The 144,179-nt window shown below is 35.1% G+C and overlaps 1 long non-coding RNA gene across 1 annotated transcript; it reads right to left on the reverse strand.

Moving 5' to 3' along the window:
* Positions 1–11,837: 11,837 nt before the first annotated feature.
* LOC134419778 (uncharacterized) lies at positions 11,838–72,952 on the reverse strand. Its single transcript, XR_010028156.1, has 3 exons — positions 72,693–72,952; positions 12,375–12,433; positions 11,838–12,155 (listed from the first exon to the last, which is right to left on the reverse strand). It is a non-coding gene; the product is annotated as an uncharacterized LOC134419778 (long non-coding RNA).
* Between the last annotated feature and the right edge of the window lie 71,227 nt (positions 72,953–144,179).

The raw sequence follows: 144,179 nt of genomic DNA on the forward strand, positions 1-144,179 counted from the left end.
GGCACAACTGAGTTCAAGCTGGGGAGTTCATTACCTGGGTCAAGTTGAGGGTCCAGATCAACAAGCTGCATGACTGTGACATAGTTTGAACTCTATTTCAGGCACATTTCAGAGGGAGACCTCTGGCTTTTCCACATCTATTATGTGGAAGGAGTCAGAATAAAAGTAACGTAATTTCCACTGTAAGAGAAGTTATATATGATCATTTTTGTTGAAATGGGTCTGATATGATTTCTTTGGCATTTCTCATTTTGCAATATAAAATGGCTACACTTGAAATTTTAAGAATCTGCAATTATGACTAAACTGTAGCTCTTCTTTTAAAAATGTTATATAGTGAAAATAGCAGTATAACATATTTTAAATATTTATTTGTTATCCTATCACATCTTGTGCTTTTGTTTCATATATTTTCCTTGAAAATACTGAAATTCTAATGTGTAAAGAAAATGGAGGTGTATGTTTTGTGAAAACAAGGTTTGCTACTGAAAAAAAGGAGATTGACTAGTATGGAATGCACTGAACCTTAAGGTTTGTTGAAGCTGTTTTTCTTGACAGACCAGTATTTACTGATATGATATAGCTACCTGATGCAAAAGGATCATGAACCTATATTCCATTCTGAATGAACACAGAAGGGTTTAAACATGCACACAAATCATAATGACTAAATATCGTTGATTAAACTATGCCAGTGAAATATATGCACATATGTAAAAAGGCAATTGTGCTGAAGCCATGCATATGCATGAACAAGATGAATAATTGCATGTGCAGGCTACCACCAGTGCGTGAAATTACCTGTTTTGCAAGTGTAAATTAGTGTTTTGCATGCCCATTTACCTGCTTGCTGTCCTTATATTTGTTGTGTTCAAGTTAACTGACTGTTTGATAATTTGTGTTTTAGGATACAAACAAAAGAGTGAAAGGAAAAATACCAATATTAATCCTGAGAAAAAATAAAAATGAAAATATTTTTCATTCCCATACTAGAGATGCAATATTCATGTCATTGAATATCTGCAAAACATATTTGTAAGATATATTAAAATCATATAGTGTTAATGCTATCCTCCAGAACAGGCAATGCTTCGAACGCATGCATGAAGATTGATACAGTTCATTGCACAGTTAACTAAAAACTACAATAAGAACATGACTGTCATTTTAATGCTAAATTTTTTTAATGTATTTCATTTAGAACAAAGAGAACTCAAAATAGTTAATATGCTTGAGATTAAAAACTAAAAAAGAAAATCAGATATAAAACCCATTTTTCTTCAAAATACTGTATAATTGCAATGTATTTTATAATCCCCAAATCTGCTTTGTATTGACCTCACAATTTACCTGTGACACACAAGTCACTTGTGGCAATCATGCAGTTAAATTCCATTTCCTGCAATGTTACAGGAGCTGGCATTTCCAGACCAGAACAAAATACTGATTTTTAGTTTCATTCTTGGTGAGATAGCAATGCACTAATGCTGCCACCTGATCTGAAAGTAACTATACATTACTACTCTTAGGATCACAGCACTATCATTTCAAGTTTTCCTAGTGTCCTTTAAAACTACTACCGTGTAACTAATTTCCTTTATGTGCAACTGTTATAGTCCTCAAATTAATGCAAGCTAAAAAGACAAATAATAAGTTGGAAATCAATAGCGCTCATATTTTGTTCTTCCTGTTGAAGTACATGGCAGTTTTATTACCTGTGAATCTTAATTCTATACATTTAGGGCACAATTAATTGAAGTAGAGACAGTCTCATTTTTTACTTCTCTTAAAGTCTCCTGAAGTACTCCCACTGAAAATAGCAACTGATTTATGTTTAGGGGTCTTTTATATCCTCTCTAAAGGTTCAGACGAAATATCAGACACAGTTCTTCCCCTTCCCCACAAAATTGAATTTAGTGGCATCATAAAAAATACTCAGTGACCAGTATCAAACAATAAAAGAAAGTTTTAATTTGCTTAATTTCTACAAGAACAAAATGAGCAAAATATTATGGACTTATTTCTTAAAGAATGGAATACACTGGAAAACAGCATCCAAAATTTTCCATGAGCCTAAAAGTCTTGTCAGTGTTTTTCAAACTTCCCGATTGCTTTTTGCGGCATTCTGTATTTTTCCTGAACATATGTAGAAGCCAGTTTTGGAGACAATATAGCAAAGGCTCCCTGTGAGAACGACAGTGCTGAATACAAAAGTACCTTGGGGGCAGCTTAACCCTTTTGCATGAAACTCATTTGAGGTAGAAGTGTTCAGTCCTGAAAGCTTCGGTAGGCCAAGGGTTATGAACCCTTGTGCTTGAAAAGTTCAAATCGATGAGGAAGATGAATTTTAGGTGGATGAAAGTAAGTGGTTTCTTTTTGGGGTAAAGAGAAGATGGACCAAGGTTGACTTCCTTTAAATCTAATAGTGGTGTCTAAAATACTGGTTGGGGTTTGTAAACTATTGCCTTGGCTCACAGCGTCTCCAGTAGTTAATGTGTGTCTGACAACTGCAAGAGTGCCAAAGATAAACCAGGCAAACTACATGAAACAACAGACGTGGAAAGCTACATGAAAAGGTCTGGGGATGGCACGTCCATGTTTTTCCTCATTGAGAAGACCTTTTAACCTAGCCTGGAACCGACTGAGTCTTCCTTCTATTTTTGCTTAAATAACCCAAGTATTCCTGCTTGCTTCCTAAACCCAGAAGTGGTTCTTATGAAACCCTTAGCTCTTCACTTTATAAGCTTGGAGAAATACACTGCAGAAGACATTTGACTTTACAAGTCTCAGCTGGGTATTGCCAAATTTATCCACAGGAAATCCAGAGCATGGGTGGCCCAGCTGGCAAAATTCAGACATTCAGTCTGAATATTGATATTCCATTGATACAATGGAAAGTATTTCCATATGAGAAAATGAACAAGTCTATCTTCCCTCTCTTTCCTTCAAATTTCCAGTTGCTGATTTTCTGGAACCATAGAATACTCTGTTAAACCTTCTTATTGCATTACTCTCTGCTTAATAATAAAGTAAAATTGACCATAGTCAACCTATAAAATAAATGATACAATAAAACTCTGCTTCAATAGTGTGACATTAAAGATTTTGTTTTCTTATGGTTTATTTTTGTCATGCTTATGATTTGTTGGCCTAGAAAATAATTAATTGATAACAGTATCTTGTTTACTGAAAAGTATTGAGTAAAGAAGCCCACACAAATGATGATAGCCTCTAATTACCATTCTATTTAGTTTAATGAAAGGCCTGCATCAAAAGGTCTAACCCCAGAGGATTTTCTAAAGTAGGATTTATGCTTTTCTACTTTAGTCTCCTTTTTTTATTTTTCCCTGAAGCTTTAAAGGTTTTCAATGTTTTGGGCTCTGCTGTTGTTTCACTTGTATAATGTATATTATACCTTTGAATTATCCCCAGCATTGTCAGGGTTTCACAAACCTTGATTCGAGCTAACTCAGCCACAAAAGTATCTGAAACAATAAGTTTTTAAGGTTGTAACAAACATTACATTTAATGAGTACAGTGCACAAGTAATGATGCACTGAATCAGTATGAAGCCTCAAAAAATGATTTCTGTTGGCACTATAAAAGGAATGCAATTTTTCTTGTTGAAATACCATTTTTCAGTTACTGCATGACTGATGTGGTAATTATCCCCTACACCTGGGATTTAAATCCAATCCTACAAGCCCATTTTCTGTTTGCAAGCTGTCAGACTGATGCATAGTCTTTGTTCTTATCTGGCAATAGTCAAGGAATCAGTAATTCAGAAACAACAAAGCCACTGATGGGTCATCATGTAATCTGCACTGAAAATTGCAATCTGTAATGAGATTGAAAACACAGATGAGGAGACTAAAAGTGATTACCTACCATACCTAAAATTTTCAATTTTATTGCACAAATATGATCAAAGTAGGTCATAAATTTAGGTATTAGTTGAGAAAAAGTAAAGATTACTTTTAAATTAGGTGAAAAGAAGATAAGTTATTTAAATGTAAATTATTTGTTTTACAGCAATTTAATTCATCTCCAGAGTGATTCACATCTTTACACTATTTTATTTTCAATTTCAGAATATGGTGTATCTTGGTCAACTAGTCAGGACTGGTGTAAGATATTTTGTTTCCTTAAAACAAATACACATTCAATGATGAAAAAAAAATAAATAGAGATCAGTCAAATTTCATATTATAGGCTAAGAAGATGTGAGCTGCTTCTCAAAAATTAACCAAAAATAGACTTCACATAGGTTAAAAATATAAGTTCTATTGATGTTCCTGACTTCTTTAATGCCCTGACAGCAACTTACATATAGATGCTGCACTGTTGTTCTCAACTCAAAACCATAAATCACTTTTTTCTGCAATAATGAGATTATGACTAGTATGATGAACAGAAATAAATTATCATAGATATTTCCAATAGGTTTCTAACTGAGCACTATGCTGCAAAAGTAAAAAAAAAAAAAATCCAATTATTCAGGAGATTGACTGATGCATTCTTTTCTTCAAACTTTCTTGAGCAAATTTGGTTCTTTTCTACTATATTTTCCTTTTTTCTAAATATACTCTTTGGCTCCAGAAAGTACTCTAAATTCTCCATTAATGTTCAACATGTAAAACTCTAGAAAGTGTAGAAAAGATAGGTCTGTCCAAGAAAAGAAAAACAAATCTATAATTTTTGTAACAGTGCTGGATAATCCATCCAGAAAAAGAGTTTAAAGGCACTCAAGCCATTGAAATACCTATTTACTCAATATATGACATGCATAGGTCCATAAAAACTATTTGATTTACCTTGTTCATGTACCCATCTTCAATCGTGGTCTGAAATTAATTTCAGTTTTATTTTATTGCTTTGTGTCTTTATTACCCTTTTTTTTTTCTTGTACTAAGTTTGCAGTGAGAAAATGCCTGTGGAACACATTTGTGAGCAGCCAGAGTTCTTTAATGGATTTCTGTATGTCTCTGCATGAAAACGATTGTGGATGTTAGTCTAGTTCCTGCCCATAATAACATGCTCCAAACATATCTCGTGATAAGAGTCTTCAAAGTGTTTATATACAAAGGCATTTGTATAAGTCTGTTTTGGAAACCTCATAAGTCTATTTTGGAAATTTGCAAGATGACCAGTTCAGCTGTGGTGGCTATAGATCCTAGCAGGGGATAAGGATTCCATGGACCAGGTTTCAGCCTTCTTCAGGTTTCCTTGCAAGTGAGCCCTTGGCTTACCTATCTTCTCCAGCTGTAAAATAAGTCCAAGTAGATGTGTTGTATAGAAATCATGTGAGAAATAAATTATTATGACAAATCGATGAACAGTTGGAAAAATACATCCAGAATATTTGCTTGTATGCTTCCTGCCAAATAAGAACTTTTGGAGTCAGTTATTTTTGTCTGCTTTTATGTCAAGGACTAAAAAGACATACTGCCCTAAATAATTCCTGTTCTTCAAATTAATCCAGAAAATCTTACTCTATTAGAAATCATGGTAGCAGGTTTTAGAACCAAATGTTACAATATATAGCTACTTTTTCCCCTTTAAGTCTGCACACCTGATGCTCACTGGCAGAAGATATATAACACTATGTTATGTATGGCTTGAAGTGCAGAATTAATAAGCTTTAACTTGCAAAGTGTTTATTCCTATTGTTGCCACCCTATCCAGAGGCTGGTTTCAGGAGTGTAGCCCTTGGCTGATGTGTGTACAGTGTTCCCAGTAATGTGTTTACAGAAATATTCTAACAATTGCCAATGAACACTAAAAGTGATAGAATAAATTAATCAGATTAGGTAGATTGTATGGGGTAGAGTACAGATTTGAGTAAAATTTCAGATACTTTCCATGATGAAATGTATTGACCTTATATTAATCCTTCCAAAATGTCAAAGGGACAGGTAGAGATTAGAATGTATTCTGCAGATTTTTAGTCTGTGTCTGATGAAGTACCCAGTAGAAAGAACTGCCAAATTCCAAAATAAGACAAAGAATTTAGGTTTTATTTACAAACTAAATCAATCAACCAAATCAAAGATTCAAAGAAAACACAAATAGAATTAAAATCAATGTGCAACTCATGCATGTTAAACAAAGAATTGAAAAATTCCATTTACATATCAGCTGTTATTTAATAATCTTAATGTTTGTAATTAATTCATTACTGTTCTTGCTGAGAGTGATAAAAGGATCTCCTAAGTGACTGTGTCCTAATCAACATTTTTTTATCCTTATGCTACAATCCTAAATATTAAGTATTATTCTTCTCAGTAACCATATGTATTTTTAGCTGAAAACTACAGAAATAAAGAAGAAAATTTTATTTAAAAAGTGAAAAATTTTGAGATAAACTAACATTGATGTAAAAAATTATATACTTGCTATGTAAAGACAAAATATTTTCCAGACATGGGAGACCAACTGACAGCACAATGAAAAATCAGTGACAGTAAAAAGGATAAAATATATTAAATTAAAAATATTTCTATTTACTAAAAGTTGCAAGCATATAAATGAAATATAGAAATAAATACAGCATTAGCTTGTACAGTCTTGGATGTTTCAGAAAATCAAGGTGTTTTACTTTGTGGCCTTCATGTATAACATAGAAACACGATACTTTTCTTTCAAAGACAATTTCTAAACTTGAGCTATCAAGTTTTGAAACTGATTTTGGTTATCCACAGACTTCTATTACATATTGATGTGCATCATTACTTATGAACAGTTGCATGGGACAGGATATGTGTTAATCATTCTCTATGTAGGTAATAGAGGTATACATGGCAGTGTTAGATTTATTGTTGGTCTTAACCTTTTCATTTTCAACCTAAATGGTTCTGTAAATATGATATGTTTATCATGATAACTTTTATCATGACATCTATGATTTTCTTTACTGTCTGGAAATTCCACCACAAATATTGTCCTGAAATATGAACTGAGTCCTTTCAGGACCCTGTATTCTATGCAATTTCTCTTGGTACTTTTTTGTTTTCCTTCACCACAGACACACATAGTGAGTAGACTGAGTAGCTTGTTTTATCTCACAGTATTTTGTTTCATATGTCCCATGGCCAGTGTTTTCATTACCCATTCAAAAAGCTCTTATGCTTGCCAAAATTCTCAGCACATCTCTGGTATGGCAAAACTTTTCTACCCATCTGCTGTTTGCAGATCTTATAAATGCCCCTTAAGCCTAAAGACCAGACAGAGTCAGTATGCAATCAGATTTGATGTTTAAGATTGTCTGTCATTAATGTAAAGAATGCCAATATTAAAGACACAACAAACATGAAGGGGAAATTGTACTTATCTGCACTTATGACTCGGGAAGATAAGACATGAGATGAAAAGAAATGCAAATGTTTCCATCCAAATAAAATTAATTGCAGATCAAGAGAGAAAAATATCTGATTTTAACCAAAGGGAGAAATCTTAGGTGAAAATGTCAAGAACAGAGAATAAGATCTCAAAGTATTATTTCTTTTCAGACATTATTTCAATTTTCAAAAATTTCTTCAAATTGTACTTCTACAGGTTTTAAAGGCTTCTGAAGGATGAATCCCACCAAATTCTTCTATTTTGAAAAGATGTGGTTAATGGTGTTTGATGCCAAACAAGAAGGTATTTTACTTTTTATACTTCTTCCACTAAATATCCATTAAAGTCTTTCTCTCACAGTCTTTCACAGTCACTAAAATGGCTAGTTTAGTAATGGTGTTGAAATTTAATGGATAGGTTAATATATAAACTCATGCAAAATTATTTTTCATTTTGGAAGGAAAAAAAATTAAACTAAGTTTCAGTGATCACTGACTATAATTCAGCATCCAAATGATAATAATACGTATTTTCTTGTCCAATCAGATTTTATAAATGGTTCAAGATTTATCCGTAGTATTTCAAATCTACCACATATCAGAATTAATCAAAGATCATATTCTGCACTGTTTCTGTAGTCATGAACAGCCATTAACATCTAATGTTTTTCTTCTCCTTAAGAAATATGAAGAATCCCAAACAAAATTTAACAATTTAATGGCTTATTGCAGGCAAAAAATAAAGCAAACAGCAGTCTAGATGTTGTCTAATCATTTCAAATGTGTAAGCACTTTATTCCAGAACATCTGTTATTGAAAATATGGCCCAGACCAAAACAGCAATAATATTTTTGATTTTTCTAGAATATTTGACATGCCTTTGGAAGTTTATGCTTTTTTATATGGTCTTGTTAGAAAGTAACAACTCTTAATTCCTTAGAGGCAGATCTGTTTTGATAAAATTTGTCAGAGAATATTTTGGCTTGAAGGACAAGAAACTGCAACTTGTCAGTGTTGCATTGAAAAACTTTGGAGAAAGGGAAAACTCAGATTTCAAAAAGGACCTTTTAGTTATTTGTTTTACAGACACAAAGAAGCATTTTGCAATCCAAAAACACATTGTAGAAATAGGGAAGGCAGCTGATTATTTTGTCATTCAGTAATGTCATGGTATAATTTTATTTTTCATTATTACAACAGAAAGTCATGTTTTTGGAGTTCATTAGTGAATCTAGCTTTCATTTGGCAGAAAGAAAGAAAAAAAATCATATACATAACAATAGAAATGAGAAGAACCCAACAGTTTCCTTAAACCAAGAATACCTTTAAATAACTTATTGAAAATTTTATTAAGAAATACATACTTGCAATTTGTCACAGAAATGTTACCTACAATGACAACAAGACATACCCCTCTCCACAGCAAGCTTCATTTCACTATCAAAGAATAACAATGCCTGCAAGGTATGAACAGAACATCCCTTCCATTTTTCAGCTCTGTCACACTCTTTTATGTTTTGTTCATAATGGCAACTGTCTTGCTTGATGTATCATATAGATGTTCTCACCTGCTTGTTGTCATTCAGCTGCTAAATGAGAAGAATGAATATGTATAATTCTTCTAAAATGGCATTATAATGACACAATCTGGCATATTTTATTATACATCCCGCTAGATCCTGATTGTTTTGTGCAGTTGTCTTTCAAGTTACTCTACTTGGGTTTTGATAGCTCTTGCCAACTTCCTCAATGCAAATGTTAAAAAGTGAAAGCAATGGGAAAAGTTTTTAAGTATAGACTTGATAGAGGGGTAAAGGAATGGTAACATTTCATTCTTCATCATCCATTCAAACACAGTATAAGCTTGCTTTAACATATGAGGGTTTTTATAAATAGATATTTTTGGTGCCTGAGTAAATGACAGGAATAGTCTGCCTTACGTGTGTGGGAAAACAAACATTTCAGGCGTTATTTCCTCATAGGGATTTCTTCTGCTTTCCAGTAATTAATTGCCTACTTTAGTGCCATGAAAATATGTTGTGTTAGGAACTCTGGGTTTTGATGTGGTTTAACCCCAGCCAGCAACCAAGCACTGTGCAGCTGTTCACTCACTCCCTCACCAGTGGGATTAGAGAGAAAGGAAATGTGAAACCTAGAAAATGTATGGGTTGAGATAATGACAGTTTAATAGATAAATAAAACCTGCCAGGGGTAAGCAAAGTAAAGCAAGGAATGAATTCAGTGCTTCCTATTGGCAGGCAGGTGTTCAGCCACCTCCAGGAGAGCAGAACCCTGTTACACATGATGGTGATTTGGGAGGACAGATGTTATCACTCCAACCTTCCCCCCTCTTGTTCCCCCCACTTTACATACTGAGGATGATGTCATAAGGTCTGGAATATCCCTTTGGTCAGTTGGGGTCAGCTGTCCTGGCTGTGTCTCGTCCCAATCTGGCATGTATCCCCAACTTCCATGCCAGCATTGCAGTATGAAAAACAGAAAAAACCTTGGTTTTGTGTAAGTCCTACCCAGCAATAATTAAAACATCTTTATCTTATTATCACTGTGTTCAGCACAAATTCAAAACATGGACCTCACTGGTCACTGTGAAGGAAATTAACTCTACCCCAGACAAGACCAGTACAGTGATATTTAGCTTTTCAAATGTCTCTGCTGAAGCCATTTTCTCTTTTACCCACCTGTTTTTTTAACTCCAGTTCTAGTTATTGTAAGAGGAAGCCGAATTACTCCATGAGACATATGCAGCACCAGTTTAAAAATAGTCTTTACGAAAACCAATCACTAGGGTTTTAAAATTATTATTATTTTTTAAATAATAGTAGCTACTTTAAATGTTTGTTTGCTTGTTTGTTTTATTTCATTTTTTTAAAGCCTACAGAGTTTCTCAAAATGCTAGCTTGATATACCTTTTTGGGCTGGCATAGAGATAAATTTCTTCACTGTTGTTGGTAGGATGCTGTGGTTTGGATTTCTGATGAAAAGGGTGTTGACAAGACAGTGGTGGGTTATTGGCTGCTGAACACTGCTTGCACAAGGTCAGGGTTTGTCTGCTCCTCGTGTGGTCCCACCAGTGAGCGGGCTGGGAGTGCAGGAGCAGATGAAAGGGGACACAGACAGGAAAGCAGACCCCAACTGTCCAGAGGGACTCCCAGACCATATGAGATTCTGGAGATTCTGCTCAGCAATAGCAGATGCAGGAAAATATAAGAAAGAGGCCATGCTCAGAGTTGTGGTGTTTATATTCCTAAGTAATCATGATGCACGATGGAGCCTGAATTAGGGAATTAATTCCCTGGGTTTTTTTTTGCTTGGACACACAGCTTTTTCTTCATGTTTTAGACTGTCTCTGACTCCCATCTTGCTATCTTTCTCTCTCCTCAATTTATCATCAAGTTACGAAGTAATTAATTCATGTATTTTTCTCTTCCACAACCTTAGTCCAATAAAAAAAGTCCTAATTTAACTATCTTCTGTGTCCCACTAAATACTTCCTTGAAATTTAATACTGGCTTTCTTTGACATTTTAGCCTTTATAGAATTCTCTGTAATATTTTCACATTAAACAATCAGAGAAAATTGGCATCTGAAATCCAGATGAATGTCTAGATCTTCACTTATCTGAAACTGTTTTCTGTCATATAATAGTTCTTTTATTTAATTTAAAATGCTGGGAGACTGACAAGGTCTTTTCATGCTTTACTTGCTATTCTTGGAATCTCCTTACCAGTACTAGTACTATTATTGACAGGCTACCTGTAAGCTCAACAAATATCCGGGGAAAAAATTCCAGGTTTTTTATTTGCTCTTCATGGTTTAATATTTTTCTATTATTTCAGCAGTAAAAGACAGCTTTACTATAAAGACTATCATGCAATATTTCTTGTGAAAAAGAGTTGAGCACTTACTTCCCCTGGCCCTTTAATACCTTCTTGATTATTCTGAAGTCCTCAGGACTAAATATCATTTATATAGTTCAGCAAATTTGTTACCTAATACTTGTAATTCTTTGAAACATGTCATGTTGAATGGCTGTTGTCATCTGTAAAGAGAAATTTTCCAATGGAAATTTTGCTAGTTAAGAAAACATTGCATAAAAGGTTTTAGATTTAAACCCAGAGAAATATTTTAGGCAAAGCTGAAATAGCCCGAAATACAGATTCTGGAAGGCTGTTAATCTTGAGTGGAAAATGAAAATGAAAAAAGGGTGTTTAAGCTTAAATTTGAAGTACTAATGTGCTTAACATATAGAAATCTTAAATTATGCCATTAGGTGATATCATTCAGTGATACAAGTGTGATAAAGGAAATAAACCACTTTTTTATAAATTACTATTTTACAAAGGCTGAAAAATATAACCCCCTTAAAAAAAAAAAACAAAAAACCAAAAAAAACCAAAAAAAACCCAAAAAAATAAAAAACCCCAACCCAAGTAAACCTGTTTTATTGGTACTTCATTGAAAATTGAGATTAATGGAAATATAAATTACTTTTTTTTGTTTATCAAGAGCATACATATCAACAAGCAATTTCATTTCATCCCCCAACATTCTTCTGAACATTGTTGACATAATCACCTGCAAATGGAAACAGAGCTGCACCTTTTCATCTTATTGTCAAATCAGCATCGTCCTGAAGTGCCACAGGTACGCTCATATTCAATCTTTCACTCCCTAGGTTACTCCCCTCCTTTCTTCTGAGGCAAGCTTCAATTTCATCACATCTCTTCAGCTTCATCACATCACCGCCCTGCATCATCCATTACTTGGCAAGAAAGTTACCTATTAACTGACTTCTATCTGAAACAAATTGATGTATAAAATATTAGATATGAATGGAGCAAAGCAGCAGTTACTTCTGTCAGTTGAAGCCAGGTAGTTCCTATCATAATAATGTAAGCCTATCATATCAAATAATGTTTTTCTGTAACATTTGGTTGGCATTTTTCCCCCACAGGCATGAACCCTAAGTAAGATGTGTAGATCAAGCAAGGAGTTTGCTGGCTTACTTTTGCTTACCTCTACTGTCAGGGTAGCAGATTCATTCTGGCAAAGTCAGGTTCAAACCACATCCTTGCCTGAAATTTAATTGCACAAAATTAGCCACAAAACTGCATCTCTTCAAAGTGCCCATCAGAAATGTACACATCTCTTCTCTCTAAAAGTACTCATTGTTTCTAACAAGCAAAAAATTGTTCTGTGGTTGAAATAGCATAACTTTTCCCAGCCCTATGACTACCTGGCAGATTATAGTAACATAATCATAATATGCTGATATTTTCTGAACTCCATTTCCATCAGAAATCCTGTCAAACAAGGAGTAATTGAGAGCAAATGTTACACTACCATTGAGGTTTTCCAGGGCTGAACTTATTTCAGTTTCTTTTGTACCCAGAAGAGGCCATTGGCTCACTGATAATTGAAATACCAGTGATCCTCATCTGTTTGCCAATCTGCAAACCAAACAGAAGCTTAACCTACTTCTGTTGTGCCAGTCTGCTGATGTTTTTCCAGCAATGCAAACCATGATATGAACTGGCTGTGATTCCCTCATTGGAAAGAGGTTGAGCCAAACGTCACTTTCTGCTTCTGGCAACAAAGAAGGATTTCAATACACTTAGCTTCAGAAGAGGCTAGAAAAAAATGAATGAAAAAAATTCTCAGGTCTCAGCAGCATGTTACCAAAATAAAGTGTTACCTTTAATAAAAATTAAAATGGGCTTGTCCATCAAGGCACATGACTCAACACATCCCTCTCCTGGGTGCAGATGGAACCAATATCCTAAAATTTTGGGATGAATATATGCTTTCTGTTATCCCTCCATGGTGTGTTATTACCCTTTAAAGGACATAGTTTTCTCTCCTAATGGTGCCAAACCATTATCATTATCAGAAAACTGAGCAACAGAATTCCTCTAGGCAATGATTCTGTAGATAACTTTCCAGAGCTGAAGGAAAATGCATTTGTTGTGAAAACTGATGGCAAGCCAATGTTGCATATTCTGACTCCTGAATAACTACAGTTTCTGAATGCAGAAATTGATTCAAGCAAGTTCAACTACTTCACACAGATGAAAATATTGCTTTGTTGTCCCTGTGGCCATGTTATCAATATGTATGTTGCACATAATGTGAACATTTCAACATATATGCTCACTTTCTTTTCTCATTTATGATCAGTGTGTTTATCTTCTTAGGCTGTAAAGAATAAATCTTCAGAGATTGTTTACTCTCCTAATGTGTTATATATTTTTTTAAAATGGAAGAAAAGGAAAGGGGGAAGTCCGATTTCAAGTGTGCTCCCTAGTGTCACACTGAGTAACAATATTGTTTGATTTTAGGCAAAGCAACATTTACTTCTGTGCTTCAGATGTCTATCTGTAAACTGGCAATTGCATCACACTTCAGCTGTGGGAGATGAGCTGCAGTACACAATTTAGGGAAAAATCCCTATAGAGAAAATACAGTATAAAGTCATTAATCCTAAAGGCTGGGTCAAAACACAGCTGAATCAAGCCCTTACCTTTACCTTAAAACAATTGTCTGCATGTCAACAAACTATGCTGAGACAGAAAAGCAAGCTTATCCACTCACAGATATCATTCCATGATGCTTTTGAGTATCATCTCTCCACTGCTCCAACCTTGCTAAATTAGTCCCACAACAACAACTTTCATTTCCATTAGATAATTAGATCTCATTTATTATAGCATTATTAATTATAATTTAATCTGTAGTGTAGACAACTCCCTAGTTCCACTAGCTGATTGTGCTGATCAGGTATTGACTGAAACAGCTCAGAGAAGATTGGCTCAGAACAAGGTTGAAGAATAATATTAAAAGTGGAAGTTTGACATGGGTCTATACACACTTGTGAAAAATATGTGGTTAACCTGGCCATAATGAGAAGGAATATTAGTTTGCAGAATCATCAGCTAATGAGGGATTTTTCCAAACCTATTTAATCACTACCCTTTCAAAACATTTTGTCAATGGATATATGGATTGAGTTAGTCTTCCTTGAGTGCAGGTATTGTATTAACATAGAAATGGGTTAAGGGGCTGTGATACATATACAGGGACAGAGAGACATGTTTCTCTTGAAGTGGGTTATAAAAAAATTTTAAGAATTTCGTACTTAAATCAAATACACCATTTTTATATTTGTATGTTACATGTTTACAAGTGCCACAGCAGATAAACTCCTTTCTATGAAAAACAGGAACAAATAGAAATATTTTGCAGTTAGCCCACTCCTCCAACACACTCTGAAACATAAACACTATACATTTTGAATTAATAAAATATCTGCTGTATCTAAATATTCAATCCTTTCATAAAGCAGGTGGTGTTTTTATTAGCCTTTATGTTCATAATTATAGTCATATACACTGTAGAATTTTATAATTAATAAACATTTGGGTTTTTTAGTATACATTTATATTTTATTGTAACCTTACCTGAAGTCAAATTAATATATATTGAGAATATATATTAAAAATATTTTAAAATATATTGTGGATTTGAATTTACTAGTTATCTGGGTTTGGTATTTATTTTTTTCAAAAATAGCTTATGTTTTCTAGGAGCTCAACTTACTCCTGAAATATCTTAAATTCCACTATTTATTCACTATTGAAAAAGTGAATGAAAATCCATTAAAAATCATGTTGCCTATCTTAAAAAATACAATCCTTTCAGCAAAATTTGGCATTTATATTATCCTAAACAGAAAGAAATTAATTTTTACTTACTGTCTACAAACATTAGGTTTACTGAACTTAAACTTTCTGAGCCATGCTTGTACTAGGTTAAACTACATTTTCAAATAGACCTAGTCAAAATTTCTTTTACAGAGAAGGAAATTAGACAGGTAAGGAACAACAAATGAGCTGAACTTTGTCCTCAAAGAAAATTGGTTTTTCCTTTTCAATTTCATTTCAAAGAGATCTGACAACTGCCGCTTTGAACAAACTTTAACAGCACAATATCCTTTGTGCAAGTTTCCCCCTGTCAGCTTTTCCATTCCAGCAGGAACTTAGAACAAAGTGTACACTGCCCTTTGAGTTGAGAACTTCATCACTTGAATGAACACTGGAATAGTGCAGTGAAATTGAGGGCATACTCTCTCTGTGAATCTGAACAGTGTACTCTCTCAATAAATATAACTTCTCTATCTTTTACAAGAATAAACTAACCATCCATCTCTTCTCATATTTTCTCTGTTCTCCTGTGTTTACTGAAAATGAAAAGCCATTTGAAAATCCACTTGTTTAAACCTAAGTGCTGTAGCAAACAGTCCTGATTGCAGCACGTCTCTTTCAGAGTAAATCTGAATTTATTGTCAACACTTCTGAAATCTATTTATGGCCCAAAAAGTTCTTTTGTTTTTATTTTCTTAAGAAAATACCTAAGGCGACAAAAAATAAAATTTAATCAACTTAATAAAATAAAAATTGGAGAAAATCCAGGATTCTCTTAGAAGTCATTAAAAATAATCAATTCAAGAGGTGAATCATACTCATGTCACAAAATTGTGTCATCCATACCTGACTAAGATCAGTGCTGTTGCATGTTGTTAGAAGCAGCACTCCTTCTCAGGAGTATTTATGAACCACCACGTTTCAGAATACTGTGTTTAACATTCATGTGCAGCCTACACACTGTGACATATTTCAGTGAGACATGGGAAGCAATTCTCCAATATGTCTTCCAGCTTTCCTTCTATACATTAATCTCACATATTAGGAGGAGGTTGCTGCTTGAAAAGCTTAATTAGAAAAACAGAGCCACAAAAAGAAACATTGTTTAAATGATCAGACCCTCAGTGGATCTGAATTCATGAGAGCCCTCCAAACAAGTAAAATACAATAGAATATGACATTAAAATAAGTATAGGAGAGGTTTTTTCATAAAGACTTCTATGTCTGGGTACATTCAGCCCTTTCAAACACAATTTACAAAGCTCATCAGCTCACAAATTTCAATCACTGAAACAGGTTGCTAAGAGTTGCTGAGGAATCTTCATCCTTGGATCTATTTAAGAAGCAGTTTTTGTGACTTAGAACTTAAGATTCTGTAAATTTTGTCATAAGTATCTGTACCTGAAACACTGGCCTGTAAAACAGTAGAATATGTATCTGAGAAAATTTCAGTGTTACAGAGAAGCGCAGCATCCAGCAGCATTGTCAAATCATCTCCTGGGCTGCATCCAAGGCAGCAGGGCCAGGGAGGGGATTCTGCCCCTCTGCTCTGCTCTGCTGAGAGCCACTGCAGGGCTGCACCAGCTCTGGGCGCCAGCACAGCAGGGACAGGGAGCTGCTGCAGTGACTCCAGAGGAGGGACACCAAGATGATCAGAGGGATGGAGAACCTGAGCTGTGAGAAAAGGCTGAGAGAAAATTTGGTGTTCAGCCTGGAAGGGAGGGGGCTTCAGGGTGACCGAATTGTGGCCATCCAGAACCTAAATGAAACTTGCAGGAAGGACAGAGAGATTGTTTTAAATGAGTACGTAAGGAGAGGGAGGGGAGAATAGGTTCAAAGTGAAAGAATGTGCTTTTAAATTGGAATAGGAGACAATTCTCTCCTATGAGGGTGGTGAAGCAGTCACACAGGTTTCCTAGTAAGGTCACCATCCATGGAGGTGTTCAAGGCCAGGCTGGATGGGAATTTGAGCAATCTGATCCCTGCACATGGCACGGGAGTTGGAAGTAGGTGATTTTCAAGACCCCTTTGAACCCAAACCATTTTATGATTCTATGACTCAAATAACAGTTTTATTTTTCAAATATATAGTAAATATGGATTTTTCAGGGTGTATTTCTGTGTGGATAACATTAAAAAAGTTTAGAAAGCTGACAAAATATTCAACTTTTGCAAAGTAGCTTTTAATGATATATTAAGCAGTTTAGCTGGTTTTTCTTTCCAAAATTTTTATATAGAGCGTGAAATTCTCATTTTTCTTCCTATCAAATCTGGCAGTTTTTGATTGATGCCATTCCTTTCTCAGCTGCAAATGTAGAGAAACTAAAAATAAGACAATAGAAGTAGTTGCAGCTTTCACATTGATCTAAACCAAAGCTAAGCTTTACTGATCGTAACACTAGAATAAATAGGATGGAAGGCTGAAATTTATCACAAAGTCATATCTACAAACAGCTGTTATATACATAAAAAGAATAAGTGCTTCATTCAAACCAGAGCAGTGAGTACTTCAGAAGGCTTACTCTCCTTTAAGGGCACATATTATATATGCCATAGGATATCTTCATGGTCTGCTGAACCAGTATGTATTTCAGCTATTAAAAGGAATATTTTACATATTTATTTGACAAAGCAAAACAGACACCAGGAGGCCATTCCAGACTGTATTCATTCATATGCCATTTTATATGGCCTCTAACCATTAGACTGAAATGGCTTTTTAGGAGCTGTTTTGGTTTAGCAGGACATTAGGCATTAGGGATAATGCCTCCTTGATAAAACTCTGTGTTGATATTCTAAAGGCAATGAATTGCCACTGTAGCCTATTTTAAATTGGCTTTTTATATACTATACACAGTGTTGTATGCAGCTAATTCAAGTTTAATTCTAGTTCTAGAGGCTATGTTTTTGACAAGTGAAATTTTTGGAATTTAAAATCACATGTTATACATAGCTTTATTGTCTTCAATTTGCCTAATATAACTAAAGAACAGTTCAGTTTGAAATCAGTATGATGTCTTTTGACAATAGATCCATTGCAGTTGCACCTTTTGTCACAGAAGGAAGGATTATTACATACAAGTTAATTTTATAAGAAAAATGGTACAGAATAGTGTGATCAAACAAATTTCACTACACTTAAAATGTTTATATGTTTTATGTAGCAGTAATACCTTCTCTCATGAATATTATATGTACTTGACAAATTAGCAAGGCAAGTAAGACTTAGGTGAAATCTGCATATTTCTATAGATGGAAAACATAGAATCCATTCCCACGAATGCCTGAAAGCAATCAAGTTTCCTCATTTGTTCTTGCTGGGGATGAATAGTCCAGGGACATTCTCTTACCTTTACTTTTATCTTCAGGAAATAAACAGCAAAATTCAATATGCTAGGAAACCCTTTAAACTGTATCTTCCTAGTCATACATTATCCACATATCCATATAACACCCATTACATCATTTCTCTTTCAATTCTTTTCCCAAAATAAATATACTTCTAGATATGCATAAATATCCTTTTCCATTTGGAAAATAGTCTCCCTCATGTGGCAAATCTTACCAAAATATTTTGAAACAAACAGCATTCCTCCTTAAAACAGGTTTTAAGCAAAACAAATCAAAACTAGAAAGAGTGACAGTGTCTTAATGACACATTTCTGAATAGCAATATTCTTTATGGAAAAAGATATGGAGTACCTATTAAGCTCGTGTTTATAATGAAATTTCATTTCAAGGTGAACAAAGTGATCATCTAAATAAATGCCACTGTGAACATTTTACTCTCCTGAAGCACTGCACAGTGAAATGGGCCAGCCTTTGATTACATAAATGTCCAAGGCAAAGCACCCATCAACTAAAAAAAATAAATCCACAACATCAAACTGAAGGAGAAATGCTTTGTGCTAGGCTTGTTTGGGATTGGTTGGTTTTTGGGTTATTTTGAGGGAGAGGGTGGTGATGTCAGTGTAGTTGCTTAATTTTCCATTTCACCCATTCTTCTTTTGTTCCAGACTATTCCAGATCCTACTCTGAGAGGGTGTTTTTTCTTCCACAAGTGCAAAACTAAAGCTTTGAGCACTCAGTTGCTATGGAAACAAAAAAGACAGAAATAGTTTATGTATTTCAAAAGCTGTCAGCCTATATGCTGTGGATTTTGATAACTAAACCTAAACATGAACCATCTTTTCTAAAAACCATTGTGACATTTATTATCATGCATGACTGTTGCTAGGGAAAATAAGGCACCATTTTGTTTAGCTTTTTGCCCATCAGTTCACATTTCTGATTTCAGAATTATTTTTTGTTCATAATCAGTATTTAGAAGACAAGAATGGAAACAAACATACAGTGAGCTGGCAAACATTGCATATTTCTCCATGGTTAAAATACAGCAAATTGCAGCACAGCAATGCAAGGAAAGGTGCATTGAGAAAGACATCTTTTAATATTTAAAAATATATGCTCAGCTTCCTTAAGAAAATTTAAGAAGAATGACAAAATATTGTCTTTTCTGAAAGATGCAGCAGCAAAATAATTTCTGTGGGCCTTTCTAAGCCTCTGAGTTACTTCTGCACAAAAACTGGATGTTTTCTGAACTGAAAAATCCTTCTCTGGGGATTCAACTTTACCAGACACTAAAAGTGTCCATTCTATTGCTGTTCTTCAGGAAATTCTGATATTCCCAAAACTAAGGTTTCCATAACAAAGTCTTTTTATCAGAATGCAATGATCCAGTCAAAGGAATCAAGGCCATTACACAATACCAACTTCTCAATAGCGCAGCATGATGAAGGCCTGAAAGCAGTACAAAATTCATTTTCCCAGAACATACAACAGATAAACTCAGTTTGGAAAATAGCTAAAGAAATATCACTCATAAAGCATTTTCTGTTTTTCTAGGAGGAGAGAAGAAAAAAATTACATTAGATGTTTTTTAGATTTGGTGGTTTTGCACACAACCTTTTTCTTTTATATCTACAGTTTCTGAGACCACAAAAAACCCTGTGATTCTAAAGATAATGATAGAAAGTATTTAATAGTGATAGTTGCTCTTCAAAATCAAATATTCTGGACTCATTGTTGGCATGTTCCCTTTCATTGCATCAAAACTACAATAAAATGCAAGCAGTGCTGTCAGGACTGTTTATAAAACAATTACATTCACTTTGCCATTTAGAAGGAAAACTGAGACATTGAGATAATTAAACAGAACAATTTTTAATTTTCCTAGGAATGAGATATCTAAATATTTATTTATGTAATTAATTGCTCAAATATAAGTGTATTTAGTCCTGAAAACTCATTCTGCATCTAAAATTGTTCCTCCTCAGCCATGCAGCATTTTAATTTAGGTTAATTATATATTAATTTAATAACAGTAATGCAAAAAAGGGAGAATTCTGCGATGTTCTAAAGAATTTATGTAGTGTAAACCATGTAGACATCATTTACAGGCTAATAATTTTTTAAGACATTTTATTTTGAGGTGTATAAGGGCACAAATTTCATACAAAATTCAGTGTAGAACATCTTGTTTCTGAAAGTGTTAGAACACCAACCTGGCAATCTGATTTACTATAATGAGCACCATGGTGGTTGCTATATCTTTTTTCAAATGTTATTAGGGCATGATATAGAAGTTTTCTGATTGAGAAAAATTATTGAAACACCATCACACACTAGTTCACTGAGTTCCTTTGTACTTAATCTATCATGCCATCAGTCAGGGCTGAAGCCTTGGTTGCACTGGAGTAGATTAGATAAATCAAATTTTATCACCTTAGATGAGAGCAGAACTGTACCCACAAGCTCAGCCATTTGCTCTGTCACATGATCTTAGGCAAATTAAAATTGCTATCCATTAAATAATAACTTCAGTCTCCCACCTCTTTGTCCATAGTCATAGGGACATTTTCAAGGTCATATTGTTAATAATTTTTTGATTACTGGGCATTTTATACGCAATCACAACTAAAGATTGTGAAGAACTAGGAGGCTCTAAAAGGAAACTGGCTTGTTTACATGCAGTAAATTCTCCAGGTTTCAGTAGAAACAGGATGCAGACTTCAGTATACCTAAAAATATACGTCACAAAAAAAAAAAAAAAAAAAGAAAAGAAAATTCAATAAATGGTTCTTAGATTTTGGGCTCTCAACTAAAATTAAGGAAAAAATCTTCAGAACGTATCCATATTCAGGTTTAAAAGGTACACAAGATGCACAGAAAGGGTAAAACAATCTATTTATACAGATTCATTGCTCCTTGAACAACACCGAGTTTTCTTCGTGTATTTCATACCTCTGGCAAGACAGTGTTACAAAAGATCTGTGAGAAATAAAGCATCCTCAAGACAATAAGGGGTGAGGCAGATGAGTTCTTATAAGGACTGATAGAGCTAATAGCTAGATTAATTTAGCACAACCAAGTGAACAAAGAACTTGAAAGTGAGCTGTCTTTCAAAATCAGATTTATCAGAAAGAATATCCTTATCATTCTGTTCCAGTCCTACCAATAATCATGAGGCAGTGAAAACAAAAACTAATCAGGGCACTGTGGTGTGTTACTCACAAGCTCATAACTGGCAGTAAAATTGAAAGGTCTCTGTCTGCTGTGGTGAATAATTTCTACACCGAGGCTCAGAACAGACACATCTCACCATTTGTAACATCTGCCTCAAAAAAAACCTGAGCCAAAATAAGCTAGTTAGAAAGTTACATTTCCTCCTTCTACTCCAAGAAATTTGGCTTTAAAGAGCCTGCAGAGATGCTATATTTTGCGAAATTTTTCTAAAACAGATAAAATGCGTGAACTAGAACATAAAATGAAATTTGTGCATCTGTTCTAATTCTAGAAAAATGTAATCTTGAGATATAGAATGTAACATATATATGCATGCATACACACGTACGTATACACTTAGAGGTACTAACTGGAAGTTAGGCCTTTCATTTTATAGAAGTTGATTATTTTTATTAAACAGTAGAAATATCATGTAGAAATTTATAATATTAAAAAAAACAAACCACAAATGATACTCCAAATGTAACCTAAAGGAAAAGGCTCAAGTAGGCTTGGAATTTGAATTATCAGATAAGATATATAGCAGGAACTCCTTCATCACCTCTCAGATAATTATTAGGCTGTTTTTGCAAAACTATATATAATTATATAGCTGTAAAAATTTTTTTTTTAAGTTATGATATCTACAATAATAAGAGGCAGTTGGACCAGCCTGCAGGGTGAAGTCATCTACAAATCTTTCCTCTTATTCTGCTACAAATGTAGAAAGGACATATTACTAACACCTGCAGATGGCACTGCTAATGTTGATAGTGTTTAGGTTGCAGCCTGGTTGGGCCTTTTGGCTGAAATTGGCAGTCTGGAGGGACAAATCACCTGGCTTGACTTTTGTGGAGGTGTGTCACAAGCTGTTTACAGGGCTGATGAACTGTCCCTGCATGGACACCTGATAAGAATAGTGAGAGGACACTCTCAGAGACATGACGCAGCGATGAGACCCTTGGTCTGAAACACCCTTACCTCTTCTTTCATCTTAAGTAGTGTTAGTCACTAAAATATTTCAATCCTAATAAAGAAATGAACAAACTTCCTCAGAGGCTAAGTTTCTACTGTGATTGCTAAAACTCAGCACCACCACCTGCTGTCTCGTACAGCAGCTGAACGCTCTCCTGCGGGTAAGCAAATCTTTACCTTGCTAAAGGCCAGGAGATCCAGCCAATGGAAGAGCAGTGAGCTAAATGGCCGATGACCTGAGCTCTATGAGATATGAAAATATACAAATATTAACACACAAGCCCTTATCTTGTTGTGCAGGACAATTTAGAGTCTTTATGTAATAGAGAATAATATTATAGAATAACAGAATCACTTATGTTGAAAAGACCTCTAAGATGAATGAGTCCAACCTTTGACCAATTACCACCCTGGCACTGAGTGCCACATCCAGTTGTTTGTTGAACACATCCAGGGGTGGTGGCACCACCACCCCCACAGAATGACAGCATAATTTAGGATTTAAAGCTGTTCTCTTATCAACACACAAGCCACTTGCTATTTTAGGTATTCTATCTGGCACAACAATGTAATTCTACATTTTGGGAATTATATAAGTAGCAAAGAATAATATGGGAAAATATAAAGGAATTTACTGACCTTAGTAACCGTCCTGAGTTTCCACTGTCTATGATATGACTGCAGGATCAGTGCTGTCTTACACTGAATTGGTGCTTAGGGGAATAAAACTTTGTATTTCTGGAAAAAAATACACTGATGTTTTACTCTTTGACAGCAGTACATTAAGTACCTTCCCTGTAAGATTGTCCTTGTGCATCTTCCTCTGGAGATATAAATGTTGTCTTTCCTGGGATCATATCTTCCATAATATCATTTATTTACAGAAGTGGTGACTCTCATAAGCTCCAGAGAAAACTCGGATGAGACCTCAGTCATGTATCTGCGTTCTCTGAAATGGGATTTATGAAAACTAAGCATAGGGAGAGTTTAGTTTAGCACAAGGGGTCATGAGCTTCCTACTCTGTCAAACCAATGACACAGAGGGGAAATACATGAAAGTCAATGAAATCAGTGAACTTAAATCCCACTTTACAGGAAACATAAGACATCTTGCACAAGAATGGATCATCACAATGAATTTTCTTCTTTATATATAATCTAAATGCTTTTAGTTTAGTCCCTGCTTTTTTCTTTTGCTTAAGCAATTCTTCCCTCTCCATGGTGATTGCACAATTGATATATTTTTTTATAAAAGCAGCCATAACTACTTTGGGGCAAACAGACAAAGTTATTTTAGTCTCCTTTGGTTTAAAACAGCTCTAAGAGACTTTGCTTGATGATTCAATTTTTATTGTTTACTAACTCCTTTCTTAAATGCAAGGAATGATCTTTCTACAGGACATTCAGGATGATGCTTCACTACAGTAAATATTATCTTGAACACCTTTCTGGAAAGCTAGTAGCCAATAAATAAGCATCATGTCATTCACATTTCACTTTCTTTTACTCAAAATAAATCCATTTGAATTTGACCCACTGCCTCAAGGTTATGATTGTCTAATATTCTTCAAATAAGTATTTTAGAGTATATTAAATTAATATAGATTTTTGGTTGCCTGAATTTCATTAATTTCAATAATAAGTACAATTAATTTTATTTATTAATTTCTGAATTTCAACTTATTCGTCCTGAATATATTCTTTCCTTGAATGGGTAACTACACTAGCACTCTAATAAATGCAAATGAACTGTGAACAAATATTTTCCTTCAAATCATCTAGTTGAATGAAAGAATATGCATATACTGTGGCAGTATATGTTTGGAAAAGTTACTGTTCCACAAATCTGTAATATGGTTTGGCTGACCTGATTTCTGCTGTTAATTCAAGTCAGTAGGTTCTTGGCTTGGGCCAGCATCTTACCAGGGTGATGATGTGAACTAAACTCAAGGATTCTGTACTGATTTGGTCAGCTAGGCTGAAAAGACTTCTCAAATAATCCCAAAGGAAGTTCTCAGTAAAAGGAAAAAAATTTTGCATTCTGCCTCTTCTTTTATTTACCTGCTACTTATATTTTAAATGTAACCCAGTATGTTGTTTTGTTTTTTTTTTTTTTTTCTGTGCAGTCTTTATTACAAAATCAAATACTAAAGCACTATTTCTCAGAAGGCTGTATGAAAACTTGAATAATCATGTAGGGCTAATGTCTTTACACAAAGTCCTACTGTAGTGCCTCCAGGTATAATTTCTGGTTTACTGGCACACAGTGCAAGGCATTTGATAAAATCAGGCTTTTAGTTGCATGTAACTGTTTGAGTTACTCAGAGGCAAGAAAAGGCAAACTTGCCTAAACTCAAGCTTCAGGCACATATGCCTATAATATTGTCAAAAATAACCTTGTTTAGGATCTCCTGCACTCCCAAGTAGCAGTAAACACTTCCTTTTTAATCTGGAAAATTTATCCATAAACCCAAAATTATCCCAGTGTGAGCAATGCTTCATTGATCAACTAGAATCAGAAAAGCTGCTGCAAACTATGTGAAAGGACATCCAGGTATTAGGAGATTTTACCTGCTTAGGGGAAGGTGTAGTTTTGTACCTTTTGAGCAGAAAATTGATTTAGACAATTTTAATACAGTTAACTAGATATATCAAAAGATCTTTCAACTGAACTCTTGACAATCTTTCATATCTAAATACGTTTGAGCAGCACAAATGAGTTCCCAGTGTGAGTAGATACATTTAGAGAGCATCCCTGAAGACCTGGGGGTATTGGTGGACAAAAAGCTGCACATGAGCTGGCAATCTGCACTTGCAGCCCTGAAAATCCACGTGGGCTGCATCCAAAGCAGCATGGCCAGCAGGGAGACAGGGGATTCTGCCCCTCTGCTCTGCTCCCATGACACTCCACTCCAGGGCTGCATCCAGCTCTGGAGTCCCCAACAAGAGGATGTGGACCTGATCAAGCGACTCCAGAGAGGGTCACAGGGGTGATCAGAGAGCTGGAGCACCTCTCCTGTGGAGCCAGGCTTGGGGAGTTGGGGCTGCTAAGCCTGGAGAAGAAGAAAGCTTCAAAGAGAGGTTACAGCCGCCTTTCAGTACCCAAGGGGGCGACAAGAGGGATGGAGAGGGACTGTTCACAAAGTTAATGTAGGGAAAGGGGGAAAGGCCTTAAGCTGAAGGAGGGTAAACTTAGATTAGATGTTAGGAAAAAAAATCTTCCCTGTGAGGGTGATGAGGTGCTGGAACAAGTTGTCCAGAAAAGTTGTGAATGCCCCAGCCCTGGAAGTGTTCAAGGACAGGTTGGATGGGGCTCTGAGCAACCTAGTCTGGCAGGAGGTGGCAGGCAGCAGGGAACCAAGGGGCTTGGACCTTTAGGTGATCTTTAGGGTCCCTTCCAACTCAAACAATTCAATGATTCAAACACCCTGTCATGATGGTCTGAGAGAATAGGCAGCACTAAGTTCAGGAAATAAAAAGGTTACCATATTTTCATTATGGTAACTGTTTCTAAATTCCATTTTATTATTTTTATAGGCTGCTACTTTTTATTTGGGTCATTCTAACAATTTTTTACAAAGTTTCTCTCTGGAGTGAGGGTATTCACTTCCCTTGAGTAAAATAACTGTAAGAACTAAATAAACATTTTCTATCACACCGATTATTTCCACAAAACCTGTACACATTATTGCAATGTAGATAAAAGGGCAGCATCTTGTACAGAATTCAGATAAAATGTTTTGAGGAAAAGACTGATTTTCATATTTTAAGGAACACTGTCTTACACTCTTCATGAAAAAAACATTTTGAATTTCAAAAACCTGCTGGAAAGTGACAGAAATGCTTTCGAAACAGTAAGATTTAATCTCATTAGCTCAAACCTCTGAAGATGTATGGATTCTGTTTTTAACATGTCAAAATGTAGTTTGACCACTATTTTTTCTTCAAACGCCTACACAGCTGCAGAATTCTGTGCCTCTGATGAAATTAATGGGATTCTAAAGCAACTAAATGGGATTAGAGAAGAATACTTGAGAGAAAAAAATAGTCTCATATTCATGAGGGTTTTTTCCTCAGTTTTGGTTCCAAGCAAAATGAGGATGGTAGATATTCACGAAATTCTCTTTATATTAGGGTTTAATTAATCCAGAATGACAGTTGAGTCTGCTTTCTTAATGTTCCATTGTAAATCATCTGCAAAGCTTCAGTTAACTTGAATTTAGACGCATTTATGCGCTGCAAAAATGAAAACATTAATCCAGAATTATCACTATGGAATAAATGTAATTCTATTACATTTCATGCCAAAAGACTCCATGTGCAAGGCTTTAAAAATTGAGGGATAATTTTGAAATCAATCTAAGTATGAAAAAAGCCATATTTTACCTTCACAGAAAAAAATATTATAAATTATGCAGAATTTTATTAATGATTAATATGCTGGTTTTGGTTTCTTCTGATGTATTAAGAGGTATATTAATCTTGCAGTCTTTGTCCATTTTTTACATGATTAATTATCTACAACAACAATAATAATCGCAATAATGTTTGTGGTTTTGGCCAGCCAATGGCATGCAACTGATCCTGATTTCCTTTGATTTTTTTTTTTTTTAATTCAACAGCTGAATTGACTGGAAGAAAAGTTTTTTGAATGTGAATCATTTGAAAATTACTCAGAATATATTATTCCTGTTGTGCAGTTCACAGACTGTATTATACCACAGTGTTTGTATACCTTGAGCATATGAATCATTTCAGAGTGGAGAAAATTAAACAACAAAAGGGCATGCCCTTTGTCAGGAAATATTTGACCAACCATTTGCACTATTTTTTATGAAGTTTGTGAATTTCTGATACTCTGAAAAAATTCTTCATACTATCAGTATTCTCTCAAACAATAAATACTCTGGTTCAGGATTAAAAACATAACAAATTCTGCTGTATTTAAGAATTAATTCTATTATTTACTGAATTTTTCTCTCTTGTATGAGACTACTGTAATATTATGTACTGAATTTTGCTGCCTTGTATAAAGGCCTAACGTTTTAATGACTCCCTAAAAACCTTGAGCATTCTGCTGCTTTTAGTACTTTAACAAGAGAGGTTGTAATGTGTTACTTTTGTTTTTGTTTTTCCTTTAAATATTATGCGTCTCTAGCACAAGGCCATAAAAAACATTGCATTAGCTTCAGCTTTCACTTCTTTGTTTCACCCCTTCCCTCAGAAACTGTTCTTGCAATATGTGCAATAGCAGCTCCTTGAACAGTAATTACACAGTAATTATTATAGAATTATTAAGTATTAAACCCCACCATATTTGTCAGAAAGTTTTTGAAAATTCCTGGCTGTTAAAGACCTATAGAAATCTTTGTGTTGCCTATAGAAAAGGGAAATTAAATGTTTATAAATAGATGCAGAGCCTTGGCCTGGTAGAATTGTGCATATGGAACGGTCTTCCACTACAAAAATCTTCTGCAGACAAATGCTTCCCAAGGAGAGGCGTGAAGTAATGAATTTATGAATTGAAGGAGGTTCTCTTCATGAACTAAAGGAGATTTTGTTTATGTATAAATACCTGCAGAAACAAGTGGACAACACACCATATTCAGACCAGAAATACTGCTTTTAAAATAATTTCATTTAACAATTTTTATGATAGTAATGCATGATTTTGATTTGCTCATATCTAAAGAAAAACACCACTTCATGGTCTCAAGGTATGCACAAAATTTACTTGTCTAAAAGCTGCATATCAAATCAGATCCACTATTTCAGTTATTATTGCTAATGGGGATCATCCTTATCAATCAGTAATATTACTGTGGTTGGAAAGAAATGAAAGAAACCCAGAATAGCTGCCTTAGGTATTCTGCCTCTATCAATGCGAATATGGAACAAGGTTAGTAATAGACAAGGGGTTTCATGCATGTATTGCACAAATTAATTTTTTGCCCTTTATTGGTCAAGGGAAGTAAAGTAGACAACAATGTATGAATTTAGAGCATGCTGTTTCCTTCTTGAGTATATTTCTGCAGAAAAGTATTTCAGCGTTATTTTTGTGGTAAAAATGCATGACCCACAGAGAAATTTTCTGTCAAAGAGCTCTTCTTTTGGACCTAAAATGTAACAGTAAACAGGCACCAGTTTGTATTAGAAGGACAGAACAAAGTTTCATTACAAAACAAACTGCTCCAGTTGCTGGAGACTAATGGGGTGTTTTTCCCCTGGCTTGCTGTGTCTTGTAAAATATATGTCTCTGCATGCTTATTAAGGAGGGATGAGGGACTACATGCACAGAGAGAGTGCATTGCACTGCTTAAAATTGCTCATCACTGCCTTGCTGAAGAGAGTTATGACATTATGGTATGTTAGGAGCAAAGCTGAAATCCATGGCCATTTAAGTCACTGTCAAGGTTTTAAAATGTGATTCAGCAAAAGCAGTTAAATAGCTTGCCAAAAATGTAAGATAGAACATCTTGTACTATTTTTTTCCATGCTCAGGAGAGTTCTGGTAAAGGAAGATGCTTTACATCATTATGTATAAAACTAATGACTTTAAGTGATTGAAAAATAAGTACTTTTTATTATAATGTGCTCAAAATGATCCCTAGTGAGATAAGGCATTATTTATCCTAATGAAATTTTTAGCAATATTGTATTTCTCTTTTAAAACTGTGTTAAGATATTCTTTATCACATGCATCCACATTTATTTTTTATCAGACTCTATTTTCTATAGATAGTAGGAATTAGGGATATTTCCATCTTATTAAGCTTTCTCAAGAAAGGCTGTGCAGAAGGTCAAATGCACATTTCTCTGGTTTTGCCTTTTCTTTCGTGTAGATCCACGCAACAGAGATAAGGCCATGTCTGTGAGAAGGCTTATGCTTGCCAGACCCCATGATCAGCTTCCTCTCAGCCATACTCTTGTCTAAAAGACAAGCCATAGCTCAAGCTCAAAGCATTTGTAGTAAATTTAGAATAGCAGACCCCAGCTGGTAGCACAGAGCAAAGCAGAATGCAAAGCAGCAGCAGAGCATATTGGTGCACTAGTTTGCTTGTTTTCAGCGCTGCTTGTCTCCTCTTTATCTAGACTCTATGAAAGCAAACTGGAAACCCCAAAATATATAAAAGCTCTCTCATAATGGTTGTTGTACAACCAGCTAGATCCCATGGCTGACTGTATTTGCAGATGGCCACTGTATAGCAAACATTATGAGGTAAAAAGAAGCTACTGCAGAAAAAAGCCCAAACAAACAAAAATCAAACAAATAATGCCACTACCACCCCCAAACCCCAAATGAAATAGCATTTCATTGTTGTCTCTAAATACTATCTTACTTTCAGCTGTTTCATAGAGTTATGAGATTTCACAAAGATTTTCAAAGAAATTTAAAGCAATATAAAAAGGCATTTCTAGAAGAATAATTGCTCAGAACTAAAAATGCATAATAAAATATACATTCAGCATAAATAACTTCCAGGTTATCAAATGTTCTTAATTTTTATTGAAATATTCTGTGTTGTAGTCTTAGTATCACCCAGTCATGATTTTATTTTACAGGTTAAAAGATACTTCTCAGTAGTCCTCATGGATAGACTGTTATGACAAACATTCCATGAAAATAGAAATATGAATTCACTCTTATCAAACACCATACACCATTCTGCTAGCATTTTCCAGCTAGAACCCCAGAGCATGTATAAATGAGAGTTAATTCTCAGCAAGTTCCTTTAAATGGTAATTAAAAGTATTGCAATATTTCATAAGTGAATATATCAGAGTAGGAAGAGAGTAGGTGACAGGACAAGTGTCACCAAGCACTGGAAGCAAGATGAGAATATAGGACACAAAAGTCACAGGTCCTCTGTGACTTATTACCTTCTGTTGAAACTGTGCTTCTTTGAAAAGCATCTCTGCTTCCAAAAATGCTTAGCAGCACTCTGCTTACAATCAAAATACTTTTTTAGCATCCCTGTTGGTGATATTCCCCAGAACCAGAATGTCACAGATCAAATATTTATCATAGATGTTTAAAGAGATTAAAAGACTCCTGCTCTTCTTGATAGAACCAAACAGGCTCAGTACACAATAGTTTGACTCAAAAGACAAAAAGGCTTTGGGAGGAGCAGCTAGATTTTTGTAGTATCTTCAGGAAATTTGGAATAATCCTAACATTTTGTCTCTCTTGATCCTGTTGAATATGACAGTTCAGAGGGGTTGATGTCCTCAGTGGACAGTGAAATTTAAACTGCCTTTGTCTGCTGCATGAATATGTCTATTTGTGGTGAAATGACACCATTCAACTTGGCCTGGCTTCCAAACATGTCCCAGCAGTTTCAGCTTTCAGCTGTGTTTAGTAAGGGATATTTGCACAGGATCAAACAGGAGAAAATGTCCAGGACACAGTGTCCAAAGACTCAAGTCTTATGTATATTTCCATGTTGCAGCTCAGATGCCCCACAGAATAAAAACACGTAGGAAACCCAAACAAAGCCAAAATTAAAGCTTTCCTTGCACACTTTGGCAGTTACTAATTTTTGAAGTAGAAATATCCCAAAGCTGAATTAGTAGTGTTGTATCAGTTTAAAGATAAAGTTATCATTTTAGGATTGACAGCTGGTTAAAAATTCCTGCTTGAGAATCCTGCTGTTGGCAAACACCCTAAATGTACATAGAGCACTGGCTTTTGGCTACTTCTGTCCATCTGCTGAGATCACACCGTGCCAAGTCATAAGTGAAGGTGTCTCCCCCAGGCGTAGAAATTAGGCTGTGATTGGGATAGACAAGCAATAATGTTAGCAATAAAAATTACCTCTTTTGCAATATTTTCCCTTTTGCCAAAGCTTAGTATACAAAAACTTTTAAAAATTGATTTTGCAATTACTGTACCACACCTATTGACAAATTCCCTATTTCCTTGAAAACATTTGGCTTGTGTTACTGAGGATAGAGTTAATTGTGAGAACTGAAACAACAGCTGGTTACTTATGAGACTTTTTTATGAATACCAGTAAAATAAAATCACAATTGAAACATATGTTGTTATTCATCCAAGAATTGTCTTTTTCTCCTGGCATTCCTTTTCTACAATAGATAGATGTTAAGCATTTACCTCACCCTGTAAAGGATTAGAAAAAGTCTCACACAACTTAAGCTCTTAACTAACCATGAATATTTATGTGCTAAAAGGAGAAAACTGAAGAGAACCATTGTTCTTCTTTGATTTAATCAAAAGCTTTTTGTAAATACTTGAAAATTATTTGCAGATAACAGAAAAATGGTAAAATATATGGTAATTTTCATGGAAAATTATGTAACCAAAGAAAAGGCATTACATTTGCAAAAAATTTTGTCTGTTAGACAGTGATGAATGCATGAATAAATGAGCATCTTTAAATATTTAAAGTTGGATATATGAAATTTCTTCTTTAAAAGTATGAAAAATTGTGTTATCTTTTTATGAAACAGCTTGTGAGTACTGTCATGGTTTCTGACTGGCATATTGTAATGTTTTATAAAAGTCTAATCAACAAATATGTAATAAGGAAGGTAATGGCTCCAAAGAACATGAAACCTAAGGTACAGTTTGAGGCAAAAGGAAAAAAAATCATTGTCAATAAGCAAGCAGCTGCTATGGCTGAAGTCAAATCTAACTTGAAAGCAATAGACAAATCATGAAGAATAATCAGGGGGGACCTTATAGGGATTATTTTAGACTTACTGCTTAGAAAATCTTTAAGCAGTCAGCATTTGTTTCAGTAGCACTTCTGATCATGGTTGAATGTAGCCTCAATAACCAAATGTTTGCAATTCCCTATTTTTTGGTATAATTTTGCTCTATTGTAAAGTTTTTGTACTGAAAAGTGAAGCAATGGAAACTATTTAAGTTTTGATCCATGTTTTGAGTCAAAGTAAATCCACAATTTAATGGAACAACTTCTCACACGTTTTCATTTTTCTGTTTGTTGGATTGCAGTATTTCTCAGAAACACCAAAATAAATTGAGAACAAGATGTACCTCTTACCTGAACAAGTGAAGATACACCAAAGCTGTGGTTTTTCCAGGGATAAAAAGCCAGCATTCTAGAAATGCATTTAAAATATTGATTATCTCATCATGTATCAGGCACTCTTAAAATTGAAATAGATCTAAGAGTAATTCAGGAGAAAAAAAAATGTTTTCTTTCAAAAGTGGGAAAAGTGGTGACAAAGATTTTTTTTTTCCCCTGGTATCTGGAGGAGACTCTGCCAGACTATTGCAACAAAGAAAGTGATAGATTGCTGGAATAGTGCTGAACCAGAAAAAACCTCCCTTGTAGAAGGAAGCCGCAGACAACCAAGACACTTATAGCATGCCAAATTTGTTCCATTGCAAAAGATTTTCTTTGCTGTTATTTTTTCAGCAAAATTGAACTCTACATTCAAACACTTTGGGGGTTATTTAGTTGCAGGTGTATCTACTCAAAGACTGGCTATCCTTCACCTCCCCAAAACCAAAATCCCAAAGCCAAAATCCAACTGCATTAATGCTTTCCAAAATCTCTTGCAGGAGCATGTTGTTATGATCCATTTATAAAGGGATGCCTCTGTCTGAATTAAGATACAAACAACCACAGGCAGAAGTCAATAATACAGATTTTATTTAACAGTAAATATAGAGAGATAGAAAGAAATGGGAGGGGGCAGGTTGGGGGTAGGGGGGGAGAGACAGACAGACAAGACAGACTAAGTGGAAGGATGTAGTGGTTTTGGTTTGCTAATCTCAGTCACGGCACCAATTTATGTAGTGTGTTGAGTGCTGGCCAAACGCCAGTGCACCCATTAAAATTATTTTCTAAATTTTTGCTGTGAGATATGGATTAGGAGAAGGGAAAAAGCAGGCTCAAAACTTTAAAGGGTATAAAAAACTTTTATTAATAGAACTAAAAGAAGAGTAATAAGAAGTAGAATAAACTTTCAAAACACTTTTCATTTCCTCAACTCCTTTTTCCTTTCCCACTGACAAAGTAAAGAGACAAAATATGGTGTTTTCACTCAGTACACCATCTTTAAAATAATCTTCCTTCAGTTCACTTAGGGAGAGAAACCTCTCCTGTCATTCCATGGAGACTTTTCCCCAATAACCAGTTCTCTCATGATTTTAATTTTCCGGAATAGCAGCCACACAGAAATCTACAATCATGAAGATCCTTCCACAGTTTGGTAGTCTTCCCACAACTACTACCATGGGTCATCTCAGCTTATTTGGGTACAGTTTTAAGGATAAGCTGCTCTAGTATAAAAGCAAAAGTTCTTTTCATTTATCTTTGGAATCATCTTCATCTCTGGGAACAGAGGTCTTCTATCTCTAGGGCAAGTTTTTTGGTCTCTTGTTTCTTTCTATTCAGGTTTCTCATCAGATCACAGCTATTTCAACATCTGCTTGCTTCAACACATGTGCCTCTGCTCGTGGCTGGGGTTAGAACGCTGCATCCCCACAGTGCATTCTATGAATTACAGGGGAAAGTGTCTGATGCATCAATTATAATTTTAGTATAGCCTTATAAGAGAATTTTAGCCCAAGATTAGGGCATTTCCTCATTCTCCTCTTATTTGAGATTTGAGTCTTTCTTCACTGGCCTCGGTGTCTCCATCTTGTTTTCTTTATGTGTCTTCACCCTTCCCTTTTCAGCCTTTTAGTAAAGCCTTTCACTAAAGAATGACTGACTATAATAACATCTAAGGACGTAAAATTTGAAACATATTCCATAAAATGCTGATTAATTCAGTCATTCTTTTATAGTGGTTATCTTACCAGCTGGATCAAGAATCTGTTTAGATTTACATGAAGGAGCTTATGCAGAAAAAGAGATATTGTCCAGTAAGTAATAAGTTAAACCCACATAAATTATGCAAACAAAAAGAAAAGAAAACTGTAACAGATAAATCCAAACAGATGTTTCCACAACTACTTGGAAAGCTATGCATTCACTTCCTGGCTTGGTATTTAAAATAAACTGTGTAAAAAACCTGAAACAGAAACAAAATAGCAAAATACAACAAGAGTTATAACTTTTTTGCATACAAATAACCTTTCCTCCTGTCATATATACCTCAGCTCTCTCATTTTCAGGAGCACTGGAAAATACGTGAGCACTTCGGAGCCAATTTTTATAATTGTTACAAACTGGATGTAGTCCAGTGCAGTGCAGCTTCACTTACTGCAATGGAGTTCCAGCCATTTAATAAGAGCAGCCAACTTGCTCATTTTCAGGAGTGTTTGGATTAATGGCCCTAGCCCAGGATAGCTTCCTACCATTGTGCTGAAAAGAGCTCTGACTTCTGCTGGCTTTGTGAGTTTTGGTGTGTGTTTGGGGTTTTGTTTCTTTGGTTGTTAGGGGGTTTTAATTTTTTTTTTTAATGGAGGAAAGCTCCAATAATTCAGAAGTTTTCTGTATTTAGTCCAACAGCATGTTTATGTACCAGTCTTTCCTCACAGCTACTCTATCCAGTGATAAAACTAAGGATAGGCAAGGGTACAAAAAGTAATTACTTCCATGCTTCAATTTGTTGATGAATGAATTTAGAAGAAGCCATATTGTTTTTGCTTTAAAATTTGCTACCACTAAGTAAAAGTGTAGCAAAGATCCAAATATTATTTTAAAAATACCTTATAAAATTAGTAAGGTTCTAAGTAAAATAGACAGAAAATAAATACTAATTAAATTAATAAGAGGCAAATAATGTAATAAATAAAAAATTAATCTGGAGTAAACAGTTTGCGTGTATTTAGAGACAAAATTATTTTTAAAATGTCTTTCTCTTGCTGTAATATTTCCTTTTTATCATAAGCAATAAATGTCTCAAGGCCAATGAGAACAAAGAAGTCTAAATAGCTATTTGGGTGTCCACTGTAAAAACAATAATCTTGACAATTTAATTTCTCAATAAGGAGCTTAAAATACATTCTTTCACAGGAATCTAAAATTAATTAATTGATATCAGTTATTATAAGCTTCTTCTAATATATTAAAATGGTTTTTCCTTGCATTTACACTTTTCATATTTTTAGAAAACAGAACATAAGACGTTTTTTCATTTAATCTTGTCAGAAATACCCCAATAACACCCTGGTTTGCATTTGAAATAATATATGCTCATTAAAATATAAATCAAGGGTCCAATCAGAAAATGATGGCAATCAAATTGTGATATTCAATGAAGAGGTTTCCAGGCTGGCTTCATTAGTAAACATAATGAATTTCAGGTTCTTACCGGTCTTCTATTTGTTTGTACAACTGTAAAGGCTCAATTATGAAGCCTTGAGACAGGCTAAAAATAGCATCAGCCTAATGAAAAGTCTCAATTAGATTTGTGAAAACCTTTTTTTTTGTTTTTTATAATCTCACTTTTCTCTCTAACTGTTACAGATAAGCTCTTGGGGGAAAGACTAGCAAATAGGATGCATTATGTTATATTTCTTATTAAGCATGCAAATTGAAAGTATATTCTAAAACTTTGCATTGTATTTTAAAACATATTGTGTGTATAATGTGCACTGGTTACTGCATTTTATATTTTTTGCTATCTTTTATATTTTTCTCAGTCAATTCCTATACTAAATCAGCTACAATTTTCTGCTTTCTTAAAAAATAATCAAGCATTTTTTATTCCATGTCAAAGAATAAAATATATTTTAAAAATTTAATCCTCAAAATATATTTTTTTAAAGCATGTTCCTATAATTAAAACTTTTTTAAAAGTCTGATATCATGTCTCATTTTATCACACACAATAAGGTAATATTTGTAGGTTTTATTACTTGAGATATGTCCTTTTGCAGCCAAATTGGACTTCAAGCAATCTGTGAATTCACTCAAAAACTCACGGTAGTAACATGGCAGGCAGGACACCATAGAAAGCAGGAGTCTTTGGGACTGGGCAGGCAGTGGAAACCTGTAAGAATTTCTTGGTCTTCAAAGGTTCATCGGGCACCATAATGTCCCTGAGCATTTACCAAACCCTTTTCAGAACTTCAGTGTGCCAGCTTCAGTGGCTCTTATTTATAAGCATATACCTTGGAGCACAGCACAACAGAATCCAACTTTGGAGCCAAGGACTGTAGGGATGTGGCTGCTGTCCAGCTCATGGGGCCAGGGGACACACAAACCATTGACAGCAGCTCCCTAAAGTCATCAAGATAGAAGGACAACTCATTTACTTTGAAGAATTTACACCATCTTAGTCCCAGAGTAACTTCTTGCAATTAGTTTGGATTTTGACAGGCTGTACGAATGAATAAAAAATTCTTTAGACAAAGTATGCTTTAATTAAAATCTGTAATATACCAAACTTATATTTAAAATCCAAAAGCTATAATAAAAATTAATTTAAAACTACCTTTGTAAATAAAACTAGGACACTTCCCCAGGGATTTATACATCTGGAAAGCAAATGGCACATTTCAATTCTAAAATTTTTCTCTTTTTTTGGCAACGCAAAAACAGACTTTTTTTCTCACGCATTATTATGATATTATTATTAAAATATTATCTCACTGAAAACTCTGATTTCTCCCAGATGAAGTAGGTGTTTTGGATAAAAAGACATTTTAACCGGTGTTACATTACATATGGTACTACAAGCATAGTGCCGCAGCTATGGAGATTAATAAGCATTTCAAAGTGAGAGGAACCACCCTTATTTCCCTCCTTTGACTGCAGAGTGAGCCTAGGTTGGCTGTCTTAGACTTAGCAAATATTCAGGTATAAAGATCTGTGCTGGTGAACACCATCTTCACGGTATGTAACACTTCACTTTCTGCAGTTTCATGAAAGAGCAATGGTTCTACATTTGGCGCCATGTAAGTCAGCCGTGTTTTTTACCAGAGTGAGACACCATGTCATTTTACTCCTTTGCAGCTTGAAAAGAACCTCCTATAAAGTAAGCTTCAGGATTGGGAAAATCTGTTTTAGCAGCTGGGCTGCTGTGGGAGTACAGACAAACACAACATAAGGCAAGGGCAGACTGGAAAGGTGAGTCTGCAGAATCCGCGTGTGTACCAGCCTCTCTTTCTTCTGGCAGTTTAAGCAGACACTGTGTAAATTAGATTATCATCTGTAAATTACAGTTATCATTCCTCTTAATTTGGCATTATCCTGTACTGTTATTCTGTCATGTCCAGATTAGAAACAAGGTTCCACTTTATCTCTTTAGAGGATGTTTCTCTGTTTCATTCCAACAAACTGATGATAGATATCCTGTTCTTTCAGGAGTCACTTGGACATGACACGGACTGCTCTCACAGTATATGCTGTCCCTTGTAAATTGAGCTACCTGCTAATATCTGATTAAAAGAAAAAAAAAAATCTTAGTAAGGATAGGCTTTTTAGCAAATGGAAAGCAGTCTTTTGATAGTTGCCCCAATGGTTCTTTATGTCTGTAGAAATGGATAGTGAGGTAGAAAATTTTAGAGGATTCCTGTATTAAGTTAACGTAAGGAAAGGATATTCTATGTATATGATGTGTGATATAGAACACTACTCACTGAAATAATAATACATTATTCATGAAGTGTTGATAAGTGCACTCTAAAATAAATTAATGTTGAACTCCTTTTCACTCTGATTTGTTTTAATTAAGCCTGTGATCTACTTGTTTCCCAGTTTTAAGTAATTTCATTCTTTCATTTCAAAATTATTACGGCAAACCATTAAATTTTAATCACATAAAGGCTTTTCTTGTGGGATTTAAAAGAAAAATCTTTGGTTTTTTAATTCTACATATTTTACAAAGTATAGGAAAGCCTGTGTAATGGACTTATCAAAGTTGTCATTATTCTTCACACTGAGATTTGGGGTTTATGTCTCTGTTGTTTGTCATTCATTAATGATACAAACAGGCTTGTCTTTTGACTGTAGAAATCCTTTTTATAGCTTATAATTTATGATGAACATGGCCTTGTATGATAAAGACCCATCAAAGTCATAATTATTTTATATTTATATTCCTTGAACTTTTCCATCTGTTAAAATGCTTAAACTCTTTTTCTATCCATCTACAGTCTTATTACACATAGTTTCTTCTTTTCTGGCAGGCTTAATTTCTACCTTAATCTTTATGGAATCTCCCAGAACGAATGAAAAACATCTGTTCAAATACTCTGAGAAGTTTTAAATCAAAACCCATACTATTTGTTCTTTACTTTTGCAATAGTGCTTAAATGAATGTCATTCAGCATATGATATATTCACCTTTGAACTTCTTGATCTTCTGCACTAGCAGCCTATACCACCTTGCCAGCTCTCTTTCTCTTGCCTGGTGGTACTGCCTCATCATCCTCATCATAAAAAATGGGCTGAAACAAACCATTGTGTTCTTCATATTATTTCTGCATGTACCATCCACCATGCAATGTTCCACACACTTTTTACTCTAACTCATTGGGTTGAAAGAAAAGCAAGTATTTTGTGAAGACTCATTTATCTGTCTTAATTCAACACTCTTTCTAGTCTGCTTTTGTTTTAAGGATGTATTCTCATACATTCACCAAGAAAAAAAAAGGGACCAACCAAACTGAAAAAAAAGGATTTAAAAAAACATATTAGGTTCATGAAATTCAAGCTTAATAATGTTTCTTCTTTATCCCTACCAGTTTATGCAAGCAGCTTTCCTGACATATCTCATGAGATTTCTATACTTCTGGTAGAATCTGCCAGCATATAGAAATCACACAATTTTGGTGAATTCCTTAAATTTAAAGCAGAGATAATAAGTATAGAGTCACTTTCATATGCTGAAGGGGAAGTTAATGAAATAATTTGCCTTATTTCTCTTGCGAGTATTCAAACTGCCTTTCAATTCTAGGAAGGAAGGAAGGAAGGAGGGAGGGAGGGAAGGAAGGAAGGAAGGAAGGAAGGAAGGAAGGAAGGAAGGAAGGAAGGAAGGAAGGAAGGAAGGAAGGAAGGAAGGAAGGAAGGAAGGAAGGAAGGAAGGAAGGAAGGAAGGAAGGAAGGAAGGAAGGAAGGAAGGAAGGAAGTGGCGGAAGTGGCGGAAGTGGCGGAAGGAAGGAAGGAAGGAAGGAAGGAAGGAAGGAAGGAAGGAAGGAAGGAAGGAAGGAAGGAAGGAAGGAAGGAAGGAAGGAAGGAAGGAAGGAAGGAAGGAAGGAAGGAAGGAAGGAAGGAAGGAAGGAAGGAAGGAAGGAAGGAAGGAAGGAAGGAAGGAAGGAAGTGGCGGAAGGAAGGAAGGAAGGAAGGAAGTGGCGGAAGGAAGGAAGTGGCGGAAGGAAGTGGCGGAAGGAAGTGGCGGAAGTGGCGGAAGTGGCGGAAGTGGCGGAAGTGGCGGAAGTGGCGGAAGTGGCGGAAGTAAGGAAGGAAGGAAGGAAGGAAGGAAGGAAGGAAGGAAGGAAGGAAGGAAGGAAGGAAGGAAGGAAGGAAGGAAGGAAGGAAGGAAGGAAGGAAGGAAGGAAGGAAGGAAGGAAGGAAGGAAGGAAGGAAGGAAGGAAGGAATACTTGTGGATGGAGATAATGGCACTTGAACAGGGAAAGCAAGATCTGTGCATACAAATGGTAGATGAAACTCAATGCTTTATAAAGAAAAGAAAACACAAACTAGAAAGAAAAATATGTCACATACATTTCTCATTCTAGAACTACATCAGGAACTCAAATCATAATTATGGATACTTCTGTGAAAGTATTTGTTCAGCCTATCACAACCATATTAATATATATATATATATTTATATATTTACAGATATTTATATTTGGATACTTACCAAATGGACAGACTCATGCTCAGAGATTAGTAGGATCATGAGTGCTCACTTTTAGTTTGCAGACTTCTGTTTTATACATTTTTAAAGTGAAGTCATGACACTGAAATATAGCAAACAATTCTTACTTGTGCTGCTGTCCAGAAAGGTCTCATGTTCCATGCAGTGATTGACAGTTGGGTAGACAGGCAGCAAAACATTTGGATTTTCAACACTCTGCTCACACAGATCACTCTTCAACAGATAGCATACACAGACTTTGGAAATTAAACAACCTTTGCAACCTGACCTCAAGGCAAGTAACATGTCCCTTTTGTCTTTTTACAAAATCTATTGATGAACTTGATCAAATGCCAGTTATGAGTCACCTGGCATGCAACCTCCTACAGTTCCTGGATTTTCTAGTAGATTTCCATAATGAACAATTTCTCTAATGAAATGTCATTTGGGGATTATCAGAAATACTTTCCTTAAACTGATGGGATTGAAATCTTCAAGTTCGTTGACTTTCTGCCCCAATACCTGCAAACTATAATTTCTCAACCTTATTTTTTCCAAATCACCACAGAGCCTCACAAATGATTTGCCATACACTTAATGTCCTTAAAAAACAATTTTCTTTGCTAGTTACTAATCATTATTTAGTAAGATTCTATATTTTGCTACCTTTAATCATCTTCCTGTATCTTAAAGGAGCACTTGTAGACAATCTGCATGTCTTTAAAAGGTCAGGGTTTTTGCAGTACCTGAAAAACAAACAAGACTGCTAAGATGCAATTGATTGTCTATCACAAATATTCAGCTTTATTTCTTATGATATGTGATTCATATTAAAATTTCCATCTTCCATGTTCTAAGCAATGAGAACGGTAATATTTTCAACTTTTAAGATCTAGCAAGTTTTCAAAGTTTTACTTTTAGAATACAAAAGGTCTTCTTTACATATTCCTCATGGTAATTCGGTTTAACGCTGAGAATACAAACCCTATCTCAATCATTTTGTGTCAAAAATTTTGATAGCTGGCAAGAAACTGTGGTCTTTAACAACTTCACGTATTTTCCTTTAGGATTTTAAATGAGTGGAGATAGTACAGCTTCTACACCTTAAGATATCTTATGTTCTCAGAGTTTAACAGATGATTCCAAACACGTCAATAAAAGTCAATAAAGTTTCTTGAGACAAATGTCTCTGTTTGCCCTTCAAAGTAGCTAGAAGATAATGAAACCAGTCCTTTATTCCTACCAATTTTTATTAAAATAATACAATATGAAATAATAAACATTTTTTTAGGATTTCATTTTCATTCATGTCTAGTTGGTTTTGACTCTCAACTGGCATATTATCACTTACTGAAATGAGCCAGATCTTCAGGAGATGCAGCTACTAATGTCATGAAAAATTGGGCTATTGCTTTTGTATTTCCACAAAAGTGATTTAAGTATATAGTTTTAGGTTTAAAGCAAATGTTTATATCTATGTTCAATTGGAGACACTGAAATTTCCCAGCTCCCTTCCTAAAGAATGATCTACTCCTAGAGATTAATTTGTTGACTAATTATTTATAAAAATCCAGAGCAATTTTAAGTAACTGAATTGCCAAACATTTTCTGCCAAGGCTGCCAGAAAATTATTTCAACCTTCATAGAGGAATCAAGTGCCTATTGATTAATTTTGAAGGTACTGTAACCTTGAAGATTGAATGAAAACATCATGCTGAATACAATTGCAGGTTTTCTATTGGAAAAGTAATTTCCAGGAAGCATTTTTCACAGAGTTTTTTAATGCAAATTAATTGTAGCCCTAAGGTCCAGAAACTCAGATTAACTGTAAATTTGGATATTAAAATTAAATACAGGATGAGAATTTAAAGTGTATGGAAAGTTAGTGAGTGTGAAAAAGCACAATGAGACCTGTGCATATGCTTTGAGTTTAGAAAGGTGTTCATGTGTATCACTATTGAGAAAATAAACATTAGTGGTACTTCACTGCCCAGTTCTAAAGACATCCTAAATAAAAGGAAAGTTTGTGAAAGTATGAAAGAAATTTTGTGGAATTTGATGAAAACCTATTTTAACAACATTTTTCTCTTCAGTGGATGTGTGTTAATGTGCTTGCTGGTCTTTACAACTAATTTGTATCTTCAAACAATTTCAATTCTATAATCTTGATGGAAGGTGTGACCTGGCTCTCTGAGCCCTCAGATTGCTGAAATCTTCCTAGAACTGAGCTCTAGAGGAGCTGAGAAGAGACGGAAACCTAAAAGTAGTTAATAAAAAATCACACTATGGCCTTTTTTTTGCAATTCAATTTAATTTGTATATCTATATGCATAGGCATCTTGGGCCCCTTGATCACTCAGGAGCTGGAATTTTATCAGTAATGAATTTCTCCATGAATGTATGGAAGAAGAGTTAAATATTACTACTTTATTTCTAAAAGTACAAGATACCAGTTGGAAGAACCATATTCAAATAAGAGCTCATTTTCAGGAGGCTGAGTAATTATGTATAGCAATTATAAATTACTAATTCATGAATAAACATTTCATCTGTCCAGTATTGCTGGAATCTGATGAACTGGTTTGGCTGATGTTCAAATTGCTGATTATTAGCTAATTAGGAGAGATTTTGGGGCCGAAAGAGATTGTGTGCAGAGGGAAAATCTCACTATTCAAAAGCAGTTTCCATGGCCAGTAGGCCTAAAGAGACTCAGAGACTAACTCAAGTATTTCCCCTGGGTGTCTACATCAGGTAACCTTAATTAGTCCTTTCTATGTCACTGACTTCAAGTGTCTCTGACATCAGATTCAAGGGAATCCAGTGTAAAGAGATGTAATATCGGCTTCCTGTGTCCATATTGTACCAGAAGACAGGGCATACTAGGCATTTCGTCACTTTAAAGGGTCGCATCAACTGGAAGAAAAATTAAATATCAATGACAAAGAGTAACCTTCTACTATTGCATCACAAACCATTGCGCTCTCACATCAGTGTACTCCCACACAAATAAAATACTGTTTTTGTTAGGAGTAGCTACTCAACCCTGAGTGAAGTTTATCAAGGAGATATTTCACACTATTTAAAGTAAATATTATGATTGCAATTAAAAGGTTGGGTTATCATACATATAAGCTTATTATAGTCAATCCTGTTAACTTGCATAAATTTACCAGGTTCAGCCACAGAACTAGTAGAGCATATTTTTTTTTCATTTGATGCCATTCAAAAACCCCACATCTTAATGATACGAAAGTCACTTCTGTCTTTCAGATCTTTTAGATCTTCAGGGATTTTATTCCTATTAGTTGTATGTTTATGGACAAAATGTGTTCACTTTACTAACGTAAGTAATTCAAAGCCATTTAGATATCTTATTTCACAGGTCCTTTAATATGCATTTCACCCTACAGATTTTCTTTGAAGCTCTAGTAATTTGTGTCCACTTTTCTTGACCACTGAAGTTTAAAATTATGAATGCTATTCTTACTGAAGTCTTGTAAGCATTTTTGTAGTAACAAAAATATTTTCCTATGTCGTCTGGAACTATCTTGATTGATAGATTTCATTTCTTTATTTCATGGCCACAATACCATTAACAGAGAAAGAGATTCCACATGGAAATTTAATCTCCTTTAGTATTTCAGACAATGAACTTTCTCTTTCTAAAAAGACCTCTATAATTTTAAATCTCTAACTACGTGACTCAACACTTCATCCTGTAAAGCCTAACTTTTCTAGACTCAGAAGGATAAGGTAGCTCTGACAATAAAAATTTTACATTTGTATCATGAGTATATATGTGTGTGTGCATGCGTTTGTGTTTCTATGTATGCTTTCTCTCAAACGTGAATTAACTTGTGGGATGTCTGTGACCAAGCTAGAGCAAAAGACAAGAACAAATGATAACGAATTTCCCAACAGACTTTATAATCTGTGATTTCATAAAAACTCTAAAACTACTATATTAGTTACTATAGCTTTATGAAAACTAATGATTATAATGGACAGAAGACTCTATTAAACATGAAAGACAAAGAATAAAAGGGGTAAAAGAAGAAGCAGAACACAATATTAAATAAAAAGAAGCTTTGGCTACTCTTGCCAGCTAATTGATGCATAAGGGATTATGTAGGTCCAAAGATTTCAAATCAAGAAATTCGCATCTTTTTACACTTGTACACTTTATGAAAGTGTATCATAACCTAGTGCTAAAGCCATGTTTTCCAACACTCCTTTTTATTTGCCATATTTACTATTTCAAACCAAGTTAAATTATTTCAACTTGCATATGTCAGATTGAATGAAGATATCTTTTTGGGTTTTTTTTTAAGAATTATAATCAGAAGAAGCTAAAAGTGATTTGTGAATCTTCTGTATGCATTACACCATGGAATAAATATAAATATTTAAATAGTCTGTTATTAACTGACTGGTAAACGTGTAAAAAACAAAAATTGAAAATGAGGCATAGAAAGGAAAGCCTACAGCTCTTCAGACTGCCATAAGTAATTATCACTGAGAAACTGATAAAACATAAACAAATACAACAGCATTCTTGTAGTCTGCTTCGTTCCCAGAGAGAGTGGAGAAAGACATTAAAGCAGGTTATTTATTTCTGTGCCTAACCTTTCTACTGCAGAGCAAAAAAAAAAAAAACCAGGAAATAGAATATCTTAATATCTTAATAGATGAAAGCATTCTAAGGAAAAAGCACAATTGAGATACTATATTAATTAAAATGTTTTGATTAGATGGAGAAGTCCCAGAACAAAGGAAACCCCAATAGGGTACATCTCCACTTTTCCAGCAAGTGCATACTGGTAAGAGTGACTCTTCATCCCACAACTCTCAGAAGTATTTTTAGAAGAAATTATATGTACAATCTATATATGTTACAAAGGAAGACATTTTACAGGCTAAAATTCACAGTGGGACTGATGTATAGCAATCAAGGACTGAATATTCCTTTGATACCTTTTTGCTAGAGCTACAGCAATAGATTTCAAGACCTTGCCCAGATAAACAGTTTGTCAGGAGAGCAATTAGCTGAAATAGAATAGCCAACCTATTTTTACCTCATTCATTCCCAGCACTTGCTGCTCGTTATGTTTAATGAGAACTCATTTACTGCTTTAGTCACTTACCAAAAGCCCCTCAGGTGTAGTCAACAGAACATGTAGTCCTTTGCTAATGGTTCTGCTTAAAATCCCTAACGATCAGTTCCATATCTCAGCCTTGTGCCTGCATCTTTTGATAAAATAATAATTTAATACTTTAAGCTCCAGCTTTTAATCATGCCTGGACATGAGACTCAGGGATCTCAGTCTCTAAGATACTTGAATTGTGCCATGACTGAGAAATGTAACAATCTATTGTTTAATAAAGCATCAACTGAAACATTTGGAAAATGCTATATTAGAAACAAAAATATGTATCTTAATTGTTCGTTCTGACAGTACCACAGACAGGAGATTCCAGAGTGTCAGCTTCAGGAAAGGGGTGAGGATGCACAATTTTGTTTTTTTTTCATTTGATTTGGAGGGGAGAAGGTTTTTCCATTTGTTAAATTTCTGGACTAATATCCAGTTTGAAATTTTAACAGGTTTCCTGCTGAATGATGAACTGCTCATGTTTTTGCCTTAGTTTCCAAGCCATGAAGGGTTCCTTATAAATGTAAGTTGAGCTAAACAGGGATTATAATAAATCAGTGGAAATAGATGGATACATGAAGCACTTTGCAAAGCTAAAAGGATTGGAGGGATTGTAAATTAAATGTTTATTACAACTGCTATCTGCCAAGATTCTGTATAACTCACTCACATACATGAACTGTAGTTGCATAAAGCCATTGAATTAACTCTCAAGGACTTTCTGAAAAATTCAAGGTTACATGAACTAGCCTGCAGAATAACTGCTTGTCCTGACTTGATAACAGACACTAACAGAGCAAGAATGACAGTTTGATTCAGAGACAAATACAAGTCATTCTTGAATGCCTGGCTTCCATTTTTCTGAGATGAGATAGCCGTCTTTATAAAGCTTCATTGGTGAACATCCTGTCAGTTTAAAAGGTCAGACATTGCAAGTTATCAGCAAAAATGATGATGTACAGACCATTGGAAGAAAGAAAGATTTTATTATTTTCATTCACCTGTTATATATTTACTCTGCTGTCCATCCTCAACAAGCAGGAAGCTTGTGGAAAAGAATGAAAGATGTGCTGAATGGTGAACTGATTTCAGGTGTGATGCAGCATATTAGACATGAAGAAGGAGATGTTGAAAACCCTGTTGAGTGGGGTGAATATCTGGATTATCATACCTTAAAATAGTTTTATCTTTAGCAGAGAAATATTATAGGTTTATATATTTTTAAGTTTAATAATTTTTAAGTTTAATAATTTATTAAGGCCACAGCAGTGCCTTGTGAAGTATGGTAAAATGCAGAAAATTAATCTGCTTTCTCTGTTTCTAAAAAGCACACTTAGATGGAGGTTCCATCCATACAGCATAAATATCAACCAAGGGCTGCCTTCTTTAGCCAATTAAAAAAAGGAAAGAAAAGATAAAAATAAAGAAAAAAATAGAAAATATTTTTATTTGGTTTTGCCTATGATTTTTCTCTGATTCTATATAATGTGGTGGTTGACCCCTTCTGGCAGCTGAGCACCTACACAGTTCCTTGCTTACTCCTTGCCACCCCTACGAGCAGGGGATGACAATAAAAGACTGTCCTTGAAGATATTATCAAACAATGTCTTGAAGACATTGAGGACTGTAGCATACAGTTATATATCACTTCTGATCAAAAATGAGATTTCTAAACCACAATATCAGTATCAATTATCAAGTCATTGCACAGAAAGCTATTATATGGTAGTTTTTAAATAGAATGTGAAGAATGTTTCTTGGGTTATGACACTGGTGTATGATACAAAGGTTCAGTTCTCTTTAAATAACTTGTGTGCCAGCCTTCCAGTGATTAAATGAGATATTTGGATTTCTTCTCTGACTTTTACATTGTGAAGATAAAAACATGCTTATGGTAGAAGAAGCTGTGTGACCATTCAAAGAAGCGGTTGTAAGTGCTAGTTCAGTGATTTTTAAAGTTTTAAAAGTAATCTTCCAGCAACAATGAAGTTGGAAAAATTTTTGAAATGTTATTTTGACAAAATGAACATATTAGAATAAAACCAATTTTTAAAAAAATGAAAGAATAATAAATTTTGTGAAAGTTTTTTAAAACTATATAAACAGCATAGTGATTTTTTGATGTGAAAATAGAACCATTTATTTTCTAAGATATTTTACTCAAAATTTTCAGATAAGCACATGGGTTTAGAGTTTGTTTGTTTCTTTTCAAAAGACACAACCATGTATTCATACTAAATTCTGTTATCTGTGAGAATGTAAACCATCTAGATTCTACCAAAAGTTGCTTTTAGTTTTGATTTTCTACTATAATGGTAGAAATATCACTGACATTCAGACTGCCAGGGTACCTTTACTTTGAAAGTATCAGTGGGCGAGATATTGTATTTTAAATTCCTAAGGCCTTTTTCCCATTAGAAAAACCTTCACCTATAAAATTCCCAGATAATCACTGATAGCTCCTGTACTTATATGATGAATTTCATCTCCCATTCAGCAAGAAACAAGCACTACTTCAAAGCAGTAGCATGTATGGAGGTGATTATTCTGGAGATAGTGAAAAGATGACAGGACTATGGGACTTAGAGACCATTCTTTTGTGGTTTTCTTTTTGTTTTACCTTTAGTACTTGATGAGAGACATGGAAAGTCTATTGAGACAGAAGAAGTTCTTAACACTCACAAAAGAAATAACGAACCAAATATTAAGAAACAAATAGAAACAAATATTTAGCTATTAAAAAAAATCTTCAAGCAGTCCCATAATATTATCAAAAGAAAGCTAGTAGGACCTGTTAGTTAACATTGATGTAGGCTGCACTTGAAAACTGCAAGAAAGTTGGGCTACCACCTAAGACATGAACATTTGGGTATCAAACACAGATTTCCTCTTTTAGCTTAGCTGTTTCTAAGCAAATTTTTTGGAAGGAGGTTGAATTTCTTCTCTTTGGAGAAGGAATACATATATGTTATTCTTTTCCAATATTTTCTTCTAAATTGTAATGCAGAGTTTATAGCAGCCCTGAAGGTAGCTAAAAACTTACCATCTTAATCAGAAAAAGGCACAGTAAAATATTCTTTATCCTTTGGAAGATGAATAGTGTGTGAGTTATAAAGAGTTAGAGAGGCGGTGGTTATAGTTTGGTCTGCCGTGATTTTTGGGAGAGTGATTTTATTAGACACGAGGGTAGCAAGTAGGTGATTGCAATGCCTTTGAACTTTTGCTTTACTTATGGGATGCCTCTGGGCTCAGTAAAAGAAGGCTGACATTTTATGTGCAGTTTATTTGTACATACTGAGGACATGTTCAACTTATAGGTTGTACCAAGTGTCTTTTTCAGGTATCCCAAGAGCCCACTTCTGTGATGAACATTGTGATCACCCTGATGCCTAAATCACTGAAGAAACGTGAAACCAATGAAACTAAACAAGAAACCATGTCATGAAACTAATCAGGTTTCTGGATCCTATAGTGATGGGAAAAATCTAAGAATGAAACAATCAGCAGGCAAAATTGTATTAATCCTACTTAATATTAAATAATTAATAAATTATAATTTATCTTTATATGAAATAAAATATTTCCATATATTTTTAATCAATCATCATTTTTAGAGTATTTCTTCAAGTGGATAAAACTATCTTCTAGATATACACCTGTTATGTTTTCTAACTTTGATTATTGTACGCTTTTATATTTTGAAGTATTCCAAAGTAAATTGAAACCCAGCATTCATATCTACTGTAGTGTTATATGTTATTGGAGTAGCTTTGTCAATCCTACTATAAAATTAGCTACTATAAGTACTCAAGATATACCCAGCTTCCTCTTACAGTTAAAAGCTACAAGCATGTCTGAAATGCCAAAAGACTTTAGAAAAATTCCATATTCCTTAGCTCCAGCTGCATTTTTCTGTCTTTCAGCATATGCAACACACCAACTGATTCCACACAACAAGAAAGTAAAAAAAAATTAACCAGCTTAATGTTATACATAGTTGACTTGACAATGTGCCACAGTATTTTTCAAACTAATGTCCTCTCTTTTAATATGTTACTCTTTATGCATTTTCCCACAGTCTATTAATTACTTTTTTCTGAACAACGCAACACCAAAATATACAGTAATTTTGAATACTGTATCAGCTGTATTAATCCATATTCAAGAAGAATGTGATAAGATCCCATAAAGAAAGACTGAGGACTTGGGTAAAACTTAGTACAATTGACTACAAAGAGTAACGATGAATTTTATTTTCTATTATACCATTTTTGTATTCGTGCTTTTTATGAAATAAAATGTTTCATCTTCACAGGATGAACTACATTTTGTATTCTTTTCAGTAGGTGTTACTGCAAGATGTCAGGAAGAAAAATGCAAGCCCTTGAACATTATGACTCTTCTCAACTGTGTTGTTAAGAATCACTGGGATACAAACCTGCAGCTCAGTCAGCCAGTTCCTAGACTAGAAAAGATTATTTTTTTTGTCACTTGAAAAAAGTGACAAAAAAAAAGAATATCATAAGTCAGCTAAGTTGTGAAGTAAATTTCATTATTGCTGAATAAATGTTTTAAGAGGAAAGAAATGTGCAAACAGGCAAAAAGAAGATCTTTTTAGAACAAACTTCCTGGGTAAAAACATGCTAAGCATTGTCATATAAACTGTGTAGTCAGCAAGTGTTTTTCTGAGTGTTGTGCTTCATTTGATAGCAATAGTTAATGAGCTATCACAGTACGAAGACTTTATCTCAATTATGAACAAAACATCTTGCTTAAATAAACTTGCTTCTTAATAAGCAATACTGAAACTTTTCAACTGCTACAAAATACTGTACTTTGCTATAAGATCAGTGCTTTTTTCCTCTTCATGAATGCCCACATACAATTTTCTTTAATTGTCTTTACTTAGAGCTCTAATTTTGTAATCTTATCAATAGATTTATGTGTCAATCTTGTCTCAGCTTTGAATTACAATTTCCAGCAACTTTTACTGGAAAAATATTCTGAGCCAAATAAACTCCAAATCTAAGTCTTTATATTGCTTATGAACTCAATAAAAGGAAGACTTAGACCTGTTGTGTGTGTCCAGAGGAGGGACACAAAACAGATAAGGGGGCTGAAGAGTCTCTCCTGTGAAGAAACCCTGAGAGAGTTGGGGTTGTTCAGGCTGGAGAAGTCTCTGGGAGATCTTATAGGAGCCCTTCAGTGCCTTGGAGGGCTGTATAATAAAGATGGGGACAGAATTTTTAATAATGATAGGAAAAAGGGCAGTGTTTTTAAACTAAAAGGGTGTTGACACAGACTGATATAGGGAAGGAATTTTTTATGACGAGGATGCTGAAGCAGTGGCGCAGGTGGCACAGAGAGGTGGCACATTCCCCATCCCTGGAAACAGATTGTACAAGGCTCTGACCTATCTCTAGATGAAAGTGACCCTGCTCAGTGCAGGTTGGGTGGACTGGATGAGGTTTAAAGGCTCCTTCCAACACAAATGCTTCCATGATCCTATGGTTCTAAGTCAAATTATTGGAGAAAGGAGTTTGTTTGATAGAACATATTCAGGAAACCAATATCTCGAATATCCAAATGATAATGTTATTAATCAGCAGTTTTATGATCAAAAGTCTTGTCCATACCAGTTCTTAAGAAATCTCAGCATACCTATCACTTTTCTCTTCTTATTTGAATTTTTTTTTATTAAGACCTATCCAAATATATTAGCTTATGTCTTTAACTCTGCAAATCTGAACACAGACATTGATCTGTATTAACCACTGATGTCTCCCATTGTTGGCTATTAAGATATTTTATTTTGTAAAAATCAAGATGCTAATTCATTAAAGACATTGCTTTTATCTCCTATTTCTCATGCAAAAAAAAAATCACTTTTTTTTTTTTTTTTTTTCACCATGTGTGAGTTTATTCTCTACATCAGAATTTTAGAGGGTAAGGCACAACTATTTATGCTAGGAAAAAACAAGTCCAGGACTACAAATTCATACAGTCTGAAATTGAATGGGCTCATTAAACATTTATCTTTGAGCTTATATCTTCGAATACTTAGCAAGAAACATGATATATAAGTGTATATCCAGCACTAAGTTAAATTTATTTAGTACAATATCTCATTTCTTCCTAAGTTGATACAAAGTTCATACTCAATAAATCCTCTAAATGATGAAAAATGTGTGCTATATAGAGGCTTGCTTTTTCTCCTCTATATTTTGCAAATATAAAATGTTTCATTACTATTTTTGCACTGTGATATTAAGAATGTTATTCACTTAGTATCTTATCTAAACCAAAACATTTGAGTTTTTGAATCAACTGGCTTGATTTTAATGTTGGGATGATTTTCTTTCAGAAACACTAGCCACAGCAAGGGAGTTGGAACCAGACAATCATTAAGGTCCTTCCAACTCCCTACCTAAATGCAGTTATCTCAGTGTTATTATTCTATTTGAGTGTCATCAAACACAGGAGTAGGTTGCCCAGAGAGGTCACATTGTTTACATCTCTGAAGATATTAAAAATCTCCCTGCATGTGACTCTGGACAACCTGTTCTAGCTGTCTCTGCCTGAGCAGTGGGCAGAATTAGATGATTTGAAGAGGTCTTTTCCAGCCTCCATTGTACTGTGATTGATTCTGTGATTCTGATTAATTGCTTTTTCTTAAGACAAGAGAATTTATATTTCTGTTGTGCATTATCTTTATCTGAAAAGTGGGATTGTTCTTTTTACTATAATACATCTAGTTTAAAAGAGAAATTAACCTTCTTTTAAATTAAAATGTCTATAACAGTACTCTGTAACCAAATTGACCCTTTGGGTGAAGTTGTCATAAAACTGATCCTAATAAACTCTGTCAGGAGGAAGTCTGTACTTATGTCTTCAGCCTATAATAATAACTGACGGTGTGATCCAGAGACATAAAAATCTATTTGCTTTGCCCTAGCAGCTGCCTCATTTTTATGATATAAAAACTGCACAAAGTCATTAATTTTGCTAATAATCGTATTAAATCCATAATAACTTGAACAACAGAATAAAAGAAATTCAAAAGTGATGAAGATAAGGTCTGGGCGAAAGTTGGTTGCTACGTCAAAATACGTCTACAACATGCCATGAACAAAGATATTCACAGAGCCTGTAAGTCTTTGATCTAATTGTAATCCCAAACTGGGGTACGTGTCTTGGTATGAAAATAATAGAATCATAACATTAAAAACTCATAAAATAATTTGACTCTCATGCAACCCCTCTGTAATGAGCAGGGTCAGCTTCCACTAGACCAGGTTGCTCAGAGTCGTGTCCAACCCAGCCTTGGAATGTTTCCAAGGATGGGACATCTGCCACTCCTCTGGGAAGCTTTTTCCAGTATTTCACCGCCCTCATTGTTAAATCTTCCTTATATCTAGTCTGAATTGCAGTTTAAAACCATTACCTCTTATCCTATCACTACAGACCTTACTAATATATCTGTCCCCCTATTTCTTAGAAGGCCGGTAGTTCCAAGAGTCCTCCTTTCTAAACTTTTTAACAATTGGACAAACTTTTAACTTTTTCCTGTCACCTGGAACTTCACTCATTGCCATGATTCTTCAAGATTCCATGATGTAAAGCCCCAGACTCACTTGATGAGCTTCCTTATGGGGCTTAGGTTTTTTATACTCTAAGGCAGGCTCACAGAAGAAACATGATGTTCTCAGGAAGTTAAACAGCAAATCTTACACAACACTGCTTGATTTCCAGCATGATCCCAGCTCCTGGGTCCTCTCACCCAGGTGAAACCCAGGTGTCACTTCGCTGTGCCAGTGACTGACAGACACTCTGGGCTGGAATAGAGGTTTCCAGGGCAGGCAGGGTGTGGAGCAGTGCACATCCCACTTTTCACAGAACATGCTCTGCCACCTACCCACACACCACCCCACTCCTCCAACACACACACACCCTTTTGTTGTTTTGAGACAGTAATCATTTTCTCCTGCCTCTCATGCATGGAGTTTCTTTCCCACTACATCAAGCCAATTTGCCTGGAACTCTGGGATGATGCATCTCATCACATGCCATAAAAACCTCTAATAAAGACATTAAATTTTCAGTAGGAAAAAAAAATAGATGAAACACCCTAATCTTGACAATCTCACGGTCTCTTCAGATATTTCAAAGCTATAATGTTTTAAGGTAAAGGTACTGCTCTAAGTAATATACTGAAGTGCTTATAAATACTACCTCCATCCAATTTCCTTGAAGCTACGTTAGGTTGGATAAAGTCTGACAATTCAATAGCCACTAGGAGTTACTTGGCATAACTTTTCATATGTGCATTACTTGAGGAAGATGTATATTTTAGGATGATTAATATATCATTTATAATAACAAGGTCAGACATAGATCACAGTAAATCTCTGTACCAGTAGTAAAATTAGTGACATTTTGATTTAAAAAAGAAAATGTTTTATACACATGTACGATTTCCTAGTAGTATTGTCCTGTTATAGAGTTATCTTGCAAGGGGATTATTGTCCAGTATAGATTATGGGAGATGCAACAAAATTTTCAACACATTGATAAGATTTTTCAGCCATTTCTCATTACAACAAAAGTGCCTTTTGGTGTAAAGATACACTAAAAGGTAAGAGCAGAGGTGCTATAGCAGGTAATGTAAAGACACTACAGTCCATCAGCAACTGATTTTATACCAATTTCTAAAACTTAACTGTATCTTAACTAATGTAATCCCCTAGATACTCTATAAATAACACAGTATGATCTCTTGTGTGAAAAAACAACGCCTTCATCATGATAAAACAAATATTCTACTTTTATTAATATATGTCTGTGGGGAAAATTAAAAAATACATTTACCGGTTTTGTTTCTTATTTGTGAAAATAAAAAGGTAAACACTGTTAAAAATCATTCTTTTTCTCTGGCCTGTTATACGATGATGTTTGCTGTCAGCCTAAAGATAGATTCTCCATGTTCCTTGCAAGAGTAGAACAAAGTACTATCCATATTTCTCTTCCTTCATCTGCTACATAAGACGTGTGAAACCTGATGGATTTGAACAGCCTATTAATTTTCCCATGTCTTAGTATTTCTATCCCACTTTGTACACTCAGGTTTTGAGTACAGAAGCGACAGTACCACAATAAAAATCAGAATAATGAATAGTTTCAAGCCAGGCCCTTATTGTCCTGTCTCAAGTGCATTCAATATCTCGAAGCCATCACATTCTGAAAGTTTTGAGATCAAAAAAATCAATAAAGCACAACAACCAAAACGAAGTCAGAAAAGGACCTTTACCATATGTCTTTTACCTGGTTTATTTTATCTCCTGTGGCCCCAAATCTTGGAAACTCTCAGCCGTCTAATAGCTGTATTGCACAGTCTTTTTTAATCATCTATTTCTCTCTCTATTGGCTTCATATCCCACTTTGGTGCAAAGATAGACCATCAAGCTGCAGTATGTGAAAGAGAAGTAGTTTTATACATACAAATCACTTAAATCCAAGAAACTGTAGCTGTGTTTTTAACTATAGGTTTGGTTTTGTTAAATAATTTATTACCTTAAATATTATTTGAACTATTGTGTTCTCATTAAATTAAAAAAATTGTGTTCCCTTTATATATTTAATATACTAATTTTAAAGGCTGCTACACTACCAATGAAAAATGTATATGTAATATAAAACTTTATTGCTAAAATGCAGTGGTGAGCTACAGGAATGTATACTTCCTAAAAATATTTTCTGTGCATTAATTATATTTGTAAACTCATCCATAAAAACAAATTGAAAAACAAAATCTTTTTTTTTTTTGTATTTTCCTTACCGTAACTAGTTATTATTACATTGAGAAGAAATAAAGGAAAGAGATGGAGAATTCTATTAAATTGTTATTTCAGTTTACTGGAGTTCATTATTTCTAGACATCCCACACATCACTGTGAGAAATAACAGACTTTAATTCCTCTGTTGGCCAAATCCTCACATTCACAGGCACTGTGTGGGTGTTGTACATAAAAGTTTTTCAGTGACTCTTCTGTGGACACAGAGTAACAGAGGCTGTTATACCTCTCCCACAGTCTGCCTTCCCTGTTGTCCAGAGGACTTATTAGAGTTCTTTCTGAATTTTCAGATAAAGCATTTTGGATTCCCTAACACTGAATGAATTTTGCATTACGTGGAAGAAATCTCTTTTTCTACATTATACTCTTAATAAAAGAAATCCATTTTTAATTCATGGCATATTTTAAGAAAAACATGCAAAGCTGAACAAAATTAAAACAAACAAACAAAAAAAGTTCTATTGCTTACATAATTTATAACCATCAATCTGAATCCTATGCTGTTTCTCAATGCAGTATTGAAATGAACCCCTCAGTGTGCAGCAGCTCTTGAGTCCTACTGTACAACTGGGCTTAGCCAGAGTGGAATTTCCAAGGTCTAGCTTAAACACAAAAGAATTACAGCCTTAGACCGTGAAAGGGGAAAAAGGAAACCTAAGACATGCTGAGTCAGAATTTCAGCTCATAGGTCAACACGGTCACACTAAGGTCTAATTCACATGAAAGTTTTCCTTCCCCTGTCAGCACTGATTTGGTATTCTCTGTACATTAATAAGTACTAGATTTCTGTACACAGAGAGCAAACTATAACCTCTTGTAAGGAAAAAATAAAAGGAAGTATTAAATGTCTGTCATATAACAGAACCTTCAGTTAACTGAATCTTCTGCTGTTGGAGATACAAGACCTGGCCACTGATAAATTTTTCTCTTTGATACATAGCTACATATTCCACAGGAAATATTATCTTTTATATCAACAGATGCAAATTTTCTTAGAAATGTATTTCACAATGAATTGCTTTCAGAGTGCAAAGGATGAGCAATGACTGGAGTAGCTTTGTAAAAAATATTGAAGAAATTGTTCTTTTTTAAATGATTCTTAACTCTGACAGATTTAGCATAATGCTCAAATAAACATACAATCTCCATGCCAGCAGTGCCACAGTGTTTCCTCCTTATAATTTTTATACCTGCATCTGAATTAAAAATACAGTCATTAAGTGAGAAATACAGTCATTAAGCATAAAGGTCTTCTATATTTAGGCTTGCAATTCTGATAGACCATGTCCTGCTGCAATCACCTAAGCAACATTCCAGAGATATGATTTTGGTTTTTTTTGCTATTAAGTGTCCTAAAAAACAGCCCAGAAATTTTCATTTTTTACACTGCAAAAATATTTTGCTTTTTTGTAATGTTTTAAACCATAGTATGGTTTACCTGGTGGAATGTATTAAGTACTCATGATCTTTTTACACTTAATTAGATCTCACAATTGGTTAATTGCAACTTATTAGATAATATTAGGTTTCTGAAAAACATTTCTCTTGACAATCTCATTAGCTTATTTAGAGATTTGACAAGAGTTTTGAGATTGAAGAGCCACAGATGACTCAAGAAGCATACCAACGCCAAGAGGAGATTCTGTGCCCATTGCTCAGGAGAATTAAACCACCTGTTGCTACAGAGGATCTAGAGACTACAAGACTGTGCAGAGATAAAGGCAGAGGCAAAGATATGAACTACAGAAATTAAGTGGGAAAGGGTTCTGAGGAGAGAAAAAAAAAACCCTCCAAATCCATTAATCTTTCTTCAAACCACACAAATGACACTTTATGATTCCCCAATGAAGCAGATGAAGCACAACTGAACACCTCAGCAAAATGATGGCTCAGATGGCTTTCAGTTGCATTGACTTGATCCTTCAGGGAAGACAGTAAAGGGAACAAGATAATGAAATCAACAGATAAATCCCAGGCAGGTGTTATTTAAATTACACACATATCTGTTGAGACACAGAACTAATGGATGTGCTCTCTGAAAGCAGCTGGCATTGTATCTCCTTGGGGTTTGGGGCTGGTGCTGATGATAAGAGGAACTGTAGAGAAAAAGAACTGAGGAGAAGACTGAAAAGTGGCTGGTATGAATCCTATGCAATTTTAATATGTAGACGGAGGTAAAACAAAACTACAACAGAAGTCAATCCCATACCAATGAATTGGAGGGAAGGATGCTGGGAACAGAAATAACACTCATATTGAGTAATCAGGGGGTTCTGACTGTGCCTGTTGTTATTAAAAGACTTATTATTTCTAAAAGAAATGTCATAAATATTTGTGCCCTAAATGTCAGCTTGACTGATGAGATGAGAATTTATACTGTAGGACTTGAAACCAAATACTCTGAATGAAAATGTGGAAATAAGAGAAATTGGCAGTAAAAATTGTTTAATTGTAAATTGGGAGCAAATAAAGAAACAAAAAGTGTAGCGGAACAGCATTATTTTACCTATATATTAGACTCGAAGAAAATAAAGGATAACATGTGGAGAATATCTGTTTGATTGAATTTTTTCTTTTAAAGGTATTATATGACCATATTGAATTAAATCCTATGGAAATAAAAACAAGTTATCAGGGAAACTGGACAAGAAAGTATTTTAAAAATATGTTGGAAGGACAAAGCTATTGAAGTGGTGGAAAAAGATTTATTAGAGCCATTAGAGTAAATACTGTATAATGTATAGTACACATCTACAAAGCCTAGTAATACAATTCAGGTCTGTATTTTTATGACACTGATTAGAATAAGGTTTTTTTATAAATTACACTTGTCTCAAGAATACATAATCACATCCTTCCAAGACAGCTAAAAAACTAAGCATTTCTTCTGATGTAATGCTGCAAATCATAAATGACATAAAAGTGTGAAATGAAAAATCTAGCAACCTGAAATAGTAGTGAAGGAGGATGGATCAGATCATCCTGCTGCAAAAATTTTGTATTGCTTAACTACTAAAATTACACAAGAGGTGGTGAAAAGACAATAAAAACTGTATTTCAGTGTTCTGAAGGATGGTTAGTCACACAGAAATCCAGATTGTATTAGCACTGACCCTGGAATACTGCATGTACTTAGGCAGCAAGTCAAAGATGATGATAATTGAGGACTAGCAGTTCAGTAGATTGTTCTTGACCATTCTGTGCCCGCAGATACAGCCAAGGTACTGATTAGGCTTCACAACAGACTGTCACCCTTCTTGAATCATTTTAACATAATTATGCTCCTTCAGCTATCATTTCCCTGTATTTGGCTTGGACAAAGCCAATTTAAATGCATTTCCTGTAAATGGGCAATTTTCATAGGTATTGGATGTGATCTTGGACGTTTAAAGTTCAATATCTTTGTCATAAGATAGCTTTTGCATAGATTTACAATTTTGTGCTTGTTGGGGAGCTTAGCTGAGTATTTTAACATTCAGGTTCTTATTCCTTGCTAGGCTTCCCTAGTATAAAAGCCAGAGAGAAAAAGAGAAAGTGACTACATGTCATATGTATTCTTTCTTATTTTTTTTAACCTTTTTTCTAAGAATTTAATGTTTTTGTATTTTCTTGATTTTCCTCTTCAGTAAAGGCAGAAATATGTCTTTGTGTTTGTGTATATGTGTAAAAACCAATTTTCACACATTTGGATTGTGATTAAAATGACGGAATTCAAAGTATTTTCAAAAGCTGAGCAATTGTAAGAAATTTTAACGCTCTCTAAAGTGACAAAAACAACAATATACCTGGCAAATACTTGAGAGAGAAACAACAGTTCTCACTGTATCACTTTCTTTGATTTTACACACCACCCACAGTTACCTTTCTCTTGGGACAAGAACATAAAACAACTCCAGGCTTACACCACAGTTCATTCAGACAATAGGGAAAAGTTGGGTTGACTAACATGACAAATTTATATAATAGACTAGTACTATAAGTATATTGTTGCAGGGTTGTATTATAATATAGTAACTCAATAACTAAGAAAAAGTGTGATCATGATAAAAGTTTTAATTTAGATGTGATGCTAGGTTTTTTTACTAGATTTAGACTAGACTATATATAAACAGAAACCACAACTCTTGCAGAGCAAGAATCTGGAATGTTCTAAGCTTTTGAATCAATAATAATGATCATACTAAATGTGTGGAATCTTTTAAGAAACACATACAATGCTGCCTTTTCTTGCTCCATGAATAATTATGGGCCTTGCTACTTTTCACACAAAAGCTTTTAGCTCTATTGCATCAAAATAATTGAGAAAAACTGTGTAATTGCTGCATAAATGTAAATTCATCACTCACCAGAAAATGCCAGTTATGGAAATCCTAGTGCACAGATTTCTAGTAATAACTGTATTTTCAAAATTCAGTTACAGTCTTTTATCATCTGTTTATATAGATTGTATTTATAGGTATTTTGTAAAAATATTGAGTGGTCTGACATATTTTTTCCAGTTTGTAATTTCATCTGTAGCCTTTATATCTTTATTATACTTCCACAAATTATATTTAGTTTCATAGCACTCAACTGCTTTGTAGGGTTCCTTTATAGTCATCCAATGTAATTAAAGTATTTGCTGGGTTTTATAAGATATTCAGTGTTCCATATTTCCAGACTTTCTCTCTCCCCACCCAAAACTATTTTGTTTCTCTACCTAAAACTTTAAAAAATTTTACAATGTAGAAACAATTGTCTCTACAGAAGATTAATATAGAGGCAGAAGAAAGCCCACATTTCCCTCTAATCCTACCTCACCACTTAAAAATTTAAAATAAAAGCCCTTCTCTAAAGGAATCAAACAAATTAGTTATCTTTCATAGAGTCAGTGACTCAGTTTACGCTAACAGAAAAACACAGATTTAAACTCTATTCTTAACATCATCCTCTTATTACATTTCAGGTCTTTGAGGGAGTGAAACTCTATACAGTAGTGTCATGTCAATTCACCTTGGGGTATGATTGTGCTAAATTGTGCAATGTTGAGTTCTGCCTATTTTGTTACTTTTTCAGTTAAATTTAACCCTGTCTGATGACCATCTTTACTTCCTCTTGGTGTCATAACTTTCTAAAATGTAATAAATTTTAATACGCAATTTAAAATCTGTGAGAGATCCAGTTTTGTTCCTTTAAAACAGAAGAGCTTTTGTTATAAGTAGCACTCACACATAGATTTGTCTAATTTCCCCTGATGTCTGTGCAAACCTGAATAAAGATATTAAGTTATATATCCTCCTGAGAAGCTAAACAAAAGTGCTTTAAGGGTATGTTTGAAAATTGATCATAAATATGGGCCTTCTGTTCAATACATCGTGACTGATCAACAAGGATGCAAAGTGAAGCTTATTAATTCAGAAACTGTCTTACAGAAGGCTGTGGGTATTAAATTACAAAATGCTCATTTTCTTTTTCTTAATGGAATTTCTTAAAGCACATGAATAATACAAAAAAATTCCCACATTTAACCCAGTTTTATTCCCAGAGTATTCCCAGTTTAACCTATTTGAAAAGATGAATTGTCATTAAAAGGAAAAGAGGAGCAAGATAAAGGCAGCAGTAATGGAATAATATATTTAAGGTCTGAGTGACTGGGGGTTTGTTTTGTTCTATGAGATTTTACTTGTTTAGAAGTAAAAGGTCAGCAGAACAAAAACCGTTTTCTTTATCCTGCTATTTCTACATAATATTCAAAGCTAATGAATGGCTTTGACTAGTACTAAAGGACTGGAAATTCAACAGGAAAACTGAAAGGGAAAAGGGAATTACTTCTCACATTCAAATAAACATAATTTGAGAAATTAAGGGACAAAAAACTGTTGAGTACAAAATAAACATTTAATCCTCGGAGTTGCACACAGACATATCTTTCAAAGACACAAAATTAAAAATGCATCTAACTGAAGTCATCTCTCACTCATTAATAAGCAGAAACAGGTATTTTAAAAGCAATTTGGTGAAGGATTGATTTTAGGTTTTCTAGGTAAACTGTGTTCTACAATATTTAATATCACTCATCATGTTTTCCTTGATAGAAACTGAAAAACCCAAAAGGATGAAACCAGTTTTAGTATTGGTATGCTTAAGACTCGTTGACTCAGGTAGTTTATATTCACCCTCAAAGGCATTCTCCAGGCCAAATTCCCTTATCACCCCCTCTGGCTCAGAGTCTGAGACTGTAATTGGACATCGTGGGAGTGCTCATCTGGAGAGAATGTCAAGTCTAGTCAACATCCTCGGATGTAGTTTCAGGCAGTCTAGACCCAGATGCACATTAAGACACTTTGCAAAGAACACACCCCGCTATGCCCTCAAGCTGGGCTGTGGAGTCAGTGTACCTGTGACTCTCAACACAGAGGAGCTCTGCCGATGTTTGCTGCTTCCTTCTTGTTTCACCACTACAGTGGCAAAGCTGAGAATCTTCACAGGAACCAAAATAGTCTGATTTTTCACAAGAGGCTCTATTCTTGGAGTTCCTGCTCCAGTACTGGCCAAGAGACAAGACAATAGCTGAGTTGTCTTTCAAGCAGAAGATGTAAAACTTTCAATAAATAGGTAAATCATGACATGCCTGCATAAAAACATAGCAAAAGTGCACACAACTCTTGCCACTTGACACACACTCAACTGAATTTAATGCACTCATGATTTGTTCTTTTCTTCCTTGTCTTCATTCCAACTATTCATTTTTGAATGAGCATCTGTCCTGCTCATAATCATTAGGAGAGCCAGCCCTGGCTCAGAAGTAAAAACAATTAAAAAAGGAGATTGACTCTTTAACCTTTACTCACACAAAAAAAAAGGCCACTCTAATATACACACCTCCCATGTTTCCACGTTGGTCCAGGTTTGTCCAGAAATATTTTATTTCATTCAACTCAGCAGTGAAACTAATTGGTGAGTAGACAAATGGAACAACATTTCCTATAACTTACACAGATGCTTAGCTCCTCATCCAGGTTCTAGCAACCTTGATCTGTGATGACATGTTAGAAATGCAATTCAACAGGGTCATTCATATAAAAATGTCTCTACAACTGCTTGGAAGACAGATTCACTCCCAGCTTTTCTTTTCATCATTTCTATTATCACTCTAGGTCTATTATAGGAGAAACTTGTTTTCCAATTCCCCTTCCAAATGCACCTAAACTTTCAGGTAGAATGCATTTTACAGCAAAGTTGCACCTTAAGAACAGAGGATTGGAAAGATTGTTTATAAGTTTATACTTTTAAACTTATAAACTTTTTTATACTCCAGTAATGAAGCAATCCTAAGGAACAGTCCATCAGAGCAATGAAGGAACTCCCTGAGTTCACTTCAAAGAGGCATCAGTAAGGCAAAGCCAGTGCAGACCTGAGAAAATATGGCACACATACAAAATAATTTTGAGGAGAAGTCACAGCCATCAGCAAATACATTTCTTTATTCCCACTAGGCTAAGAAAATTATTTATTAGTTCTTAGTACAGAGAAACTGAAGAGAGGGTTGCTCAAACCAGTGCAATACTCCAAATGCTTACCCAGTCTGTACAGTAAGAATAGTCACTAGGACTAAAAATCAGTTCACTTACTGTGAAATGACACTGTGACCTTTCTATTTTTAAGGATATTACTTATTAGTATTTCCAAATAAGTTATGGAAATTACAGTGAAAGCAGCATATTTTCTTATCTGTTTTGTTGGGTTTAAAAGAGTAAACTCAAGGATCTTGGTTTTGAAGTCACTGCTAACATTTCCACTGGTTCAGACTTAATAAAAAAATATCAAAAAACAGTAAAAAAATTGCACAGATGCATGTAATATTATATAGCTATACCATTCACATGACATGGACAGGATCAAAGTCACAATACAGATATTCTGTTGGCAAAGTAATAGAAGCAGAAGGAAGACAGAGATGATAACAGTCCAGAGGAGATAACTAATGAAGAAAAGTAGGAAATGAGGCTATATCAGGTTCTGAGTACACAAATCCGTGAAAGACTGCATATGACATGAAAAGGTTTAGCTATCAATGCAGAGAGGGTAGAATTCATCAACAGTCATGAAAGAATTGGGTAATTATATTAAAGCTAAAACAAGAGGGTTTTAACTAGTTTTTCTGGATTTGCTAGTCTTATTTACACAGAATAAACAACCTGCTATTAAAAACTTTTTGTTTTGTTTATTTTTTTAGACATAGTATTCCATCTGGTGCGCAAAAATTTTTAAGTAACTGTTGTTACAATGATATCTCTGAACCCAGACATACCTGAAAATTATCAATAATTAATTAGAACCAGTCCCTGGGTTTTCCCAGATGCACCTACAGTATTTTCTGTTTGATAAAACTCTTTTTACCTTATGCACAATAAATTCATTCCCATGCAGGTTACACCTCAAGCACTTGATTGCAGTTTATCAAAGTAAACTATACACAGCTTTCTAAAGGCTTTTTCCCCTCATATTTTTATGAAATATAGACCTTAATATTAAATAAAAGCATAAGTCTGTACTGACCTTAGTCTTATTAACATGTTAAAAGAATTCTCATTCTAAGAGCTTAACACCATGTGGCTTTTTGGGGTTCATTATCTACAGAAGTATATTAAAAAACTCAAACCAACAAATCAAAAAATATCACTATAGCAAGGGAGATGTCCCTGGTCCATGTAGCCCCATAAGAGTGTGAACTGAAAGAAAATGAACAGTGGATACAAAAAAAGGAGGTGATCTGGGGAGTAATGAGAAAAGGCATGAGATACCTATAAACATGCATCCACAGAAATGACATTGCACACATTTTGGTGTTCCTTCCCTTCCAAATAAGCAAGGATTATGAATAGCCTTGGCAACGGGCTTTCCGCAGAGTATTGACAAGGGTAACAATTCTGCATAGTGCATTGCTGTTTGTTCTGAAATAGTTTCTGACTATTGTAATTAACGTGTGAAATAAGCCAACAGAGCAGCAGAAATGTCAAAGTGCCATGAGGTCTTATTGCAAGAAACTCATGAGCCGCTTCATTAGTTCACATCAAGACTCAAACAGAGTTTTGATTAATTTTTGTTTTAAAGTCATATAGTTAATCTTACATATGAAGGCAAATTGCCTGAGAAAGTATTTCTTCTTCCATACATAATTAAATCAATACTCACTCATGTAGAAGCAAAATCAAACATCATTTTTGTTATACAAATTAGTAATGAAGGAGACCCATAAAGACTGATAGACTACTGGAAAGGGAAGGGTTAATTTTAGCACTCTTCCTTTCTACTCCCAATGACACTGAAGAATGTACAGAGAAATTAAATAGTTTTCACTGTGAAATTCTTTGTAGTTTTTTTCAAGTTAGTAAGAGTTAAATACTAAGTTTTGGGTTGTCTCTGGTCAATCACATCAAAGATTGTTAACCACTTTTTATTTCTTGTAGTTATGCAGAAGAACAATGTTACTGTGCTTTGAGTTTAAAAAACAGAAGTCTAAAAACATGTCCTTGTGATTTAATTACCCAGTGTATTTATCACCACAGAAATACGCCCACGTGCTCTATAATCTGCCTATAGTCACAGGTCACAAATGCTTCTGCCTTTGGCTAAAATGTTTTCTTCTAGGTATTGAAAAGTCACTATGTGAACACAACAAACTGAGCAAAAATGCTAACTCAAACAACTGCATGGTGCTGCCTACTGCTACCCTTAAATACAAACAGTAATAGTTAAACTTCTCTGCACTTTTTACTTTCCAAAGCAATCACACAGTGTCCCATTGACCTGATTTCCCTACATACATTGGGCTGTATTGCTAAAGTTACAAGTTCCCACAATTTTATGAAGAGCTGTGCTGAAATATGATTAACATGTTTTTCAGTGGAAATTATGGCCTGTAGACTCTTACTTTCTCTCTCACAATCCTGTTTCGATCGGTTAGATTCTTTTTGTGTTGTCATAGCAATGGGCAGAAACCTTAGCACCCTGATCAAAATTCCCTGACATCCATCTTAAGAAGACCTCTGAACAAGCAAGCACTTGCTCTCCTTACTACAATTCCTGACTTTTTCATCTATATCAGAAGTAATCCCATCAGAAAAGAGTGGTTCCCTACTCTTGAACAACAACAAAGGATGTTGAAGAATTTTTTCCCATTCTGGAAGGGATCAAGCTTTGTGTGGCTGCTAGCCATGTACACCCAAAACTGTGTGGGGGTGACAGATGTGAACTTCATTACAGGTGTTTCAGTATCTTGGCAATTCTTCCAGAATATGCTTGTTTGAGATTTGGGATTTTATTTTGATTTTTGGCCTCGCTTTTCTGATTTATTAATGAGAAGTCATTCATTTTTCTCTTCCTAATTAAACACCATTGAATACTCCAGTTCCTACTTAGTTTCTGCCTAAATTATATTGAATATTGAAAGATAGATATACTGAAACAAACAGCAGAAATCCAAGTTTCTTATGTTGGTCAAAGTTTCAGTCAAAGTTTCTTACATTGGTCTTACATAAACCACGACACTGTATTTGGAAAAGATAAAGGAGGCATGAGGGATGCCAGTAAAACTGGGATAAAACAGTGCATTATGGTATGCGTGTGGATACTCTCTGCTAGATCAACTCTGTTTACAGACTTTCAAGAAACAATAAAGCAAGGCAGACATGGCCATACTTGGATATAGACATTTTTGGGGGGTTTTTCATCATCTTTTGGAATGACATGTATGCAAATCAAAACCTACATCTGAATTAGGTTTGGGTTTCAGCCAGGAGAAGAGGAGGCACCAGAAAGACCTTACTGCAGGCTTTCATTACCTACAGAGGGCTGAAAGAAAGCTGAAGGGGGAGTTTTTACAAGGGCATTTAGTGATAGGACTAAATGGGGGAATAGCCTTAAACTGCAAAAGGGTAGGTTTAGATTCAATATTAGGAAGAAATTATTTCCTGTGATGGTGGTAAGGCGCTAGAACAGGTTACCCGGGGAAGTTGTGGAAAGTCTCTCTGCCCATAGGGGAGGCAGTTGAAACTAGATGATCTTTAACATCCCTTCAAATCAAAACCATTCTATGATTCTGTGACCCCACTATCCTTATTGTGAAAGTTAAATAGTTATGAAGGAGTGAAATTAGGAACTGATGTAATATTTACATTAAAAATACCCAAGCAGAGTTCAGTGGGAAACTGGCATTTCCTCATCTTTGCCTTTAACAGTGTAGAATGGCACACCAATAGGTAGACATCCAAAATATCAAAAATCTTACTCCCAGAGTAAGAGCCTATGAGGATCAGGACCTGATCAGCTGCAAAATTTCTGGTCAGAAACAGAATTAAGACTATTAATCATATAAAGAAATATATAACTATATTATATACTAATGATTTATTTAGTGATATTTTATTAATAATACTGTATTCTTTCCTGCAGTACCAAACAGATAGGTAGATAAAGAGTGCAAGTCTTGGTGTTTCATACAGTGCAACAATTCTACTATCAGCTAAAAAGATGGAGGAAAGAATGAGTAATTTTTTTTATTTGGTGCCTATATGAATTAAACAGTGAATAAGTGACATGTAAGGTAGTCAATTAGCAAATTCTTTTTTCCTAAGTAAAAATTATTTACTAGAATTTAAATTTATATGGTAACTTTATGTCACCCAATTACCAATTAATGGAATTGTATAAATCTAGATTCCTATACTTTACACATTCATTTTTATTTCTTTAATAATATGAAAAATAATAAATTTTACACTTTAAATAAGTGATAATGTATAGAGGCAATTAATCATATTATATGCTAGCAAGTAGGAAAAAATGCACTGTATAAAGCCTGAAGACCACGTACACTAATGTCTGGTGGCAAACATGTGTGGACAGCCCGTGAATAAGATTCAAGATACATCCAAATATGGTTCACATTACTTTTCTCAAATTACTTTAGTTACACCTCAGAACTTTATTCCAAGTCTTTATGTTGCTTTCTTAATTTAAATTACATTAATTTAGCAGTATTTCAACAGAGTCCTGTGCAGTGGCAGAATCAAATTATAGAGAAAGTCATATTTAGAAGGAGTACTATTAATCCTTCTTTCACAAGTAGTAATATTAAATCATTATATCTAATTTTGTTATTCTAAAATATATTCTTTAACTAGAGACATTCTATAACTAGTGATTGCATGTTCACCTAAGGAGTACCATAAGGAAATCTGAGAACATTAGAAGAAAATTACATTATAGACAAGTATAAATACTGTATCCTTTACTGACCTGTCAGTCATTTGCTCTATACATAAAACACCTATCAAAGATTTTTCTCATTTAGCTAGCTCTGGCCTGGACACTTCAAGAAACATTAACATGTGCCAGTTATAAGGTCTGAGGGAATTCCAGCCCCTGGAAATTTATTTAAGAGCACACCTGCCATTCCAGATGTATAAGGAATACGGCTTATTCCCACTGGTCCACTCTTCCAGAGCATCTTGTGTTGGTCCTCACCTCCAATAGCAATACTTCATCCTACCCACAGAAAGAAGAGGATGACAAAATAATCCTTACAGAGGAGGAGTAACAAATCAAAATTTTGAATGCTAAGTAGACGGATATCTACTTGCAGTACATCTCTGCAGGAACATAAGAATCATAATGGATATTATTATCTATGTATTTATTTGAGAAGCACATTTCTTTTCCTCTGCAGTGATCATATTTTCCTGATTTCTGTGAGCAGAAACAGTATTCTTCCTACTCTTTTCAGTTATTAATTAAGATAAACATTAAGGCAGGAATTTTAAGTGATGTGAAATGATCTAGACACGTAAATGCACTTGAACATCACATTAAATCTCTTTGAAATCTGTTTGGTATATATAGAAAGATCTTCAAATATAGCATCTAACAGTTGCTTCTTAAACAAAAGCCCTTCCTAGATTCCTTTCCTGTTTTAGCTCATTTAGAAAGGATGCAGATCTTACTTCAAGGAAGAATGAAGTCTGAATAAACAAAATGAAAGCTCTTTTGCTAGCAACATGAGTGAAACACTGTCTGCATATCACTTGAGATTTTGGGACTTTATGTGCCTCAATCCACTGAATCAGATGGTGTGATGTGAAAGATGTGGAAAATTTCAAAGTCTTTTTTAAACCTTCCTTCTACAGTTTCATAAAGACATAATGAAGAGAGGCCAGATTTTAAAATAAAAATAAGTAAATAAAAACCCAGATGACACATTTTATTGCAGTTCAAAAATCAAAGCAAGGAGCATACTTATTCTTTTTATTAATAAAATTCTGTTTTGAATGAAAGAAGAAAGGCATTTAAGGCAGCAGCACCATCCTTATAATTAATTTGCTTTTCTTATTAATGAAAATAATATTCTTTTCCCCAGAAAAACTACTAAATAGGGTTTCTGAAATGTGTCTGTTTCCTACCTTTAAGTGCTTGGTTTAATTACAGTATGACCTGCACAATAGGAAAGAGATAAAACTTTGCCAATAAATTATGACACTTCAAAGAAAGAAAAGAGGTTATTTGATATAGAATTCTATGAGCTTCACCATACACAGGGGGGCCCCCAAGGCATTTGAATTCAGTTCAAGCCATTATAGATACATGGAATACTTGAATATGTCTCAGTCTTGTTGAACACTTTTGAATATATTAGCTGAAACCAAACTGCTATCCACCTATAATAGAGATGTATTTGCATGAGTGATGAGAGAACTTCAAAAGGTTCAGAGTTCAGATTAATTTTGGTTCCTCAGTAAGAAATATCCATGCAGGTGGTATTACAGCCTTTTGAACTTGCAGTCTAATTTTCCTCTGGTTTTGTTATTGCTCTCTCAGAAATTCTCTCAAAACCTGTTCCAATCTTTCTTTTTTTCCTTCCTTTTTATTAATGTAGTGGTGTTGGAAACTACTTATTTTCTTTCATTATTATTGAATAGCTACTGCACTTCTTTTGTCCTTCATGGTTTTGGGGCTGATGTTCCGAAATGACAACTTTCTTCTGAAGTCTAGAATATTTGGAAATGAAACAATGAGGAAAACTCTTATGACCTGTACCACAAGTCTGGAAATTCCTCCCAAGACTGAACAGTGCTTTTGAAATTAACATGCATTGCAGCTCATGCCTTGCCATACGGCATTCTGAGCATGCCTGGATGACATGAATCCAAATACTCCTTCCATCACATCAAAGATTTCCCAGTCCCAAAAGAATAGAAATACTTCAACAGGACCTACCTGGCAAAACAGAGAGAGAGATACACATCGGCTGGCCTCTCTGACCCCTGAGTGAAATCAGGCTGCATAGGTGGATTGCTCCAACAGGAATTTTGAATTTAAAAAAAAATAAAATAAAAAAAAAAGAAAAGTGAGGGTCCTGCATTTTTGGTCACAAAAACCCCATGAAACACTACAGTCTTGGGGAAGAGTGTCTGGAGTGCTGCCTGGCAGAAAAGGACCTGGGGTTGTTGGTTGACCCCTGGCTGACCACAATCCAAGGTGTGCCCAGGTAGCCAAGGCAGCCAGGGACATCCTGGCCGGTGTGGGGCAGGGCAGGGCAGTCACCACCCCATGCACTCAGCCCTGGTGAGGCCACACCTTGAATCCTGCATCCAGTTCTTGGCCCTTCATTACAACAGGGACATTGAGGTGCTGCAGAGTGTCCAGAAAAGGACACAGAGCTGGGGAAGGGTCTGGAGCACAAGTTACATAAGGAGCAGCTGAGGGTGTTCACGCTGGAGGAAAGGATGCTCAGAGGGGACCTTATCACTCTCTGCAAGTCCCTGAAAGGGGATGTTAGGAGGTGGATGTCAGCCTCTTCTCCCACATAACAAGTGGCAGAATGGAAAGTGGTCTCAAATAGTGCCAGGGAAGGTTTAGATTGAATACTACGAAAGTTTTTTCACCTAAAAAGGAAGCGTATCATTTCTTTTTGCCCGTTTCTAGAATTTCCTACATTCCTTGTCAGGCTTATGCGCAGATCAGTGGCTGAATGGAAGTTCACTTATTACTGGAGGTTAAATAGACAAAAAGAAAAATTTTTGTGGACTTTTGAAGCAACAATGAATCACTGACTATTTTCCTTGAATATTTTCATTTGCTTCTGTTAAGGAAGTAGGGAAAATGTTAGCCAGATTAGGGATAACAACTGGAAAAAAACATACTCAAAATGTACATAAAATATGGGAGTTACATTTAGATAGAAAATGAACCCAAGACAGAAAGAAGACTGAGAAATAAAACAAGTATAAGCTCCCTGGGAAGCTACTTCCAAGCCTAGTAAACAGCCTGATTTTTATCCTGAAGAAATAAGAACCAAAGAACTGTATTTTAGACTTTAGGCACATCTAGATTTTCTATTACTTAAGAACAAATTAACAGAAACCAGAAAACAAATTTCAAATTTCAAGTCATTAGCAAGACAACCAAGTTTCTGCTTACTAGATAGACTGACACTTTTTTTTCTAAAAATGGCTTTTATTCACATTACTGTCACAAAATCTCTAAAGTGTGCATTATATAACTTGTTTGCAGTCTTAATAGCCCCTTTTCAACACATGTGCTTTTGGTGCCATCCACAGGAGTTCAAAATTCTGTTTCAGCCACCCACACATGTTTAAGATCTCAGTGCTGTGTTACTATATTTCTGCATCTCAGTAAAACAAGTGATTCGTGTTTTACTAATAGCAAAACAACAAAGGGAATTATTTACATGGGACCCATCTGGGAAAGAGATGGTGAAGGTATTCTTAAGAACTAATTGCCAAACAGTCCTTGAGCTTTAAGGAAAAAATTACTGAATTCTTGACAAGAAATTTGTTAAGGAAAACAGCAGCATTTTTAATTAGCATCAAAATAGGGGAACATTTTGGGAAAGCGAGTAAAAATATATTTTCAGTAGATCTGGTACAGAGGTAGCTTTGATATATGTCTCTGCAATGAGAAGCATGACACAGCCTTCCTTCTCAGCGGTGATTGCCAAATATGTAATTAGAATAAATGTGGTATTAGGAATAACTACCCATTTTCTTGGAATACATACAAAATGATCTGAATAGCTGCTTTCAGGCATGAACAACAGGAAGATTCAATATGGTAAACCACTACCCTCTGTAAAGACAGTCTGTGATGTGTAATAAACAAAGGAAAAAAGAGAATTTTTTTGTTCAAATAATTTAATAGACAAAACTCTGGCAATTATTGTTGTTCAGATCTCACTTCTTTCCATGTGTGGAATCCTGACAAGTTAACCTTTCTGCGAAGCATTGACCACCACTGAGGAAGGAATTTTCTCAGCTTCAGAACACTAAGTATCACAAATTATAGCAGCTTAAATGTAAAAACAAAAGCAAACAAATGCTGTGATGACTGGGAGAGCAATCACAAGGAAGATTAGGTTTTGTGGAGGAAGCAAATTACTAGAGACTCCAAAAATAAGACAAAATATTTGGCATTTTCCATTGTTTCTTCAATGACATAGGCAATAGAAAAATATTTGTGAAATGTTTATAAAATGAATGTGCACGCACACACACATTTGAGAGCATAAAATTCACTCTATTATAATGATGTTGAAAAGAAAAATAGAATTAAATCACTGTCAAATATTAGACAAAATGAAAATTATATAAACCCCATTGATCCTTCTGGTTTCAGCAGGCTCCAGTTTGGGCAATCCTATGATAGTTATATAAAATAGATATAAATTTCTTTCAGCTGAATTCAAGAGTTATTGAAAAAAGTTACTAAAATTAAAGGAATCCCAAACTCCTAAGTACTTCTCATGGCATTCACAGTCACAATTTTCCTGGCTTACAAAAGAAAAGGTTATCCCCAATGGATATAATAATGTATAATACTATATTTATAATACTAAATTGAGATAAAATTTGTGAAAAACATTTTTTACGTCAAATCACATGTTTTGAAGATCCAATTGTAGCCCATAGTACATTTGGGTGTACCTTATCTAGGTATCAAATTGTACCTACACCGTTTGTGTCTCTGTATCATCACAAGGCTCACAAACACTTTGCATTCTATCAAAATATCCTTGGTGGCCAATCTAAGCCCATTTCAATCCAATAAATTGGTAGATGACAGATCCTCCTCTTCTTTCAATTTTTGTCTATCAGCGAGGTCTCTCCATACCCCAAAGCCCTTTGAGTTCAGCAATAAAGCCAACAAAAGCCAACAAGATAGTCAGCAGAATGGGTGGCTATCTAAAAAGTTAGATTTAACCTATGTAATTATAGAAATTACCAGAGAATTGCCCCATAATAATTTCTATAAAATCATCAGTAAAACAAAAAAGGCATACATACAGAGTAGAGATGTCCCTCTTCTTGGATAGCTCCTGTTTTCACACTGATGCACCACGTACCAAGGTTAGAAGGATGTTTCTTCAAGATAAGATGGATAGTATGCATCACATTTCAAACTACTAATTTTTTTCAATGCTGGAAGCTTATAATAAAAAATAATGATATTTTGTGACCATTCTTACTCTAGCATTGTGACATTCTGTTAATTTTGGTAATTCTCTCCTTAATTTTACCTCTGTAGAAGTGGTTTGGCTGCTAAATGCAGCTATTTTGGATAGGAAACGAGCATTCACAGTGACGCCATTTTAACGCTGAATACTTTTTTGGTGCTATCACTGCATTATCCTCAGCTATGATTCAGCAAATCTGAAAGGAATATTTCTTTATTCCATTTTCTTCCATTGCTCTGTCCTTGCTACCCTGTATACTCTGCTCACAAATCAGAGAGTTTGCAAAAACCTTCTGCAAACAAAAAACCAATTTCACTTGTGTTCATACCTTGAGAGGCATCAGAGAAAGATGAGCAGTTACTCATCTTGTGCCCTGTTTTCTCTGCAGATACAAATATACCTGGTTCTGAAATGATGAAGTTGCCTTTTACAAGCATTTTCTACTAAGTGCTGGGGATTTATCTGTGAGCCCTAACATGAAAGATGCTGTGAATCATGGTTATTTGTTGGTGCACTGATTGCTGCTATCAGCTGCGTGTTCTTCTGGCCAGGGGGGCATCATAAAAGCTGTAGAAAGTTAGTCATAAAAGCAAAAAAATGCACTATTTTCTGTAATAGAAAAAACCCAAAAACCTCTGTTAAAAACATTTGTGAAATAAAAGCAAAAATTGTGAACAATTCACTTAGTAAAAAAATTATGCATATGTACCCTAAACTGGGCATGTCAGAGATTTTGTGTTTTTTGTATATGCAAACCTGTGTTACTGAGACATAATTAGTATTAAAATGTGTGCGTGTGTGTGTGTGTGTGTCACATCATCTTTGCAAGGTCAGGGGGGAGAGGAATTATTCTCCCTTAAACGTAGAAACAGATGTACATAGAGATTAATCAGAAAGAGAGAGAGGGAGAAATGCTGAAAATCCAGCTTGAAATATGAGGAATGCTAAGGATTTCTTTAAAACAGGTTATACCTTCTCAAACCAGGTGCTGAAAAAAACCCCAAAACTATGGGGTATGTGGTAAACCCCCTATGGTTTACAAGTATGTTTATGTCATATGGGAAAGCATTGTTAAAGGTAAGTAATAATTCTCTTTTTCATGGGAAGAAAATGATCATTTTAGCATTGAAATCAATACCTCTCTTCTAAGTTCTTCATTTAAAATCTTTAATTTATCTACAAATGCGAATGGAATCTTACAGACAAGATTCACCTTCAGAAGTCTCCCACACTGCGTGGATTTGCTGATACAGCTATGCAGGTTAGCATTTTCTAATCTAGACAAAGCATTCAGCTTCAGTGTGCTCTGCCTGTTGATGCACTGCATCTGGGAGAGAAGGGGAAGATTATTTAGTTTCTCTAACCAAGTGTAGGAAGGAAGAGCTAAATACAGAAAAATCCACAGAGAAAAATTCTGTTTTATTATTTGAATATTTTCATGTCTACAGACTAATTCCTGAATGCTTTCATGACTGCAGCTTTAAGCAAAGAATATTAATCTTATAATGTTGTAGGTATTTTATGTCTTTCAGATACAGGAGTGCATGTGAAAAAAACAGTCCAAGGAATTCTCCGCAATGCAGTTTTACATAAGGGCCTGTAGGAGCAGGCAGAATGTTATTAGACCATAAAAGCACATCAGGCTGATTTATGGTTTCTGATCAAGGTTTCTGTGAAAATTACTCTGCATCAACAGCTCAAGGTGACTGCTACCATTAATGTGTGGAAAATAAATGAGGTGGAGAGACTGATATCAGAGGAAGTAAAAGGAAGCGCTGAGCCAGTTTATATAGCACAGGCTTCCCATTTTGTTTTACAGTGCATAGAAGGCTGTCATCAAAATGATTGCTTTGGGGCAGAAAAAGCAATTCTTGATAATTAGATCTTATGGCAGGCTTTCTTACATCCGGTATATAAGAACCATCAGGTATAATACCGTCCCACTATATATCGCCCTCTCCTCTGTCCTGTAAACATTCTTAGGGTGTAGAAAATGAATAATGTCTTTTTTTTCTGAAGTTATTTTCCCGAAGAAATAAAATTCTAAACACGGTTTCACAGGAGTCTCAGTGACTGGGACTATATTACACATGGTCTGATAACAATTTGCATTTTGACCAGCATTACAGTAAATACCCGACATCTTTTCCACAGTTCATTGTTCTTCTATTGTATGTTTCATTTACCAGTGCTGGATTTTTTATTCCACTCTTATTTTTATTGAAAACATAAAGCTATACTGCCTATTTAAATGCAAATTCATAATGTATTTTTAAAAAATTAATTAATTTATTAAAATTTAGTTCATTTTATATTAATATGGTTCTAATGCACAGCTATTCTTTACACATAGTTTATTTTTGTTAAAGATACACACATATATATAATGTCAATTTGAATTTTAGTTTGTTTTTGTTGTTATTTTAAACAGTCTGGATTTTAGTAGTAGCAGTATTATTAGTATTATTATTTTACTTTCTGCATAATATTCAAGATATTTAAACAAAATAACAATGAAATTGAATTCATCCATGCTGCAGATTTTAGTGAAAGTACTAAACTGTGAACCGTGGAAAAGTGTATTTCATGCTTCTATATAGCTTTTGAAACCATTTTCAGTTATTTTATTTCTAGATTCTAAAGCGTTACACGCAGGTGTGCAGTGTCATTTCACCCATTTGCAGAAATATCAGGGCCACTCACACAGCTGGCTGTAAAAGCTGATCTGGTGGTCATACAGGGCATGTTTACAAAGCAGCCTGTGGAACAAAGACATCCATACCTTGAGGAAGGTCAGGGTCAAGATTTTGATTTTTAGGATATGATGGCATACTAACTGCATATTCTTTTCAAAATAGACTCTTGATTCTTAACCCAAATTTCTTTCAAGATATTGTCACAATAAAATGTTTTATGGTTTTTAGTGCATAATACTAATTTGTCTATAGATTTTAAAACAGTTGGTTTGATATTATTTTTAATAAGATTGTTACAAGCCTAAAAAATTACTTTAACTATTTCTATTCTTCAGATGTACCCTGAGAGAAAAAGGCCTCCTGTTTGTGTGCAAGGGTGATTAGTTTGTACTGTTAATAGGATGGATTTCCTGGTACTTAATTGAAAGCAGGTGGATAATTAAAACCAATGTGTAGCTAATCAAGAGTCAGATATCAGGTGATCATGAGGCCATGCTTGATTCTGTTCAGGCTAAAAACCTAACTGTCAAGTCTGCTAGCTTTAGCATCTAAAGTGAAAATAGTGAGAGGAACTAGTTCCTGGGAAGAATTTAATTAAGGTACCATTGACAGGTTCTAAGAATGGCTGGTCAAGATCATACTTTGGGAGGTTTGGTTTGTTTTTGTTTTTTTTTGTTTTGTTTTGTTTTGGTTTTTTTTTGGTTTTTTTGTTTGGTTTTGGTTTTTTTTTTTTTTTTTTTTTTTTTTGCTTAGTAATGTCATATGGTTTTGGTTTGTGAGATCTGTTAGTCAGTGTTAAGGATGTTTTTTCTGAAAATAAGCATTAAGAAAAATCTGACTCAATCTCTTCTTGCCTGCCCTTGTTTTTCTGCAATAGACCTTGTTAATGTTAATGTGTTACGAAATGTTAGTAAAAGTATGTGGCACCCATATTAAAGCCTTGGTAACCTCCAAAGGTCACTTTGGAAAGCATGATAAGGCAGACAGAAGAAGGGACAGCTGTTTGCAATAGTGTGTGAGCAATAACTAGTTTTAGACTATTTCCCATGCTACAATTTAAGTTGTGTTTTGCCCTTGACAGTGTGATCATGCAGAGCAGCATGGTGCCTAGATGCTTTTGGTAATAGGAGCTGCTGTATATCAGTTATTTTCCTCTTCCAAACCATTATGCCGGGGAGAGGATATACAGTTTTTTCTCTGCTACCAAAAGTTAGAAATGTGCACTGGGAATCATATTTCTGTTACCTTTATACGTCTCTCTGATCCACTTTTCTGCTCCTTCTGGGTTACTGTTACAATGCTGTAGCTCATATGTATAACTTTGTTGAAAAAAATTTGTTTTACTTATAGGTATTATGTATTACAAATTACTAACTGAGTACTGGAATGTCAGTTTGGTTAACCTCCCTTCCCCTTCCTCTCAGAATGTTTTTTTTAATAATCAAATATGTAGAAAAAAAGACAATGCATATGTGTAGTCTGTTTCAAAGTGCTCTCAATTACCTAGATGTTTGCTGCTATTTTTAACTGGTTTTACTGAATAATCTGCCTTGGTAATATTTCTTTTTTGTTCTCTTACAAGCTCTGTATAAATTTGGCTATGATGGAAAAAGTGTAATAATCTCCTATTATTAAGAAAAAAAAATAAAGAGTTTGTATTTTAAGTGAGTTCTGTATCCTGGTGTTAAGCACAAATTATCACAAGACATTTGCTCATTTCCTTCTTATGGTTTAATGTGGAATAACTTTAATTAGATATTATACTTGCTTCCTTGTAGGTTTTTCTGCTTTTATATATGGTTGGAAAGAAAGAGTTGTATTAAATATTTCTTATTACTTCTAATTTTTAATCTCTTCTCTTCACAAGTTTTTCAGAAAAAAGTTAATTTTGAATGCTAGGAAGGAGATCAAAAACCACACAAATGAAAAAGGAGAAAATTAGAAAATCAGTGAAATCTGTGCTATCTATTTTTATCGTATTTTAAAGTAGTAAGAAATTCTTGGTTTCTCAACAGCCTTGCATCTTAGTATTAGAAAAGATGAAACTTGTTCTCCCTGTGTTTGAGGTAGAAGAGAGTAAAGGGTTTAAAAATCCTATGAAGTTTAATTATCTGTCTCTAACTTTTCCTGGTATACGTATGCATGTAATATTTACGTAGATGTACGTATAGATCAGTGTTGCAGTCACTGACTCCCAATGGAAGTCTTTAACCATTGATATTCTGTGTTTTTCAGTATCAAATGTGTGTATGACAAGGATTCAGACAAGTGAGTCATCTGAGTAGCAGGCTCTGCAAACCTTTTCAGCAGGGTGGGGGAATTGGCTGCAAGGGCTTGCTCATTGTACAGGGTTGGAAGGGTAACTTTTGCTATACCTCATTTGTGTTAATTAATCTTGGCTACATTCTTGGCAGTTCTCTTTGATAAAGGCTTAATTGAACTTGGCACACTTCTCCTGTGGAAAACTTTTGAGGGTAAAGAGAAATAATTCTAAGAAAGGTTCTGAGGTACCCATGTTTGAGCTTCAATTCTATACCTAGCTGAGTCAGTTGCTTGAGGAAACAGCTGAATTACAGGTTTGGATAGTTCTGCAAGGAGGGGGGGAGCAAAAGGCAAACAATAAAAATAATTTATCATATTGCTTAAGGGAGAGTGACCTTTCAGAAATATCATAGTTCTAACAGATGAGGCAGGCTTTGGCAGTCTTTAGGGAAGAAGAAATCAATTACACTATAGTACTGCTGTATCAAAGTATGGGTGCATGTACTGATTTTGCTGAGAGGTCTTGTCAGCCTGGAATGTCACGTTCTGGAAGTACATATGGGTCCTGGTAGGGGTAATGGGTTTTGGGAAATGGTGGCTTAAGCCATGATTGATTTCCAGTTAAGTCTGTGCCTCTGAAAGACTGCTAAAGTTCCTTGAATATATTCAGTTTATTTCTGTGCCTGTTAGTGCAGCATAGCAGACTGGATGTTTAATGCGCTGCACAAAAGAAAATAACCTTAATTGATAATAGTGTTTGTCAATAGCAATAAATGCACTGGTGACAATTCTGGGCTAAGAGGCACCTCTCAGAAGAGGTAGCCTTGTGATGGGGGCCAAAGACCAAGTGATCCTGATGGTAAAAATTTTGGTTCTGGAGGTAGCCTACATAAACTGCTCCAACCGAATCCTGACATGTAACTACTTTCCTGAAAAACATTTTCACTCTGGAGCAAACCAGGAGGTTTTTAGAGTTTTATGACACAGAAGCTAAGTCTGAAGTGTGCAAAAAGTCAGTGTTTTAGCTTATTCTACCATTTTACAATTCAAATGTATCTGAGGAAAGAGATGAAATCAATAGAGTAAAAGGAAAATATGTTTCAGTAGCCACTGTGAATTTTTTGCTACTGCCACACTTGAGAATAAAAAGCTTCACCCCCAAACATGTTCCAAAAGAGGGTAAAAGTGAAATGCCATGACTTGGACCAAATTGCAGATGTGTTTCATAGATAAAAATAAATAAAAACCTAGGGTGTTAATGTAATATTCTGCATTGAAATGAACTCTTCCATGATTTTGAGATTCATTGGTAACTAAAGACAGGAACCCAGGATAAACAAAAAGAATTAATAATTTCTTGGTCTTATATAGCAATCTTCAGGAAACAAAAGAAAAACTTTTAGGATGGGTCTAAAAAATTGTTTTTCTACAGCAAAAGGAAGAAAATTGAAAGGACCACAGTAGTGCTGTAGAAATCGTAATAGGAAAGATAATACCTCCTTGGGTTATTTTCTTAGCTTTAGCACAAAAGTTCAGAGACATGAATGGATGTTAAAGGAAAATGGATTTGGAAAAGATATACAAGGCTTTCTTGCACTCAGGGTAATCCTTGTTACTAATAGCCTTCCTGGCAGGTTGTTTTGAAGCAGTATTAGTCAAGAAGGTGACACTGTACTACCTGTCAGAAGTATATTAACAAGGCTTAGGAATATTTTTCTTATCTTTTGATGTTATGGGGATCCAGTTGAATGTAAGGAATATTCTGGAGCCTGGTTTCTTGGTTGCACTTCGTCTGTATTTTCTCTAATTTTGCACAACCAGAAATAAGTACCAGTTAGAGATTCCTATCTGCCAAATAGTATTCAGTCTGCATTTAAATTAGCTCAAGAGAAATCCCCATTTAGTATTTATGAAAATTACAGACTTTAAACTTCAGTCTACTTTGATATGTCTAGTGTGCTTATTAGTATTTCTGTATAAAACAAAAGAACATTAAAAGATTAATACATTAACATCTAAAATATTTTACTGTGTAATAATAGATAATGCTATATAAACTAGTCTGTTGAATGTAATAAATAAATGCCACCCATATATGACATTCATTTGCCTTTTTGTTTATCTTTTTTATCTTCATGTGATCTTGTGTATTCATTTAATCTGCAAAATATGTCATCCTCATTTGCAGGTGCCCAAATATCTCCTTTGGCCTTAACTTCTGTGGAAATTGGTGACTCTTAGTCCAGGTTTTCTGAAAAAGAAAATAAGTGGTTTGAACTAAATGTCAGCTTAATGGCTGTTTCATCCACTTCTTATCATTCTGCAAATTGTTGAGCATCATATGTGTGACAGACCTATCTGACTCTGAGACTGAGGTGGTAATTGTAAATCCTTTGCAGCTCTTTTCATCTATATATGAACTTTGTACCAAGTTTTTAAGAGGTAAAAATGTATACATCTCAATAACAATATTCCTTCACTATCATAACCCTGCCTGCCAATGTGAATTTTCACTGACTAAATACAAAGGAAAATAGTTAGTTTTACAGAAGGAGTGGAAGGCAACTATGCTGTTTCAAGGCATTTCAATAACTATTTCTGATTATAGGAGTAAAAAAGGTGATGGTAAAGTGCGGTAATAATTAAGCTATGGAGAATATAGAAACTTATTACTCAACTTTCCAAATTAAATTAATACTGGAACATCCCAAACTTTAACGTAGTGTGATTTTTCTGTTGTTGATGCAATTTTTGCTTCTCAATTTCTTGTATAGTTCTCCATCTTGGCTATCTAGATATCAAATTTTTTGTGTAAGTTTCATTCTTTTAAGATAGTAAATTTACTGTTGACTGCTTTCAACTTTTCATGGATTTCGTTTTTCATCTTTACACATTTATCTTCACAGTGTTAACAAAAGCATTCCAGTGGCATATATATCTCATCAATTTTTGAGTGAAATAGGCTGTGCTTAGATGTATGTGATGTGTGATCCTTTAACTTCTGAAAGCAGATATTCAATTTGTATGTCTATCAAGATTGTGCATATGTGTGCTTTCAATTTCCTGAAGATATTGAAGTGATACTGTGTATAAATGGTTATTTTGTATTATCCTTACTGTAGGGTATTGAAAAATGGTTTATATGTGCTTGTAAATTTATGTGCAAAATTGGCTCCTCTTCAAAACTATGTTCACTTAAAACAGGAAAATCACTTTATCTGGTATATATTTTGCTGTCTTTCTTTGTAATAAATCACTCATCTAGCTAGACTTGAAAATACATCGGATGTTTTTGCTTCAGTGTTGCAGTTTTTAATACGTGTTTTTTCAAAGTATGAGCTTCCTTTCCTAAGGTCAGGCACTGGAGTAGACCATGATTTGGAGTATGATTCTGCTTTTTCCATTGCCCTCGGAGCAATTTCTCATCTGGCAAACCTTCAAAAACTTGCCACATTGGGCACTGATGCCAAAGAGATGAAGGATGAAAAAGTATGTCAGTACAGGCAAAGAATACAAAACGTTGCTGCATTCATGTATCAAATATTGTAAAAGTGGTTGTCCCTATTCAAGTGAAATAAAGATATTTTTTATGGTTTTTAGCTGTCTCTATGGTACTCATCAGTTATGAGTCTTCAGAATAAAAATTAATTGCAAGAAGCCTCTTTTCTCTGGTTTTGCATCCAGCTTTTTTGCAAGTGATTCTCTCAGTAGACATTTCTGTGGAGCTCAGATACCATATTGATACCTGTTATGCAAAAGTTATCCAGGCCTCTAACAGTCTCCTCAGAAAAAGCAACAATTTTGACTTGCAAAACAAACTTAATCTCTGATTTTTATTTAATTAAATCCAGAAACTCATTCCATTTGCTGATGAGTTGGTCAGAAAGGATGATCATGATGACCTCATAAAGTTTTGAGGTGACTTTGACAAATTTTTGTCCTGATAATTCTACCTAAAAGAGATTTCTTTTTCTTACTTATTTGTTTTACTAATAAACTTACTCTAAATCTGATGTGAAGTAGGTGGATGTAGATTGAAATTAAACCTAGTTGAAACAAAAGGATAGATGTCCCTTCAATGTAAACTACTGGATGCTTAAACTGGATTTGATGGTAAAAAAGAAATGGCTCAGGTAGTTCAGTTATCCATGATGTGATACTCTTCTGTCATTTTTTTTATTTGGATAATAGACTATTGCAAATAATCCTTCCTTGAGTAATTGGTTTTTATTAGCTTGAAGAATTTACCACCTCATTCTGTGGGCATAAACATCATAAAGATCTTTCCAAGGATGTTAGAAGTATCAATATAAGGAATACATTTTTATAAACTTCTGCACCTACAGCTTCTAATTTCTAGCCAACTTGTACCTTCTTTTTCTGCCAGTTACTCTGCCCACTAATAATCTCCTGCTTTTCTCTACTGTCTAGGTAGAACACATCATTAATTTGTAGACATCATCTATACTACCTTTTTTTTTATTAGCCAAGCAAAAGATATAGTTTCTTGCCAAGTAATTTGACATTCTAGCGTATTACAGTTGCACTTTTAAGAAAAATTACTTCCAAAACCATCTCAAACAGCATTATTATTACCCTCTCCAGGCTAACGTTCCTGCCATAGTTATCATTACCAAACATTTCAGCATTTCATTTCAAACCAGCATCCTTCCTCTTTTGATTCCTCATTAAACATGATTAAAAATTGAGGCTTTGATTTCCACAAATGAAATATGTTTCATTTTTATTGAAAGTGAATTTTAAAAACGGATTTCAAGTAAATGCATGTTGTTTGTAAACCCATGCAATGTCTTCTAATTTACGCTGTGTGTCTAATGTTTATTCCTTAAAATATATTCTTAATTTTGTATGTTACTGAGATAAGGTAATTTGTCTGTACTCCGAGTCATCTTCCCTTCTCTTCCCAATAGAGATATTACATTTGTTACTGTTCAGACACAGATCACCTTTCTGCATTTGTGGATCTATTTAAAATACGTGTTCTCTGTTCTCCAAATTTACTTTCCAATGTCTCCTAATACTTTTGGTTATTAAGTGAATATGTCATATTGGTTGAAGAGGAACTAAATTTTATTGGTATTTATTGATGGTTTCATGACAGTTGGAAATGGTTTGACCTTTCATGATCATTCAGGATATTGCTGGAAAGGAGAACATAACTTACACTATCAATGGGATAGTGATGAATTCAAAATTGTCTGTAAAGTTATATAATAAAGATAGAAGTGATCAATGTTCAGGTTATTACTTTAAGCTGCTTCTTTCCAGAGTGTACAGTTTTTACTACTGCATGTACCTCTTCAGCTCATCATATCTCCTCACCTGGAAACCTGGACTTACAAGTGTTCTAAAGAGATGTGTGTGGAATAGAGTGGTGGATGGAACTCTATCTGCCTTTCAACATGTGAGCAAACTGAGTTCGATTCTCCTCCCTCAATTTTAATTTGAGCTGAATTATACCACTCATTAACCTTTGATTTTCATTCCTGAATCTGAAGGGAACACCTGAGAACCCTTTCATTAAATATTTATGCAGTTCATGTTTTACAGTCAGTACAGAACTACGTGCACTCCTTTATTTTTCAACGTACACAGAAATATGTAGGATGGTCCTGATGTGTCCTGCATTCTTTGTTTATTTTTTTAATGTATTTGGACTCCATAATGCATGAATTAGAGTCTTTATAATATTAGAAGTGTATATGTAGGTGGCAGTTGCATTACTGTGATGCTCCTGGACAAGTGAGAGAGGCTGTGCTCTGTGGAGCTCATAATATACCCAGCTGCATACAGAATTAAAAGGTATGTGAGTGTGTTGGAGGATGATAAATTGTTTCTACTTGTCATAAGTGAGATATTTTAATGAAGTTCATCACGTAAAAATGTAAGTTAGTCGCCATGAAAACTGTTAGAAATTGAAGGCAACAAAGAAAAACTACCAGACTTATTTAAAACTGGAGTGAATCTGTATCTCAAAAATGGTTGGCATTTTATTTAGTTAGATGAGAATCCTGATGTGTCTCTTTCAACAATTTTGAAAGGTTTTGAATGTGGAGGTAGTGCTGCAGCTCTAGGTAACATTTATAATAATGTGACTACTATTTTATTAATAATTTTATGTAGATCCTGTCAGAACCATACTTCTTATTTCAATATGCACATCTGAGAAAAAGAAAAGGATCTGGTACTATATTGTCAGTTGCCAGCCCTGCTAGACAGGAGGAGGCTATGATTAGTCTCACCCTTAAATTTGACTTCACCAGAATAAACAGAAAAAATTGGGGGGGAAATTTTGTTGAAAAGAATGATGCATCTTCATTCTCTATATACTTGAGTTTGGGGGACAGGTAACTTCCTTCATAACTTATAAACAAGGTAGAATAATGCATGTTGGAGTAGATTATTTCCCTCTGCCTTCTTTTGGTGATCTCCTCATTATCCCACTGTTATTGCTGTTTCAGTGCACAGAGGCTTGGACATGTAGAAATCTTCCCTTTTGTTTAGCTTTAGAAGTCAGATTTCTATCCAAACAGTGTCAAAATCTGGGATATCTGAAATAAATCAAAATACTGGCTTTCCTGTACTGATTTAATGAAAGAAGTTTTGAGTTAATATTTGGTTAATGATTAACAGTTTATTCCTATTAAGCTCCCTCATAATTTGTTCAAAGCCAGAGGGAGCAGGAACAACAAGAATATTTAAGCATATGCTTATGTGCCTCAGGGTTTTGCAGTCTTGCCAATTGCAATAGTCAAATATCCAACAAAATTTAATTGCTAAAAATAGATTTTCTAAACCCATATATTCTTTAGATAATTGAAATTTTGAGGATGTTTATGGAGTCACGGTCCCTTACTTTTTCTGTCAGGAAAGCTATATACAAATATAATTTTTATTTTGTGTTTTTTTAAGACAAAAAGAGACTTTTGTGTTACAAGATGAAGACCTTAATTTAGACAACTTTGACCCAGAAAGTTACCTGTTAAATTGTAGAAAAAACTGGTATGGTATCAACTCCTCAAATATGTGGACTATCATCTCAAGACTTAAAGAGTGAGGGATTGTTTCATTAACTAAGAAACATAATGCTGCAAATTACTAATGACTCTATTTCAAAATACAGATTATGTTGGTTTACATTTCAAAGTATTTAGCATATTTTCTTAAAGGGAGATGTTCATATCCAGTTGTTATTCTCCACTAGCTTCTCCAAACTTTCACATAATTTCTTGTAAAACTGACTGAAGTCAAATTTCTCTCTTGATATTGAATTATTACTAGCTGGAACTCAGAATAGTGAGTGTAATTCAATTCAGATTTAATAGACATGGTTTCTACACCCTATACAAATGTCTGCAATTAAAGAATACTTTTTTCCCCTCAAGCATTTCTTCATAGTTTTGGAAGACTTTGACTTAAGTGTTCACTTATTTATTCGACTGTAAAAATGTAACTGAGTTTCATGCAACATCTACTGTGCTCATATAATGCAGTACAGTTACAGAACTTGTGGCAGGGCATTTCATTTTCATGCCCATGCATTTAAAGGGGGAGGGGGGTGCAGAAACTAACAGCAAAAAAAAAACCAAAAAACAAGGGGACCACCAACAGTGAAAGCATTTTCTGCACAAGAAAAGATTCTGTGTGGGAAGGTATTAGATAGCCATTATAAGGCTTTTATTTCAATAATTATTCTTTAGCCTTGAAATGTCATTATAGGTCAAAGAGGCAGCTTTTGTTCCAAGTAGAACAGAATTTAATAAGGAAGGACTCAATAGATATGTCAGATGGATAATAAATTGAAATGATGTCAAATTATGCGTTGTTACTAGAATCAGCTATGTGATAAGCATTGGCATACTCTGGTTTTCAAGTTCACTGACTCTTGTGCAGCATTTTCACTTGCCTTTTTTGTTGGAAACACCATGCTAATCTGTCCTATCTAGACCATACTCATTTCATCATCTGCTTACAGCAAGAGAGATCAATGATGCATCTTTATTTCATTTCAGGGGATATAGAAAAGGATAAAGGATAAGTTTACTATAAGCATAATATGGGTATTTAGCTAGGGGTATCTAGCTTTCCCTAGATCTCCATGCTTCTCTAAGGACAGATATATCCTGGTCATCTGCAGTGAATCAAAATTTTTGCCAACACATTTCTTTGTCTTCTAAGAGTATATGAGCACAGGATGATGGTTGGATTCAGTTCATATTTTGTATGACATATAAACTGTTAAGCAGAAATTTTGATACACTGGTCTTGTTAAAATGTTGACTCTAAAGTTAGAGTTTTAGATATGGCCATCATTTTTGCCAGGTAGGAATATTTAGTGACCTTCAGCAGCTGCATAGGTCTCATTACCTCAGGTCTTTCATGAGCTTCCAGTTTCAGGTTTTTACACACCATTAAGCATGTCCTCAAGTTAAAATAGAATTTACAAGATATGTTTGAATGTTCAGGAAGAAGTTAGGCATAGTTCTGATATTAGATTCATCCTACAAACCTCATTCAAAATGAAAATACACCATGCACCAGATTCAGCAGCCATATAAGTTTTAATGTAGCTAAAATGCTCACGAGTGCATGATACTGGTATGCCAGATTATTCTCTATCCACATCCAATTTCAGCTCACTTCATCATGCCAACATCTAAATACTATCACAGCTGTCTGGAAAACCCATAATTACAGTCAAGGCTGGCAGTTGCCATTCTGAAAACAGGCAGCTTAGAGAATTTTTCTTGGCAAGAGACATCATAAACAAATGATAAAGGACAACCTCCTGGCATGGCTGCAAAGTAGTTTGCTACCGGGTTGGCTAGCAGAACATGTTTTGTTGTACTTTATTAATTTACTATCATCCTTCAACAGCTAACCCAAATAAAGGGAGCCTGTATGTCCTGGTCTTCCCTGAAGTCACTGACCATTTGGGTTAATACTTTTTTTATTTGCAGAGGCATGTTTGCTGATTAAAAGGCTTGAGTGTGCATGTACATAGAGGAGGGAGGGCCACACTGACTCATCATTAGTGAACCTGTTTGTGAGGACCTTCTACTGGATTCAATAGCAGAGCTTTCTCAAAAATGGCTTTTCAAAATGTCACACCTATTCCATGTTGCCTAGGCAGGTCACCATAGGGGTATAATGTACACTGGACCCCAAAAACCTTCTTCTCCATTTTGCAATCCAAATTTTTCCTCACTAGAAGGATTCTGTCCCTGACCCCCTTATGGTACTAGAAAGGGACTTTAGCAAAAAGTCTGGATTCTATGAGTTTCATTTGGTAAGGGGTGCTCATATACTAGAAACTATTTTATTCAAGCTGCAAGATATGAAGTGTATGGAAATCTGATCCTACCCTTTGCAGTCCTCTAGTCACAGCATATATTTTTACATGCCCATGAAAACATCAGTGTTATATTTTTCAGTTGATATTATAACAATCCTGTTACTCTGGAAAGAGCTAAGCAGATTATTTTGTTTGTTCCTGGCTTCAGATGGAGAGAGTAGTTGGAATAAATACAATATCTGGACATGAGCCATGCTTAAGGAGATAGAGCAATGCCTTAATTTACACTGCAGTTTGATATGTCTAGTCTTTGCTTCTACTGCAGTACTGTTTTGTAAGTAATCCTGGATATCCAAGATGAAGGTGAAAGCAGCTGTTCGTTCAAGGTATTGTTAAAAGGAAATGTAAAGATTGGAATGACCAAGTGAGGCTTTGCGGCAAAACAGTGGAAAAAGATACTTAGGCTAATTTGAGGTATTAGCCTTCAGTTTTGTCAGTGGTGCAAAGAGAAAAGGTAGATTGTCTTTATAGTTGAGACACCAGCTTGATAAGAACTGCCCTCTGAGTGTCAAGAGGCTGAATGGAGCAGAACTGCATTACGGCTAAAATGAAGTGAACTTATTTGTGTTCTCTGGGCAGTTAAGTCACAGACCACAAAATGGTTTACAAAACTATGGAACAAAGATGAAAATCCCAAGTGTGTTTATCTCACACAAGTGTAATATCTGATGTTGGATGAGATTAATTTTCTGGGCAGCATCTTTTATATCTTAAAATATTAATCAATACTGGGAGCACTAAGATGTTGTCATGTGCCTACTAGATATGAATATAATCAGTGAGTTTCAAAGGCCACTTACTGTGTAAAGAATGCAAGTATAAAAAGGGGGTGATAGTGACCCAGATCTGGGTTTGAAATTATTACCTGATAATAATAATAATTATTGTTATTATTGGCTGAAGCTGAACCTTTTTCCTGACCTTAAGTTATCTATGGTGCTTGAAGACTGTTGATTAGAAAATATCATATAGAGATCAATGAGGAGAGTAATATTTGGGTTTTTCCCGGTTTTCTTCTTCAAAGAAGAGCAGGAGTCATGACCTTTCTGAAAAGGTTTTCTCATGAATTGCATAAAGCAAATGAAATTCCAGAAGTTCTTATTTATAATAATGATTGTTAAATACTTTTTTTTACTGATATCTCTCTTTAGAGTAAAAATAGTTTTTCTTACTTTAAAATCAAAGTATTGTTTCTCTCCCCATCTATCCCTTTTAACTGCTTCAGGGTTTTGTCATCTGTGAAATTTTAAGATAAACCCATATTAGTTAATTTTGACATCCTTTTAACAAAAATTCTTTTACTAATATTTAAATTTCTCTGATTTTGAATGAAATATATTCTTATGTCATGCATGCATTTTTAGAAAAGATAACATTTCGTTTTCTCATTCTTTATAGCACTCTCATTTTGTTGAAAAAGAGTGGGAGCATAACTGTAAAAAGTAAGCCACTTGCTTTCAGTTGTGCTGGAGACAAAGGGCACAGTTAAGACATAGATTTTAGTTAAGGTGAAATTTCAATTTTGATTTCAGAATTTTTGAAAGCAAGAAATATAAATTTTTACAATCAGCATAATGACCAATATTTTCTACAACTTCAAATTTACCATTCTTCCCTTTTTTTATCCCTGTAAATATGTTTTTGTATAATCTTACCATGAAAAATGCTGAACTGAGTTCTCTTGAGTTGTTTAGTTAAAAGACCTTCTAGGAATGAGTTCTTATAGTCTAGAAATACATATATATTGCTACATTATAGAACAGCAATTATGCCAATTTTTTGTTTGAGTTAATATCCACAGAATGTGTTTGCATTACAGCACTTGTGGTGTTCCACTCCAGATAGCATCCATCCCAAAAACCCAACAACAAAAAACTCTGTATTGTCCCTTATTTCAGTGCTTTTAATAACAATCTGACTTTCAAAAAGTCACAAATTCATTATCTCCCAATGTATTTTCTAAATCATACTGAACTAAAGTTGTTCTTAGAGATACATATGTGTAAAAAAATTCAAATTAATGTATTTTCCTACTATACTACTTAGTAGCATTCACTATAGAAAGAACATTTCCTATAAAAAACATAATTTGCTTAGCAGTTCTGGTATGACCCAAATAACCCCATTCATTTCACAGAAACAGTTTTAGAGGCTATGTTGCATTATTCATTAATGTTGTGGATAACAACTTCAACCTCAGGACTGTTGAGCCAGCACTTTCATGAGCAGTAAATTTCCTGAGGGAGGGAATGAAAAAAATTGTCTCTACCCTTAGGTCTGAAAAATAGTCTTCACTACAGGAAGGATTTGCTGAGGGGTTGCATCTAATGAGAGGAAATTCTCTGAGATGATAATCATCCCCTGGAACAATTTTGGAAACCTGAATCTCTCTATAAGACTGCTACAAGAAATTTTTTGTTAATCCTCCCATTCCATGACATGCATATGCTCAGTCCTTGGGACATCCTGAAAAAGGCAACTCATGCTGAGAGAGGGGATTTATTTTGTCTTTTTAGACCTGATGTTCTGAATGACAAGAAATGATGTCCTTATTACAGAAAATATTGTATATGTGAGCAAGAACAAAATATTTGAGATGAGTATTTAAGAAGAGGCAGTGAGGAGTTCATCTCTTTCCCATACCAACAAACAGGACTAAACCACTCTAAACTCCTCTGCAAAGCTGACCTCTTCCTACTGACACCATTTGTGCAGTTTGTTTCTTTTGCAAGGCACAACAGTGGGATTTAAGCTAATACTGATTAGGCCCAGTTATTACTCTTTAAGAATATGAACCGTTCTTTTCCATTAAAAATGTTCACTTCAAGTAATATCCACTTCCTTGTTATTCACTTTTTTTACAGTACATAGGTGATTTGGCCATAACATCCTCAGAAGTAATGTCTGTTCATATTCTTGTTAAAAAATTCATGGATATTTTGTGACAAATACAGGTTATAAAATTATTATTGTGAAATTTTCACTTAATCAGAAAAAGTTTCAGTCATGTCAATGCTAGGGATTAATATTTCCCTTCTCATATGTCGCTATACTCTACAAATTATGAGTTTGATTCTGATGTCTTTATCAGCAACATAAATTAAATCTTTTCCCTTGTAATCAAAGGAAAAAATGGGGATAGGATATAGAATCAGGAATTACATGGTTTTGTTTTGAAGAGCAGTGAAACACGCAGACAGACTGACAGTAATCTGTGCCGCTCTAATTTTTTGGAGGCGTGAATTATTCAAGGGGTATCACAGCATGTAGTAAAAATAATTGAAATGTAAGCAGTATTGGAACAATTTCTAGCATGCCTCAACAGTTCTAAATATTTGCAAATAGAAAATACAAGGCCTTTCTGATCCTGATTTCACAATTGCAGATTAGGATGGGCCTCAGGATATCATCGGGTTCAGAGGAATGATGACTGACATTTTGAAAAACTAGTAGGATATATGAATACCTATGGATCAGTGTGCCAAATTATGCAGCTCAGGTGAATTTTTCCACAAAAAAACAGGTCACGACATCTGTGGAAAATCACATCGTACAAGTTTGACTAATGTTTTGTGAAATTGTCAGGGAAGAGAAAGAATGTAGAGTAGTAGTAGCTCTCTAATAGTTGGGAAAAGGAAACAATTTGGGAAAAAAGCAGAATTTAGTTTTGTGATGAAGAGAATTTCTGCGAAGAACAGAGAAATTATCCAGGAACTTGAATTAGGTTTGATACTAGCTGTCATATTTGGAGATTGTTCATTAATTTATTACATAGTTTGAAAATATATTTATTCTTTATATACACAAATTAAAATACAGGGAAAACAATAATAATTTTGGTTCTTTATCTTTTGAACATCAGAGAATCAGTGTCTTGAAGTTTAGGCCTCTTCAAATTTGACTTTGTGGGGTTTATTTAGGAATGTAAGGAATTAGAAATTTAAGAATGTTAGAGTCAAAAGAATTTTATTTAAATTTCTAAGAATTTGATATAAACAAGAGATGAATGGCTTGTAAACAATGTGTAAAAAAAAACAGGAAAAAATCTGTAAGTCTATATGAAATGTAACCAGGTAGTCAATGATTTAAATGAGATCTATCTCTTTGTTTTGGAGTAAAAATTCAAAATAAGTCTATCAGGTTTCTAGCAAATGGAAAGAATCTCTCAAATGAATTGTTTTCTTTATTTTTGGTTATTTAATGCTTGCTTGTAGAATTCTCCTGAGCTTTACCTCTAGAATGAAACAGTCTACAACTCTAGAAAGTTACAGTCTTATTGTGCTGTAGTGGAACAAGTTATTAATTTCTGAATAAAAAACAGTTTCCTCTAATCCACAAACATTATATGTCCCCACAGTATTTAATTCAATGGATTGCAAAGGCTAGGACTCAGGCTTCTGATATATGGTTTTATGGTTCTTCCTCTCTCATCCCTTTGCATTCAGATCTGCTCCATCCTGCTTCAGTATCGGAAAGTGAGAGGTGACAGCTCAGTAAAGCTTTTTGCATTGGAAGGTGATTCTTCCTATTTTAATCCTAAATTTTCCTTTCAAAATATCATTCCAATATTTTCTAATACAATCATTCTCCTCGTGACCCTTAAAAGCATTCTTCCCACTCTTTCAGATTATTGAAGAGCATTGGTGGTGTTTACCCCTCTTTATGATTCAGCCCAGGTGTTTAGCTTCTGTGAATTGTTGGCTTTGTCTTTCTTCAGTGTTTTGCAACACCAGCTACCTGTATGAGATAATTTATCCAATACTAGATTAATGTAGGAATTCTTCAATTCCTGTTCTTCAAGTAATGGTGTCTTAGAGGTAGGTTAAGTAATATCTGCTTGAATTTCCTGTTGCTTCACTTCTTACTTTTATGATTTGCATAAAAAGGATGACAAAACAAGGCTGCAATAAAATCATATATTTAAAACACAAGAGTGCAACTTATATGATTAATTTTAAATGTATGTGGGCGGTACAATCCTTGTGTTTATTGTAACAATCTAAGAAATAATTACTGAGTCTCAAACTGGCCAGGACTGAATTATTTCCAAGAAAATGAAAAGCATAAACTATACAAAGAATACAATAGATCCCATTTGCCACTTTTCTTTCTCTTTCCAGAGGTAATAAACACTTTAAGTCTGCTTTATGTAACTAAATTAATACACTACAGCTAGCCAAACAGCCTCATATGTTTACTTACAGAAATACAGTAGTCTACAAGGTAAGAACTTACTGCAATAGGGTCTACTAATAGATTCCTAGGGGAAAAATAAGTTTTGCACAGTGGTGATGGAAATCTGGTGCTTCTTCAAATAGCTAAGGATTAACTAAGAATCCTACTTCTGCAGAACTATGATGTTCTTATATGAGCTCTGTACTGAAAAGTGCAATGGAATTTAACCCATGAAAAGAAAAAAAGTACCAACTCCATTTGTGGAGTATGCATCCATCACAAATGTACTGACTTTTGTTGTGGGCTAATCCCAGCTAGCAAATCAATCTCCCACAGTTGCTCATTCCCCTGCAGCAGGAGCAGGGGAGAGAATCAGAAAGGTAAAAGTGAGAACTCCTGTGTGCAGATAAAGACCATTTAGTAGGTGGAGCAAAAGCTGCATGTGGAAATAAAATAAAAGAAGTAATTCATTCACTACTTTGCAACTGCAGGCATGAGGCCTCCATGCAACCTTCTGTTCTTCAGGTTGAGCCTTCTTGGCCTGTCTTTGGTGGGGAGGTGTTCCAGTGCTCTTATCACCTTCACAGCCCTTCTCTGGACTTCTCCATTGGTTCCATGTTCTCTTATGCTGAGGAGCCCAGAGCTGGATGCAGCATTCCTGGTGGGATCTCACAAGAGCTGAGTAGAACGAGAGAATCACCTCCCTCAACCTGCTGGCCATGCTGCTTGTGATGCAGCTCAGGATGCCACCAGCAAAATACTTTTTGTGGTCATAGAAATACTGTATTCTATAGCTGCAGAATCTCATCTTGACTCGTGGACACAAAATAAAGGTAGGAAATCCAATTTTAAAAATTGGGCTTTAAATTGGACTTTAAAAAAATATAGTAGAGAACTTTAAACCGTTAATAGTTTAAAGCATCAGATTGGTCCAAACTGTATAGCATTAATTCTGTCTTGGTTTTGTTTTAATTGTTGCTAGGGTCAGAAACAAGGGGGGCTGTAAGTTCCTTGTACATTGAAATTCCTCAAAACCCTAGCTCAGAGTACTTAGTACAGTAATTATGATTATATTATTATTAGGACTGTAACCTATGCTCCAGAAATTAAATCTGGATTATGATATCCTTGGTAAAAATGTTCATCACCTTAGCACAGTCTCACTAAACCAAATGTACATGTAGCAATAGAAGAGAAAAATGCTGAAGAATAGTTTATTAAGCCATGCTTTTACAGGAGGCAAAAGGATGCTGGCAAGACATGCTAGAGTTTAACACCTGAGCGTTATTGTGTGTCCTATGATGTGGGCAGCCTTGGCTGCAGTGACCATGACATGGAGGAGTTCTGGGGCCTCAGGGCAGGGGTGTGGGTGCACAGTAAGCTCTCCACCCTACACTTCAGGAGAGCAGACGACTTTGACCCCTTCAGGGACCTGCTTGATAGAGTGCCAAGGAATAAAGCCCTGGAGGGAGACCAGGAGAGCAGCTTTTGTCCCCTTCTGGGATCTGCTTGATTCATAGGAAAAGCCAGGTATGAGAAAGGGGTCTAAGAAAGCCGGTTGTAGCAGGGAAGGTATTTTGTGGTTTTTTTAATGCAGCTTTGTGTTTGGATATAAAGTCATGTATGCCTATTCACTGTTCTTGGACTGAAGCTTGGATATGCTTGAAAGGGACTGAAACGCCTACAGCAAACACAGTAGAACCTAACTACGTTTATTATGAAATTAGGACTAGCACAATTGTAAAATAAAACAGATTCTACTTATTTAATACCTGAGAAGATGATAAAAAATATCTCCCTGTTGGAACTTTAATGCTGGCAAAGCATGGGAATAATTATTAATTGTCCCTCCCAACTAAGATTTGGGACCAAAACTGGGAAGTTCATTCATAATCCTCATATTGCATGTATGAAAACATGACTTTTGTGATGCATACATATAAAACATTTCTTCAAAACCAGCTCTGCTCATTCTGTTCCACTTCATACAGCAGTGTGAATATTCACTTTGGGAGACATGGATCTCACAATATGCTCTAGAAACTCAGAGATCTATTTGAAAATTCACACTTACACAAAAACACTTTAGATCTAAATTTGTTTTGGCAATATTTAGCTTAAATATGTCCATTTTATTCAAAAAACTCACAAACAAGATTTTGGATACACTTAATATTTACTGTAAAGCAAGAGACTTCCTTTGTATGAGACTTTTTATATCTAAGGCAAGAAAGTGTCATTTTAGTACAAAACATAGAAACTAGTAGCAGGTACAACAATAGTGAATGTTGCAATTCCCTGTAACCAACAGTAGGTATACATATTTATTTTTTTATATTGATTTCTGTGAAGTGGAATCTTTGAAATTAATTTTAAAATTCTATATGTGGGAGTCTTTAAGAGCAAGAGCATACTTGGTAGTCTTAAAGTTGTTATCCTCATGTCTTGTTAGTATGTGAAAAGGGGATGGGAAGAATAGAAGGTTTTGATAGTTTTGTATATAAGCATGTCAGGATAATTCTTACATCTGAGGTACTTGCAGGAGATGCCACAAATATAACAAAGCAGTTATTCTCTGGTTTTACAGGTAAACTATTGCTTATAGAAGTATTTTCAATTAGTCCTCAAACTCTGTTGAACAACTTGTTTACTTTGGCTACACAGCGGGGAGAAGATTTGACCCTCTAAGCACAAGCAACTTCAGTTATCATGCCCCAACTAACTTTCATCCAGCTCAAAAAAAAAAAAACCAAGAAAACCCAAAACACATAATTATACTATTCTTCCAATTTAGACTAATCTGTTTTAATACATAAATCCCAATCACAATCAAAGCCCCCTTCCCACACTAGTAACGAAGCCCAACAACACACGTTGCAGTAGGAAGTAATCAGCACAGTGCTTCAAGAAGTGATCTGCTTCAGATGTTTTTGTTCTCAGTTTTAGATCATATTTTCAGATTACTTTTATTGGAGAATTTTAATTGGTGGTTCTGTAGCCCGTGTAACAGGATTTTATTGTTCAAATATGGAAAAGCTGTCTTCACATTTTCAGGTAGCATGAAAGGATTGCCCTTAACCTGGCAGCCTGCTAAGCAATGGAACAGAAGACAAATAAAATGGAGCTTGAAACAGATTACGTCTACTCTCAATACGAAGGGTCAATTAGCTGTATCATCCACCTGCAGACAGTTCTGTTCTCTTGCACAACCAGTAAATTACTTTTTCCAGGACATTGTATCAATGGTTGGCAATAGCCGTCTCCAATTTTGGGATTACTAAGAACTTCTGTAGTTATTGAAAAGGATTAATTTGACTCCTTTTTGGATAACAGAAAAAGATTAGTTTTGCACCAAATTCTATGGACATTTCTTGCATTTCATTTACCAAGCCTCTTTATTTTTGTCTCCCTAGTAATAAAAAACACAGTGCTGTTTTTCATCTTTATGAAATCTGAATGCCAAATTTATTTGTTTGCTTGAGGAGGACTATTCAAACAGCAATAAGACTTAGTGGCCTTGGAGAGATGGGCTTTATTCAGCATTCAGCAGAGGAACTTGAACTGCCAGCATCTGTCTCATTATATAGGCTATATGCAGCAAGCCACAGTGTCTAACAGCTGCTGGTGTTAGGATTAAGGGAAAAATATTTAATTTGATGCAGAGGCACGTATGTCATGATTTCTGCTGTAGCTTCTACCTGCTCCCAAGGGTGCATGCTAGATATATGGCATAACACTCAAATCATTTAATTGTGTCAACAAAATATGGTGATGTTTGTTTAAAACAAAAATTAGTTTAGCAATAAAATTGATTAGTTGGTGGTTACTTCACTGTCACTGTGCTGATAGATAAAAAGAAAATGATTTTTTCATTTCCTTTTGTGGGGGGGGAGGGAGGGAAAGAATTCTGGAGAGATCACAGCAAATACACAGAACATAAAGTTGAATTAGTCTTTCTGTTTAGGGAATCAGTAAAACAACAGGGAAGTCTGAAGAGTAACCTGGATCATCTATCAAAATGGGTTTGTGCCACTATTCTCACTTCCTTGTAAACAAGTGCCTTTAGCCTTCCAGTGCCTTCAGAAGCATCCAAAAAAAAGGAAATAAATCTTTTTCAGTTTGCAGATGTACTGCCAATAACAAAAATAAGGGAAGGCAAGAATTGAGCAAGCTGTTTCCCAGAATCTCCAAACTAGATCATACTAAAATTCCCAGGTGACAACTCATGTAATATGAACATAATTCTTTGCTCTCTGCAGTAATGAAGAGTATTGGATGCAGAATGTTAATAGAATAACATAAGGGAGAAGATATACCTTAGATTTGAAAAAGGTGGCAAATAAAATCAAGTAAGAAAACACAATTATGTCAATAATGGAAGCATGATTTTTCTCTATCAGAAATCAGATCAGGAATCACGGATATGGCACTGTGAGAAAACCGGAAACTGATCATAATACTGAATGAGTGGATTTGTAATATTTTCAAATTGGTAAGTGATGAGCAGTAATTAGTTAGATAAGATGGATTATGAAAAAGTAATTAATCTACTGAAGCAGCTCGAATTGCTATTGCTTTTTACTTTTTTGGTGTAAATTGTGCACTAGTTCTCTTTCAAGCAATACAATAGCAGTAAAATAAACTGTAACAAGGGTGAAAAAAGAAAGGGGGGGAACAGCAAGAGCTGTGCTGATAAGAAAGAAAATGCTGCTCAGGAGCATAAATTGCTTCTACTGCTTCGTTGAAGAGGCAAATGTCTATGTGACCCTAGATTCCTCCTTGCTACAGATTAGGTAATGTGCACTTTACACACAATCACTTCTTTGGTCTTGAGGATGAGCTGTATTTTTCATGACAATACCCTGAAAAAAAAATCATAGCTGATGGTATTGCATGTGACAATGAAGAGTGAGCGTGTGTGACAATGCAGTGGTTAGGGAGCAAAGGCACACTCAAGAAATGAATGACACATTAACTGTATGTGAGAAGTCACCAGCTGCTTCATCCCCACTTTTAATCCAGTGAGGCTGACATGACCAAAAATAATTGCCAAATTAACATGTTTAGTAGTGTACATGTACTGAATTATGGCTCTAACTCCAATTCCTTGCAGACAGATTATCCTTACCATATCTTTCACCCTTGACAGTGGATTACCACTGTTCTGCTGAACTGTTGGGGATTCTACATGTAGCTGATATGTTTTAAGGAAAACTGCAAAGATAACGTGCAAAGACGCTTTGGTCTAGAGCATATGAAAATTAACAGACCTGCTTTCTTTTTGTGCTAATATTGAATACACCTTGTATGTAATTTTTTTTTCACTTCTGCTTCCACCTTTCCCTCCCATCTATGAAATCAAATCAGTCATCTTCTGTTCTGTGAAAGCACAAAGAGATCTCTGAGTAGAAAGTATAGCATATGAGCTCAACATTGTATTATTATATCCCATAGATGCAGAGAAAAACTTTTCCTCAGGTACTACTTTTTCAGTCCTTTGCTTAAATTCCATTTTTTGTTATAGCTTTTTTCAAAAAAAATGCAGTTGCTACAGTAACTAGAATGTAGGGGAAGAACACTTAAAAGTGGGGAGAGAATAAAGTAAATATAAATCTTAAATGGGAGAGGGAAAGACAGAAAGCCTCTTGCTACTGAAGCACAGATTATAAATTAGTGCTGCTATGCTGCAGAACAGAACAATTTTGTGGAAGATATTTTTTGCCAGAAATAAAAACCTAGCCAAGCGATATTTTGAAGCACGCCAGTACCCTCAGGGTGGAATCTGGCAAAAGAGTCAAGTTGTTTTGCATGTTACCTTTGAAATTGTGTGTTTTTAAATCTTAGTTCATGCTTTATTGAGATGCAATTCCAAGCACACATAAAGGCAAACTGCTAAAACAGCTAAAAATGGTTATTTTATTTACTGTTTGATCACCTCCCCTGTAACCACTGATTTCTTTCTAACTATTATAACTGTAGTTTCTTGCATTTAAAGTGGTTCCCCAAGGACAACAAAGGAAACCAATAAATTCAAAGGCAACAGTGTGAAATGAAATATAAGTTTGGCCTTTTTATATGTATGTAGCAGCCAACTATACAAAATTTATGCTTTAAGCTGTCAATTAAATAAGCAGCATGAACTTTTTCTTAGTGACTAAATAACATCCTAATAGTGTCCAATGTTTGGTGACAAAGCTCTAATAGGCCACAGTGGTGCAATAAGGATGACTAACAACTGATTGTGGGTTATTTGATTACCATGTAAGCAATGCAGAATAAGTACCACATGTGAATGAAACTACCACAAGGGCAATTTGTAAAACTCGTACAAGAAATTAATTTTAGAATTTTTTATTAACACTTCAGAAAAAAAAAAAAAGTAGGATTGGGTTAGTTTTCACATGTAACTTACTGTCTACTTGTGCTTCTCTCTGCCCTACTCCATTTCTTTTGATTCTACCATGCATCAAATTTCTTGTGTAGGTTATCAGGTGACAACAGATTCCTTTTAAATACTTATCTTACCGCTGCATATTAATTCAAGCTTGTATCCTTGTGATGAGCATTATCCTAACATGAAATTATTAATGGTTTTTGCCTGAAAGCGATTCATCCTGATAAGGATTTCAGAAAAAGACGCCATTTTTAGTTTTAATTAAATGGCCTGTTATTCAAAGGCAGTTGAATTGATGTTGTTTATAAACATCAAGTGTTAGTGAAATCTCTGAAGTCTTAGAAATTAGCCAAAAAAAACCATTTTTAAATATCAAATCCCTGAGATGAGAAGATTCAAGACAAGCGAGAGTTGGGGGTAGATACAATTATAGAAAATGAAGATATTGATGTTTATAAAAATGAAAAAAAGCCTATAGTATTTAGTTGCCTGAAACATTAATGTAATATGAAATCATAAGACATTGTAGAGGTTCTGCTTTAATTATAGTTACATATTCTGATTTTCACCAGCACATTGTACCAGGCTGAGGCAAAATATTTCTGCGACATGTAACTCCATAACAAAGGAATACAACACAATGCAGATGAAAAGAGACTTAGATAACACTCATGAGTAAGATGAGAAAATGCCAGTGGTCACATCAGCTCAGTTAAACAAGTAGGATTTCTGAACAAAAGTCCATCAAGCAATACAGTGATTCTGTATGTAGCAACACTGATAATAGAGAGGTTGGTTTTTGTGAGAAAGAAGAGGAAAGGCTCTTAAAGACTGCTGCATGAACTAAATAGCTAGTAGAGCTTGTTTCTCTCGCTATGTTGAAACAGTGATATAATTTTAAATACACTTACTCTAAACTAATAATTTTTCAGTGAATTGTTCAGATTTTAGTCATATCATTTAATGATTAAGGAGCAGGTTCATCAAATGCACAGCTACAGAGCAAGTTCTTGAAGGTGTCATTAATACTGCCTTTTAAACAGTTCATTACTTGAATCAATGCTATGCCTAAGAAAGTGAAAATTGTGCTTCCTTGACAACATTACCATCACTAAATAATAATTTTTTCACACGTATCAGTCTATAAAATTTTTTTAGAACTACTGGTATGTAGTTCTTAAGGCATTTTTTTCCATAAAATCAGACCATTAAAAACTTACCATGCTTTTTATATGTGGAAGCCCATTATGATACCTGACACCTGACTAAGACACCTAAGTCAAGTTATTTATGAAAAAATGTGCACAAGAGAGTCCCCCCAAAATACATATTGCTGGAAGAACTCCAGTTTAGCTTCCAAAAATCCCTGAAAATTATAAAAATTATGAATAATAAGCATCATATGTTATGCAAAAATGTCATTTTTGAAATTTTTTAAATACTTGAGCTCTTTGGACTCTAAACATCTTCAGCAAAGGACCACAGAAAACTATATTAAGAATTGCACCAACAAGTTTTTTTTGTATCCCTGTGTACTAAAAGATATGCTTTAAATAGTATTTGTGATTTTAAAGTCTTTCATGTGTTTTAGAGAAACATGAAATAAAAGTAAAGTATTTCTGAAGATTTTCTGCCTTTCTCTTCTTGTGGACACATTCCAAAATGTGTTTTTTTGAAATAGGTAGAAATTACAGTTCGAGAAGTACTGAATCCTGCTTTGGTTAGCATCTATGGAAATAATTTCTGAATGTGACAGCTTTTCCTCTTCAGGAAATCTCAACCTGGGTAATCAAAAACTGATTGTATGCCACAGCACTGGAAAATGACTGGTGAAGCACTTCTGCACAGCCCTTGTCCGTTCTTCAGAGTGAGTCACGGAGTAACTCAGACTTTCACAGTCTAGTGCCATCATCCTTTGACTAAAATAGGCTTTTTCACCCTACCATGATGTACTCAGTATCTGCTTTTTTTCCGTCCAGTCTCCAAGCTGAACTCAACATTAGATATTGTTAAAAATAAGTAGCTCTAATGCCTAGGGAGAAGGGAAAGGCATAGGGCTAACATTTCTCTGCATCAGTGGTTATACTAAAGATTTCCTTTTGCCTTTCTAGCTTAAAAAGCTAAATTTTACTGCCTGAACCAAAGCCTCACCTAATGTTTTAAAAAAAGAGAGTGTTAAGTAATTTGCAACAACAAAAATATATTCCTAATGAACCTTGAAATGAGCCTTCTTACTGAAACACTTTCTATACCTGAAAAGAAGCTCCAGTACTTAACACATCACTGCCTATTATATATGAAATATAAACCAAAGAAATTCCTGACTAACATATCCTGCAAGAAGACTAGATTAAATGGATTTTCAAAATGAGATTGTAAAGCTCGTTTTAATTTTAATATCTCACTGAAGTTATTATTGTATTTTGGGCTTTAATATGCCATGCTGTATATTGTATGTATGTCATTCTTTATCATGGGGAAAGCCATAAGGGTATTAGGATTAGCTAAATTTGCTAATTTTAACCATCTTCAAAAATATGCAGTTATGAGTTCATATAAGTAATAAATACATGTAATTTCAAATAACCAAAAGTTGTAAGTGGAGTAACCTGGTTCTGGAACATATTTTAGAGCAGTAGTATCAGTGCAGCAAAACACTCACTAAAATGGAACTAGATAAATTGAAGGAAGGGATTAGATTTTGTGGTTCCCTATGATAGCAGGGTCCTGGACTCGATAACCCAAGATCATTTCTAGTCCTGTCTCCTGTAGAAAAGGATACTGATCTGGTGGATTAGTGGAGCAATCTCACCTTAGCAAAAGAGTAGGAGCTAGATGGTATCACAAAGTGATAGCAGGTATGGTACAGAATGCCTGATCAAAAAGAGGTATGTAAACAGGAATACAGAGGAAGATCTCTCATGTTTTACCAGTACAGCATTCCCCATGTCCCCAGACGTTTTGCTGATCCCTTCCTCCACTACCGAACATGAAGGAAGAAACATCTAACCAGCTTTTTTTCTTAAAATCTTAATTTGGAACTAAAGATTAACTCCAGTGTTCATAAAGGCACTTATGCCTATCCACAATTGACTCAAAAAATGTAAGTGTTAGTTTGATTTGTTTCATATTTCTTTTCCACTGATCAGCTTAAATACTGCAAGGGAAGAACATCTCTTTACCCAGCTGGATGGGAAAACAGAGAAATCACATGTAACACTGTCTCAGCTCCCGTACAAACCACTTCTGGTTTCTAGTGGACTATTGTGCAATGGAATTGATGACTGGATTTGGTAGCACTTGTAGGGGGATACAGTATGGGTAAATGAAGGTGGTATAGAATGTAATCTTATCCCCTGAAGAGTTGCAGCTGAACCAATTACTAAAGATTAGGAGCAGACCTGATGTTAGCAGGTCACACCTGTAGCCAATAAAAAGAGTGTTATAAAAGAGTGGATTGGTGGGAGCTGGGGTCATTTGGCTGCTGTGAGGACAAGGAACAGTCAGGGCTTGGAGGAGATGCCTACGGGAAACATCCAGGAGGTATGAAACTCTAGCAATATGGAACTCTTGTACTGATAATAGAACTTCTGCAATACAATGACAGCAACCACTTCCATGATAAAGACTAGATACTGAAAATAATAGTGTTTCACTGTGGGTGGCATATTTTGCTAAAAGCACCAGCTGCCTTTTTGCCTAACTTCAGAAAAAAAGTTGGAGATTTTCTTCAAAAATCACCTAATTTTAGTAGGCTATTAGAATCTCTGTAGTATTTTTACTGATCGTAGGCAAAGATGAAATTGCCAAGAGTAATAGTTGATGTGAAGAGTTTTAAAATCAGTCTGAGAATTCTTTGTTCATATCCCAAGTTCTTTTCTAGCCCCTCTAATTTCCTTTCCTCTTTCCATTTGAGCAAACATTACATGTCATAGAAGTCAGCCTTTTCATGTGGTAGTTTCCTTAACTTTCCTAGTGTACTGTGATTGTTAGAGGTAGGGTGTTTGGACCATTTTATTTTCTTCTTGAATTGTAAGACAAATTTACTTGGGCTTTGATTAAAAAAAAAAAAAAAAAAAAAAACAACTTTAGAGTCTTAAATCAATTGGTAAACTTCATTCTTTTTGGACTGTTACTTTTATATTCTTTCTCTCCTCTTTATCTATTTGCCTCTCATGAATTTGAACACTGACATGCTGGATTAACTTGCAGTAAGTGCAACAGCGGTAACATTTTTTATATCCTTCATGTTCCTGTCCCCAGAGGTAGGACACAAGAAGTTGCATCACTTTGAGCCAAGTGTACTATAGTATATCTTAGCTTTCTCCCAGTTTCTCCCTTCTTATTCTAAATGTTAGTCTATAACGCTTTTCATTTTCATTACCTGACTCCATTAGGGTTTGTTTCAGGCTATGCTGCCTGTGCAATTTCCTTCTTCAGAGAAATTCCCTTCTAAGTTTCTAACATAACTATATCCCTTCTATACACACCATTGCTCCACTCACACATTTGGGTTTCAAACCTCTACCTACTCCTCAGGTCTCGAGTAAAGAGCTGACAGGATTCTAAGAATGTTATTTTTGAAGTGTTAGTCCTAATTCTCCTGCCTGAGAGTCAGAATTTCTCTTCCAAAAGCTAGGGCTCACAAAAGCACTTAATTCCTAAATGTTTAATTATTCCTTTATCCCAAATTTAGCCTACAAGTAAAGACAGCAGTTGTTAGAGCAGTTACAGGTTAGAGCAACAAATTCTGTGATGCTGAACACTTTGTGTAGGAGTCATGAACAAAAGGCAACCAGTAATGAACCGCACAGTGAGTCCCAGAAAACTCAGATATTCGGTTCATGTTAAAACAGACCATTCATTGTTATTTTCTTTGGAGTAAGAGCTATTGAGGTAGAGATGTGCCTTGTTATTTGACATCATATGGGCCACATTCTCTAGATTGCTAAACTGACTGACCGTAAAGGTCACTTCTGACTTAAAGAGCTACAGTTCTAGGAATTATTGTAGGTGGTGACAACATGTAGCAATTGCTATTCTAGGTCATGAAGAACCAATAAATCTGAAGTTAGGAGATTTGATACAGCATTAAAAGTGTAAATAATCAACCAGAGAATAAAATTAAATTAAATGAAAATTACTTGAAAGCAACTATAAATCTGCCGTTCTTTTAACTCTATCTTCCCTCCTCCCACTTTCTCTCTTTACACAACATCACATCCAAGACAGAAAGCAGAAAAATCATGTAAAGGGGCTGCATTTGTTTGGAGGGAAGAATTAACTTCTTTAAGTATTTCTTAGGAAATACTTAAACTTTATAGGCACTCAGGAAAAATTTTGATGCTACAAAATCTGTAAAATGAGTTCACAGAAATGAATTAAGGAGGGTGAAATTGTCTGTTTATATACTCAATGGAAGTTAGGTCAATTGTGTGGACAGTCAAAGGAGAAGCGGGAAAATGAGATCAAACTGAACAGGTGTACATTGCAGAAATGTTCAATATATTTTTAATTGTTTAATCGCTGTTGACAATATTGACATTTACCATCTGGTTAAGGTCAATGGTCTTCAAACACCTGTAAATAGTAGGAAAACATTGATATAAACTCAACGGTTTTAGAACACAAGTGAACATCTTATAACTTCAGCAGTTTTAGAATGTGCTGTTTCTTTATTGTTTATTTTTCACTCATCATACATTGCTACTGTTTTCTTATAGGTTTGAAAAGAAAGAAATGGAAAAAAGTAATAATATGTCTTCCTGGCTTTAAATAAAGTCAGTTTTACTATAAAAATGCTAAACCGGTCAGTATTGGGTATTAGTATTTTAGTATTGGAGATACTAAGTCCACTCACACAGAATTCTAGGTAGTCAATGCTTTTCATTTCCTTGGGTGTAACAGATATGACTTTGTACTCAATACACAGGAGCCACATATTGATAAAACTGCTTTCTGAAGCCAAATTAAGGCTTGTGCTATCACAGGCTACAAAGAAAAACATGAGATTAAAATCCCATTTTGACTCAAAAGTGTGCTTTGACTCACTCTGTCTTCTTTGTTGCCATTCTCTGTAGATGTAGTTTCCCTTGATAGATTCTTACTGCTTTTTTGGTCTTTCTCGTGCATTAGCAGAGTAGTTTGTTTTCCATAGAGCTCTGGGCTACTATGGGCTCCTTCAACTATTGTTTAAACACAGAGGAATGTATCCCTAACATAATCACATCTGACACCAAACACATTGGTGTTTAGTTGTATGTCTGGGCTCTGTAGCTTCAGTAGCTAATTTATATAATGAGGTAGAGAATTCCCTTCATCCTCTAAATAGAAGACATGAGCAAGTTTTCATGAGGACAAAGTAAGAAGCAGCTAAATATAGCTGGTAAGCTGGGGCTTCCTGAAAAAAAATTGGTTCAATTTTGTGTGTTGATTATTCAATATTTATAAGTGTTGGCTGTGACAGATGGGAAATTTGTCTGTGTCAACTTGGTTTTGACACATTTTGCTTTGTGAATGTGTTTCTGTAATTGCCTTCAGAAGCCATGTATTTTATTTTCATACTGTGGACTGTTTATGTCTATAGTTAGGTCAGAGAACAGGGTTCATTTAGGGTGTGGTGTCTGAGTCCTTGTTTTCAACAAAATACAAATATATCACCCTATAGTCACCTTTCAGAGCCATTAAGGAATTCTTTCCAAAAGAGAGGTGTAGCTGGTTTGCTTGAGTTTTTTTCAGAAATTCTCCTATGAATAACTCTCAACTCTTTTGTTCAGGCAAGATCATGATCTCACTGATTTTTTTCCTATCCACCAATATTTCTTGGAGCTAGCTGACATTGGATCTGTCAGACACAGGGAAAGCTCCTGGTAGTTTCTCAGAAAAACCCCACCTATTCACCCTCCACCAGGTCTGGTTCCCCAAACCTTGCCACACAAACCCAAAATAAGAATATATTTCTGTTTTGCAAATTATATGTAGTCAAAATATGTCTTTGTGGGCACTGAGGCTGTGTTGAGATAGATAGAAAAATTTCCACTTCCTCTCCTGTTAAGCTGTCTTGGGCAACAATATGTCTGAGAAACAGCCACAAACAGCAGGGGAGTCCATAAAACCCTCATGAAGTTCCACAAGTCCAAATGCAAGGTCCTGCACCAGGGTTGGGGCAATCCCAGACATGTGTAGAATCTAGGACAAGACCCCTTTGAGAGCAGCTTTGTGGAGAAGGAGTTGCAGATTTTCACGCATGAACATCCAGACATGATCCAACACGGACAGCCCAATGGGCCAACTGCATCCTGGGCTGAGCCAGAAGAAGCAAGGCCAGTAGGCTGAGGAAGATGATTCTCCTCCTCTCTCTTGTCCTTGTGAGACACCACCAAGGGTGCTGTGTCCAGATCTGGAGTCCTCAGTACTAGGAATGTGGACCTGTTTCACCAAGTCCAAAGGGCCAATAAGATGATCTGGTGGATGGAACACGTCTTCTATGAAGACAGGCTGAGACAACTGAGGTTTGAGCATGGAGAAGAGAAAGCTCTGAGAGAGACCTCAATGAGCCTTCCAGTACTTAGAGCTTATGAAAAAGAGGAGTGACAAATCCTTACAATGTGTGAGGATATGACAAGGGGAAAAGGCTTTAAACTGATGGGTTTAAATTAGATGTTAGTAAGAAATTCTTTATTGTGAGGGTGGTGAGGCACTGGAACTGGTTACCCAGAAAAACTGGATTTCCTGTCCCTGGAATTGTTCAAGTCTGGGTTGGATGAAGCCCTGAGCAGCATGATCTAGTGGGATGAATCATGACTATGACATGGTGTTGGAACTTTAAGGTCACTTCCAACCCAAGTCTTTCTACTCTCTTATGATAATAGTGTCTTAAGCTCATATTGCTCCCAAATATTTTGATTGCTGACTTGTACAAGTTTTCTTGTAGCAACATAACACAAAAATTTTGTTCTTCACTACTTGTAAAACTCTCTCACTTTTGACAGGTCCACTCAGCCCTTTAATACTTTTAGAAGTCATAGCGGTTGGCTGACACATACCAACACAGTTTTCCAGACTATAAGTACATAATTCTCTATCTGTCAGCATAAACCTTGCTGATATTTTTTTATTAACTGTAACCATCTCTAGATGACGTAAACAAAAATATTGATTACAATGACCCTTGTGTCTTTCATGATAATGTCCAGATTATTTTGGTGTTTCTTAAAATGTCAGGAAAAAAAATTCCACCTTATGTTTGGCTTTGTGGGTTTCCAGACCCAAAATATTTTCATGATCTTTAAAACTTTAGTTGTCTGAACTCCAGGGGGGTTTTTGTGTGTTCCATTTGCCTAATTTACTTTAATCCCTTCAGTAAATTGCTCTTGCTTCAACACCAAACTCCCATTTAAGGGTGCCTGTTTGGGGCACTCAACTGCAGCTGTCAGTGATGTGCTGGCAATAAACCTTTTTCAGCAGAGGCAGGTAACAGAGATTGCTGCTCAGAGCCATGCATCAGCAGCCTACCATCATTACACAGTATTGTTTTTCTCCTTTTTTGTTTTTCTAATCTTAAATCGTGTCATTTCTTCCTCGCTATAATTCTTGGTATTTTTGTTGCTCTCAGGGTTTTTTCCCCATCTTTCCCACACCCTATATTTTCCCTATTATCTAGTTTAACATAAACTAAAGAAGCGCTTTCAAAGTAGAAAGCATTGAATAAACACGTGAAAGAAATAAGTCAGAAAGAGGCTCATATAGTTCCAGCTGCTTGTATCAAAGTATACATAACTTTTTCTTTTTATTTATTTAATAACTTCTTAGGAGATACTTCACACATAGGAATCAGTATCCAGTGTGGGTCTCAATTTACCCAATTTTGTCTTTCTAAGAGCTGACCATACCATTTAAGTTATCTATTGAGGCTTTCCTATAGTAAATTGAGAGAGTCCAGTACACCAGGGGATAATTAATCTCAATAAATGTAGATGGCTAGGGCAAATGGATTTAATCACTAATCAGCGTAAATTTTTTCCCAAGAGTTGTGCTATTTTGATCTGAAAGAACAATGTCCAAATAATGTGGACCAATGCTATAATGTCATTTTATTACTTGCTATTTCTTTGCTCACTTTAGATCTTGGTACTATGCAAAGTTTACCCTAAGGTCGCATTCTATAGCATGAGAATTCAGAGCTTCAGATTTTCAATTAAAAGAGCCAGCCTATTGTTTATAGGATGTGAGTCTCCTGAGCTTTGATTTTTGGACAGATTAGACACTTGATGTAATCTTCTTTTCAGAAATCCATAGCTCAACTGTTTTTTCTAGGACCAGAGAAAAAAATTCCATGAAAACAACTTATATGGACATAACTATTTTCTTTTCAGTGTCCTAAAAATGTTACTAAAAAGACAATGTGAAAAATGAATGCTTTATACCGTAAGAAGTGAAAACCTTTTTGGATAGCAACCTCATTAAATTCTCATTATTTACAGATGAGATGGTTTGAATTATCCTTGTAAATTTTTTTCCTGATTTTCTATTTCTTCCATTATTCTTATCAGCAACATTTTTGTCAGTTTAAGTGCTTAAATTTATATTGAGTATTTAATTATTTTGACAGCTGATAACAATATGTTAAAGAGGAAGTGGTTTGAATAATTACCTGAATTGCATCAAGAAAAGAATTAAATAAAACCTTTCAAAAGACACTACATCAGTAGAATTCCAAAGAGATAAATATATTGGTTTTCAATCCAGTCACAACAGAATTAAATTCTGATCCAAAGCTACTGAAATCAATAGGAGCATTTCCACTGAGCTGGCCTCGGATCAAGCTCCTGATGCAGAAAGCAAAAAATCGAAACTCCTTTATCTGTATTCATTGCACATGCAAAAATAAAGGAACTTCATCCTGTGCTCAAGTGAAGACAAAGAATCTTGATCTTGAATAAACTACTGTAACTTCAGTTCACACAGAACCTTGTTCAATCCAATAACGACCTGTTAGATATAAAAAGTTTGAAAATGGAGTTTTCAAACATTTTATTCCTAGCAGTTCATAAAAATTTTTTCTTAACATAACTTTCAACCTAGAATGACTAGTCACTCAATTTAGACTATAGATTATTCCTTCTCAATATATATGTTGTGTACTGCTAAACATCAAGGAAGCCACCAAGATACCAAAATAAAATAAGATTATATTATATACATGGAAAAGACAACATATTTGAGATATTAGAAAATAAATACAATTTTTTTTAAACTACATAGAAAACGCAATTCATCATTGCAATATGGAAACAAACTACAGGGCTTGAGGGCCAGGGACAATTTAGGACAACACAATGTCACTGGTGAAATGTTTGGATACTGAAGATGTCATTTGTACACCTTGGAGGTATAGGACCTTCCTTCACACTGCATTTAACTATATTAATATTTCCACAGGTTCCTAAGGTTAATTGTTACGTCTCTCGGCAGTTTCAACAGCAAATGTTGTCTCTCTTCCTTAGTGTTATGTATCTCATAATATGTAAAGTCCAAATTTTTCACTAAGACCAAATTCTTTAAATATTTAATTTTTGGTGACTAGTATGTAATTTCTGATAGGTTTAATTCTAAAACTTCTCCCGGATTTTTTTAAATTGGTTGTTGTTCAAATGACAAACCATTTAAACCTCACTCTATTGTGCACCCTCACACAAAAATCACAAGAGGATAATGGGTTGGAAAATACTGCTTTTTTTGAGTTTTTAATTTATTTTTTAATTCCAGAACCTGTTTCATATTTTAAGCCCATAAAACCTATAATGTACATTCATAAATAGAATTTCTTCACATGATTCAGAGAGACCCTACATAGTGTTCACAGATTTGGCTGCAGGTTGGTGGGAGTAAATTCCCTAGGTTTCCTCTTCAGTCTGTGGGAGCGGAGAAGTGCCTTCTGTATCATTTTAGACCTCCCTAAGCCAGTGAGCCTAGGCCTATTCTGCATCAAGAATTTTCCAAAGAAATTTCCTCTCGATGAATATGGATTCATTCACAGCAAATTCCACCCTTTTTTCTTCCTTTCTCAGTTCAGCAAAACACGTGAGGCAGTACTGCAGATGGCAGAGAGAATTTCCAAGGCAGTACAGTGTTCCATTGGTCTGGAGACTGAGGGTTCATTTTACAGCTGATGCGCCAATTTTTAAGTCTGTTACAGAATAATGCATGTGGGACCATAAATTTTTGTCTTCCAGACACTTGAGTGATGAACATTCATTGAAATGCATATGAAAAAATGTATGTATGTAGGTGGGAAATTAACCTGATTTTAAAAATGTTGTTATGATTCTTGATGATTCGTGTCCTTCTTTATAAGAAACAAAAAGTATGATTAACAGGCAAAAAAAAACCTTTAACCCTTTTTTGTTTCACCACAGGCTTATGATGACTAGGTATTTGTACTATTTTTCATTTCTCTATAAACCTTTTATATTCTAAAATGCACTCTGTAATACTGAGAACACAGTTATAAAACGCCATGCTAGCTTCTTGTTTGAGCAATTTTGAATATACAAAGCTGTACCAAATAATGAGGTCACAAATCTTTTCTTTTTTTCTTTTATTAATATTTTCCAACTAAGCCCGAGGTTTTCATTTGTAGTTCTGGGGTCACACTGATGCTCAGATACAATTCAAAGTCCTTTCTAAATTTTCTATATTGCAGGAATCCTTAGAGTCAATTAGAGCTTTATGTTCTGTCTGCCCACTTTCATTCATAATTACCCTTTGTGCATTTAATGCATATTTTTTTCAGTGGTTGTCTATTTTCAAATAAAACATACAGTTACATAGCTTTATGGACGCTAATGCCTCAAATAAAAATATAGATGTTGCGTGTAGTGTCCCATGCCAACTCAAATGCAGTAAAGAGCTTTTTAAGCTCTAAAATTGCATACATGACTTATAGAAAACATTTTGAATATGCATCACTTGTCATGTATTCATATGACATTTTCTATTAAAGATGACACTTTCATTATTTTTTATTTTAACTGAGTAGTGATCTTCAGTTCAAGTACCCTGTCTCTGATTATAATGTATGGCCTTACTTTAAATGAAAATTTGCTCCTGTCATACAGAAATCTACTATTATTACATTCTATTGAAATAATGTATTAATATCAAGAATATTAAATGAAAACATAGTGAGTATGAGAAACCTCTTTTTTATGCTAGTTTAAGAGGGTTTTTTTCAGATATTGTGAAGTGTCAAAGGCTATGCTAGAAAATAGTTGGCTGCTCAAAGCTTGCAAAGAAAAAAGAAACTATTTTATATCTATGTAAAAGTTTCACTAAGGCTTCTTTCAGTCTTATTTTTTACAGACTTCTTAGAAAGGAAAATTAGGTGTTCCAGATTATTAACAAACCACAGACACCCCAAACACTGAATCTACCTAAAACTCAGCACAGAATAACAATACAGTAATTTTATAATCAATTTTCTACATATTATATTAGACAAATCATACTGTGCAAATTCAGTGGTTTCATATTATGGGTCTCCTACTGGAAAAAACCTGCATAAATCCAGCCTTCTGCTCAATCTCCTCTTCAGTTGTATTGTTAGGCTGCTGCCAGATCCCTCTCAAGCCACCTCTTTTCCTGCCAAGAACCCCAGTTCCCTCTGCTGCTGCTCACAGGCCACGTGCTCCATGCCCAGTTATCTTGGTGGTTCTCTGGAGTTCATCAGCACTTTTCCTCTAAATTCTACTCAAGTTTCTTGTAAGTTGAGACCCAAACTGCACAGAGTACCCAAGTGTGGGCTAAGAAATGTCATGTATTGGGGGATGGAGGATAACTTTCCCCGAAACATTGGCTCTGCTGTGCTGAATGCAGCCCCAGATATTGATGACCTTCTCTACTGCCAGGAAACTGCGTTGGTTCATGTTCAGGTCACTTTCTTCCTGAGGGCCCCGAGGTCTTTGCCACAGAGCTGTGCCCTCGCTATTCCGCCTCCTGCCTGCATTGTCTCGAGAGGGTCTCACTGCCCAGGTGCAGGACTTTGCATCTGCCCGTGCTAAATTTCATAGAGTTATCCTGCAAGTCCATTCCTCCAGCCTTGTGAGGTGCCTCTGAACAGAATGCCTGCCCTGGTCCACTTCCCATCCCCACCCCTCTCATGTTTTGTGTCACTCACAAAATTTAGGTGTGCAATTTGGTCATACTCCAAGTGTCAATATTTTTGAATTTAATCCAAAAAAGGTGTTTCACTCCTCTTTTAAGGAATGCCTAATGCCTGTCCTATTGTAGATAGATAGATAGTTGTATTATTTATTTTTTTATATATATGCATATGTATAAGCAAACCATATTGTGGATACATTAGCCCATCTTGAAAATGTTCCAGCAGTTCTTTTGTTCATGGTAGTTCTTCAAATACTATTGTGGGATTACAAAAGGTACAAATGTAATTTGGTTTTCTGGCATTTCTACACAAAGTGGAGTCACTGGTTGTTCAACTAAAATCTTGTAGAAAAGTTTACTTTTGATTAAAACAGGCAAGGAGAAAGAAAACCTGTTAATACTTTTATTTAAGAACTATATTATTCAGCAGACTCCAATGACATCAGGAGAAGTGGCTCATACAGGAATCTAGTCCAAAATGGAAGATCATAGGAGCCTGTGAAGAACTCTGGTTTTCTCAGTTTTTAAAGAAATATTATTTTATGCTAATTGCCAAATATTGGCAAAATAACAGACTTGAAAAATAAGAAAACTGAATATAAAAATTTTCATATCAGTGCTCAGAATTTATTTCTATGCTGCCCCTACTGAATTGTGCAAGGAAAATGAGCTGACTTAAATATAATTAAAATTGATGTAAATGAGCAGTTACTCTACAGAAATCTAGTCATGACAATGTTCAGAAAATAAATGTTCATGAGTCTAATTTCTCACAGACATAAACTATTGCATCTAAATGGATGCTCAGAATTCAGTGTAAAACAGAACTGTACCTGAAAACATTCAGCAGTAATAACGAACAGAAAAGCTTCTTGAAATTATTAAATATTTTAAATATTTCAAATATATCAAACCAATCATGTTGATTTCAAGGCAAAAAGAGAAGTGTAACAAATAATCTCAAAACAAGATCATAACAAGTAATATTGGCAGTTCTTGAAATCAAGTTACTTAAGAGAGGACAAAATCTAATGATAGCCACTGCTATACAGAAACTACTTGTTGTCTGAATATACCTACATGAAAAGCCATTATCTACACAGTTCACTGCAGAATTTAAAAATTGAGAAAAATAAAAAAACTACAAACAAATTTTTTGTCCTTGAGCAGTGAATTTGAAAATTCCAAGATGACTGAGGTAAGTTTAAAAAATAACCTAATGAAACTTCTCAATTATTTAAAGAAAATAAATAGGATTTGGGTTTTTTTTTTTTCTGTAGGCAATCACTGGTGTCAGAGTGAATTTTTAAATTAATCTTCTGTTTAAGCAGTAGTGAGAGGAGGGAGAAACTGGTGACATTGGTTTATATTTTTAAAGATGAAATTTTCTAAGCTCTGTAATAGTCAGGAAATAAAAAGCGTCTGCATTCACTATATGCCATATTTTTCATTCTCTTGTCTTAACTTGGGCTCGTTTTTTATCATGAATAAAATAAAACAAGATTTAGTGTAGAATTATCAGCTCTCCTGAATTAGGAAACATACTAGATTGAGGAATCTGGTATCCTTAAAGACTTCTGACTGAAACACCAAATAAAATCAAACATAAGTTTTAAATTCAGTTTTTTTTTTTAAATTCAGTTATTCCTCATTCTTTTCCAGTTCTTAAAACCCACTTCACTTTACAGGTTTATATTATCCTAATCATTCTTCCAATGCCTCCCACTATCTCACTGAGAAGCAAAACCCTTTTTTCATTCATTTTTCTTTTTCCTGACAAACTTCATCCAATGTCACAGTAAAATTCCTGTTGGGTAGAGGCCAAGAGCCCAGTTTGGATGTCTTAAAAGTATCCTTTTTTTTTGTTTGGTGTTTCTGTAATCCTTGGCCCATAACTCAATTTTAATTATCAGAGAAGTATGTGAGATTAATTAAAGAATATTTGTTCTTATGGCATATATTCAGCTTTATCCTATAACAAGATCTGCTGACATTTCATATATAGTGCCATATCCATCAACCTGTTTTAAGCTTGAATACTTTGAATTAATTTTTTACTTTGGCTGCTAATTGAAGTCCTTTTCTGTTGAGAATTCTATTTCTTACATACATTGTCAAGGAAAAGGAAACTTTCCTGGAGCCTCACTGGTGATAAAAGTTTTTGGAATGCAAATACTCAGATTTCAAAGCTATGAAGAGATGCTGACTATCTTATGAGAGGTTGTAAAGGACTCATTCTATGAGTTTTAATGTTTAGCAATAAATCCTAAAGGCAATGAGTTTCAGGTGAACAGAATGATGTGGACTAATATTAATAACAATAGAATTGTTACTCAGATCATTTCAGCTACACTAAGTTTGTTGCCTCTCTCATTCTAAATGTTGGCCTTCCATGTTGACAATTTTACAGCTGAAATCTGTAGTGCTAGATAATTCTCCAAAGTAAGAGGTGAAAGTTGTGTTTTTGTTCATACAGATGGTTTCATTTCAAGTTTAGTGGCACACTAAATTAAGCACAGAATCAAAAGAGAGGGGCGAAGCATTGTTTTACCCTAAGTTGGGATGATGATTCTTTAATTATGTGTGTTTCATTCTTAATCTTTTACACTAAGCTACTTTGTAGCTTTTTCAATACATAACTCTTTGGGGAAAAGTAATATCTTTTAAAAACAGGACACAGAGTTTTGTTACTTTTGGTGGAAAAATTACTCTTTGAATTTTGAGTACAAAAGGAAATGTCAGCTAATTCAAACTAAAACAAATTGCCTCTAGCATCAGCCTGTAGAAAATTATAGCAGTATTGTGATCAGTACAAATAAATATATTATTCCCTAAGCTCCTCTGCTGCACATAACTAATTTACAACATCAAATATTTTCTGGGGTTGATAATGAGTTATATTAGAAGAAAGGTAGGAACTGAGACTAGCTCTGCAAATTTTCTCCCACAATCTTCTCCATGGAAATTGTCTTGAGGAAAGGAAAATTAAATCACCCAGAAAGTAAATCCTGCGTAATGTAAAATAATAAATGATGGCATCATTTGGCAAGTACATGAAGCACCATACTTCCAGTTTCTTCACTGTATGAGTTTGACAATGAATGCAGTCATTCTGTATTTTTCCCAACAGAGATAAACTAGTTGACCTAAACCCAGCCAGAGTAGTTCCTACACCAACAATTTTGCATTATGGGAGTAGCATTGACTACTGCAGCTCGTGAAATGAAGGGAAATTCTCTTTGTTTAGAACACTCTCAACTTGCTCCACGGCTCTTTTAATCACATTCCAAGTTAAAGTTTACATTCTATACTGCAATGCAGTGTTGAGGTAGATAGCACTGTCACTGAAAATGTGCCAGCCTGAGTGCTGCAGCAGTTTAGTTGCTGTATTCTCCACAGCATTTAACTGACCCTTCTGAAAAGCAAAAAAGCTCACCCAAAGCCAGTTGTAGTGTTTCTGACATGTACAGTCAGTCATTCTGGATCAAGTCAGAATTTCTGCTCCAGATCTCTGCATTCAGGAGAGACACACTCTGTCCAGATTCATACAGGTTCTTGAGTGTTCTGGAAATATACTCCCTGTTATTTGCCAGTATATTAGTTAGTAGTCAGAGCATGTAATAATGAGAATTTCATGTGTTCATGCCACGTAGGATTTAAAAAAAAATTTTAAAAGGACTAAGACAAAAAAAAAGGCTCTAAAACCATGTAAAGTGTATAGATAACAGTTAACTGCCTTTTGGGATTCTCATTTGGAATCCTTAATTTCTACATCTTATGCATTATCACTCAGAACCTTTTCCAGTTCATGAGATGCTGACATATAATTAATCTGCTGTGTATATTAACCTTTAATATCAAACAAACTTACCTAAGCAAATGACGAAATGGAGTGAAGAAATGACACCTTATCTTAATGGAATAGAGATAACTTGGAGTATTCTCTTTACTTTGCTAATCCTGTTTCCTCATCAGAACACATTAACTTAAATCAGCAATAGATAAGATCCTAGTTTCTGTTAATTTAATCAAAAAGTCCTAGGTGAGAAAGAATAGCATTTATTGAGCACACCATCAAGACAAGCATTTCTTGGCTGTGATCCAGTTCAACAGGCCTTGGTTGTCTCAACAGACAACATAATCAAAGCAGAATTAAGTTTTCAAACCTTTTAGTTTTATAATGCCTTGTAACTTCATAGTCCTATTAGTTCTTCAAAAATGTTGTCCCATTTGTTTTTGTAACGTGACACATCATTTTATCTCATAGCAGTGATCTAAATTTCAAGTATACTTGAGTTATTGTGAGTTCAGCCCACTCCTCAGACACAAGTCTGCATTGCCACTTGCCTTTTATGATGTGCTACTGCATTTGCAGTCATGTGCATTTGGTACACAGAGAAGTGTGCTCGTACCTTCAAAGCCAAGAGCAGCTTCTCAGACTATACCTGTACTTCAAAGAGATCATCAGGAGCTTACCAAGGCATGACTGGAGAGGAATGGAAAATGTGAGCTCTTACACTCTTTCTCCTTTTTCATGTGTCTTTCTCCATTCATTTTCAAGAATTGAAGAGAGCTTGTTTATTTACTGTGGAAATTATTAAAATTGTTAGAATGTTTTGCAGCATTCAATAACTGGTTGCCATACTGCTTTATAAAGAAGGTGCTGCTGACTCAGTCACAGCATGTATTAAGTCCAGATTAACAGAAAATAGACCCTATTTTATGCTGAATGTTGAAACGGTGCATCATCAGGTATCAGCAACTTGCACACAGGTATGTGATTTTCTCTTTTTTTTTTTCTTAGAAATGTAATTTGAGGTGTATCATGTTCCTAATTCATACACAAAAAAAATAAAAAAGGAAAAAAATGGTTTTCAGAAAGACACCGAATCATATCTATGGTACAATACAACAAAACAACAAACTCACTTAGCAGCAGGAATAGGAATGTTTTACTGAGTAACAGATGTTAGTCCTGTTGTTTAGTACTTTCCTGGAAGATACTAAAGTACATTAATGTGTAAAAGTGTGTGTAAAGTGTAAAAAAAAAAAAAAAAAAAAGAAAATCAGAACAGAAATTCATATAGAAAGTAATATTTTTTTTTGATCTGTAAAGAATGTCATTTTGTAGGCCAAACTTTCACATTAAAATATTGCTTCATCATAAAGGATTAAACCTTAACAGCCATTTCTCTTTACTGTCTATATTACTGAATGGTCTATTCAGGAAGGAATAATATCAGTTAGTCATATTCCTGGAGGATTCAGAATGATAGTGGTCAGCTCTAGTAGTGGTATCAATGATTTGAAAAGAGATTAAACAATTAACTCTACCTCTTTATCTGAACTGGATAAAAACACTGGTTCCACTTCCACTGTACTGACTCAAGTAAGGCTTTATAAAGGCTTAAAAGGAAAGGTTTTATAAAGAACATGTTATCCTGACTTCCACCTCAGTAACTCATATTTGAAGCATAAACTTTTTCTGAATACAGAGCAGAAATTTTGGTAAGTGGTGTCAGTATCCTAGTAGATTCACAGGCTGGTGAAAATGTGTTGGTCATCTTCAGTAATTCATCAGTCTACATATTGATATAAATATATTTAACAATAAATATACTTTAAAATTAATAGGAAAATCTGGATGAGTTTAAGACTTTGTCATAGGATGGCTGTAACCTCTTGTTAAAAAAACACATATAGGCAGAGGGATGCCAAACCTCTGATGGAAGCACGAACTGGTGCAGACTGTGAAATGTTGTTCATGAGTATTCTAATTCTGGCATCTAATTTCTGTCCTATCTAATGATGCATGTAGATCTAATAATTTTCTTTAGTGGATCTTGGTTAAGTAGAAGTAAACTAACAAATGTAACAGTGTGAAAAAAGAGCATTTGGTTTGGTTAGAGGAGGAGTCTTCTTGTAATAGTCAACTAAAACAAGAACCTCATAAGAAAGGAATTATCATTGAGGATTGAAGAGTTACTGTTACCAATAATTAAAATGCAGTTTCCATGTGATTCAAACTCTGGTTTAGATTTCATTTTTATCCCCTTTAAATATGAATAGCACTCATTGCATATGGCTCCTATACCGAAATTTCATTCCAGGATCAATGCCTCACAGATCCTGACTGATTTGTAGATCCTCAACATGTGTAGCTGTTCCAGGACTGCAGGCTACACAAGAAGTCATGTGCAATCCATCCACTCTTAAAGCTATCCTAAGCTCAAAAATATTAGCTCCAAACACTTTTGGACTTACAGTTAATTCCTTTATTTAATCCAATACCTAAATTAATCTAATTGTAGAAAAATTATTGCATATAAATTTTTGCAGAAAGTGAAAAGGCAAGTATTTACACGAAGGCTAGGTGTTGAAATATGGAATCAAACCAACTGGGGCCATCATATTCTGATATTTAGTCAGATCATTTTTTGATTATACTAAATTTAAAAATTCCAGAAATTATTCATTGATATTTGAGAAAATAATGTTTCCATAGAAATAACAAACCAAATCAAAAGTCTATGACACAGAATATGGAGCAAAAGGGCACCCACCTTTCAATAGTCACAAAGTTGTTTCAAATATTTTTATGGTTTGGAGTAAACCTGATTTTTTTTGCCTAAATATGTTTTATTCTTGATTCTCAAAATAAAATTCCCTATGTGTACCCTTCTTCTGTCTCTCTACCAACAGAAAACTGTTGCAAGGGATGAAACGAGCATAGACATAGATGGAAAATTCTTTTTACTATTTACATTTATTGAAAAAAAAGGTCTCTAGTTCACATACAGATGAGAAAGATTATTATTAAAAGAAGTAGAGGAAGGTAAAATTTCCTGTATGCTTTCAGTTGAAAGTTTGACAGCATTATAACCATGGTGATCTTCATTCTTCAAAGTGTGGATGCCTAGAGGCTGAACTAAAACTAAAAATTAGATTTTGATTGTGAAAGTGCAAGGACGAACCCGACATAGAAGAATTCTGGTGTTTGCACCAGTTATTTAAATGAAAGCAGAAAATCACAATGTAAAAATCACTAAACTCCAGCATAAGGATGATCTTTTCCTTGGAATAAGTCTCTATTGCTGCTGCAAGAGCAGAGATGACTTTTCAAAGACATTAGGGAAGTAAGAGAAAAACATTTTAATTTTTCCTCCCACAATACTGTGTGTATTGGATTTTTAAGAAGACTGCAGGCAATCAGTTTCCCTAGTGAGGACCTGACCTCTAGATCCCTGTTGTTTTCTGCAACAGCTAAAAGAACAAGAAATCAGAGAATTCTAATATGCTTTTATTAAAGATATGAGAAGCAGTTTTTGAGGATCAATGAATTTGGTCATTGCCTTCTAAGTCAGGCTTTGATGGAATGAAGATGTGGGTAGGAGCAAGGGAACTCTGCCTTCATGACTGCCATCAAGAGCACAGAAATGTCCTTATACCTAGGAAACCAAGGCAGTGATTTGGACAAAAGGACAGGGCAGAGGCTAGAGCAGAAAAAGCCTGAAGTACTCCTAATTTCTTTCCTTGTTTTATATGAATACTTTTATCAATCCTGTCTCCCATTTTCCTTAACAAACCACATTCTTCCTGCATTTACTCAGTCTCTCCCTGCTGCAGCTGCAAGCCTTCGCGCCATCACCCAACCTCTCCAAGTAATCCACTCAGTTTGTAGCATCATGCATTCTTTGACCATTGCCCCACATTTCTCCTAAAACAGCAACTCTGTTCTCCGGTTCTTGAAGGCCTTTAAAGGCTCATCATGGGGAGAGGCCCCGTGGAAAAGTCATAGGTTATCCTTACAGTATTTCTAGGTTCTTGGGATAGCCTATGAAAATAATTCATGAAGCCACAAAAGACCTAAGTTATGACAGAACATTAATACATAAACCACAGAGAATTATGCAGGTAGTAAACAATAAATAGCACAAACAGGAGCATACAAATGTATTGGATAATTAGTGTGATGAGCAAGAGTTACACAAACTGCAAATAACAACTAAATATTCCTTTATAGTATCTGGGTACATGAAAATTTCCCTTATATTTTTACATGTGAGAAGGGGAAAATTATGTTTTCGGTACTTCCTATTCTTTCTTCCTTTGAATCCTTTTATCCTTCCTTCCTTCCTTCCTTCCTTCCTTCCTTCCTTCCTTCCTTCCTTCCTTCCTTCCTTCCTTCCTTCCTTCCTTCCTTCCTTCCTTCCTTCCTTCCTTCCTTCCTTCCTTCCTTCCTTCCTTCCTTCCTTCCTTCCTTCCTTCCTTCCTTCCTTCCTTCCTTCCCTCCTTCCCTCCTTCCTTCCTTCCCTCCTTCCTTCCCTCCTTCCTTCCTTCCGACTTCTGAAACCAGCGAAATTTTATGACTGCACCTGAATTTTGCACAGTACAATATCATAAATCAATATCGAAAATCAATTTCTGTGTCCTCTCCATTATAGATAGCAGGGGGAGCAGGGGGGTTCATGGCATTTACAAGTTGCGGCAGTGATTATTATGGCAAAAGGAAAAAAATGAAAGAAGAAAAATATTGCAGCTGTGACTAGAGCAAGTCTAACAATGGATATCTCATAATGTATTTAATGGCTTTTGCAATACATTTTAAAATATACTCTAATATATATCTTTGTAATTTTTCACTGAGATCTCAGTGTTTGAGAATGGTTGGAGAGATAACAGTCCCTTCAGTGTCTGAAGAAGTTGTGGAACTAATTCAAGCCAGTAAAATAATCTTAGCCAAGTATATCTGACACCTGTGAGTGCAAAAGGAAGCAAATATGATCGTGACAGAATTCGCTGCAGGAAGCAACAGTAGCAGTGATTCTGTCTCAAGCCAGAGGTGTTTTACTGTAATTGCTGCTAGATGATCTAACATATACTCTTTTTCTGTAATACAGCCTGGGATAAAGCCTGGCTACCAGCTGACTTACTTCAACACCTGAATGCCAAAAAGTGCAATTTTAGAAGTGACATTGCTGATCTATTTGCAGAACACATCACCTGCCATTCGCAACATTGCTTGGGAGGGGGATCCATTAGAAAAAGGAGCTCAGAACAGAAATGAGGAGCTTTTCTTTCTTCTTGCCGGCCTCTTTTCATCTTCTCTTCTTATATTTCAGTAGGTAATTTTTCCCACTTCTTCCAGGCTTTACGCTATGGTAGTGGTGCTGAATGCTGATGAGGCTCTGCTTAATGCAACTTCAGGCAGCACAGCCTAAGCTTTCTATAGTCAGAGAGCCTTTCAAGAACCTTCAATTAGCAAGCATCTAGACAGAAAAGATAATAGAATGAAATACTTAATAAGCCCTTAAAAAGAGACCCAGTGAATGTACCAAGGCAAAAATTTGAACACGGTATTATCATTCAAATACTTGATACATATGTACAGTCTGAAAAATATAGCTATTTATATACATATATATCTATTAGCTAATGTTTATCTTACTTCAGTTACAAAAATTTGCTTTGATATCTCTAATATTGCTGGTCATATCTCTATTGTGCTATATGTCTAATTGTGCTTCATCTATCCTGTGTTTACCTGGAACCTGTATAGTAAGTCTTATATTTTAGAATCGAGAATTCAGATTAAATTCCTATTTATCTAGCAGATCCAAAATAATTTGTGTTTTCCAGTGCTGTGCTTGCTTTTTAAACAATTATATCACCATGCAGACTTTGGTTAGCACAAATGATATTTCAGTTATAGATGGGTAGTGCCTGCTGAAATAAAATTCATACCTGCTTGAAAAGTCATTTGTTAAATATAGATCATAGTGGTAGGAACGCCATTTTGGAGTTACTTTTCTTTTCTTTTCTTTTCTTTTCTTTTCTTTTCTTTTCTTTTCTTTTCTTTTCTTTTCTTTTCTTTTCTTTTCTTTTCCTCTTTTTGTCTTTCTCTTTCTTTCACTTCTTCTCATTTATAAATATTGATTATCACAGACAGTACACTTTCAAAATACAGAATTGATTCTTTACAGTATAAATAAAATGGAAACAAAGTGCTAATCACCTTTGAAAACTTTCATATTTAATGCTCCGAAGCATCTAAATATTTTCGCATTTGAATACAAATACAGAGCTAAATTTTGAAGTTGAAATTAAAGTGTCTCAAGAATGAAATATATCTCTTCATAAGTAAACAGGTCCACTGGGACAAGATTTAATTATCCAATATATAGATAAACTTTAATTTTCATAAGAAAAATGAAGACATATCAGAATGGCACATAATTTGTATTATGTACATCACTTTCTAAATTGTATTTGGAAATAAATTATGACTAAAAATAGTACTGTTCAAGTAGTATTTTCAATAAACTAGAACTATACCCTTCGAGCTTTATTCAGATCCAGGTTTCCACTCAAGATGGAAAAAATACTCCTTCAGCGGTATGCATAATTTCAGATTTCAAGAATTAGAATTGCAGATTTTTTTACCACCGGTGGCCTCGAAGTAATTGTAGACCTACATGAAGACCCCACAGATGATGCCATTACAGCAGGTGACTCTTCTTTTGATTGAATAGGTCAAAGCTATACACTTCTTGCAGAGACTGCAATCAAGTTTCACCCCCATTTGTTTTAGGATGAAGTGATACAGATGAGGAATAATGCAGCATTCAGGGTTCTCTGCCTCAGCCATACTTTCCCTCTCTGGCAGTCGGAACAGTGATGGGATTCAGAAAAATTGTTAAAATTTACTGGGTTTACAAAACTAATTTCAGTTGGATTAAAGGAAGATTTAGAAATTAGATATCAAGGGAAATTTATTTTTCACTCCTGATTGTGTGAAGACTTGTATATGTGTTTATCTTTACATATGCAAGTTAAGAAGAGAACAGAAAAATTCACAAAAATGGTATTTAAAAATGTACACGACAGTTGTCAGGATAGAAACCTCTGTAAAATTGTGCCAGACAAATCACTCATTAAATAGTTATTACTTCAAGGGAAAAAAAGACATTCTATTCAACTGGATAGATTATTTATGAAAAAATGAGATGATCGATAGCTGAGTATTCTGCCTAAATCTGTTCCACAGAACAAATCTCACCTGACTTGTTCATGTGGTGACAGCTATGAATCTCATTATTTTAAGTTCTGACTGCTGGACACAAGTTTTATTACAATGACTGCCATGAGAAACATTTTTACTTAAAAAACAGAGCTCTAAAATCACAAACCCCTACCTTGAGGGGAGCTTGCAGCAGTTCTATCTGTTCTTGGAAGAGTTGCTCTCAATAGCTACTGTGGGTTTAGAGCACCTCTTTGTGGTACATTAGTGAGATGTTACTTATGAAAAGAAAATTCATAAGAAAACGTATTTCATGCAGTGGATAGAAACCTATTTAAAAAAAGAAAGAAAAATTGCTGGAAAAATATTAGTTTTAATTGTTAAATAAGTGGTGGAGAGTAGTAATGTGCATCCTTCCTGTGTTCTTTTTCTGTAGTTTCTGTTGGTGTTCTATATAGTGTATCCTAGCCCATAAGTTATGTACAATATGTATTTAATATCTATTGTGATTACACAATCATTATATCTCCTTTTGGGATATAATAATATTAATAATGGTAATAATGGTAATAGATATTATTGGCTTTAAAATACTTCCTGCAATTATCTCAAAATCTATGGTGAAGTACATCTGCTATGATAAAGATGAAATTTTATCTAAATAATCTTGCACTAAAATTTTCCTTTATGCAACTAAATACATAAGGACAGAAAGATAAAAGTTACATTTACTTCAGTTCCACGTTGGCTCATTCCTTCACCAGCTGAATCAACTGCATCCTCTTTATTCACAGAGAGAGGCAAAGGCACGTAGGAGTGATGCTGGGAAAAGGAAGTACATACCTTACTTTCTCCCAGAGATAATGAATTTCCCAAGGCTTCTCAGCTGACTCTGCAAGTAAGTCTCAAGGCAACATAATTCTAGGATTTAGAGGGACGGTGTTAAGGTAGAGATGTCTGTTTTAGAGAGTACCTCAAGGAGTTATATTTATTTATGTTGTATAAAAGGAGCAGTTCTTTATGAATCAGTGACATGTATGAAAAGTGCTCTGTTATGGAAATTAGCATGGAAATTATGTTGAGTTCAAGTGAGCTTGTATAATTTGTTTTTAATAGTGTGGTTTTCCAAAGGAAGAATTTTCAAAACTGGTACTTTAAAATTATTCCATTAAAATAAATGATAGGTTATCTTAGGAAAATACAAGTCTATCTTAAAGTATTAGTGTTTTAGTGTGGAAACTAAACTAATTCAGGTAATAGGAAGGAAGGAAGTCTAGAGTTTTATCAGAATGTATAAGCCATCACACATATAGGCACACATACTACAGAAATAGTATGAAATATCTCCGTAGAACTGCATTTAGAAAATAATCAATGGTAATTTATTTTGCACAGCAAAACTTGGAAGGAGGATCAGACAGTTTAGAATTATGCATACATAAAGAACGTGTTTTGCAATAAAAATAGTATTTAATACAAAAGGCAATAAAAAATACTGTGGGACACAGAAATTCTCTGTCCCTGCCCTGGTACATACCCAGGGGGGAATCTCTTGTTCATATATGCTAGAGAATAAATCAGTCCTCAGAAGTAGGACTTTTACGTGTTAGGAGACATTCCCATTGGAAATTCATGTACATTTTAATATAAATGAGCATATATAATTTAGAAAGCTTAAACCCCCCACAACTGTTCCCTAACCACCATTTATGTATAATGCCTTTGTTATTCTGTCAAGCCAATATTTAGGATTTTTTTCCTATTATTGTGTAGGCCGCTCTTGCAAGGATTATAACATATGACAAATATGGAAAGATAAGAGATTTTGGTATTTACTCTAAAGCTTATGTCAGCTTTCCTGCTTTTTGAAGCGTAAGCCTCTTTTTGAATTGTATCCAAATTGCCAGACATCTTGTGTGAAAAATGTATTACTATGCAAAGGTCTGTGAGATGACCATGGAATTCAAAGGGTATTCTGTCCCTTGGGAATTTTAGAGAGAAAAGGAGTCTCACTTCAGCTTAGCATAGTTGTTTGAAATTAGTCTGTAAGCCTTTTCTGAATTTTACTGTCATTTTATTCAGAAGCAACGCTGCAGTCATGTTATGCATTTTTAGGCTGACTAGCAAACTGAAGCTACTGAAAGCTAGTCTGCTGCAGTGAGACAGTGGGGTTACATCCCGAGCTTTCTGTCATGCACATCAGATTGTTCTCTTGTTACCTTGACAATGCAACTGACTCTAAGAAGCAGAAAAGTTAAGCAAATACCTTCACTATGCCAAGGACTACAGTTTACTGGGCTATATGGAATCCTCCAACAGTCTAAGACATGGATGTTATACGTGGCCATTACTAAGGACGCGTGGAAGTAGTCTTTACTGTGGATGTGTCTGAATGTTGCATAATAACATTTGATAACAAATTTCAGATGTGTTAGAAAGAGAAATTAATCATAAAAAATTGGTCCACCGATTCATTTCAATTGTTTTTCCATTCAGGAATTATGCATGCTTTGGCTACAATTTTCGAGAATTTGTCATTATCTGTGTATTATGTGATAGGGTTTGTGAATTATTCTTGATCTGTAACTCATTCACTAGCAATTAGCTGGAAGAAATATACTTTTTAATTCCTTGATTAAAGATGTGACTGCTCCCTACAATGGCTAAATTTCAAGTAATGTTGCGAGCACCAGACCCCAGAAGAGTTGCACAGCAGGACATAGAGCACAGGACATACATTTGATTCTGAAGCGTCTACAAATGCAGCTGGAAAACCTGCAAGCTTTTACAACACATATGTAAAACTTCTCTTTTCAAGGTATTCTTCCAACTAAAATATTTTCTAGAAAGAAAAGAGGGGGAAATGAAACAGAAAAAGATTAAGAGATGCAAAGGCAGGCAAAAAATATTGTTCTGAAGAATCAAATTATTTTTGATTGTCCTAACACAGATTATGAGCAAATGATTCATATGACCTTTTCTTTATGTCTATTAAAACTCTTTGCTAATTATAAATTCATTGTTAAGATTTTTATGACAATGTTTTTCAACATGGAAAGCTAAATATATTTATGTTTCAGCTGATGATTTTGAATGCCAGCAGTTGGTAGGAGCAGAGTCACGGGGATTTGATTACTACCCTGACTTTTTAGAAGTGACTGGTGCCAATATTTACTGGGTAACAATCTTTGCTAATACTTGGGCAATAGTTAGAAAGATTTGCTTGAATTATTTACTGATAGGATAAATGTAGAAGGATAAATCAGAATTATATCCAAAATGAATTAAATTGGTCTCAGCTAGAGGTGGCTTGGCATCCAGGTGCTTCTCTAAACCAAAAAAGGTTTTCTTCTGGGCATGGAGGATAAAAAGGGTCAGAGAGAACAACAGTGACACAACAGTAATGAATCTCTGGTGATCTCAGAAAGAGTTACTGTTTCTGTAAACAACACCTCTCACACAAAGAAGGGGCCTGAAGTGGTTTTGCTGCCTGATTTTTCCAGACACTTGTTATGCTGTCCAACCAGCTGTACCAAGGTTGCTAATGCAAGCATGAACTCAGAGGATGGAAAAAGACAACTGAGTCCTCTGCATGCGGAAAGCTTCCCACAAACTAAGCCATCATCAGCTTTCTCATTATTCTACTCGCTGCTCCCAGCGACAGCCAGGCCCCTCTTTGGCTTTCACCATTCTGATTCATGACATTTCACAGTATAAGCAAGCTTATATTTTTGTAGGTTTTGTATCTCCTATTGAGATCTGCACAGTTTGATAAAACAGAAATTGCCTTTAGAGGGGGAAGCTTAAAACAATTGTGACCCATTTCTCCAACAAAAAAAGCATATACGCATTATATGACATTTCCTGAAAAATCACATATGTAAGAAAATTCCATCAAATGTACAATTATTTGTTGATATAGTCCCAAAATGTGTAAAGCAAAAAGAAGTTTCTCAAACTTCCTCATTGTAATTCTTATAACTTCTAGGGAAAATACGTCTCTATTTCTTTTATTTCTCTGTGAATACTGCTAAACTCTATCAAGTGTTTAGAGCTCAGTAAGTACATTTTTGACCATTTGAAATCTATTTCAGTTTGGTAGACTCAAATATTTTATAACAGTAAGGCAAGTTTGAAGTATATACTTCTGCTGATTTGAAGCAATATGCTCTACATTTATAACCTCAGACTGGTATTTTAAAGTCCTATCTAAATGATTGACAATGATATATTTTTGTCGCTGTATAATTGCATTCTGAAAAAAATATTGGCTTTTCCAATATAAGTTTTTCCTATTTTGCCTGAGTACTTCAGACAAGTCTCTATTTATGTGCATGTGCCTGTCTGCTGCCTGTCTGTGAAGGGAAATTACAAATTTTTGAATATTCTGAAACTGCTTAGGATGCCATATGTTTCTTTGTCTGCATACCATTTTAGTTTCAGTAAAAGAAGCAATTACAAGTATATTAGTTGATTCAAGTATCTAAAAATTTAGGTAGAGTATTAATTTTACAATTCAAGGAAGAATTGCAATTAAAATCAATATTGTTCTTCAATTTTGTAAGTAAGAACAGTTCATAAAAATACTGTTAATGTTTAAGGAAAAATTTTTGTTAATAGAAAATTGCCCAGAGGGATTGTACAGGTGTATATTAAAAGACTGTTTTACTAAAATTAAGCTCTTAATTTTCAGTAAGGATAAAAATAAATCCTTTAAAACTATATTTCGAATCAAAAGTGTTTTGAAGAAGGGAAAAGTAATTATGCACCCATGTTTCTATTTTGCCATCAGAATTGAAAGTCTTTTCCTAATAATTATTTTAATTAAATGCAATGAGTTACAATATATTTATATTGGTATGCAGTATGCTTTGCAAGACCCTTTCTACGAGCCACATAGTTATTTTCAGTGGTATTTCACATGAATGCCTTTTTCCATGGTTGAGTTTTTTTACTCTTTTGGGGAATCTAGTCATTTTGCAGACGTGTGTAATTGACTGAGCAGTCTTTAAGGACTTCAGTTAATTTTAGTTGTATAAATGTATGCGTATTTATTAAGGCACTAATTGGAAAACAGAAACTATTTGTATTATTTAGCCAATATTAAGCAGGCAGCTAAATCACAAACCCTTCAGTGAGTGCACAAACACTTCTCCCTCATCTCCTCTCTCTATGCCTTTTCTATTCTCAAGGTCACGACATTCTCCACTTATATCTCTTGCTGTGTTTATTCTGGTTCAGATGGCCACTCCACTGCACTTGTTCTGATTCTCTGAGCAGTAAGATAGCTGCCACTGTAATCAGTGTATTTTTTTTTTGCCTCTGGTGACTGCCTGCAGCCTTGTTTATCACTTGTTTTGCTCTTCCCGATCTCTCCCATATCCCCATCCTTGTCCCCAACTCCTTCCCAACCAGATTTGTACTAGTTCCTCACAGCATACTCCCTTCCAAAACTCAAGTTTCCATAATTTTAATTTCAGGGCTAAAACTGAGGCAACTAGAAAGCCATCGCGGTAGTGAAGAGCAAAAATTGCTATTCCTCCAGCGTCCATGAAAACCCTAAATTCAGCAGCCCACTGCTTTCCCCGAGAGGCACTAGATGGCAGCATGCATCACTGCTGCATTGCATCGGGAGCAGACAGCAGCCCCGCTTTCAACCAGGATTTTAATTGAGGAGAGGAAAGCTTCATTATGGATGCGCTACATTTTCACTAAACTTATTTTCAAAACTCCCCTTGTATTTATAGAGAAAAGCTAACGCTGAATATCAAGCCCAGTCCCCCACTATCCTAGACAGTCACATCTATAATTTATTTCACTTTAAAATGACAGGCACTCTTTTTCTTCCATGACTTTTGGTGAAAGGTTGTTCCATCCCATCTCACATATTTAATGAATTTGTGTCTGAAAAATGCATTTAAATGCAATTTTATTGCTAGCTGAATGAAAATTCATGAAAATTGCCCCAAGAACAGGGAACAGTAAGATGCAAAGATGAACATGGGTAATACCTAAAAGTGAAATGATCTAAGAGTGAGTTATATGCCAGGTCAGTTTCTTTTCTTTGCCATTTAGACATCTCTCTTATTCTGAACAGACTATGAACAGTGGTTGAAGATGATCTCTTGCACCAAAACACTTGCTTACTTTTCTTTTACTACCAGACAACCATCCCTGCTTGTGCTTATACTCAGAAACAAAAATCAATTCCCACAAAGCAAGAATGCAGGAGAATGGGGCAGGTGATTCTGACTAATTACCTAGAATCATACAGTAAATTGAAATGTAAATTTTATTTAAGAAAAAGTGCATCTCAGTAAAAAGAAACATATGACAAAGTAAGTTGGAAGGCATATCTGAGGGCATTTGTTGAAAGCAGAATTCTGATATGAGATCAGTTTGCTCAGAATCTCGTCAAGACAAGTTCTGAAAATGTTCAGGGATTTTCGTTCCACAGCTTCTTTGAGAAGAAAAAGAAGAAATTGGCAGAAACTGAAGCACAGGAAGTTCCACCTAAGCATGAGAAATAACTGTACTGCACAGATGCCTGAGCCTGGAACAGGTTGTGCAGGGAGTTGTGGAGTCTCTCTCACTGGAGATGTTCAAGAGCTGTCTGGGTCAGGCCTGTGCCACGTGCTCTAGGATGGCCCTGCTGGAGCAGGGAGGTTGCAGCAGATGACCACTGTGGTCCCCTCCAACCTGAGCCATTCTGTGATGCTGTGAAAAAGAGGGCAGATGAGGACGAGAAGCAGAGAATGAGTGAAATGTATCCCAGAGCAGCAAGGCAGGAGCAGTGTCACTGTCACTGGGCCAGGTGTGCTCCCGTGTGTGTGCACAGGTGGAGCTGGGGCAGGGGGCAGAGGGGAGCAGCCACAGTCACCAGACATCATCTTGCTGAAGCAGCCTCCCCAAAAAGAAGAACCAGAGAACTGTACCTCTCTTCCCTTGCAGAGTTAGAAAGGGCATATGTCTTTTATCTGTCTCTTCCTGTAGAAGAAACCTTGTTTCAAAAAAACAAACTTCGAGCTGAAAAACTTCAAAACAAACCTTGGCTTTTGTCCATATTTATGTCCCTCCACTCCGTTTTCATGTGAAAAAGATCAGCCCCAAGACTTTTGCCAGTAAAGGTCACCCTTTCTGTTCAATAAGGCTCTAAGATGGCCACATTCCTTATCTTCTCTGTGACTTTCATCTGACTTACGACAGGTATGTTAAAAATATTTGCTGTACAGGAGAGTGTTACCTCTTTTTCAGCCTCCATAAACTAAAGTCAGATGAAAACTTCTAGTCCAAATTAGGTGAACTAGGAGACAAGAATAAATGGAGGGGATCTACATTAAAAAAAATAAAAAAATAACTGGAAAATCAAACTGGAAAGAAAAATTAGAAAGTGACAAAACAATAAGTCTCTGCTATGAAAGTCACAGAATGGGCTCTGTCCTTTTGTTTGCTACTGCATGATATTAGAATGGACAAGATGCAATAGGAATGTTAAATGCAAGATGAACTGCATTTTTAGTCCTTGAAAATGTTTTTTTTTTTGGTCTCCCAATGGGGACACTGCTTTCTTCTTGATGAGTTACAAAACTTTCTCCACTTATTGAGAAAAGAGCTTACATCTTAAATTTGAATATCCCAGCTTCATAAAAATGTGAGTAATATGGGCGCCCTGTACTTAGCACAAATATTGCAATTGAATCAAAGCAATCAACTGATAAAATAAAATTCCTAAAAAAATTTGACTGATACAAATCATCATGATTTGCATTAACCACAGCCAAGCAAACATATATTAAGTACAATGTCAAGAAAAAGTTTCTGTCCTGTAACTAGTGAAATGTCAAATTAAACAGAGATCTATTCATTAATACAGTGAAACGACTGGAAATCTGGTCTTTTTTAGGAATAGTTTTGTTAATGACAGCTTCTGACAATGTGCTTTATTGCTAGAACATGCACAAAGTCTTTTAACAGCCTAGCTGTTCTCCAGTTTCAATTCCAAGATGTATTTGTTTCATTTAAAGCAAATTTAAATATTGCTAAGAACTAAGACATTGTGGCAAGTATGGGAAGGAAAGCAAAGAATTTGCCACAAACACATGATTCAAGGTATTTGATTTTTCTTCTCTGACATATGTAAAGAATGGAGAACAGTAATCAATCAGTAAAGTGACTCTCAGAAGGAATAGAAAAAAAAATTACAGCTAACAATTTAGCAAATAAGAATTGCATGTGTGTATATTTATTAAGAAAGAACATAATAATTTCAATGAATTTACAGAGCTAAGCAACTAGGATAAGGATTCAAAGAGAAGAATGTGTGTTTCAAGCAGATAAAAATTCTGGAGAAGTTAAAAACATGATGAGTCCATAAAGCATCTTCTGGATTTTGTTTTTTAAAGATACAGTAAGGTAGTGCATAGGTGTAACTTTAGGGCATAAGGCAGGACTCTGGCAACTGCTGAATACTTCTACTGTGTTGAAAAAATAACAAGGAAACTCTTGAACAACATCAGAATGCAAGAGAGGTAACAAGTTCCTGAGGCCCTGCAAGAGTAACCTGAGTAAGAGTAAACCTTGCAAGGCTTTGCAGAGCAACAAAGAAAACAGCAGATTGGAAAAAAGATGAAAAAGGTTATGTGTGTGAGTTGCAGAGAGTCCTGAGAGTGCCTGCTGAGAGCCAGGTGCTGTCAGAAACCCAGAGAGGGTATGGCCAAGGGAGGCAGCTGCGATGGGAGGGCAGATGGAAACTCTCTCCGAGCCTTCTCCCTGAACAGGGCAAATTTGTGAGTACCCACAACCCATAACAAAGGCAAAATTCAGTAAATGACCATCAATTTTAGTGGATCAATCCTCTGTCAGTCAAAATTTCCACTGAGCCTGCATGCAGCTGAGATCTAGATTTTCAAGCTTCACTTCAGATAGTTTGTTAGCAATTTTCTCTGAAGTGAGAAAAAATATCTTCTTCTAGAAATGTTAGAGTTTCTGAAAGTGGCTGAAGCAGCATGTTGAGTCATTTGACCCATTCTTAAACGCAAGTTCTTGTGTATGAAAAAGATCTCTGTTTTGCCTTCATTAAACTTAGGCTTCATCAGAGCATGTTTCCAACCTGATTCCATTCTTAAGGCATAGCAGTATAATCCATTGGACTGCTGAAAACCATGATTTCATTCCAGGAAAAAAACGACAAACAGTCTGCACGTGCTGCAAAAGATACTCAGTTATTCATTGCAAATAGTATAACCTACATTATACTGTGGCTCCTAGCAATAGAATTGGAAGCAATTCACTTCCTTTTCCTTGACATTGGCTGGATTGTCACTCAAAGTAATTTTCCCCAGCTGGAAACCAATCCATTGAGAACTGATTGTTTCACAATTCAATTGTGTAGAGTCCTACCACAGAAAATACTTCAGTAGCATTTCCTTGGATACCCTTCAAGGTGTTCATCAAGGGGGGGAAAGGCACCATAATTGAAGATTGCTAGGTAAACAAGGAATAGATTTCCATAAAGTGTTTTCATTCACCTGCTTTCTCAATGAGACTTTTAGCATTCTTTCTTATTTTTTCATCCCATTTATTTTTAAATTATCCAGGGGTTATTTATTTTTTAAATATCTCAATAGCTCTGCCAATAAACAAAAATGCCAAGGTATTGAAGCGAAGGGAGACGACCCATCCTTTGATCAGCATCGAACTCCGATTTATTGATCCACCAGGCACCCTTTATAACAGTGTTAATTAAGCTCATACATATTGCAAAACCTGAGCTCATCATTGGCCACAGATTACACACCAACCCCTCCTTTTGTTTTCAATACCTGTGGTTTGTTATTGAAACCAAGATTTGTTTTCTCACCCTGATATGAATGGTTCTCAAAACCTCCATGTCTGTTCCCAAAACAGCCAAGGACAGAATGTTTACCTGTTATGAGAAGACTGCCTGAGAACCCTGCTGTTTATAGAAATGTGCCTGAGAACCTTATTATTTACAGAAACAGGCTTGGGAACTGCTGCTTACAACTGCCTTTTACTTTTCCATCAGCTGTATATTTTCATGGCCTTTTTTCCTTCAAGCCATGTCTAAGCAAAATTCTCCAACACCAAGGAATGTAACAGATTTGTTTGACTGCATTTACTGTTTGGGGACAACAGAATTATAGTTAAGAGACCAGAAAGCAGCAATTTCATGTAGAATGCAGTGGCTGACAACAGCTTTGAATAATCATGCATGGCATGGGTAACTGTAAAAGTACAATGAAAGTATCATACCTTCAGAGATGCATGAATGATCCATCTGTGTGGAAGATTTTGGAGTAGATTTATAATATCACTGTCATATAAGGCAACTCCAAACAATAAAAGCATGCAAGAGTATTTGAAATAACGGTTTACAGTTATAATTTTTAGTTATGAATCATTATATGTACTTCTTTCATTTGTCTGGTAAACTCTAGAGTGAATCCCTCTTCCATTCTTGGAAATAGTATTATGGTTCTTCCAAACCTGGTTTTAGATGTAAACCAAAAATACAATATTGTCTTCAGGTCCATATTAAAACATTTTTTAAAATTATTTATTCTCTGTGCTTTCCTCAGTAAAATATTCTTCTAATAAGGAGTAAAAGCAGAATTTAAAAAGAGTATTTTTAATGTTTAATTGGAACGTCTATTCTTTCTCAGAGTGAGAGGTTTTATACATTGTCTCAATTATTGCTTAACTCTAAATAGTTTGTCTATGAAAATAATTATGTGTTTCCTACATTTAGATGAGTATTAATACTTAAAAATTAATTTTTATTCATTTAAATCCATAAAAATAAGTTAATTTACCTGCTCTGCTTTGCTTACCAGTTAGTGAGGGGTTTGCTTATTTTTTGTGTAATTTCTTAGGAAAAATCCAGCAACGCTTTAGCAGCCTTAACTTTGCCCACTGGAGGGAGTGTACGGGCACTTTTCCACAGTGTGAGGTAATGCCGAGTGCTCTGCTGGGGAAGTTTTTCTCTTAACAGGTTGTAGCCATGGAAATAAACTCCAAAAGTGTAAAAATACATGACCAGGAGAATTATTTTTAAAAAAATCTAATTAAATGTTCGTCTGCCTAAATGCTAGATTTTCCTAAACAATGTATAAATTCGTGCTAAATTTTCCAAACCCATGCCTGTGCACATTTATAGACACCATTAAAGTTTCTAATTTCATTTCCCTCAATTAATAATGCCAAATATTTGTCTAAGCAATTTTTCTAGTAGGAGGGAAATAAGAAAGGAAAATGAAAAGGGGAAAAAAATAAGAAAAAGAGCAAAAAGGGGGGGAAAGGGGAAGAGGAAAGGCTCAAAGTCAAGATGGAAAGACATGGTACTTTGGAGATCTTATTCTATATGCAACAGAATATGTAAGTCATTGCTAATATGAGATCAAAATGCATATTTATGAGGGAAAGTGTGTTCTGCATGTATATATCAAATTGTCCATGATTTACTATAAACAGAGATGTTCTTTGCCATACAATATGTTTGTAAATTGAAAATAAAACAGAAATCCTCATCACATTATTGTTCTATCACATAATTCTTATCAGTTGTCTCTTGTAGCCTTAATTGGGTTTCATTTTAATTTCTGCTCCGCTTATGAACTATTTCCTTCAGTTCAATGGAGTTTTGCATGAGTATGTCTCAAAGGAACTTTTCTCATTGTGCAGTGTATAGTTCTAATGAAATAAGATTCTGTATCAGTAATGTCGGCAATTTAGTTAGAATAAAAATATATTACAAATCAAGTAGAGTAAATAGAGATTAGTGGGTGAATGTTAAGTTCTCAACCAAGAGAAATCAGTGTAGATTATGTTTAAAAAAAGCAACAGTCACAAGGAAGTTATTTGTTTTGAAATAGATCTTAATACCTTTTTAAATTGGAGTGAAATATGAGTTTGATTTGGGGTATTTTAGAGCTAGAGATGAGAGAAATTTAAAGCGTGAACTCAAATAAAAGGCTGCATAGTGGGCATTAATAAGAAGAAAATTTCTACAATCTTGAAGCCTGGTAGAGGCACTATAAAAGAGAAAAACATCTGACTGCATCAGATGTCAACATGAAACCAATAACAAATATAATTTGTCAATCATCTCAGTCATATTATTTAAAAAATAACACTAATGCAATTTTTAAGGTTCCAAAGAAACTAAATTTAGGATATGATTCATAATGATAAATATGGATATTGGGAGTAGATTTTGACTGAACCCATAGGAAACACAAAGTAGGAATCTCGGTCATGTTCGCCAACATTATGACTTACCATGCACAAAGAGGCTAAAATAATTTTTCAGTCCACAAATTATTGAAAAGGGTATATTTCTGTAAATCCTCAAAAGACAAAATATTCAGGGTGGGAGATATTTAAATTCATATATTTAATATAGAACCATCTGTTACCTTTTCTCATGGTGCTTTTTTAATGAACTCCTTGATGCAGTTAAACTGAATTTTGCAAGACTACATCTTAGAGAAATATGGTTAATTATGTAATGCCATCAGTTAGAACTGGGCTCCTCATGAAGAAAACTCTTAACATGATACTTGTATATTACATTCTTCAATTGTAAAATATGAGGTCCAGAATGCTGGTTTTCAGTGTCTGAAATCCTTATTATATCAGATGACTGTCAGAGCACCACAAGCTGTGTTCCCAAATACCAATCCAAGATGTAAACTTCTAAAAGGTCCTTACAATCTAATTGCTATGCCAGTGTTGGAATTAGCTGGCAATGAGATTTTTCTGCTTTGCTAATTTGGGCCAAACAAACTGCAGTATATATTTAGTTTAACTTCTGAATCTTAGATAAAATACCTTTACACTAAATGGTATTATACTGTGTACTTTAGTGTAATACTGTAGTTTTCATTAAAAGAATTTTCTTTAATGTTATTTATAGAAATGCCTTAAATGTCAGATTTAGTTCCACCTGATCAGTAGATTATAATAGACATAAAATAAGCAATGTAATAATTTTTGTAACACATTATTCCCAGTATCTTTTAATTTTTCAAACCTTCTCTTTTATAACCAGAAATCTTTCAAAAAGAACATCCAAAGGGATAATTACCACCATTGGTTCTACCAGCTCTGGGCAGTCAGAAGCACAGCAGGAGCTTCTTAAGGAAAGGACTGAAAATAACACCGCTGAAATGCTTTCTTGCTCATACACACAAGAAGATACTCTAGCAGTGAGTTAATATTAGCTGTCTATATATAATGATTGCTGACAGGTAAGCTTAATGACAATATATTATGCTTAAACTTTTTGTATAGGTATTCCACCGATTCACAAGCTGTATTATGTAATGTTGTGTATGCTTTCTGTAACGTTCACCATGTTAAGAGGTTGAAGAATCAAAGGTATTTTCCACAAGAGGGGGCTAATACTCCTTACTAGGTCCTGATGGTTTTCTTCATCAGAAATCTGAAACCTAGGCTTGCCATAGGGAGAGAAGGAGGGACTGAGAGGGGGAGGGAGGGAAGGAAGAAGGGAAGGAGAAGATGAAACTAGAGTTACATTTCTGTTTTGCCCAGTCTAAAATGTTAAATCCCTGGTCAACTGATCTGTCACAGTTGAAGGGTGGCATTTTAACCTTGGAGAGAGACTACTTGATGTGGGATCAATAAAATTTCATTAGCAGTGAGTTGTTTTTAAAGAAAGGATTACATGGATATGGTCCATAACTATTGTCCACAACTGAGTTATAATTTGAAATGAGTGAATATCTAGCCAAAGCAATTATGAGGAACAAGAAGTAAAGAAGAGTTGATAATAAAAATTAACTGATCAGTCCTGCATCTTGAGCACTTTCAGAGTAGATTCTTAATCACAGACTGAGCTGAAATTGGTGATAAAGCATTCCGATTTGATTTATCTTTGCACTGAAAAAAAAGTATACTTTATAGAACTGAAATTGATAGACTATAGAGAAAGAAGGCTGTACTTTATACAGGCTGCAGTACATTGAAAAAGGACTCAAAGTATTAGTAATAGACTTTAGTAAAGGGTGAGAGGGGGTAATAACACTTGAAATTAACAAATCAGTGTAGATAAGTTGGGCAAGAAAAGACCAAAAGAGGAAAATCGTACATTTCAGCAGTTTACAGACATGTTTTCATCTGCATCTAGAAAAACAAACTCCCCTTTTTTATTGCTCATTTTAAACTAACATTAGTCAATCAACAAGGCACGTACTGATAGCAGTGACAGCAGCAGCAATGACAAGTTCTGGCACAAAACACCTGAAGGAGCTGGAGGAGGGGTTCCTGCCATCAGGGAAACCTGAGAGAAAATGCAGAGACTCGGCAGGACCTGGCAGCTCTCACGAGTGAGGCTGGCGTGCTGAGGGCCTGGCCAGAGCAACCACGGGAGATGCAAATGTCTCCAGGGAGTGGGGGCAACCAGCACAGGCTGTCAGGGCAAGGTGTGGCCCTTCACAATGATGGAGCATGTAGGAGGCAGGCTGAGGCAAGCTCACCTGGGCAACTAGAACATGCCCAAGGATGATTTCCACACAGCTGAAAGGCCATCGCTAGAAGGAGCAGGGTGAGGCAGATGGAGCTCCCTCAGAAACGTGCAGCTGCCCAGATCTCCACTTCCTCGGGCTGTCGGGAGTGTTTGAGACTGGCACCAGTGTGTGAGGGCAAAAGAGAGGACATCTGCATGTGGTGTGACCAGGGAGATGATGGGCCTGGTGGCAGAGAAGCTGAGGCCTATCAGGGAGTGTGGGAGAGAAACAGACTGGTAGAGTCCCACCCTTCCATCCCTGAGAGGAATGCAATTTATGCATAGGAGTTAACTAACTTCTATGACATGGAACACAGTTAACATAGAAGTTAACTAAATTCTAACTTAGTTAGAAGTTAACTTCTGGTTAGTTCTCACCCTTCCTTGACAAGACTCAGAAGAACCCTGACTCTCTTGCTATAAGGCAGAACAAGGGGCCAACATTAACTGTGGGGAAAGAAAGAGAAATTTTCTTCAGAGCAGCTTTCTTCAGTACTGAACAAAGGAAATACTACAGTAAGAAAAAACAGTTATAAATTTTTGCAATTTTTTTTAGTGCTTGTGTATTGCTTAAGGCTGAACCCTTCAAGACATTTTCTGCTTATACAAAAACATACACTTTTATTTCACAAAGAGTATCTAGCTTCTGCAGCTGCTAAGATAAGCTGGAATACACGGCCTCGGTGAAACCTGAAAGATTCCCAAGCAGGGAGCTAATTAAAATTCCATCCACTTCTAGAGATTGTTTGCTTGTTTGTTTGTATCTGACTATTCTATGCCATCTCATGATTTCTATGCAGCCTTAGTCATGACTCTTGAATGCTGGAGATTAGCAATACCAGAGCACTTCTATTCCTAATGCTACACCAGTACTCTGCACCACTGCCCAGCTCCTGCTGAGAACCTTCCCCAGCTTTCAGAGATATTTTTGGCAAAAAAATTATGCCTCCTATTTATGGCTGTAGTGAGGCATGAAGAACAGCTATCCCACTGTGCTTCCTGCTGTGAGAATTTGGAAGAGGATGAACAATGATCCTATGCACATTTCCTGTTTCATGTCTGTTACACTACCAGTTATACATGTTACACTACCAGTTATACATGTTACATACATATATCAAGCTAATTGGATTATTTCTTCATCTTCCAATTGCAATCAGGGATTACTTGATGACTCTATGCAGTTACAGCTCATTCACACAGTCCATCATTCCTATTACTGATTGCAGAAGAGTCAGTTTCCACGACACAAGTGATTTCTGTCTTGTTTTAATAGCAGCTGGATAGATTTAAAAGATACCTTTTGTGTCATAGTCCAGTATTCTGAGCTGGAATTTCTGAGGGGAAATTTACATTGTGTGAAATTATGAACTCAATCAGATACTGCAATTTGGAGATCTTAATTTTTTTTAAAAGACCCCTTTTTTCTCTCTCTTCAGTTGATGAGACATTGATTAAGACATCACAAAAAGATCATCTAACAATTGCAAATTTCAAGAGGTTGAAATGATGGGAGAATGTTTCGATGTTTCTCATGGAACTCAGGTATTGAGAAATGGTCAATTCTTTGAAAAGTTGGTTAGACAAAAGTATTTTATACTAAGTTAGAAGGTCACCAGTCCTTTTCATAAGGATGTGAACCAGTCCAAAAACATGAATTTTACTTGCAAGAGGAAATATTTTGACCATGTTTACACAGGCATTTTAGGGTTCTGGTTTGTTTAAGTTTGGAAAACACAACAGTAATATTCCATAATGGCCAATACCTCTTTGCTGGAAACAAGCAGTCCCTGTTTCAGGTTACAAATCAAAGCAAAAAGCATATTGGAAAAAATGAATAATTTTTTTTAAAAAACTGAATAGACATTTTTTTCTTATCCAAAAGCTACCTTTGAAAATAGTTCATCAAATTGGCCAAATCTTCATATATTTCCTGAGATGTATTTCTTGATAATTTTAAAGATTCAAGTAATGCCAAAGTAACTAACCTGAATAAAATGCCATGGTTTTCTTCATGGTTTTCCTGCTTTGTCAAATTCCCAAACTCTCCTTTTATAAGACCATAATAAACACTGTCAATCATATTGTAAAGAAGATCTTATGATAAAGAACTCTCTTTCAATTTTTAAACCAGGCAAAAGTCTTTCTTTAATCCATTCTGCCTTATATTATGACAATTTTATAATTCATATTTTTCCCATCTTGAACAAGAAGACCAATATATTTTTTCTATTTTTCTAATTTTTGCTTTTCTTTTTATTGTAACAGTGAAGTCCAGACTAAGCAGTTTTTAAATTGGCTCTGATATACTAAGATTTAAGAACAGGCTTATAATTCCAGAAAAAGAGGGATTTTTAAAGATATTGTAGTAGATGCTGGATTTGATTCAAATTGGATATATGGCTCTACAGTCTCTTGAAGTTCCATGCTCTGTTCTCAAACAAAATCAGGATTCAAAAGAGGAGTAATTTTTTCTCTTTTCTTTTAATTTCATCTCGGGAGTCTGATCTGAACCATATCTAAAGTGCATGATGCAATTTTTATTTTATCCATGTCTACTTACTCTGTATCTACTTACCTACATCAAAAGACTTAAGACCTAATTCTCTGTTATGTTTCTATTGTTTTATAAAAGATGAATGGTATGCGGGAGTCTGAAAAAGAGCAGGAATAATGCCCTGATGAGAAAATATCTTCTGTGCACAGCTCCTGTGTAAAATGTCTACCACACATTGCTCATATTCTCTCAGATAAAAGAAAAGACAAAATACAGATCTGAGAGATGGAGAAGACTGTTGTGGTGTGCTGTAATGTCCCATTTTGGCCTTCCAGGTCACTTTCCCAGGTGTGCCAATACCTCTCTCCCTTCCCCCTTGCCCCCATGCTGAGTAAGACAAAGGAGATAGAAGAAGAGCATGTCACAGTGAACATATCACATTTGTTGTCCCATGGCAGAGCAGGAGCCAGTTTCAGAGCCTTGCCATCAATGCACACACCTGCTTGCAGTGCAAGCCACATCCTGCAGTTTGAAGGAACAGCTGCAGCAGGGTTTGGAGAAGAGACAGTAGGTGAACACAGGAAGATGAGCCGGGGGTCCATTTTAATTCTCACACCTGACATTCGTGCCAGGAGGTCAAACAGCCTTGCATCTCACTGTGGGTTTATTTGATGTGTCTCACAGGCTCGCTCTGTCTTCAAGATGAGGTACATCGAGGCACAGGAGCTCAGAACTCAGGGCATTCCCTTTGCCTATTGAATCCTGCATGCTCATCTTCCTTTGAACACTGTCCCTTCAACAGTTTTTTTCCCTGTGCCTGTGGGTGGCTCCTTGGTATGCTTCACCTTTCAGAGCAAGAAATAATGCAGGAGGATCATTCCTTAACGGATTCAGCTCTTCATTTACAGGCCTGACACTGGGGTTTGTACTATTTATGGCTGTTTTGTTCACTAGCACAGTCCGATTTTATTGGTAACACGACCTAAAACATACCACTTGATTGGTGTTTGCACTGTGAGCACATTGAAAAATTTCCACCTATCCCACTTTTGAGAATACATCTGGTTAGTTCTTACCCTTCCACGTGAGCAACCACATTCAGTACCAGTATTTTTTATCAGTTGCTGCTGTCTGCCAGCAAGACAAATAGCCTTGCTCTGCCTCCAAGCAAGGTCAGTATAAAAAGCTTCCTAACTGTGGTTAAGAAAAAAAGAGTTTATCAACATGAAGATTACATATAGCATTTAAGGAAAAAAAAAAAAAAAAAAAGATAATGCTCATACTGATTACAGAAAAATACAATTGTGAGATTCAAATATTTCAGAGTATAATCAAAACATTTGAAAAAAAAAAGCCAGTCCAAATGGCTTTTTATATTATTATAGAAGTTACTTCAGAATTGCAATATATACCATTTTCTTTACTCCAAATTAAATATATAAACTTGAGCTTTTTTAATTAAATAATTTGGGCTTGAAAACTCTATGCTGATAGCAATTTGCTTTCAAAGAATTTGGTGGGAGCTTATTTTTGTTAAAAAAATGTATAACAAAGGCATTATGAAACAGGAGAAATAACTGTCTGGCAGTGACAGGTTGTTTGGTAACTGCAATTTGAAAAGTATCTTTCATAATCTACAATAGTTGCCCTTGCAAAAGTAGAATTTTCTTATGCAAAACTGTCTGTAAAATATGTAGAAAATATAGCTAGGGAAGAGGAAATTGTTTGACCTTGAATTCTTTAGGATTTAGGTCTTTGTGAGATGTTAAAAAAATCCAAGTATTTTTAAAATTAGCCTGTCACCTTACTTAAACAAAAACAAAATACAGGTTTCAGCTGAAAAGCAAAATAACTCCTTGCAAGATGCAATGACACACAATTAGCTAAATAGTTTTGAATAAAGAGTTCTTTACTAATGGGATGCACATCTTGAGTGTAAATTATCACCATGATTGTATATGTACGTAAATATATGAAAGCAACCTACACACTTCAGGAGACTAAATATTTTTAAATTTCCTTTCAAATTGCAAGTTATTTTTTGTACAATTAAATCTTACAAGTAATACATCAGAAACTTCTAGTGTATTTTTTGAGTCCTACAATAGAAATTACGCGAATTCTACACTTAGTTATATTTCTTAATTATTTACAAGATTGCAATAGTCCAGCTCAACTTTTTCTAAAAGTACAGAAATAAATAATTAATAGAGGCTTTTTACTCATGGGCCAATCTTTTGTGAAAACAGTCCTAAATTAATAGAGGTGCAGATTGTCTGAAAACAATGCCTCAAACCATTTATGGCCACAGAAATGATTTATTGACTGAGAACACCATCTTTCTCTCCAAAAGTCCTAATAAAAAATTGACAGCTGCTGTGAGGGATAAAGGCAAAGGCATTGCAGAAGAAAGTGTATACACATAGGACCACTAAAATGATTAAAGGATTGAGCAACTGTCATATAAGGACAGGCTGAAAAGAATGGGAATTTTTAACTTGTGACAAAGATGTCCTGGGGGAGGGGGAGGCGCTTATCAGCTTGTGTAAGTACCTGATAAAAAATGATGCAGCCAGATTCTTCTCATTGGCACACAAGGAAAGGACAAGAGGCAATTGATGCAAACTGAAACTCAAGAAATCTAAATGGAATTTCCATTAAACATAAAAGTAATATAAGAGTGATAAAACACTGGAAGAGGTTGCTCAGAGAGAATGTGGAGTCTTCATCCTTGGACACGTGCAAAACTCAGCAGGATTCAGTCCTGGGCAACGCACTATGGTTGACAGGGGCTGAACTGCTTGGGTTGGACTGTAGGATCTCCAAATATCCCTTCTAACCTTGCTAAAGCTGAAATCTGAGGCATCAACCTCAACCATTCTGTGATTATATGTGGAAACTAGTGGGAAGAACTGACTATCAAGTCTTAGTTAAAACACAGTTTGGCAAGAACTTATTTCTGCTGTCCAGACATACAGATTGAAGAAATGTAGTCATATCTGTCCTGTAGCAATGAGTGAAACATGTCAGAAACTTGTACAATTCATAGAAAGGGGGTTTCTGAGCCTTGGCAAAGATTATGCACTTGGACTCTCACAGTTGCAATAAAATCACTTCCTTGTATTTGATGCTTACACCAGATGGGCAGAAAAACTTGGCTGGTAAACAAGATATCAAGTCCTTCCTTGTGATAAGTGAGGCAGTTCACTTTTCTAAATGTAAGTGTTTATATATCTTCTGAGGGTGTCATTTAATGCTCATAATTTCAAGCCTAATTTCACAAAATAAGATGTGAAATCACAGAAATACAGTTTGGGAGTCAAACACATAGCTGGACATTAAGTTATAAACTGGTGTTACAGTCTGATTCACAGTTCAGTTGACAGTATCATCAATCATGGGCCATTCACTTAGGAGATGGACTTGATAATCCTTGTAGATCTTTTCCAAGTGAGAATATTCTGTGATTCTGACAGTGACAATTCTGCACTAGTCACACTCATGAATCACTTGAAGCAGCCTGAAACTCTTTCTGACTGCCACCAGTCAATCAGGCTGTTAGGGGTGCTGTCAAAACATTTGAAATTCTCCCCATTGAAGTACATAGGAGTTTCAAAAGTGGAAATTAGGAGCCTAAGTGTTGTGAGCTGAAAAGCTACTTCATTACTCTAGGAGGAAATCCAGTTTTAATTAAATTCACCAAGCAATGAAGAAATGACTGTGTCAATGATTAATTACCCTCACAGTTTCACAGATACAAGCAATTCTGAGAAGAAACTTTATCAAAATGTGAATTATTTAATACAATGGTGACTGCAAGCCTGGAACACATCATACCAGCCAATATATATATATTTGCACAACTTGTGTTTTATTGTTAAGACAACAGGAATGGCTGAGGACAAATTATGCCAATGACCTGGATGGAAAAATTAGGCACTCCAAAGTGTACCCACAAAGCATTTGATTGGCAGAAAGAAGGAGTTCTATGCAGAGTATACTTTGAAACCCACCTTCTTGTTGCCTCTTACATTTACATGTAGTCTCTCTTGCTATGGAAAGTATCCTCTAGCCATGCCTAGAGCCATGTCTACAGGGCTATCATCTATATGGATCCATGTGATCTTGATCTTTTGGACTGCCTTAATGAAGTCCCTAAGACGAAGTGCAGCTGTATCCACGTTTACT

Source organism: Melospiza melodia, chromosome 6 (assembly GCF_035770615.1).
Source record: "Melospiza melodia melodia isolate bMelMel2 chromosome 6, bMelMel2.pri, whole genome shotgun sequence".
Lineage (NCBI taxonomy): Eukaryota > Metazoa > Chordata > Aves > Passeriformes > Passerellidae > Melospiza > Melospiza melodia.